Source organism: Aotus nancymaae, unplaced genomic scaffold (assembly GCF_030222135.1).
Source record: "Aotus nancymaae isolate 86718 unplaced genomic scaffold, 86718_ANA_hifiasm-v0.15.2.pri h1tg000016l, whole genome shotgun sequence".
Lineage (NCBI taxonomy): Eukaryota > Metazoa > Chordata > Mammalia > Primates > Aotidae > Aotus > Aotus nancymaae.
In genome coordinates, this window is record NW_026988428.1 from 73,947,823 (window position 1) to 74,092,001 (window position 144,179).

At 38.7% G+C, this 144,179-nt stretch overlaps 2 protein-coding genes across 16 annotated transcripts; both read right to left on the reverse strand.

Moving 5' to 3' along the window:
* Nucleotides 1-1,196: 1,196 nt before the first annotated feature.
* On the reverse strand, nt 1,197-53,353 carry STYK1 (serine/threonine/tyrosine kinase 1). 14 transcript variants are annotated; one of them, XM_021667822.2, is made up of 11 exons: nt 52,980-53,005; nt 25,083-25,173; nt 17,287-17,375; nt 16,706-16,840; nt 13,868-14,134; nt 12,171-12,352; nt 10,364-10,447; nt 7,983-8,188; nt 6,023-6,063; nt 4,917-5,013; nt 1,197-3,323 (listed from the first exon to the last, which is right to left on the reverse strand). In XM_021667822.2, the coding sequence occupies exons 3-11, from the start codon at nt 17,348-17,350 to the stop codon at nt 3,119-3,121; spliced, it is 1,281 nt and encodes a 426-aa protein (XP_021523497.2). In that variant the 5' UTR covers nt 17,351-17,375; nt 25,083-25,173; nt 52,980-53,005; the 3' UTR covers nt 1,197-3,118. The 14 variants fall into 14 exon arrangements, with proteins under 14 accessions (XP_021523497.2, XP_064233733.1, XP_021523505.2 ...); XM_064377663.1 differs by lacking the exons at nt 25,083-25,173; nt 52,980-53,005 and adding exons at nt 17,514-18,470; nt 23,859-24,396; XM_021667830.2 differs by lacking the exons at nt 25,083-25,173; nt 52,980-53,005 and adding an exon at nt 53,097-53,353 and having other exon boundaries at nt 17,287-17,372.
* Nucleotides 53,354-73,852: 20,499 nt separating this feature from the next.
* YBX3 (Y-box binding protein 3) lies at nt 73,853-98,127 on the reverse strand. Of its 2 annotated transcripts, XM_021667812.2 has the most exons (10): nt 97,854-98,127; nt 94,144-94,207; nt 93,150-93,183; nt 90,293-90,382; nt 87,869-87,991; nt 84,753-84,959; nt 78,879-78,976; nt 76,844-77,018; nt 76,155-76,255; nt 73,853-74,426 (listed from the first exon to the last, which is right to left on the reverse strand). In XM_021667812.2, exons 1-9 carry the CDS (start codon nt 98,110-98,112, stop codon nt 76,190-76,192), a joined length of 1,116 nt encoding a protein of 371 aa, XP_021523487.2. In that variant the 5' UTR covers nt 98,113-98,127; the 3' UTR covers nt 73,853-74,426; nt 76,155-76,189. The 2 variants fall into 2 exon arrangements, with proteins under 2 accessions (XP_021523487.2, XP_064233737.1); XM_064377667.1 differs by lacking the exon at nt 84,753-84,959.
* Nucleotides 98,128-144,179: the final 46,052 nt, after the last annotated feature.

Sequence of the window (144,179 nt, forward strand, 5' to 3'; positions counted from 1 at the left end):
TTAGCCTTATCTGTCTTTTTATCACTCAGAGGTATTACTTTTTAAATAAGAGAATCACTATCATGCAGAAACACCAAACTTTCCACGCCATTCTTTATCACATATGTTCATATGTGAGCACTTGGAGCTATTTCTAGATTATCATGACATGATATATTTAATTCCATTATTCAATCTAAAATTTTTTCCAGCATATGACGATATGATATGTTTCAAACACATAGCATAATCTCGAACTCTTTTGCACAAAACAGGTAAATACAGTGCTAACTTAAGGGTAATTGTCTTCCAGTCTTCCACTGTATTTGCTACTTGTTTATTTATTTCAATGAGCATGTCAAAGCAAAATTTTTTTTAAATATTGCAACAAAGTTAAGATTAAGAAAACTCTATCCACTAACTTACTTTTTTTGTTTTAAAATGGTAAAAAAAAAAAAAGCCACCACTATTATCTAATTTTAATAACAGAATACCTAAATCTGTCATGAAAATCATACTGTTCTCCATGAGCATAATTTGAGAACTACTGGTTCAGACTATTCTATTTTAAATGCTATTGCCAAGTTTCCCTTAGACACTGTATCTAGGTGGGTGTTTGCTTTGTTCTTAAGTGCTGGAATTTTTTTTTTTTAACAATAAAGCATAGATTGGAAAAAACAAGACTGGAGAGAAGGCAATCAAAATAATACAACAAAATCTTTCTAGAGTCAACCTGATTAAATGATAAATATTTTGTTTCTCTTTTCATTCATTAGTTTGGAAACACCGTTTGGCTGAAAGGTCAAAGATACCAGAAATATCATCTTCCTTCTGGAAGAAACCTGGCCAAGTGAAAGAAAGACCCAGTTTTCTTAGAGTAAAAATTACTGTACCCAGCTTTGCAGGCCAGAAACAAATAAAATTGGGGCTAAAAAATTTAAATGTCAATTGTCTGCTTCTTTCTCTCCTACTGAAACAAATATGAGAGTACAAAAAAGCAACCTCCCATTTCACTGTGTGCCACTTTCCCTTAACTCACCGTGCTGCAACCCATATGTTTCCTGGAAGTTCCTTGCCTCAGGATTTTCACAAACACGTGTCCTCCTGGGAGGCGCTTCTGATTCGGCCTGGGTTACTTACCCATCCCTAAGGTCTCAGTTTAGTCCATTTCTTTTCAGGGACCTCTTCCTTTTAAACTCCCTTCTACTATCATGTGCTTTTTCTTCATAGCACTTAACACTTTGCAATTAACAGATACCCACACAAAAAAATGTGTAACGTCTCACCTTCTAGAGTGTAATCAAAAGCTCCCTATTTCTTTTATCCTACACCTAGCCAAGTGTCTAGCACAGCAAGCCTTAACAAACTCAGTATTTTTAAGTGGACAGATAAATAAGGAAATACTTTGTAATTTTGACTTAAATGAGAGACAACAATGGGATTCCATAGGACTTTGTCATTTTGTGTGAACCCACTTTTCCGCCCTTCTCTCTCCTGAAACTTACTACCCATTTCAATCCCGACTAGTCATTGTGGTATTCTCTCAGAGGTAAGAATCGTTATTCCTTTAGCTGACTTATCATGATTCCATCAGGATTCCAACATTTTTGGCTGCCAGTCATCTTTCTTGTGGCAGCCTTTGATGTTCCTTCCAGGGTACCCAAGATGTTCTTTAAAATCACAGACCACCATGTTCAACAGAACTTCCCTCATGATGATGTTTTCAATATTTTGAAAAAGTATGAGTTCACTATCATCATCCAAAAGCATGCAAAAATGATGACTTCATCATTGCACGTGTATAATATTAATACTTGAGCCATACTTTAGGCACGTCCTGCCTTGCAGTGTTCCAGACTGAGGTTCTCTTCTTGGCCACAGTAGATTTTAAATGAAAAAATATATGAAAGGTCCTGGGTTAGGAAGGGCAAAAGAAAAGGAGAAACACATTTATTGAGCGCATATGTGCCAGATACTGTACAAATACATACTCAATAGATACGCAATATTAAAAACAACCTTGTGAGATAGGTATTATCCCCATTTGCACATAAAGAATCCCTTTTCATTTTTCTATTGACATTAACTTCCATTTATTTTATCATCCCCATGACAGAGATTTTTAGCAGTTGTAAACCAGAAAAACATATTTCCATTCAATAAATATTAATTTAATAAAATAAGTTTCACAGTATATCAATGGATGATTGAAAATTAGAAGCTACTATCCTTCCATATAAGATGACATTCTTTTCTAGCCCTCGTTAAAGACTGGGCTGCTAAGCCTTCTTGCTTAGTTTCTATATTCCCTATTGATTCTGCACACACACATGCACAGACAGCATTTTTATCACTATTCTAACATTGACTCTCTAGGCTTAATCTCCTTAGTCTAATCGGAACTAGGAAGCTAGTTCAATGAACAATACATGTTGAATGTTCTTAATCATGAAATGACTCCTCCACCTTCTAATTAAAAAGTACTAACAAACAGAGTTTACGTGTCTCAGAATCAGATAAAAGGGGACCATCTTTCTTTTAGCTATACTTAAGGGGAAACTCAGAGGTTTTCCATTATAGTTCTCTTCCAACCCTCTAGGTAGAGATCAGGACTGAAGAAGGATCAGGTGTCCTACCACCTTTTCTCTGAAGGAGGTGTTGGTCCACATCTGTAATCCTGAGCAAGTAGAACCTTAAATTTCCTTTCCCTTCAACTCTTTTATTGGATTTCTATTCCTTCATTTCATTCCAAATTTTCTGGACCTTGTAATCATCTAGATAAAAATGTGGTTCCAGAGAAAACTAGCCTAGGATGGGAAGGATGAGCTTATTTATGTCATGCCCCAACAAATACTGCAGAGTTCTAAAACCTCCTTTGCATACGTCCACCACTTCTACCCAGTGTTTCTAGGACTGGGACAGCAGAAGTGAGACTGACAATGTGTCTCAGCTCAGGGTGTATGGTGCGTAGAGTCTCATCCAGCATCATTTCAGATTTCCAGAGAAATGTGCAAAGGAAGATCAAGAATCCATGTTCCATTTCTCCCTTTGTGTCCCCTGGAAACACCATTCTCTGTTCTTAGAGGAATTGAGTCCAAGAACATATAATCATGCATGAATGTTTCTTGTCTGGGACTCTTCAAAGGATGCTATAATTGTAGAAGAGGCTCTCCACTCTGATGCCGGCCACAGCTGCATACAGTTCAGGTACCACCAACTCTGGTACTTGTAACACAGCCTTGTCATCTGCAGTTCTAATGGCAGCTTCTAGGCGCGAGCGTAGCTCTCTAGGTGAGGGGCGGCCAGCCTCATGCCAGCGCCAGCAGGACTTCATAATACTATACCTGAGAGGGAAACAAGAGAAATTGACTTCCTTGACAAGGCAAATGTATGGGGAGCCTGTCTCCTCTCCTCCCAAACCTTAACAAAAATTCTGCATTTCTTTAATTTTCTTCTGTTTGCCCTGTTACTCGTATTCTTCCCAAAGCGTGCTACTGTGTCTCGATCTGTTTTTTTAAAGCCTACAGCACCCAGTATTCCCAGGCGGTCTCCCATCCAAGTACTAACCAGGCCCGACCCTGCTTTCTCAACCTTTTTATATCAAGTCTCTTAATATCACTTTCTCAACAAGTGCTCTTGTATGATAGGAATGACTTAATATTTTCCAAACTAGAGTATGACAGGACAGTTTCATCACTAGACATTGTTTGCTGTACATTGTAAGCAATGCTCAATAAAGTAACAGGGCTGGGTGGAACAGAACACATGTCATTTTTACTCTGATATGAGACAGAGCTTTTAATCATTAATACTGCTGCATACTTTAGGTTGATTTTCAGGTTTCAGATATCTCCTCATCTAATTCTTTTATGCTTGTGCCTTGAATCTGCTGCTAGAATGCAGATGACAAAGCTGGATTACAAGTCCCAGAGGTCGTGGTACCAGGTCAGGTATTTTGTCAGTCAGGTGTCTTTTCCAGTATCAAGAACAGCCTTTTACACATAGAAATGTTTGTCATCAATTCCTTTCTATTGTACCTAGCTTCATTACTACACTCAGTGTGTGCATGTATACTTATATATAGTTAAGATATTTAAACTTAATCTGCTCAATACAGCAATCGTTTATCATAAGGAAAACCAAGCACTGTAAATTTACCTATTCAATGATGAAAAGCTTACAAAATAGCAACAATTCTAATAGAAATATTAATATATTCTCTACTGCCTTTTTATAGACAATTTAACCTTTTCTTACATTCTATAGCAGTTCCCTTTTCAACTTCATTGGTAATAACAGTCTGCGTAATTTTTAATTTTTCCATTTCCTGCCTCTAGATTGGTTCACTAACTGTCTTATCTGCTGACAACATTGGATCCTCCTTCTGCCTTTCTAATTTCTTCTTATCTCCCCTTCTTCTGGTTGCCTTTTATCACACTGAAAGCTGGAAAAACAGGGAGACAGTGATTTAAGAGTTAAATACTAAATAAGAGCTGGCACACTCTGAATGAATAACTCTAGTGCAATGGGTTTTATGACAGCTGTCTGAACTGTGGCTGGCAGAAGACTGACATTTAGACTAAACACAACTGTACTTGGAATGGGTTTAGTTTACTTGCTACCTATTTTAGAAGCTTCCCATGGAACTAAACTATAATCAAATTAGGTTCCTAATAATATAGCTCTCAGTGTGTGGTGGGGGTATATGTGTGAGTGTGTGTGTGTGTGTGTGTGTGTGTGTGTATGTATATATAATATATATGCATATATATAATATATGAGATAGAAGTATTTTACTGCGTGGGTTTGGTTAAAAGCTATACACTGGTGCATATAGACAGGTGAGGATCATCTGAGCACTTTGAAAAGGGCACAATTGATAGAAGGCCAAACAATATTTGGAGTGAAAGAAGAGCAGGCCTTTAAAAACCACTTACATGGTATGTGTGCAGCTACTGGGTCTCTTCATGATTTTCCTTCTTTGGAGATGCTGTAGGATGCTGGTAGGAGGGACTTCAGGATACGGTGGTGCCCCTGTCATTATCAAAATAATGAGAACTTTAGGGTCCTCTAAAATGTGTACTGTAACTGACACTATTCTTCATCCACTTGGGTTGGTTGCTTGCAAAAGATATAGCCATAGGAAAAATATTAGATACAATTCAGTTGCTCCCTGGTGATCAAATATGGACATAATTTAGTGAATTGGGAGGAAAGGTGTTTTGGAGAAAAAAAAAACCCTGGTAAATTAGGAGAATTTTAACTATCTAAGAAAGTAATCAAATAAGGCTGGGCACAGTGGCTCACATCTGTAATCCCAGCACTTTGGAAGGCCTAGGTGGGCGGATCACAAGGTCAGGAGTTCAAGACCAGCTTGGCCAATATGATGAAACTATGCCTCTATTAAAAATACAAAAGTTAGCTGAATGTGGTGACGGGTGCCTATAGTCCCAGCTACTTGGGAGGCTGAGGCAGGAGAATCACTTGAACCCAGGAGGTGGAGGTTGCAGTGAGCTGAGATCACACCGCTGCACTCCAGCCTGGGCTACAGAGGGAGACTTCATCTCAAAAAAAAAAAAAAAAGGAAAGTAATCAAATAAGACATAAGATCAAACAAAGGAAGACATAAGATCTGTCCTCCACTCCCCATACATGGGAAAGTGTGCAGTTTCTCAATCAAATGAATTAGCAAGTCTGAAACATAAAAAACATTTTTATGTTTTTACAAGACCACTCTGGGAATTATCCTTGGGATTTGAAAACTTCCCTTGGATTTAGCAATATTTTGGAATAAATAAAGAAAGAGAAAGAGAGCAAAAGAAAGGTCAAAGAAGGACAGGGAAGTTGAGAGTGGGGCAAAGAGAAAATAATCACTTTATACAACTAGCCCAGGAATCAGGCTTAGACGACATGTCAGTCCATTTCAATAGCTTCAGAGCTGTACTGAAACCCTTTCTGAAAGCATACATCATCATCCACCCCCTAAGTAAACAAGCTTCCATATTTGCATACAGGTACAAACTATTTGGGGGCTCATCCTTACCTAGAGTCACCATCTCATAGAGCAGGATCCCAAAAGACCATCTGTAAAAGAAACAAAGCCATCTACTTAATTTCTATTTCTGCTTTTTCTAAAGAGAGATTATTTAAGAGTCAGAAGCCTTTAGTAAGAGCCCCATAAAAAAGGCAATGAAGGAGAATCAAGGATGAGTGTTTGAAAAACAAAATAAATGCCATTAGAAAGCATTTCTGCTCAACTTCCGTAGATTCGAATCTCTTTTAGGATTGGCCCTATATCTCTATTTTCCTGTATTTTAAATTAATAGATGTTTCTTATTATTTGCCAATGTGAGTGCCTGTAATCACACAAGCACATTTACCTAAAGAAAGCTCCCTCTGCATCTTTTTCTTCCTTTCCATCCCTCTCTGCCGAAATTCTAGCCTTTATTCTTAGAGCAAAGTCAAGCAAGTTTCATCAATTAGTCAATATTTTCTTAGTAGATTTAATTGCCCAAACCTATGAAAAATATTAACAGAGCAAGCTTTATACATAGTTGGAATAGGTATTTGCCTAGGCAGTATGACTTCAGAGATATACAGTTCACTATTCTATAATATCATTATTAAATGATTAATATTTTACAGTTAAGTTTATTACCCCCAGATGTCTATTAGAAAGCAGATGTCAGTGAAGCAGCAATGGAAATCTCATAACTGACTCATCATATTAACTGATATTCTAAATTTCCTCTGCTGTTCATGACATTGATGGCAAGTAGGATATTCTACATTACATCTATGTACTTCTCCAAGCAATGGAGTTATATGGCTACCAAAAGTCAAATGTGATTCTTTATGATCCTGTTAATGCCAATTTTACATGTAATTGTAATTATATGTAGTTATGTAATCAATTAAATATTTTATATACTGATTAAATGCAAAAAATTGTTATCTTCCTTCCAACTAAGTGGAACATTTTGAAAATTATTTATAAAAATAAACTGCTAAAAATAAAGTGTTATCAAATTGTGTGAGGGAGACAAATGTAGAAAATTGGGAAAAGTAGCATTAAAACTCTGCAGTCAAACAATTTCACAATTATTTTCAAGTTTCTCACTCTACTTAAAATCATCCTGAACTGGAACTCAAAAAGAAATCATTACAGATACTATTTACACTAAAAAAACAACATATAACTTCATTTGGGAGACTCATCCTCATAAAAAGAAGCCTTGCCCCTCCTTCAAAAAAAACCATATAGATGAATGTACATTTATAAGTTTTATGTTAAAATAAGTTAGTGAAGGTACGTATATTTCTTTTTATTTTAACGATTTATTTTGGTTAAGTGGACCTACCTCCTACAGATAAAAGAGATTTTACTAGATTAATTCCTTATATATTGATGTGAATAATCTTTTCACTTTTTTTTCTAATTAAGACTGATAATCTAATGCAGAAGAAATACTTGAGGCTGGGCATGGTGGCTCATGCCTGGAATCCCAGCACTTTGGGAGGCCAAAGTGAGAGGATAACTTGTGCCCAGAAGTTCAAGACCAGCCTGGGCAACAGAGTGAGAGCTTGTCTCTACCAAAAAAAAAAAAAAAAAAAAAAAAAAACAAATTAGCCAGGCATGGTGGTGCATGCCTGTAGTCCTAGCTTCTAGGGAGGCAGAGGTAGAAGGATAGCTTGAGCCCAGGAGGTGGAGGCTGCCGTGAGCTGTGATCATGCCACTGTACTTCAGCCTGGGCAACACAGTGAGATCCTGTCTTAAGAAAAGAAAAGAGAAGAAAAGAAAAGGAAAGAAAAGGTACCAAAATGGATTGCAGACAGATGAAAAATAAGAACTCTGTCACATAACATTTCTGCTTGAGAGAGTATGTTTAATTTCTAAGTAGAGATTTTACTTGTAGACATAATTGGCAACAGATCAGATCATGTTCAGGGAGAATACCCAAGTCACAAAGAAAGTAAACTCAGAGTCCAGGAATAAACCTTACACATCTGCTTTGATGCCAGCAGGTCTTAGGAGAAGCCGTTCTGGGGCAAGCCACTTGAGAGGTATGCTTTGAGAAGAGATGGCCCCTCGGGTATAAACTTCATAAGCCAGGCCCAATCCACAGAGCTTAGCAGTGAGATCACTTTGGATCAAGATATTCCTGGCTGCCACATCCCCATGGAACAAATGCTTATCCTGCAGGAATTCCTATCAGTATAAAATCAAATATGATCAGTTGTCTGAGGTCACAGCTTGGGTCACAAACAAGGAGAGGCAGTTCTAGGAATCTTCAAAAACACAAGGACATTTTCTACTCTGAACAAATCTCACTAATAATGGTATGTCACTTCCAAAGCATGCTAATGAATCACACGTTTCTGCACTGTGTTTAAGATTACCAAATTGAGCAAATAATTCAAATGACACTAATACTGGATTTTGAAAATATAATTACCCACTCTGTGTCAAACACTGACCCCTGCTTGACTTTCCTTTCCCAGCTAGACACTGGGGAAGGGAGTAGATTCCAAGTTCCTGTCAGAAGACCCGAAAACAATGTAATACATACCAAAACTGAGTGTGATTATATATATATTTATATATTATATAAATATATATATTTATTTAAATATATATATATATAATTTTTCCCTAAAATAACTGCATGAGTTGAATTTGGAAATTCTCTTTTAGATAAATCTAAATGATTATAAAAGGCCACAGGGTTATTAAGTGGTAGTGACCGGAACCAGGTATTATAATTCATAGGATGTACCATACAAACTCTACTAAAAATTCTCAAGTCGGTCTGCATATTGGAATTGCCTGAGAGTTTTTTAAACATAAGATTTTCACCCCAGATTTACTGAACCAAAATGTAGGAAGAAAGACCTGGTAACCTGTATTTTTAAGAAATATCAAATTCTAGTACAGTCAACAAAGCATTGGAGAGCCACGGCACCCTATGATAACCAATGTGTGCTGTCATTTCCTCTGGTATCAAACTATTTAAGGCTTAAGGAGAAGTTGCAAAACTATACATGACTGAAGATCTGGAGATTGAGGGCTGTGATTACTAAAGAAGGATGGTATCAAACATTAAAAGGAAAAGGTGATAATTTCCTATCATTGATGACAGAGAAAACTAGCAGTTTTTTGTGTCTGGTGAAGCTTTAAAATAAGAAACAATACTGCCATGATAAGAATTAAAGAATGTAACTGACTTTGAGGTTGTTAAAACTAAGAAAAAGTAGTACGATATTGCCTTGTAAGAGGTAGCACAGGGTCCTGATGAATGCAGCAGTCTGAACAATTCATCCCTGTGCAGCACCTCTGCAATTGCAGTTCTGAGTACAGGGTAGGCTGTATCCTGACACCTTTTAACAAGGGAACATACCAACGGGCCACCCAAACACCATAGAAAATATTCATATATATGCTGTGTACTCTCCCTTGTCCCATGGGTGCTTCAACCATAACTATGACTCTTTACCCACCTTAATTTTTTTTCTAACATTTTCCTGATTCCACTTAGATCCCTGGTATATTTCACACCTTGAGGTAGCAAGATACAACAAATTCTTAAAACAGTAGCTTCACAGAGCCCCGATTTTCCATAAAAATATTAATTTTAAACACAACTATTTAAATAGTTTCACAGAAATAGACATATAAACTTCCTGAGTAATTCTGGTAAACGTAAATTTTTAATCTTAAACATCTTAAACCCTGAGTTCTTTCTCTTACCTCTTTATTTAAGTTGGTTTAAAACAAAGGAACGATCCAACTGTTGCTCTTCTCATTGCTTCTCTTTCACTTGTTCCTTAATTATTTTATAATTATATGTACTCCCTATCACATTCAGTATCAAAGCAAGTCTCCAACCAAACATGCTATGAACTAGTTTTTCTTGTTTTTCAGGTGTAAAATTGCGTACTTCCTTCTAGTTCTGCAGCCTTTCACCCAGTCAGTTTCTCTTTCCATATCTTCTCCCTACTTGCTTCCCTATCTGTCTCTTTTACATCTATTATTAGTACATATGGGGATGTAAGAGTATCAGGTAAATGGACGCATACCTCTGGGCCCTGGCTGTTGACTTTTAAGACAGAACAATATTTAAAATCCTTCCTGTTCCTTGTATCAACCCTAAGTTAACTACTTGCTTCCTGAAATTCCCAATAGTGTAGTAAATTATCTAGATAAATACCCAAAGAAGGGACTAAAAACAATTTATTCATGCTTGAGTTTTTGCCCTCTAATTTCTATCTGCTTTTCTTTGAAACATATACACTACTTGAGAATATGAATATGAGAAAGATGGCATCAAAAACAAGGCTGCCAAGGAAATGTCACACCATCAGTTGTCATTTTCCCGCATCTTACCAGAGCCAAAAGGACCTGCTTTCCGATGTGATATACTTGTTTTTCTGTGAGATCATAGAGAAGACCATCCATGGTCATCACATCCTAAAGAGACAGGGGAAAAAAAACCATTGTATCAAAATGGCACGAACAGATTTGGAAAAGAAATAAAGTTGGGCAGAGATACTCTGAAATGCAGTTATCAAAGCTAAGAAAATACAAGAATTATTGTTCAAAGTGAGGCTGATGTGGGGATAGGCAGATAAATAAAATGATCCATTGGATTGGAAAAACAATGACAGACATAGATGAATAGCAGGTAAATAAGACAAGTATAAATGAGACTATCCACTGAATAAAGCAGCAATTTTTCTGGGGCTCTGTGTGTATGCACGTGTGCATATGCACACGGGAGCACACACGTGCTCATGATTAAATTAGTACATTAACTCAATGCATCTTTACTGATTTCCTGAAATGTCCCTCATTTCATGTTAGAAACTTGAAATACAAGCATGAGTAAAATAGCATGGCTGCTGCCTTCTGGAGCTTGTTGTGTGGCAGACGCATGTGAATCAGAATCAAATAATCATACATAAATAAATGGTTACATATCTGTAAGTGCCATAAAGGAAATGTACAAAGTGCCAAGAGAGCATATGATGGTGGGCAGAAGAGAGTGGATTCAGTTGGAGGGACAGGGAAAGTGTTTGATGAGATCTGAAGGATGAGTAGACATTAACTATAAAAAGGACAGAAGGGAGAAGTTTGGTGGAACAAGAAAAATATATAAAGATAATCTGAAATAGAAACACATGGTATTTTTGAAAAATGGAAAGAAGCTAGTGCAGTTAGAGCACAAAACAAGTTTTAGATGAGCAACCTCTTTAAAAAGTTTAAAATGCCTAAATACTTGCACATTGTGTTATTGACAACACTGGGTGGAAGACAATAACAGGGTCCCTTTCTCATACATATTCAGTTGTACAATACTCAGCATATTAAGGAGGTTCAATGAATATTGAACTTGCCCACCAGCAAGCTGAGAAAGTAGGGAAACGGATAGCGGTTCTAATAGAGGAATATAGAACAAGGGAAATTTTAAGGAAAGGGACATCCATTTCAGGCTAGAAATTTCTGAATATTTTAATTTTAAAAAACATGAGTTTGAGGTACAAAAGCTTTACCAGCTAAATTTCTCCCTGAGTTTGTGCTACCATACTATGGTGATATTACAGAATGAAAAACACAGTAACAACAACAAAATTATAACCATTACCAAAAATACTCATGTTGCTATGTAACTATCATTATAACAGCTGCCATTTTGAGTGCTTACTCTGTACCAATCACTGCTATGTTTTCACATAAATAATTTCTTATATTTTTTGTAATAATTATTACTCCCATTTTACTGATTTAGAAGACTCAGGATCAGAAAGGTGACTTGCTCAGTCACATAACTAGCAGGAGGTGGAGCCCAAAGTCCATGCTCTAAACTTGCACTGTCCACTCTGTGCTCATTAGCCACATGTGGCTATTTCAACTTACATTATTTAAAATTAAATAAAATTTTAAATTTAGTTTCTCCATCACATCAGCCACACTTCAAGTGTCCAGAAGCCATCTGTGATTAGCGGCTTATATTGGATGGAGCAGTTTTAGAACATTTCTATAATTACAAAAAGTTCTATTAGATGGTGATAATTATTCTGTCATGCTATTATAATGTCTCTGCATTTTGTCATTTGTCACACTAATTGACATGTGAAAAGCTAATCAAGAAGGTCAAGCCTTAATCTCCTAATACCTCTACCCTGCTGCTCACCCGGCGACAGGTCCAGAGAAAGCTGAGCAGGTCTCCGTGGACCACATCCTCCAACACCATATAGAGTGGCAGCTTTTCGGTGCAGCAGCCTTCCAGCTGCACCAGGTTCTTGTGTTTCCCCAGATATTGATGGAATTGGACTCGCCCCAAGAAATCCTGTACCTCATGGAGCCCAGCCGGTTCTGTAGAGGACAGAAGAGCCAGGCAGTAAGAAGTCAGCGCATCCTCAATGAGTGGGAGGCAGGGCGCAGGTGGTTAACTTAAGATGGTAATTCTTAAGGCCCTATGTGGGAGTGAGTTCAGGCAAAAATAAATATAAAGGGGACCCATTAGAAGAAGATGATGCTTAATGTCACTGAACTTTTATCAAAGGTAACAACGAATCATAATTATTAGAACTGGATGGGCTGTCATCTGCCTAAATAGAGAGATAGTCTGTTTGCATTAAAAAGTTATCACTGTCTAGGCCTTTGGATTAATATCCTTGCTTGTCTTATCCTTGTTCTATGTATCCATCATTACTGGCCCATATCATGAAGAAGAGAGAGAGAGAGAGAGAAAGAAATATAATATCGGCTGGGCTCAGTGGCTCATACCTGTAATCCCAGCACTTTGGGAGGCCAAGGGAAGTGGATCACCTGAGGTCAGGAGTTCGAGACCAGCCTGGCCAATATGGTGAAACCCTGTCTCTACTAATAATACAAAAATTAGCTGGGCATGGTGGCACACGCCTATAATCCCAGCTACTTGGGAGGCTAAAGCAGAAGAATCGCTTAAACCTGGGAGGTGAAGGTTGCCGTGAGCCTAGATCACACCACTGCACTCCAGCCTGAGTGACAAAAGTGAAACTGTCTCAAAAAAAAAAAAAAAAAAAAAAAGGAAAGAAATATCGTATCAGGAAGGGGTATCAAAGAGTAAAGTAAAATGAGGAAACAACCATGGAATCCTAGTCCAAGTAACATTCATTGTGAAAAAATCAGTTTTAACAGCCTCAATAGGCAAAGATGAGCCGGGGAACCTAGGATGCAAAGATGTTTCAACATATGCAAATCAATTCTGTGACATACCACAGTAACAGAATAAAGGATAAACATCATATGATCATTTCAGTCAATGCAGAAAAGGCATTTGATAAAATCCAATATCCTTTCATTATAAAAACACTACACAAACTCACGTTGCTATGTAATTATCATTATAACAGCTGCCATTTTGAGTGCTTACTCTGTACCAACCACTGCTATGTTTTCACATACATAATTTCTTGTATTTTTTATAATAATTATTACTCCCATTTTACTGATTTAGAAGCCTCAGGATCAGAAAATTATTATAAAAAATACAAGAAATTATGTATGTGAAAACATAGTAAGTACAGAAGGAATGTACCTCAACATAATAAAGACTGTGTGAAAACGAACAGCTAACATCTTACTCATCATAACATTATATTTATTTGGGGTAGTCATTTTAGTTATTATTTGGAGATGTGGGTGAAGATCCACAAATAAACAATTTGTATAATTTTTTTAAAAAGCCACCAAGAAGAACATTTCTGTCTCAAGGTCCCACTCTGTATTTCCTTCTTTTGTACACAGTTGTGATCACAACTATCTGTTGATTAACATCGCAATGTTCGCAAATCCTGTTAATATTTACTGTCAGGGAAGTGGAGGGTGAAACACTTCTTGTTTTACCTTTTAAAACTTTGAGAACAACACTCTTGGGCTTAGAAGGGTCCCCAGTGTTCATACTGGCTCGAAAGATGGGCCCACAGCTACCATTGCAAATCTGCTCCAGAACTTCAGAGAGTTGCTCCCGGGGCACCTCCAGCTTAGCCAGGGCAGGTGTGGTAGCTCCCAGAAAGTTTTCCACGGATGTCTCCTTAAGTGGCAAAGCCACATTTCCTCCACATCCAGCTGCTTCCCAGCTTAGGTCCCTAGATGGAGGGACAGGGGCAATGTCTAGAACAGAGAGATGATGTCAACCAGTTTTTCCCTGCCCTGGGGATTCCCGGAAAGCAGAGCCTGAAACAAATTGGCAAGGAAGTTCCTTCAGCAGTTTTCTCTCTGGCCAATGTGGAATTGTCTTCTGACGCTTCTCTATAAACCGGCATCAATGCCAAGCTTGTAGAACCTTTATAATAATCCTCAGTACTTCTTAGGACAACTCAAGAAAGACCCCAGGAAAGTGCTCATGACACTTCCTTTCTGTCTTCCTCAGGGTTACAGCTGAGCATTCCCCATGAGGGTGGTATGGAGACAATCAGGGAAGTTCCTGATAGGTATCCAAACCACAGATGCCTAAAGGTGGAGGTAACTGCCACTGAGAACTGTCATTTAAGTCAGACAAACGGCTTTCAAAGGAAAAGTATGGATAATTAATCAACTTCAAGCTATGGTTATTCTTCCTCCATCAAGTTGCCCCAAAAGTCAAATTATTTCATATTTCCTTGAGTCTTTGTCAAAAAAGTCTTCTGGTACTTTCTCCCTCCCTTTTCCAGAAAAAAAGAGAGGTTCATTCTCTTATTAAACCTACATTTATTCATTAATTCATTCATTCATTCAGCAAATGTCATCTATTAACATGCCACGTGCTGTTCTAGGTGTTGGGAACAGGGAAAGTCCAGATTCACCTGAAAATTACTTTCTAGTGGTAGGGGAGAGGAAACAGCTAATAATATGTCAGGCAATTAATATTGTGGAGGAAAATAAAGGAAGGAGAAGGAGCTGAGTGTGGTGCCATGAGCCTGTAATTCCCGCTATTGGGGAGGACAAGGCAGGAGGATCTCCTGAGCCCAGGAATTAGCGTTCAGCCTGAGCAACACAGCAAGACTCCATCTTTTTAAAAAAAAAAGGAGGGGAGAAGAAGCATCAATCACCCATATTATATATGAAGGTCAAGAAAGGCCTTTCTGATGAGATAACATTTGAGAAAGGCCTGGAAGCAACTAGGGAGCAAATCATGCTGATGTCAGGAGGAGTATTGTAGGCAAAGGGAGCAAAAATTGCAATGGCATTAAGCAGGGCGCATAGCTGGAATAGCTGAGAAACAGCAAGGGAGCCAGTGTAGCTGGAGCCAAGCGGGATCATTGGAGAGTAGTAGGAGATAAGGCCAGGGAGGAGCAGATCACGTAAGGCCATGGGAAGAATTTGTCATTTTTCATTCTGAGCAAGATGGGAAGTACTACGTGTGTGTGTGTGGCAGAGAGATTTCAAGCAGATAATTACTGACTGTATTAAAACTAATTCTGGCCTCTCTATAAAGGAGTAGGGGCAGAAGCAGGACGTTAGGAGTGTGTTGCAGTGATCTGTGAAAGGTGAGAGTAACCTGGGTTTATTTTTAAAATAGTGTAACAGTATTTGCTTATGAATTAGATATGGACTGTGAGGGAAAGAAGGGAGTTAAAGATAACTTCAAGGTTTGAGAATGAAAACACAGAAGACAGGACTTGCCATTTTCTAAGACAGGCAAGACTATTTGGGGAGGACATTTGTGAGAGAATTTCAGGACCTTTGTTTTGGGCATATTACACATGAGATTTCTATTCTATTGAAACTGTACAGTAAGTGGCTTAATATGAGAATTGAGTTCAAGGGACTATTATTGGAATAGAAAACGTATTTGAACCTGTAAGACTAAAAATCATACCATTTAGGAAGTGGTTTTAGTTCTTTTAAGTATTTCAAGATAGAAAAAGTTCAAAATTGTTTCAAATGCTTTTGACAGATCAAGTAAGACGAAGACTAAGACTTGACCGCTGGGCTTGTCAACATAGCTCTCCCTGATGAGCCTGGAAAGACTTGTTTTGGTGAAATGATAGAGAAAAAAACCTTAATTTAGTGAGTTCAAAAGAGAATGTAATGAGTAGAAGTAGCAGGACTGAGTTTAGACAACTTGTTTGAGAAGTTTTCTATAAAAGCAAAGTGAGAATTGCGATAAAATTTAAAGAAAATCTAAGGATCAGCCACCATAGAGTTGCATATCATTATGAGAGTTTTCTTTTTCCTTTTTACCCTTAGTTTCATGTACGAGCCAATTCCCTTTTATTAAATGCTCAGTGGAACTCCAGAACAGCCTGTTATCATCTCCTACTTAGCACTTCAAAGACTATTACAATATGAAGGCCACTCCTTTCCATCATATATCCTGGAGGCAAAGAGTAGGAACAAATGAAATGGGGTGAAATGTCATCCTCCTAGGATGATAATGAAGCCGTGGACTTTAGGTCTTTCTCCTAAGTCCTCAGGCACTCATATAGTCAAAGTTTTGATAGTCCAATAGGAAATGAAACAGGTTATATGAGGTTTTCCTGCACACTCTTTTTTCAGTCAATAAGCATGTGTTGAACTCCAACTCAGGACTTCCTAGAAGAGAGATCACCCTGCTCTCAACTCCACAGGAGGGAACGCATGCCTCTCTCATTGCAAGTACTTAGACTTCTAGACATGGGCTCATTGAATCTTGGACCATATTTTTTCCTAATCTCCATCTTCTCTAAGCCCCTGCCCAGCCCCAAAGCCTGAGCTTTTTACCTCGAGGTCCAGGACGCTGCTGTTGAGTTCTTTGTTCTCTCATAAAAAGCCACAGGATGACCCCAAGAAGGATGAGGAAGATAGTAACCAAGAAAGTTGGGACAATAATCACTTCATACTGCTTCTCCTGGATGACTGGGTAGGCAATCACACAGGAAGAGAAGAGAATGAAGAAGAAGCCTCACCTGGTGTTCATGCAATTTCCCCTACCCACCAGCTCTCAGCTCCTCCTACATGAAAAAGTCATCTCTCCTACCTTCCCCTCTACTTCCATTCAACAGAAACACTGCTCTGAGCAACTCTCTAATCAGAAATCCCGGTGGCCCTGTTTCTTAGCCCTTCAAGTGTGCATGACGCTGCTTCTGGCAGTTTTCCTACCAAGACTGAAGATGCAGCATCTGGATCTCTGATTAGCACTTACCCTCTCCCCAAAAAGACAAGGGCCTCTAGTCCCCACCCTTTTATCACCACTGTCTTTATTTCTACTGGAAATCAAATGATTCTCCTTCTAGAATCAATCCAGACCTTAGCCTTCATAATTCTAAATTCAGAGGATAGACATCTGTGGAATCTGTACTTACCACACAACTTGTCACTGAGACTGCATTCCAGGAGCATCCGTGTCATGACCCTCTCATCGCCCATTGCCACAGGGATGTCTTCTTCCCTGCTAGGCCCACAGAGAATGCACAGAGCACAGCTGTGAGTAATTCCTAAGGATTGAATGGTTCTTGAAAAATAAAATAAAATGGAGCACACACAGAATTTTAAACTGCCTCTACAGATCACTAGTTAAGTAAATGGCTACCTCTCTGAGTCATCCATTTATGTCTCTTTATTTAGCTGATATTCAGGCTGGAAGAACATTCCCAACCTCCTCCTCCTCTCAGCATTTCTGGCTTCTCTATTATACAGCAAAGACAGCTCTGATCTGGTCTTGTCCTATCATTCGATTGCTACTGAAATTATTTGGCAGTGTCTCCTCCCACCCGAGACTTCTGCTCCCATGATCAATTACAGATTTACAACATCCGTCTGAACAACTGTGATCCATGGGTTATGTGGGCATGATCTACCTCCACTACAGTCTTAAGCATGTCTAATACATTTTTTTAGCTGGACGTCACACTTTTTAAGCAAAACGTTTTTTGAAGTTGGGATCTTGGTCTGTAGTCCAGGCTTGAGTACAGTGGTGTGATCATGGCTCATTCAAGTCTCAAACTCTTGGGCTCAAGTAATCCTCCTGCATCAGCCCCCCGAGTCTCTGGAATTACAGGCATGAGCTACCATGCCTAACTCTAAACAAAACATTTCATTTCATTTTATACACAGTTAATTCAGACAATGAATAAAAAATTGACAGATGTCAAAGGATATGAGTTACACATTTGCTTTCTTTCTCTGGAGTATCCGCACCCTCACAAGCAATGAACAGACAGCATTTATCAATAGAAACTGTTTAATTCCTCATCCCTTAGAGCTTCAAGATGCTTGCCCTGCTCATATCAGATATAGACATGGACACTCATTCCTACCAGGATATAAAGGGAGTATCAGTACCAAGTCACCTTCTCTCTCTCTCCCTCTTTTAAATAAATAGAAAATGTATTCATGTGATTCAAAAAATGGAAATGTTAAATTGTATAGCATAAAAATCTTTCTCCCACCGGATTCTTCTCCATTTATCAAGTTGTTAATTCTCCTCCAAGTAGGCTCTAGTTGATAGTTTCTTGTTTGTCTGGCAAGGGATTCTTTATGTGTATCTCTGTTAAGTGCATATAACATAATCAGTATATATTTCAAATAACACCCCCAGAAACTTGGTTCCTTTTTTCCAAAGAGACTCATGTTTACTACTCTTCCATACCTCTCCAAAATGTATATTTTGCCTTTGCTTGAGAAGACACGCTCGCAGTTCTATAGTCAGCAAAGCCTACTTCTTTAATTCTGATTAACTTGAAAGAAAATATGGTAATTTTTCTGCTAAATAATTCTAAATATGTGATCCAGTTTTGTAGTGACTTGATAAAAACATAAAACAAAAATCAGAAGTATAGCTTATATAATATGCTACTATATTGTACAGGTGTTAAATTAGCCACATTATGCTGTCCTCTATCATTGCATTATGCATTGCTTTATTACCAATAACCACATGTTGTTTACTGAGGCAGAGTCTCTCAGTGCCTGAAAGACCTATGTAAAGAAGCCTCCCAGATTCTGCCTTACCGGTTTTCCAGTCTTCCTGGAGCACTATGAACTTGTATGGGGGTTCAATAGCTAAACAATTCCCTTACAACTCAAGAGAGAAAAAGTGTGTGGTTGGTTGACAGAGTCGAGGTAAACAGCAAAGGAGCCAGTGGGTGGAAAATTGCACAGAAGAGGGAAATTCTTACCTGTGGGTTTGTATGTAGAACGGGATCTAAGACGTTAGATAGCAAGGTTCACTAGATGCGGTGGACTTTGCTATCTAACTATTCTCCTACCAAAAAGGCAAGGAGAAAGGCGGCTGAGAAAGTTTCCACAATTCTCGAGGCCACACAGAAGGACAGGCACTAGCGAGGAAACTTTTAAGAAACAAAGCCTTGAGAGAGTGCACAGAGAAGAAGGTCTGAAAAAGAAAACATTGGATCAGCAGGGTGACCTCATGGAGGCTATTAGAAATGTATCACTGCTATTCCCATTCTTATTTTTCTTTTCTTTGCTTCCTTTTTATGGGATTATCAGAAGTAATTATTTTCATTCAGGGAGCAGCCAGTTTAACCAGTTTGGCTTTCTGGGAAGGAGGTTCTCTGGGCACACTCTCTCTTACCATAGCACGAGTGGAGAAAAGGGTCAGTCAGCAGCTAGCTCAGACTCGTGAGCTCTACCCAGAAAACAAACGATACACCCACTAATACATACTGAAGGGAGTCATTCAAAGCCATGTGTGCACGTGTACCCCCACACAGAACCACTCATGGAGGGTCATCCATACTTAACTATAGGCTCCTGGCCAAACACACCTGTCCCTGATAACTCGAACTCATGCTCATGCCCTTACACTAGTGACTATCACACCTATCACAGAGCACTCAACTTTGTATGCAATATGGCCTGCTACTGCATTTCCTGAGCCAGGTTCACACCAACACTTTTATTTGTATGTCAGTAGTTTAAAGAGACAAGGCATATTAATACCTAGCAACCCAACGAAATTGAATGCTAGAGCAAGGAGATGAATGTATAGAGTGATGAGGCCCACTCAGTGAAATTGCTTTCCATGTGTGTGTTACTCGTGCCCAATAGTACCGAATATTAAGTGCATTTAATAAAGAGATCTTCCAAACAGGCTTTGTGTGGGCAAAAAGGCTGTTTTATTTCCTGCTTGGGTTCAAGCGGGCGGAATCTGAGAAAGGACAGGCGAAGCGGCTAAGGTGGGAATTGGCTTTATAGGTTGGGGTAGTTTTTTTGGGGGTGGGGGTGTTGCAGAGTAAGATCAGTTACAGTGGTGGGGGGTAGGGACAAGGAGTATACATGACCACAAGATCAGTTACAATGGCAGGGTTGGGTGAGAGGTATTTACAATATCATAAGAACAGTTAAGATGGCAGGGTTGGGTGAGGGGCTTGTCCAGGGAAGCTCCGCTGGGTGATCAGGGACAATGGAGAATGCAGGCAGTGGGTGGGAGACATCAGCCAGGACAGGCAGGACTTCAGACTTTCAGGCTCCAGGCTTGCATATGGAGACCTGACAATGTGTATACAGTAAGCCCTTTCTAATGGTTACAGTTTAGGTAGAGGCATATGGAATGTACCAGATGAGCCTAGGATTTTAAGGCATATACACACCAGGCATACCCATATATATCCATGAAAGCCAATGTGGGAAACTCGCCAGACAGAGGCCACCAAAGCTCATACATCAGAGGACACTTACATTTACTTGTAACAGCAATATTCCTCTCTAGATGACTTTTTTCTTTGAAATTCATACTCAGAAACCACATGGCTTTGCCTGGACACTCTGTCAAGCTGAGAAAAGACATGCCTTCATGCCAAAACCCTCTAGGATGACTTTTCCCATGGGTTCAATTCTGGCCTACCTGACTACTAGAAGAACACTTCTGGCTAAGATTCCTGTTCAAACTGACCAATACTGTGCTCCCTTTCATTATATCTAAATACTTTTCCCACTATGTTAAAAATAAAATATGTAGGCTACTGCTTCTTCTCTTAGCTGAGCTGTAAAATTCTTAACACTATAAAGAATTACCCGTAGTTCTCTATTTAATGTCATGAATAATGAAATTTATGACATTAGAATCAAGGGTCTAGTGAAATTGCAATTTATTTTATTCTGATAACTATGTTTGATAGTTGCAAAATATGATTGCATAGAGTTTGCCTCTAGTTAACATATTTCTATATCTACAGAGTCAAATCTCTTCAGGCAGGGTTCTAATTAGAACAATAATATTGCCTCACTTGTAGTTATCATTCCTTACTTTTTCTCTCATCAGTTGCTTCAGACTTTCTCTTAGCATGTTAAAAGGTTTAACTTCCCTCTTTAATTGAGAATCCTGATGAGAAACAGCACAATGAAGGAGATACAAAAAGGAAGAGAATGAAAGTGAAATGAGCAGTAAACTCCATGCTAAATCTTTACAAGACTATATAGTCTGAAGACCATAAAAGCTCATGAACATAACCATAACGAAATTGAACTAAATAGTAATATTAATTCTCTAAACTTTCATACATACAATACAAGCATAATGTCACATGGCATTTATGCATCTATTTTAATCCAGACTATATTCTATTTGCAACAATGACACAACTCTTATTAAGTGGCATTTCTTTTCAGTTAGCACAATACAGTCTCTGGGACACAATCTGCAATTTACCCATGACTTTCCAGAATAAACTATTCTTACCAAAATATACCTAGATATAAGACTTCTAAAATTAGATTCTGCCTGCTTACATGTACTCTGCCTGCTTACATGTTGTGAAAAATTCCGTGATTGAACTCAGTATACCATCTGGCCCCATTCTAGTAAGGTACAATTAAATCTGTTGTGTCAGCCTCACCTTCAACCTTACTACTTGCTTATCAATGCATGTGGATCTTCCAGTTATGTTTTTTTTTAGATAGATAAGTGATCTACCCTCCCAAGTGGATGCCATACGGGTCAAGGAAGTTATTAATGACTTTGGGCTAGGGGGCAGAGGACTCAAGACTGAAAGTGAGAAGGGTAAAATATATGGAGGTAGCAGCTCCTAGCCAGAAACAGTCTGCCTTTCATCTTTGTATAGTTAGTCTTTCATCCTTACCCTTGAGCTATCTGAAGAAAAAAAACAAAGACAAAAACGAAAAACAAAACAAAACCAAATAAACAAAAAACATGTTTAATGGACTGAACATATTAATTTGGAAGTGAGAGAACAATGCTCAGAGCTAGAGAATCTGAGAATTACTTGTCACCAACATCCTAAAAATTAAGCTTCCTGTTTTAAGATCTAATAAAACTGTCTTTAGTAACAGTGGTGTGCCAGCTGTCGTGCTAGGCACTTTCATAAAAAGAAGGCAAGGCAGACACTGAGGGATTAAGTTATGAATTAGTGATTAAGTTATAAAGTAACCACTTTAAAAAAAAAAAAAAAAGGCAGAGCAAGGTTGTACACCCAGGTCTTTTACTTACAAACCCAGTATTCTTTATACTACTTCCTTTTACATATATACTTGTCTTTCAAATGAGCAAGACCAACAAGGCCAGGAGGAATTACATTAGAATCCAAAAGAATCACGGAAACCACAAGGTTGAACCAAATTTTACTAATGAATACACTCTAATGCGGAAAGATGGGTGGATTGAATCTGCCTGTAAGGGTGTCTTATATAGGAAGCTTATAGGGGCATAGATGACATTTGCATGTCTGTCTTTAAAGCATATTATGAAAACAGAGGTAGAATCAGAATTTTTTTTTCTAGTATTCACCAGATTATGCAGTCTTGGGTTGTTTCCCTTGTTCATGTTCCTGGGTCTGATCCCCAATCCTATTTCTATCTTCTGGTTTTTGAGTAAAAAGGCCTGGTTCTTAGGACTAGCAGTCTTTCAGTGTGAAATTGCAGAGGACAGAGCACTGGCCTGGGAATTAAGATCTTCATCCTGGCTCTCTCAGTGCCCCAGGCTCTATCTTGCTAGGGAAAGAAACCTGTGAGAGGACACAGAGTGCATGAAAGGGCACGCTGGAGAGGTGATTCTTTTTAAATCCAGAGAAGCAGATTTGTGTAGATAACTTGCCGTATGCCCTGTGGTATCTCCTAGTGTCGATGAGGCAGGGAGGAGGGTATCTAAGAGCGGTTACCTCGCCCTCTCACTCTTCTCGGATACTGAGAAATTGTGCTTATTATGATCTTTGCCCTCCTCCATCTTCCTAGAGACCCAGGAATCCAAATGAACTTTGAAACCCTAGGGAAAGGGTTTCAAGGGGGTTCTCACAGGGGAACCCCTTTCCACCATGGTGCCTAGGAGTCCTGAGCCTGTTTCAACAGATCTTTTAACTCAATGGTACTCAACAGATTATAAAATCTGAGTGCTACCAGCTTTTCTTTCTTCCTATTTTTACCTATCTCCAGGGATTCCTTAAACATATGTGATCTACAGTTGAAATGAGGAAGCTTAATCTGTATCCTGGTACCTCACAAAAGTTTACTTTGTAGAAGAACAAAGTAATTGCAAGACAGGCCCCATAACACCTAGGTAAGAAACGCAGTGCTCACAGACACTTCCAAACAGTATCAGACTTTATTTTTAAATATGGTTTCACAGATAAACACATGTTATTTCCTTTGAGGTGTTATACAAATTCAAAACAGCTTATTTTTATCATAATTATCTTGCTGTTTTTTATGTGCCCAATTCCATAATCCTTCGTCTACCAGTTTCAAACTTCAAAAGCCCAGAAATAGTATATCTTAAATTAAATATTCTCCTGCTGATTACTTTCTCTTCCTGACATTCCTAATCAATAACAGTTTTCCCAGCTCCTAAGCTTCCCAAGCTCAGAATAAGGGCTATCAATGAGAGAGAAAAGCCAAGAACACACAACGCCACCCCCACTCAGCATAGGATTATCTCTGATCCATCCGTGTCTCCTTTTCCTACCTGGTTAACGCATCAGAAGACAGCTTGGGGCTTCTTTCAAAGACCTTGTTTCTACTGTTGTCAGTGACCTTGCATTTCCAAGAATCAGAACTCTTCTTTGGTATTCAGCCTGCTGGGTTTTTCCTTCTAAGGGAAGATTTTGGGTTCTCTAAAACTCTTTTGGAAGTCTCCCCCGACAATGAGGAGATCTGCTTTGTTTTCTGGCCACTCTTCAGCCTGTCTAACACACTGCCCTCTGGCAGAGAGGAGGAACCAAGCTGAGGAGGACTGAAGGAGGACAGGCTACAACAGGCTGTAGGAACACATAAACACGCACACACACTTTCTCATTCTCTGATAAATGAGTCCCAGACCCAGCCAGACAGAGAGATATGGACAGGAGGTTTCACTATCAGAAAATTAACTCAGCTGCTGTTTACCTCAGTGCTGTGCCATACAGGGTGCGTCACTGTAAAAGCTGTAGATGTAGAATGTAATTCTCGGTAAACAATAGCAAACTCCTGGCAAGAGGAAAAAGACATCTCTGGGAACACATAACCTCCTGCCTCACGCTGCACAGCCAGGATCCAAGGGCCGGCTCCCCTCCCTAGGGAGTGGGTCAGCATTGTTCAGAGCTGAGCAGTCCAGGAATTAAGGGGAGTGGAGTCAGCCCTGACTTAGTGCTGTAATAACAGAGTGAGAGGTTTGAAGTTCTAGTTCTGGTTTTGTGGGTGATTCATTTAGCATCTGGAAGCGTGTCACCTGACTTTGTCATTCCTTGCCTTCTTAGTTTAAGGTGCAGGAAACATGCATGTCTCCTAAGGGTAATAAAGAACTGCAGAGAGCAGCAGGAAGTTTATCAACTGGAAAACGGGCGTGCCAATCAATAAGTACCCTCAGCCGGTTATGCTACCTCTCCTTGTCCCTGCAAGAGTTCCCAGATTTTGGAGGGTCCCTTTCATCTGTATCTTCCCATCCATACCATGGCAGCCCAAGAATCTGATAGGTATCTATTCCTACCCTTACCCTGCATACAATTTCCTATGCTATAATGGTAAGAGAAGTGGCTTTGGAGTTTGGCTTCTGTTTGAATCTCATTTCTATCATTCATTATGACTTTGTGTAAGGTATTTTAACTTTGTGAACCTCTGTTTTCCCGTATGTAAAGTGCTGCTGTTGCTATCTACCTACCAGGGTTGTTGAGAGCTGTACAGCATAATTTCTGTAAAATGACTAGAACATTACCAGAGCCATTGCAGATCATCAATGTGTGTTAGTCTCCCTTTTCTTCCCTTCCTTCTTCATCTGCCTTTCCAGTTGGGAAATATTCACAGAGCTGTATCAATCAGGTAAAGATGGTTAACCAAAAATAACAAAATGAAACAGAAAACTTTTTATCTAAATATTTATGGATATAAATATACTCATTTCTATGTATAGAGAGGGAGTTAAAGTAATCAAAAAGTTAATATGGGATTTAAAACTTCTTATACTTCAACGAGGTGTCATTTGGCAGCAGAAATAGTACAGCTGCCAGTAGATACCTGAATTTAACAATTATGTTGAGGAAGAGAGAATTAAACCAGATAAATCAAGCAGCGTAATGCTGTAAAGTAAGGTATAGAAATGGAAAGAGTGCTAGATAGTGGTATGCTCTTTGTCAGGGAAAATGTATCAGCACCTGCCTGATTTCTTCTGCCTATAAAATTTTCAGTTTCTTGTACTGGTTCCATTGACATCACTTATATGCTGGCTAATTTCCACCCAGTTTCTGAACCAGTCCTGATGCAGGCAATACGGAGATCAGCAGTCTCAGTCCTCTTCATCCTATTTATCTTATGTACTTCCCAATTTGGGAAGATGTAGTGTTGATCCACTTCCCAAAATCTGCCCACTTACTCATGCCTATTAATGAAACCCTCTCGAATCTGGACGCCTCACCTGAATGCCACACAGTGGATGGGGTCTTTTGTCTTCTATCCTAAGTGACATTGAAATTTTGCTTTATACTCTGATTACTGAGCTCTTGGTATTAATACAAAAGCCTCCCAGATAAATGCAACTACAGTGGCCGAATGCCTCTTTACTGACCACCATCCTCCACTCTACTTCATTCCCACTTCATTCACACCCTAGAACCCATTGCCTCTGTGTTCTGCCAACAATACTGAAAACCTGAGTTGCTAATTCTTGCCAGAATTTTACTCTGTAACTGAACTGTCCATTCGAGACAGCTCTACTTCTTCCACTTCTGCAATCTAGTTAGTTTATCTCACATCATTCCTTGGGGATTCACCCTTATTCCAAGTTATTCACTCAGATGTTAAATAATAACTCATAAAAATTATTAAATACGTTTTACTATGAAGGAGAAGTACAGGGTGCTATAAAAAAGGTGTATTAGAAGGAAAGTAAAAAAAAAAGTTTCCCCAAGTAAACAATATTTAAGCAAATGATGAGTGGGAGCTGACTAGATAGAAGTGGACACAGGCATAAGCAATAAGAAGGAACAAATTATTGCCACATGTAACACTTGGACAGAACTTAAGTAGTTTATGCTGAGTGAAAAAAGCCAGTCTCCAAAGATTACACGCTGTATGGTTCCATCTGTATATTTCCAAAATGGGAAAATTAGAGAAAGAAAATAGACCAGTGTTTACCAGTAGGATCAGGGAGAAGGTGTGACTTTGAAGGCGTAGCATGAGAGAGTTCCTTTACGGTGACAGACAATTTTGTATCTTGACTGTGGTGATAATTATATGAATCTATAAATGTGATAAAATATCAAAGAACTATGCACAGACAGGAACAAGATGCTGTGTGCATGCAAAACCTGAAATCCCAGGAAGCTCTATAGTCTAGTCAATTATTCTGTGCCATTGTCAGTTTCATAATTTGAATAATTTGCTACAGTTATTTAGATGTTCCCATTGGGGAAAATGGGTAATTGTTAAATTGGCTTCTGTACTATTTTTGCAGCTACTTGTGAATTTCTAATCATTTCAAAATGAAAAGCAAAACTAGTATTATTTTTGCAGTCATTGAATAATGAATTGCAGGTGATAATAAATACATATGAGAATATCAATTGTGAAATTAATAATTTCATAATCATTTTTTGTATTACAGCAGTGAGAGTAAAAATAAAAGAAAATAATGGATTGGAAACCTTCAGGAGATTGAAGCAACAGGACACGGTGGTTGTAGAAGGTAAGAAGGAGAAGGGGCAATCAAAGAAGAGGAGAAGATGGTGAGGACATTGTTCTGGACATTTTGATTTGAGATGCCAGTGTGACTTTTAAGTAGAATATTAGAAATAAGCACTTGGTTATACAGTTCTTAGGATTCATAAGGGAAGTCTGGACCAGAGATAAATATCTGGGAATCATTAGATAATATCGAAAGCTTGAAAGTGAGTAAGAGAGAAAGGAAAAATGAACAAAAAAGGGAAAAAAAAGAGAGAAAAAGAGGGCCTAGGACGGAATGCATGGACTTCCAATGGATAAGGGCTTCATGCAGGAAAAGGAGTTGGGGCCCAGGAGGATACTCACAAAGAACCTAAAATGGAACAACTCAAGAAGTAAAAGGAGAACCAAGAGTTCATGCTGTTGTGAAGCAAAGGAGAGGAGCATGGATGACAGCTGAACTGAAAGCTGATGAGAAGTCAGGAAAACAATAAGCAGCAGATACAGACAACATGGAGGTCTCTCATCATAGAGAGAACAGCTGTAGCATAGTGGCCAGAGAGCAGGTGCTTCTGGTTGGTGAAGATGTGGAAAAAATGTGTTTAGGGAGCTCTTCTATGATCTTTGAGAGCTGTATGAATGAGAGGACTGAAAAGAGGAGTTGAGAGAGGGATTTTATAGTTGATTTCTTTATAAACTTAGTGCTCCCACAAGAGGAGAAAGGGAACTGGTAATATGCAGTAATCTCTCATTCTAAAAAACAAAGCATAATTTGGTATGGAGAGGGCTGTATCAGGCATAAATGTTTTACAAAGCCTAAACACACACACACACACACACAGAGAGAGAGAGAGACAGAGAGACAGAGAGACTGAAAAACAGAGAGATAGATTAATAGAACACATAAATATTCAGAAAAAAGACACATATTTAGGACTTTAATATGAAGAAGTCAGCATAATATAAACAGAGTAGTGGTTCTCAAACCAGAAAGCACATTAGAATCTCCTAGGAAGGTTTTTAAAAAAATATTAATGCTGATGTTCATTTCCTACTTCATATCATTTGGCTACGTCCCCATCCAAATCTCATCTTGAATTCCCATGTGCTGTGGGAGGGAACCCAATGGGAGGTAACTGAATCATAGGGCCAGGTCTTTCCCACACTGTTCTTATGATAGTGAATAAGTCTCATGAAATCTGGTGGTTTTATAAGGGGAGTTTCCCTGCACAAGTGCTCTCTCTTTGCCTGCTGCCATCCACGTAAGATGTGACTTGGTCCTCCTTGCCTTCCACCATGATTGGGAGGCCTCCCCAGCCACTTGGAACTGTAAGTCTAGTAAACCTATTTCTTTTGTAAACTGCCCAGTCTCAGGTATGTCTTTACCAGCAGCATGAAAATGGACTAATACAGTAAATTGGTACTAGGAGTGAGGTGCCGCTGAAAAAATAACCAAAAATGTGGAAGTGACTTTGGAACTGGGTAACAGGCAGAAGTTGGAACAGTTTGGAGGGCTCAGAAGACAGGATAATATAGGAAAGTTTGGAACTTCCTAGACTTGTTGAATGGCTTTGTCAAAAATACTGATAATGATATGGACAATAAAATCCAGGCTGAGGTGGTCGCAGATGGAGATGAAGAACCTGTTGGGAACTGGAGCAAAGGTGACTCTTGTTATGTTTTAGCAAAGAGACTGGAGGCATTTGTCCCTGCCCTAGAGATCTGTGGAACTTTGAACTTGAGGGAGATGATTTAGGGTATCTGGCTGAAGAAATTTCTAAGCAGCAAAGCATTCAAGAGGTGCCTTGGGTGCTGTTAAAAACATTCAGTTTTAAAAGGGAAACAGAGCATAAAAGTTTGGAAAATTTGCAGCCTGACAATGTAATAGATAAGAAAATCCCATTTTCTGAGGAGAAATTCAAGCCAGCTGCAGAAATGTGCATAAGTAACAAGAAGCTGAATGTTAATCACCAATGGGCAAAATGTCTCCAGGGCATGTCAGAAACCTTTGTGGCAGCCCCTCCCATCACAGACCCAGAGGTTTAGGAGGAATAAAAAGGTTTCATGGGCTGGGACCAGGGTCCTTCTGCTATGTGTAGTCTAGGGACTTGGGGCTCTGTGTCCCAGCTTCTCCAGCTGTGACTAAAAGGGGCCAAGGTACAGCTCAGGCTGTTGCTTCAGAGGGTGGAAGCCCCAAGCCTTGGCAGCTTCCACGTGGTGTTGAGCCTCTGGGTGCACAGAAGTCAAGAACTGAGGTTTGGGAACCTCTGCCTAGATTTCAGAGGATGTATGGAAATGCCTGGATGCCCAAGCAAAAGTTTGCTGCAGGGTCTGGGCCCTCATGGAGAACCTCTGCTAGGGCAGTGCAGAAGGGAAATGTGGGGTCAGACCCTCCACACAGAGTCCCTACTGGGGCACTGCCTAGTGGAGCTGTGAGAAGAGGGCTAACATCCTCTAAACCCCAGAATGGTAGATCCATCAACAGCTTGCACCATGTGCCTGGGCAAGCTTCAGACACTCAACACCAGCCCACAAAAGCAGCCGGGAGGGGGGCTGTACCCTGCCAAGCCACAGTGGCAGAGCTGCTCAAGACCATGGGAACCTACCTCTTGCATCAGTGTGACCTGGATGTGCGACACGGAGTCAAAGAAGATTATTTCAGAGCTTTTAAGATTTGACTGTCCTGATGGATTTTGGACTGCATGGGGCCTGTACCTCATTTGTTTTGGACAATTTCTCCCTGTGGAACAGCTATATTTGCTCAATGTCTATTCCCCCACTGTATCTAAGAAGTAACTAACTTGCTTTTGATTATACAGGCTCCTAGGTGGAAGCTACTTGCTTTGTCTCAGATGAGATATTGAACTGTGGACTTTTGAGTTAATGCTGACATGAGTTAAGATTTTGGGGAACTGATGGGAAGGCAATATTGGTTTTGAAATGTGAGGACATGAGATTTGGGAGGGGCCACGGGTGGAATGATTGTGTCCCCACCCAAATCTCATCTTGAATTCCCATGTGTTGTGGAAGGCACCAAGTGGGAAGTAATTGAAACATGGGGGCAGGTCTTTCCTATGCTCGTGACAGTGAATAAGTCTCATAAGATCTGATGGTTTTATAAAGAGGAGCTTCCCAGCACAAGAGAGTTCTCTCTCTTCGCCTGCCATCATCTACGTAAGATGTGACTTGCTCCTCCTTGCCTTCTGCCATGATTGTAAGGTCTTCCCAGCCACTTGGAACTGTAAGCTCATTAAACCTCTTTCTTTTGTAAATTGCCCAGTCTCAGGCACATCTTTACCAGCAGCATAAAAACGGATAAATACACCACTCCTCTTAGAGATTATGATGATCATAAAACACCATAGATTATGACTTCACATATCAGCTTCAATCAAGGAAATGCTTTCCAGGAGATACTTAACATACAGCTGGAATTGAGAACTACTAAGATAGATTATTCATCAAATGGAATTTAGGCAATGGAATACTTGTTTGATAACAAAAATTATTTTTGGTTCACCTGTACACAAAATAAATTTTAGTTGGGGAAAAAAGCTAGATGTTTTAAGAGACATAAAAAATTAACATTATAAATTATACTGGGTTCATGATAACTTCCTAAGCTTAAACAAAAAACTATCTTCCAACAGAAAAAAAAATCACAACGAAAACATCAATCTATAAGCAAATAAAAACACGGTATTTTATAGTAATAAGAAAATCACTAATATGCCAATAAATAAATAGTCAAGGAATGTGAAAAACAAAAGAAAACCAGTTCACCAAAACAAGATGTTTAACAAATATGGAAGCATGTGAACTAAGATGAAAGATTTTTATCCTAACTAGTAATTTTAAGAATACTTTAAAATAAAACAAGATGCATTTTTTGCCAATACATTTAAGAAAAATGATTATTTATTTATTTATTTATTTTATTTTTAAAGTTTTTGAGCCGAGGTCTCACTCTGTTGTCCAGGCTAGAGTGCAGTGGTGTGATCTTGGCTCACTGCAGCCTTAATCTCCCAGGCCACAGGTGGGTGCCAACACATATGTCTAATTTTTTTTTTTTTTAGCAGCGATGGGGCCTTGCCATGTTGCCCAGGCTAGTCTGAAATTCCTGGCTTCAAGTGATCCTCCCACCTCAGCTTCCCAAACTGCAGAGATTATAAGTGCAAGCCACCACACCAAGCAGAAAAAAAGATTTGAAAACTAATGTTTATGCTCTAAAGAGTTTTATTTATAAAGACCACTCTTATAAGACTGACAAGGACTCTAAATGTCTACATTTATGGAAAATAACTTGGTACTATGAAAATTGAGAGCCCGAATGGCTTTCATAATTTTGACTCTGTAACTTCTCTCCCAAGAGTCAATTATGTGTATGTTTTTTAAAAAATGGAAGACGTTTCTGAACACACACACACAAAATTATAACATTTATTTAATTTTTTTGAAAACATAAATAGAGATTTGCTTTAAAATAATTCATGGACTTGAAGGAGAAGAAATAGGTGGAGACGTAAATAAAACAAGACGAACCATGTGTTCAAAATTCCAGAGTTCAGGGGATACGCATGGGAAGTTATTCTACTATTTTTGCTGCTTTTGTATATAATTGAAATTTTCTGAAATAAAAAAATTTAAAATAGAAGAAAAACTTAAATTTTCATCAAGAGGAGAGATGTTTCAAATTATTTTTATATGGTTGGACAATGGTATATGTTTGTTAAATTTATGTTCACAAAAATTTTTCATAAATGGCAATTTTTAGTATTACTGGGTTAAGTAAAAAGGCACATTTTAATAATGTATATACCACAAAAGTACAATGAAATCTACTGGGGAAATCACCTGTGTAGGGGAATCCTGAAGAGAAGTATATTAGAATGTTACAGCAACAGTGATGATGGTTACTATGAATAGTTTCCTCTATTTTCTATTTCCAAATTGAATGAATTAAGCCTTAGTTATTTTATAATAAGAACATGCAAAGGAAGAAAGCCTACAAGCCAGAAAAGTTTGCTAGCAGAAATACAAAACAGAAAATTGGCTGAGGATAATAAAAAAAGACAGAAAGAAAACAATCTTCCTAAAGAACTAGTGTTCAGAATGAAAGACAAAGTACAATCCTTAAATCAAGAGTAATGGCTTCAAAGAGGGCTCTCCTGGCCTAAAGTCAAGGTGAAGGTCTGGAGTCTAACAAGCTTCATTGTTGCTTGCTAAAGGCATTATATTGCCGACCTGGGAGAAAGCCAAGCTGGAACTCCCAGGAACAAAGTTAATATATCATCTCCATCTAACTGCAATAAAGGAGAAAGAATAAAAGAACCAGTGTCAGAGTTAGGGGTGGATTTATCTCAATCTATTAAAGTCTTGCTTTACTAACCTATACAGCTGAGATAATCCTGCCTGCTTAACATCAGAGGATTCTAGTGAGAATTAATAAGAATGCAAAATTGTTCTTCAGTGGTAGTAGCTGAAAGTGCCTCTTATAGCTAGAATTCATTTGTATAACATAATTACTTTTCAGACCAAGGATTCCAACTCTGTGTTCCCTATCAAGGTTCCCTTTTTGATTATTACTGCCCCACCAACAGTGGTCTGAAGAGAGTGTGGCTTTCCTTCAATGCATTAGCATAAGTGTAGCTATAATTCCTTTCTTCTTAGCACAAGAACAATAAAATGAGAGTGCCCAAAGATTTGCTAAATGTTAAGTAAATTTGGGAAACCAATTCAGTGAACAAAAAGTGCAGGAGCAGTGTGTGCACAAGTGTGGTTGTGGGTGTGTGAGGTGTGTGTGCAGGGGTATTTTCCTAAGTTGAAGTTTGCAATTCTACTGCAGCTAGCTTGTTATCTTAAGAGGGCCACACTGGAGCCCAACAGCCTCCTGGCTTGGTCCTGCACTTCTGCTCTGAACTTGCATGCATGCGCGAAATGCTGGGTTCACTCGCTTCTTTCCCTCTGGTCTTTTATATCTGCCATAATAAATGCATATTTATTATTCAGACTCCTAGGTTTCAGCTCACTTTCCAGTTTTATTACAGGTCTCAGAAGCATAGCCCAGCCCATTTCTGAAATCCAGTATACCCATCTCTCCTACTATTATAATTAGCCGTGTACTCTTGAGCAAATTACCAATTCTCTCCTAATCCTCAATTTTCTCATCTGTAAATTGGGTTTGCAATATTATCTAACATAACCATTGCAAGAATTAATCTAGTGTGCATAATAACGCACTTAGAACAACACCTAGTATATAGTAAGCAGTAGCTGTTACTAATTATTCTTATGATAGCTCTAATAATAAAAATATTCCTATAATAATTACTATTATCATTATTATTATTCCTCAAATTATGACATTTTTGAATGACCTCTCCTTGTGGGTAAGACCTTCATTCTATGTACATCAATATCATAACATAATACCACTCATATTTCTGTATATCCCACAGGAATATAATTATTTCCTGACATCTGAGTTTACAGAAAATCTTAACGAGGCATCAGTACAGCTTTCTTACCATCCTTCTGCAATGTATCTACTTTTTCAAATCTTAAATTTTCAATTGTTCTTTTTTTTTGTAAATTGCTTTCTAGTTTTCAAATTTAAAAGGTCATATGCATATTAAAATGGATATAGCAGATTTTGTACTATTCTTTTCCTAGACTCTAACAGTCAAGACTTAAACCAGTCGTTCTACTCGAGGAGCTTTTAAAAAAATCCCATTGCCTGGGATGTACCTCAAACCAATTAAATCAGAATCCAACTCTGGGAATAGGAACCAGGTATTGAGATTTATGTAAATCTCCTAAGGTAATTCCAATATACAGCCAAGTTTCGGAACCTTGCCTTAAACCCTTTTTAGCTCCTTTTCTTTAATGAATCCAGAGAAAATTCACCAGACTCTAATTTATTAGATAAGATTCTACACTGGCAACTACTATTCTAGTTCTCTGTCTTTCTCTCTCTTACTCTTTCTTTCCCCTTCCTCCCTTCATTCCTCTCTCCCTCATTTATATGTAATCTTCAGCAAGTTTGATCACTTCCCTGGGTTTTAACTCCTAATTGGTAAAATAACGAATCATAGTCTTGCACAATGTAATCAGAGACGTTTTGAAGTACAAATGAGACAAAACATATGAAAGTACTTAAAAGTTTTAGAATACAAGTCTTTCAGAAATCCAAGGTAGAATTATCATATTCCCCACATCCTTCCCTCTCCTCCCATGCAGACATGCGCAAGGCTATCTTGTACTGAGAAAAGTTGGATAAGTTTTTCTCCATCTTTTTAAGTAAGAAATTTAATACTTCATATCATTTCCTCAAAATCCAGTCCTTCCAGTCCTTTTAGTAGAATCTGTAGATACTGTATGTTGAAAGAAAGAGTGAGAGCTACAGGAAAATCAAAAATTGTAGATGTGCCCCTACCAAGACACACAAAGCAGTTTAAAGCAAAGGTATGTGAATATTGCTAGCAATATTTGCTACCCTTGCAGATTCTTGACTTGTCCTGGGAACAAAAATGTGGCACTGCACTAATGTTTAAAGATTGGTCTTGTCGGAGCCATTTGAACCACAGCAGTTCCATCTTGAATAGGGGCTGGGTAAAATGTGGCTGAGACCTACTGGGTTGCATTCCCAGAAGGTTAGGCATTCTTAGCTATAGTGTGAGATAGGAGGTCAGCACAAGAAACAGGTCACAATGACCTTGCTGACAAAACAGAATGCAGCAACGAAGCCGGTCAAAACCCACCTAAACCAAGATGGCCACAAAAGTTACCTCTGGTCATCCTCATTGCTCATTATACACGAATTATAATGTATTAGCATGCTAAGAGACACTCCCACCAGAGTCATGACAACTTACAAATGCAACAGTAACATTAGTAATTACCCCATATGGTCTAAAAAGAAGTGGAACTCTCACTTCCCAACCCTTTCGCAGAAAACTCATGAATAATCTACCCCCTGTTTAGCATATAATCAAGAAGTAACTATAAGTATACTCAGTCAAGTAGCCCATACTGCTGCTCTGCCTATGGAGTAGCTATTCCTTTATTCCTTTACTTTCTTAGTAAATGTGCTTTCACTTTATGGACTCACCCTGAATTCTTTCTTGAGCAAGGTCTAAGAACCGTCTCTTGGGGTCTGGATTGGGACCCCTTTCCAGTAACATCTTCCTGGAAACCATGAAGGGACTATACTGACCCAAAGGAAATAGACTGCAGCACTGCCAATTGGCCGATTTTGGATAAGGGTGGGGGGTGGGTATGTCTTGCACAGGTGAAGGATCGGATTGGGTTAGAGGTCCAACTGAGGAGAGTCTCTCGTAAGACAGTGAGGGTTAAGGCCCCTCCTAATAAAAGGAAAGGATGCTTGACGGAACTTAGGTTTGAGGCCCAATTTAGAAAGGTTAGAGTCCTTCCTAAGATTTAGGGGTTAGAGGCCCCTCTCAGTAAAGTCCCTCTTGGTTAAAAGTGGATTTGGCACTATGGTATATTAACTGCTATTTTCTTTGGACTAATCTTCCTTGCACTCTTTGCTGACAGCTATGGGTGACGGGATTAGGCATGTACAGGATCACCAGACATGGGGAGCTTTTTTCTCCCCATAGGGGGAAAACTTGAGAGCTGATGGGACTGCTAGAAAAGACCCTTCACTACTGACAAGTGGCCACCTGAACTTCGGATTCAATGTCACTGCAATAGGTGGGTCTTTCTTTGGTCTCCCTGAGCTTCTTGCCTTCCCCACCCCACTGTAAGCAACACTTTTATCCCTTTCCTTTCCTCTCTCTCTGTACAAACTGGTTGTAGGAATGGTAGAAATCACTATCTCTTGCACTGTTCTGATTAATGAGTAAAATGATTCGTGAGGCTAGTCTTACACTGCAGCAAATCTGGTGTATTTTGTGCTTTGGAGAATTTGATTTTCTGTATCATTCTGTCATAAAGGGAGGTACCTTGAGATAGAACACAGGGAGGTACCCTGGGATAGAACAGGCTTAAGTCTATTGTTCAAGCCAGCCTGGCAAACTGGTCAGTTACAAACTTTGCTGCAGGTCCCTAAAACAAACCAACCAACAATAACAACAACAAAAACTGGATCGGGTTTCCCTCTCATCTTGTTTTATATCCTTGGGAGCTTGACCTTGTAATCATGTGGCAGTACTTTCAAATTTTGGAGTTTATGACATAATTAGCTCTAAATACTGTTTTAGCCGTTAAAGCCTTTGTTGGCTCAAAATTGCCTGCTCTAGGCTCTTTCTGAGAAGGGCAATAAAAACTGCCCAGAGCGGTAGCTTCGTAGCTAAGGCTTTATCTTTTCACAATGGCAGTCCAGGTTCAGGGTTCAATTTCTGGGTTAGGAAATGCATACTTTTTGGTTGATATTTATGTGATCTTTGCCATTTGTTGATAGCAACTTCTATCTTCCCTTCTTGAATCTTCCTTTTTCTGAGCTACCTTGTAGACTGTAAATCTTGTAAAAACTGCAAACCATCTCTTTTAAAATATTTGTACACTTGTGGTTAAGTCATAACCTTAGTGAAGGCTTACTGGTTTCACCTGGGAGGTTACCTTTGGTAAAGTTTAAAAGCCAAAAAAATTGTTTGGCCTGGCTAAAGTCAGGTTATAGGAGATTTAAAATGACTTTTAAAGTGCTGTGGTTAAAAGTCAGCTTTAACTAAAAGCAGATACCTGGCACGGTGGCTCACGCCTGTAATCCCAGCACTTTGGGAGGCCGAGGCAGGCAGATCACAAGGTCAGGAGATTGAGACCTTTCTGGCTAACATGGTGAAACCCTGTCTCTACTAAAAATACAAAAAATTAGATGGGTGTGGTAGCCTGCATGTGTAGTCCCAGCTACTCAGGAGACTGAGGCAAGAGACTTACTTGAACCTGGAAGATGGAGGTTGCAGTGAGCTGAGATCATGCCACTGCACTCCAGCCTGGTGACAGAATGAGACTCTATCTCAAAAAAAAAAAAAAAGCATATATCTAAGCTATATGTATACTTAAAATGTCTTTATGTTTTTTCTCTTCTTGGAAACTATTTCTCTGAAGAAAAAAAGGTTTTGTTTCTCAGTGTACTAAATTGTTGATAGGATTTGGCTGTGTCCCCACCCAAATCTTGTCTTGTAGCTCCCATAATTCCCAAGTATTATGGGAGGGCCACAGTGGGACATAACTGAATTATGGGAGTGGGTCTTTGCTGTGCTATTCTAGTGACAGTGAATAAGTCTTGTGAGATCTGATGGTTTTAAAAATGGGAACTTCCCTGCACAAACTCTCTCTCTTTGCCTGCTCCTCCTTGCCTTGCGCCATGATTGTGAGGCCTTTCTAGCCATGTGGAAATGGAACTCCATTAAACTTCTTTCTTTTGTAAATTGTCCAGTCTCAGATATGTCTTTATCAGCAGCATGAAATTGGATGAATACAACTGTTTTTCTCCATTTTGTCTTCTTGCCACTCTCAATACACATGAGAGGATCTAAGTTAATTTCTAACAGCTTGGGACTCCTTGGGAAAAACAGAGGAGTTCCCACAGAACTTATTTTGGAAAAAAACCCAAAATCTGTTTTCCTTATGAAACAGAGGACCTGCTTTTGTTAAATATGCTCTTTAACAAAAATTTGTAAAGGATTTAAAAGGGAATTGAAAGTGGATAAATAAATCCCTCTCAAAATCTAATGCTGTGTTCTGTTTTGCATTGTGTTATCTGATGGTTTTGACTCTTACGGGTATCAGAAATTGCTTCTTATTATGAGAGAGCTTTGTTGTGTAATAACTAGGTAGGAAGCATACTTTTAGGGATGGCTAATGGAAGTTATGGGGGGATACTCAGCTCTTTGCATGTTTGGATCAGAGAAGCATACTTTTGGCCACCTGGAAGATATGGAAGTGTCTGCATTGCCACACTGAGAGATAAGAGTCCTACAGGAGATGGGCTGATTTTCTCTTTTTTGGGATCCAAGATCTGGTATAAAAATGGGATCCTTAATTTTTTGGAATCTGTTTTGCCTTCCAGTTGTGCCTGCTTATTAGGCTCTAGAAATTGCATGATTTCTTGGCCCTGTTCCTCAAAGGGCTCCTCCCTGAAGTCAGCAATTCAATTAAGAAACTTAAAAATTGACAAATAAAAAATCTTAGAACTACTGGATCTTCTATCTGTTGTGTATTTCTATGTGTTGTGTATGTAATGTTTATATATGAGGGAGCTCTGATTAATTGGTTTAAAAATAATAAGCACTTAAATCAAATATTTTGTCAGAAAAATAAAAACTATAATGCTTTTTAGTTCATATGACTCTAGTAAGCTTTGGGAAATAAAGACAGTTTTAAAGATTATTGGCAAAATTAAAAAAAAAAGTCTTGCAAATTTAGACATTTGGTCTAAATTAAGCAGATCAGATATTAGGTTTGCTACATGCTTTAAGGTCATAAACTGCTTATTAGAGTTTTGAAAATTGTTTGGTATACCTGCTTTAGAGCCATTAGATTCTAGAAAAGGCCTGGGGATATGTAGAATTAGCCATGCCCCTTGGCTACGCTGAAAAGAATCAGACCTTATCTTGTACTTCTGTCTGGTATCCTAGGTTTCACAACTAGTACATAAATAAAATCACTTACTTACCAGGTTTTTCATCAAAAATAAAAGTTGCTAAGAGTTAACATTGTAATATTTTGAGACTACTGGAAAAACAGTTTTAACACGCAAGGTACATAAGGAAAGTGAAATGTGTTTTTGGTAAAGATTATAAGAAGGCAAGGGAGTGTGAATTTTTTTTAGCCTAGTTTAGAAGGCTAAGGGGTTGTTATAAGTTAGGCTAAAGCTGAAAGTTTGAGCAAATTGTGGAAGATTTATGAAAAATTAATCTTGTAAAAGAAATTCTGTGTAAATATATTGGCTAAAGTTAAAGCGTTCTTATTCGGTTTTTCTGTAAACTGACCATTGGAATAAAAGCACAACAGGGTGTTCTTAGAGCAGTGATCTGCTCTTTAACAAAAATTTGTGAAGAATTTAAAAAGGTTTATGGGAATCTTACCTTTTGGTCTAACTGCTTAAGAGTGAATAGATTATAAGATTTTTTAAAGAATAGTGATTGACATTAATGGTACACTAACACAAAAGGTAAAATCTGGCTTTCTCTCTTGAATAAGATTTTCATGTAATATTTTTTAAAATGAAAGATTTTGTTTGCCTTTTGAATAAACTACAGAAAGAAGAAGGGAAGGAAAAGAGACATTGTTTGGAAAGCTGTCTTCCCTCCATTAATGAGTAAAGGTTTTTGTCTTTTCAAAATTTTTGAGTTATCATTTTGACTAAATGAATGACTTGTGGTGACCTGAGATTCTATTTTTGTAATATCAAGTGTTTAAAGCTTGATATTTGACAAACTTTCCAAAATCAAATGACAAATTATGTCTTTTTCTGACCTAATTAATCTTTTCATATTAGGTGCCCTAAAGTCCAGAAGAGACATATTTGGCTTAATGTGGTATAGAAATCTATAAAAACATACAGGAAGCATTATAAAATATGAAATTGTGTTTTGATCTCTATGGGCTGTATTTGTGTAAATATGTTATTGGTATATGTCCCCAAATTATGGGAAATAAATCTAATATGACTTAGTGTGTTATTAGTAATTAAAATTATTACATAAAATTATTGTGTGCCACAGAGGTAACCAAATTTCCTTGTCAATCATGTCTCACTGTGGCTTCCCTAAGACTTTTTGTCATTCACAGAAAACTGTTGTCTTGTTTTGATCCTCTTTTAAAGGTGCCTTATAATCAGCAATAGGACTTTGACAGGTGCTCTTGAATGCAAGTTTCTGATAACTTTGGAGATTGTGAAATTATGACAGAAGAGAACACTTTCAGGATTCTCATGGAGAGCTGAAATATTCAGGAATATCAAATAGAACAGGAGTTAACTGTATGGACCGAACTAAGACTGAAATAATCCTTTTATGACTTTTGCTTAAAACATTGCTAATTCTTTTCTTTGTTTTCCAGAGTCAATAAAACTTTTCTCTTGAGTTATCTACAGCTTGTGGCAATTAAGTATACTCCTATAAACAAAATTTTAGAGCATATTTCTCTCTATCTAATTTCTCCAGAATTTGGAAACTATTTGTGAGTATTCTTAACTTACAGCAACATAGTTATATGGAAAAGTGCAAAAAGAATGCTATCTTTTGCAACAGAACATAATTGGATAAACTATTTTTTTTAACCAAGTCTTTGACTGGAATAGCATGCTTTCCTTTAAGGAATCAAACTTGACTTATAGAGCCAATAAAAGCTCCTTGGGAAAACTGGCCTCATGCCTTGTCTATGCCATCCCTGTACAGGGTTCCTGACCTGTAGTAAGTGAAGAATGTCATTTTCTGACAGGCCAGGAGACCCAAGTTATCTTGGGACCTCAAGAGAGGGAATTTACTGAACTCATAGGTATTTGATGGTACAAAACCATGGCTGGCTCAAGGATATTTTTAAAAAAGTCTTATCTGAGATTCTTTATCGAATAAAGTTTCATCAAAGTTAACTTAAAAAGAACTTATGTGAAAAATAATTATTCTTGCTACACTTCATTTATAATCAGGCCAAGTATGAGACTAAAGCTTATTTTTGCAAAGAAATCAGTTCTATTATGATTTGTTTTTAGTACAAATGAGGATTGGAGATAGAAAAATTATGTTTCAAGAACTATGGTGCAACTGCTGTTAGGTTCTAGTCCCATCAGTTTTTAGGGTTTTTTCTGTAATTTAGACTGACCCTGTGAACCAACCAGTGATCTCTGACTGCAGCTCAGAAGAAAAAGAGATGGATGGGTGATATAAAAATCTCGATCAGTATTCTAACTCTGGGCAAGCACTGGAATCAGTTAGTGACCCCCTATCCTCATAGTTCCAACAGTTGCCCACTTCACAAAAAGCCTTGTTAGTTTACTTAGGATAGTTTTGCTTATTTTGCTCTACTCTTGTGGAATATATTGTTTATGTACTCTTTGTGTAGGAATGCAGGATAAGCTTACTGAATGTTTTCTTAAACTGAACACTTATTAATCCTTCAGATAGTACCTTCTGTGGGAAATCAAGAGTATGGCCCTGGACATACTGATGCTTTCTGACCAAGCTTCTCTCTAACCTGAATACAAAAGACTCTAATAGTTAGGCAGCAATATCATTGTCCCTATTCAGCCTGAAGAAGTTACAGAAGATGGATCTTCATCCCTCTACAGCCCTTAGGATTAAGGATCCCCTTGTAAAAAGAAAGAGGGAAATATGTTAGAGGCATTTGAACCAGAGCAGCTCCATCTTGAATAGGGGCTAGGTAAAATGAGGCTGATACCTACTGGGCTGCATTCCCAGAAGGTTAGGTTAGGCATAGCATTCTTAGCTATAGAGTGAGATAGGAGCCAGGTCAACACAAGATACAGGTCACAATGACCTTGCTGATAAAACAGAATGCAGTAAAGAAGCCAGTCAAAACCCACCTAAACCAAGATGGCCACAAAAGTGACCTCTGGTCGTCCTCATTGCTCGTTATACACAAATTATAATGCATTAGCGTGCTAAGAAACACCCCAAAAGTGTCATGACAGTTTACCAATGCTATGGCAACATCAGGAAGTTACCCTACATGGTCTAAAAAGGGGAGAAACCCTAAGTTCTGGGAATTGCCCATCCTTGTCCCAGAAAACTCATGAATGATCCACCACTTGTTTACCGTATAATCAAGAAATAACTATAAGTATGCTCAGCCAAGTAGCCCACACCGCTGCTATGCCTGTGGAGAGCATTCCTTTACTGCTCTACTTTCTTAGTAAACTTACTTTCACTTTACTCTATGGACTTGCCCCAAATTCTGTCTTGAGCGAAGTCCAAGAACCCTCTGTTGGGGTCTGGATTGAGAACCCTTTCCAGTAACACTCTGATCTTTACTTTTTGAAATGAAATAACAAAAATGTCTCAAGAAAAAAGTTATCTTCATATCAGAACAGGAGGAGAAACATTACGAGTTTAGGGCCAAATTTCCAGAGAAAAATCCTGAAAAGTTTTTGTCTAATTTTATTAATTTTATTTCGTCTAATTTTTATTCAACAACACATATATATTAAGTGCTGTTAACCATTCTTTTCTACTACTCCTTATGTCCCCTTTAACCTATTTTTGGACCTTTCCCCAGGACCCAAGTAAGAAGGCAAAATTTAGGTGTTATATTCTCTATCCATGTCATCTCTTCCTCCTCTGGCACAAAACCCACTCTTTCCACACATCAGCATGGAGCAGAGTCCAACCGATAAATCACGTGAAGTAATCTGCTTTGGAATCCACCCTGCTCTGCTCTTCCTTGACTGACATTTGTGTTTAACACAAACTTCCTTGATACTGGTTTTGATTCTCACTATTGCCTAGTACAGTTTATTGCAGACGGTTATAACAGCAAACATTTATATAGTAGTAGTGTTAGGCACTCTTCCAAGCACTTCACAAATATTTAGTCACTTAATTCTTTTTTTTTTTTTTTTTTTTTGAGACGGAGTTTCGCTCTTGTTACCCAGGCTAGAGTGCAATGGCGCGATCTCGGCTCACCGCAAGCTCCGTCTTCTGGGTTCAAGCAATTCTCCTGCCTCAGCCTCCCGAGTAGCTGGGACTACAGGCATGCGCCACCACGCCCAGCTAATTTTTATATTTTTATTACAGACGGGGTTTCACCATGTTGACCAGGATGGTCTCGATCTCTCGACCTCGTGATCCACCCGTCTCGGCCTCCCAAAGTGCTGGGATTATAGGCGTGAGCCACTGCGCCTGGCCTAGTCATTTAATTCTAATTTAATTTAATAATTTAATTCAAATATTGAGTCTAATTTAATTGCTCTGGATCACACAGCTAGTAAGCAGTGAGGTTGGGTTCCAACCCAGATCATTTGGCTTTAGAGTCCATGTTCTTAAAATCTGTCCTATGCTGTTTGTCCAGTAGATTCTCAAAAAGCATTTTTTTTATAAAATTAGCATTATTTTTAATATTACTTGTGTTTTTTAAATTGAGATATAATTCATAGACCATAAAATTTACCTTTTTAAAGTGTACAATTTAGTGGTTTTACTATAGTCACAAAGGTATGCTACTATCACCACTATCTTATTTTAGAATATTTCCATTACCCGAGAAAGAAATTCCTACCCAATAGCAGTCATTCCGTACTGCTCCCTTCCCCAGCCCCTGGCAATCATGAATTATCTTCTGTCTTTATGGATTTGCCTATTCAGGGCATTTCATGTAAACTGACTCGTACAGTGTGTGGACTTTTGTATCTGCCTGGCTTCTTTCACTTGCAAATGTTTTCAAGGATGATCCATGTTGTAGCATGAATGAGTACTTCATTCCTTTTTGACACTAAATAATACTGCATTGTATGGAATTACAGAGAGATTTTGTTTAGCCATTTATCAGTGGGTGGGCATTTGAATAGTTTTCACTTTTTCACATTTATAAAAAATGCTGCTGTGAACATTCACATACAAGTTTTTGCGTGGACATGTTTACATTTTTATTTGTATATAGGTAGGAGTGATATTGCTGATATGGTAACTCTATGTTTAAATTTTGAGGAACTAACCACTATTTTTGAAAATGACTGCATCACTTTATATTCCCACCAGTAATTTATAAGGAGTCCAGTATCTCCACATCCTTGACAAACACTTCTTGCTTTTTCTCTTTTTTATGGTAGCCCAACTAGTTGGTGTGAAATGATATCTCATTGTGGTTTTGATTTTCATTTCCCTGATGGTAAATAATGCTGAACATCTTCTCATGTGTTTATTGGTCATTTTTATATCTTCTTTAAAGAAATGTACATTCAAATCCTTTACCAATTTTTTTGATTGAACAATTTGTCTTTTTTTTTTTTTTTTTTTTGAGATGGAGTCTGGCTTTGTAGCCCAGGCTGGAGTGCAGTGGCGCAATCTCAACTCACTGCAACCTTGGCTCACTGCAACCTCCGCCTCCCGGGTCCCAGTTCAAGCAATTCTCCTACCTCAGCCTCCCAAGTAGCTGGGATTATGGGCACGAGCCACAACACCCAGCTAATTTTTGTATTTTTTAGTAGAGATGGGGTTTCACCATGTTGGCCAGTCTGGTCTTGAACTTCTGACCTTGTGATCCACCCGCCTCGGCCTCCCAAAGTGCTAGGATTACAGGCGTGAGCCACTGCGCCCAGCTGGACAATTTGTCTTTTTATTGTTGAGTTGTAAGTACTCAGTATATAGTTCAGAAACTAAACTCTAGATATATCATATGAAATATTTTATTCCATTCTGTATGTTGTCTTTTCACTTTTGATAATGTCCTTTGAAGTATAATAGTTTCTAATTCTGACAATTTTGTGTTTGATTGCCAGTGCTTTTGATGTGTGTCTAAGAAACCATTGCCTAACCAATACCACGAAGATTTACACCTATGTTTTTTTGTAAGAATTCTTTAGATTTAGTGCTTATATTCAGGCCTTTGGTTCATTTTGAATTAGTAAAGGTCCAACTTCATTCATTTGCATGTGAATATCCAATTATCCCAGCACAATCTGTTAAAAACACTCTTTTTCTGCTCTTTATTATTATTAAAGATAGTCTTTTTCAGCCTTATTTTTATTACTATTAGAGATAATGTCTCACTTTGTCACCCAGGCTGGAGTGCAATGGTGCGATCAGAACTCATTGCAGCCTCAAACTCTGGTCTCAAGGGATTTCCCTGTCTCAGCCTCCCAAGTATCTGGGATTACAGGTGGGTGCCATAGCATGCAGCCCACACAGTTTTTATTACTGCAGATTTACAGTAAGTTTTAAAATCATTAAGTGTGATTCCTCCGACTTTGTCTTTTTCAAGACTGTTTAGGCTATTCTGAATCCCTTTTGTTCTCATATAAATTTTAGAATCACTTTGACCATTTGGGAATTAAAAAAACAGCTGAGATTTTGATAGTGATTATGTTGAATACATAGATCAGTTTGGGGAGTACCACTGTCTTAACAGTATTAAGTCGTCCCATTAAATAAACAGTATGTCTTTCCATTCAGTTAGGTCTTCTTTAGCTTCTTTCAAGGATATTTGGGATATTTTGTAGTGTTTGGTGTACAAGTAACATTTGTTGATAATAACATTTAGAGTGTCATGACCGCTGAAGGTTAAACCAGAATTTGTGTGTGATTTAGTGAGACCATAGAATGTTCTGTCTCTGAAAGAATCAGGTTGGGCAACAAAGGCCTCCCGGAGACTGGCCGGAAATGCATTGTATGTGAAGTACCATGGTGTAAGGCCACTACTGATCCTTCTCATACCTGGATAAGTAGACAGAACATAGGGCACTGCATTCTGTAGCTGTCTTGGTGTCAGAACCCAGCTCATTTTCCCCTGAAAGCCCTAAGATGATCTAAATTTCCGAGGTTGTCATGAATTGCAGGGACAAGAGACTGTGTCCAAAGAATCCACATCCCTAACTTCCTACTAACATAAATAGTTCTGTTTATCCATCCTCCTACAGAGACCACTGCTCCCTAGGCACCCAAAATATGTCTGATTGAGGTTTAAATAAAAGCCCACAAAGACGCATCCCCCAATATCACCTCTAAACTCTAAATTCAGGTGTAAAGATGCTAGCACATCTAGCATAGAACAGAGAGCTCTATGCCAGGGTTCAGTGAACTTCTTTTTGTGAGCAATCTGTCTCATACACTATCTGAATATCTGTAAACCCACAACCTGTCACTAGGTTATGTATTGCTGATACTATCAAATCTTTATTGTCCATCTGTTTGTAGATATCCTAAGGTCACACTTTTATGACCTTAGTTCAAGTAGCCCTGCCTCTATTTCCTAGTAAATGTTAACTCAGCAAATTAAAAATAATTCGTTTTAATATTAGCCCCAAAAAAGCAGACTTAGAAAAATGATTCTGGTGTGGGAGGGAAGATTATAATTGTAGTTATAAATCACATTTGGTTTACCTACACTTCTTTTTTTCTAATGCTGCAAAACTGGAATATTTTTCAAAATTATCTCCATTTTTATAATAGAAAACCATTTCACAATAATTCATGGCTATTTTACCCACTTCATATAGCATGTGGAAACTCAAGTTTAAGTGAAAAGGTGACTTGCTTAAGTCAGAAAATGAATCAGAGATCCAATCAGATTTAGGAACTTCTAGTCATGAATCCCTTATTGGACTGTCCCTAAATACGAAACATGGATGAGGAAAAGAGAGACAGAGAATGAAATCAAGGTCACTTGGGGTTCTGGGAGCTGCTTGGGCTTCAAGAAGGGATGCAAACACAGCAGGTTCAACTCTCAGTGTCAGAAAGCCATGCCTTTCACGCACTGCAAATGAGGTAATCACACCATACCTTTTGTACCACTATAATCACACCTCCCTGCTACAGAAACAAAAAACATAATAACAGCAACCCTGTTGTTGTCTATTTCGTGATCTCTTTGACAAACACACGATAAAATGCAGCACGTGCTTCACAAATGCCATAAAATGCCCTATGTGTACAATAAGAAGGGTCCTTTGAAAGCAATGACAAAAACCTAATTCCAAATTTACTGGTGGGGGAACTAAGGCTCAGAGTTCAGATACCTCCCAACAGTTAATTATTACCTAAGCATTGTGTGTTGAATCTCCATCTGGTGCTCTTCCCACTACAATTTCCTACCCTTCATAAGGCTGACTGGATATTTCATCTATTTTCTTCAGGTGAGTTTTGTAGAAATGAGAATGAGGAAGAAGATCCTGGCCCTTGCAATTCACATTGTACATACACTTTCACAGTTTCTTCTGGGACTCTGGGATGCACATGCATCCCAAAATCTCTACCAGGCTATAGTATTTATATGAAGGCTATAGTATTTACATCCCAGTTTTGTTTTCACTGATGGGGCTTTAAGAATATTCTAATTAAATACTCTACTCCTTTTTTCTTCCTCAGCCAGAATGCACTCTGACTTACACAAAGATATCATCTTCAAGGAAAGTTAAAGGAGTCAGGCCTTGAGCCCTGTGAGGAAGGACCACAGAAATAGGAGTCCGGGAAGCCATGTGGTTTCACATCAAATGGGCCGGATTTGTGGAATCTGAGAATCTGAGAATAAGTCTTACAGAATAAATCTGACCACAGGTAGGTCAGAATCAATTTTCAGCATTCCTTCTGCCTCTCCTCCTTCCTTGAACCATAACCCAAACCTGTTAATTATATGACTCAAACCAATCTTTTCTTGCTGTTATAGCTTCTAACTGGCCAGAAGTGGTACTAAACTTCGGCCCAGGCTGAAGAGATGGCAAAGACTATGTAGGTGAGGGTCAACAGGAGCTTCCCCTGTCTGGGTGAAGCCAGCTCGATCTGACTTAACAGGGATTTTGGAGAAGTTGATTCTAAGCCTTTTTCGCTGACACAAACCAAGGGTAACTTGACATACAATTGGTCCTGATAGCTGACTACTGTCAGAAAAAAAAAAGTACTTGAGGTCAACTTCTCTAAACCCCGAATTAGCATCTTTGGCAAATATTTTTCACCACTTATTTGGTAGCATAATACGGATATAACATAATCCTGTCTCCTAAAGTTGTCCAACACAAATCCTGCATTTATCTCCTACAACACACTACATCTGGATAAATCTTTCAATGTCTGAGTGTACAACTAAAACCAATCATTTCAAGGCTTTTTCCAGAAAGGCACCTGACTTCAAGTGTGGATATTACATGTTGAAATGGTGTGGCTCTGTGTCCCAACCCTGATCTCATCTCAAAGTGTAGTCCCCATAACCCCCATGTGTCAGCGGAGGGACCCAGTGAGAGGTGATTAGATCATGGGGGTGGTTTCCCCAGGCTGTTCTCATGACAGTAAGTTCTCATGAGATCTGATGGTTTTATAACGGGCTCTTCCCTCTTTGCTTCCTTCACACGCTTTCCCTCACCTGCTGCCATGTAAGACCTGCCTGCTTCCCCTTCCACCCTGGTTACAAGTTTCCTGAGGCCTCCCCAGCCATGAGGAACTATGAGTCAATTAAACCTCTTTTCTTTTTAAATTACCCAGTCTTGGACAGTTCTTTATAGCAGTGTGAGGAAGGGCTAATAGACATGTGTATAACCATAGTGTATAGTTTGAAACACTTTTTTTCCTTAAACCTTTAGCATCTACTACTGTGTCCTTATTAGAATTCTAACTTAGCCTAGAATTATATACATATCATAATTTTAATTTAGATCACTATTCTAAAAATACCATGTTTCCATATATTCTGTTACCTAACAGTTGAGGTGGGAGGATTACTTGAGCCTGAGAAGTCAAGAATGCAGTGAGCTGTGATCATGCCACTGCAGTCCAGCCTGGGCAACAGAGTGAGACTCCATCTCAACAAACAAAACAAAACAAAACAAATTAACTGTTGATATTCCTTGTCATCACTATGCCATGAAGGGTTTTTATGAATGAGAAGTATGAGAAAATTGATTGAGATGACCTTCGGGGAGCACACAAGGCTCAGAAGCCTGGATATGACTCAGACTGCTGGGGGCTAAAGAAAGAGTGAGCATCACGAAATGTTTCTGCTTCCTGAAGACTCACCCTTAGGAGGCAGTATTCACAGTATGATAGGGCTGAACTCTAACTGCCCAATTCAGCAGAAGGTGTAGGGAGGAAAAGCTAGGGAAGAAGGCCGCCTGGGCTGACGAGGTGAGAACAACTGTAGGAAAAGAGGTTTTAAGCCAATGAATGGATAGAAACCCCTTTCATCCCAGTTAGCCTTTTCATATCCAGAGGTGACTGTCTCCCTTAAACTCTAAACTATCTTTTTATTATTCTGGTTAGAAATCTCAAAAAAATTCTGAGAAGTTAAAAAATAAAAGACTTTTTCTTTCAAACCTGGAAGAATCTCCAGCGATTTTCTAGTCAACGTCTACCCTTCATTTTTGAAAGGAATGAAAATAATAATAAAACAACTAAGGACCCCTGAGGTAGGTGCCTTGTTATTTGCTCACAAAGAGAGTACCAGAGCTTAAAACAGATTTCAGGTCCCCTGGACTGAGAACTGAGAGAGGACTCTATCCACTCTACACTGATGTCTGTATAATTAGTTTCTTTCTTTTTCTTTTTTTTTAGATGGAGTTTCACACTTGTCATCCAGGGTGTGTAGTGGCATGATCTTGGCTCACTGCAACCTCTGCCACCTGGGTTCAAGCGAATCTCCTGCCTCAGCCTCCTGAGTAGCTGGGATTATAGGCACCTGCCACCATGCCCAGCTAATTTTTTTATTTTTTGTATATTTAGTAGAGACTGGGTTTCACCATGTTGGCAAAGCTGGTCTTGAACTCCTGACCGCAGGTGATCTGCCCGCCTTGGCCTCCCAAAGTGCTGGGATTACAGGCATGAGCCACTGCACCTGACTGTAATTGCTTCTTTACCTTTGTGCATATTTATTCCCTTCTACTTTCATTTTCTCCAGTTAGAAACTATGCCAAGTCATGATATGCTAATACCCAACCTACTTATTCAGTACTTAACCAGTTTGCCTATGAGTATCTGTTTCTTCCCAACAAGACTGCAATTTCCTTGAGTCCACAGTCAGCTTCTGTAGGTCCCTCATAAGCATAGCCCAGAAGTAGGCACAAAACAGTAGCCACATCTAAATTCAGAAAGCATGTTGGGGAACTAGAGACTGGGCTGGTGGGGAGCACAAAAATGAAATGGCAAAGTAAGAAGAAAAAACAGGAAACGTTCATGAGAATAAAAATTTAGGGACCAGCTATTTTGTTCATTGCTGTAGCCCTAGCACCAAGAGCAGTATCTGGCATATATTAGAATTCATATGTTTGTTGAATAAATACGTAGCTAAATTCACCTATGAAAATAGCATTGGATCTGCAAAAAGCTTTATTGAAAAATGATCTATAGAAACTAATTGAGCATAAAGGATTAAACTATAATACTAAAAGTGCAAAAGAGAATGGGGAGTAGTTTCTAACAGTGTTATATAGGAAGTACATGGTTAATTAGCTTAATTTAGCCATTCAACAATGTATACATATTTCAAAACAACATGTATATGAAAAATATATATAATTTTTAAGTTTTAAAATTAAATGTAAATTTTAAATATATATATAATAAGAATAAAGAATACCCAGTTGGGAAATCTCAGGTATGGTAGGCAGAATAATGGCTTCCCAAAGATGTCCATGTCCTAATCTCCAGAACCTATGAATATGTTGATTTTCAATAATGTTGAAATAGCAAAGGAGAATTAAGGTTAGAGATGAAATGAATCAACTGACCTTAAAATAGAAAGATTACTCTGGATTACTCAGTGAGTCCAGTACAATTACAAGAATCTTTAAATGTGGGAAAGGCAAAAGTGTGAGTGTCAGCATGAGAAGACACAAGAAACACTCGACCGGCCATTGCTGGCTTTGAAGATGGAGGAAGGGGCCATGAGCCAAGGACTGTAGCAGCCTCTAGAGACTGGAGGAGGCAAGGAAACTGATTCTCCCTTAGAGCCTCCAAAATGAACCATCCATCTGGAGACCTGCCCATCCATTTTTACTTTTGCCCTCCAGAACTGTAAGACAAAATGTTATGTTGTTTTAAGCCACCACCTTTGTGGTAATTTGTTACAGTGGCAACAGGAAATGTATACGTTCAGGTTAAGAGCTGCAGAATTACATAACTCCTAGCAGAACTTCACAGCACATGTTTGTTGGGACTGGTTGTAAGGGCTTTGGAAAGGTGGGAAATAGTTTCTGCCTGAGACAACTGAAATAGATGCAATGCTCAACTAACTTGTGCATAATTAAAGACATTAGTTGTTAATGGGTTGAACTGTATGCCCCTCCAAAATTAATATGTTGACATTCTATCCCAGTAACTCATAATGTGACTTTATTTGGAGATGATAGTGCAGAGATAGTAAACTACTATATGATCCAGCAATCCCACTATTGGGTATATATCCAAAGAAAATGAAATCAGTATGAGGTAATTAGGATGGATCCTAATCCAATAAGACTAGTGTCCTTATAAAAAGGGGAAATTCAGAGACAGATACTCACAGGGAGAACACTACATAACACATGAAGACAGCCATCTACAAGCCAAAGAAAGATGCCTGGAATAGATGCTGCCCTCATGGCCCTTAGAAGGAATCGATGCTGCCAACAACTTAGTTTTGGACAGCTAGCCTCCTGAACTGTGAGACAATCATTTCGTTGTTTAAGCCGGGGGTCACCAACACCCAGGGTGCCAACACTAGGGCACACAGCAGGAAGTGAGCAGTGGGTGAGCCAGCAAAGCTTTATCTGTATTTACAGCCACTCCCCATCGCTGTCACTGCCTCCTGAGCGCCTCCTCCTATCAGATAAGCCACAGCATTAGATTTTCTTCCTTTCTCTCTCTTCCTTTCTCTTTCTCTTGTATTTTTGGTAGAGACGGGTTTTGCCAAGTTGCCCAGGCTGGTCACAAACTCCTAAGCTCAGGGTGATCCACCTACCGCGTCCTCCCAAAGTGTTGGGATCACAGGCGTGAGCCACCGTGCCTGCAGGCATTAGATTCTCACAGGAGCATGAACCCTGTTGTGAACTTCGCATGTGAGGGATATAGGTTGGGAACTCCTTATGAGAATCTAATGCCTGATGATGTGAGACAGAACAGTTTCATCCTGAAATCATCCCCCCCCCCAAGCTCATCTGCATCCGTGAAAAAATTGTCTTCCACAAAATCCGTCCCTGTGCCTGGTGCCAAAAACGTTGGGGACCACTGGTTGAAGCCAACCAGTTTGTGGTACTTTGTTACAGCAGCCCTAGCAAACTCACACAGTAATGGAGGCACTGAAAGAAAAAGTATATGATTTTCATTGAAGCAAATACTTCAGATGTCTCACTGAAAGACCTAGCTGTCCCCTAGCTAGCAGTCAGTGGAGATTGCGGTGTACTGGGGGGGAAACCAGGTAGACAGCACAGAGTTCTGTTTGCAGGTGTATTTCAGTTGAGCTGTGCTGCACATTACGGTAACCAACTCCTTTACTGACACAACTACTTCCCACTCAGTAGGAAGGAAGTGTGGTCGCATAGGTGTAAGAAACTCCAGCGTGGAGAGGGCTCATTACAGAGGAAAGCAACAATCCCAGAAATGAAAGAAAGCAAGAAGACAAAAGGGAGGTGAGGGGTTGACAGAGAAAAATGAAAGAGAAAAAAAAAGACATTAAAAAGAAAACAGAGGCCAACATGGTGAAACCCATCTCTACTAAAACTACAAAAAAAAATTAGCGGGGCTTGGTAGCGGACGCCTGTAGTCCCAGCTGCTCGGGAGGCTGAGGCAGGAGAATCACTTGAACCTGGGAGGGGGAGGTTGCAGTGGGCCGAGATCGCGCCATTGCACTCCAGCCTGGGAGACAGAGCGAGACTCCTTCCCCGCCCCCGGCCCAAAAGAAAGAAAACAGTGATTCAGTCAGTCAACAAGGGATAGCACATCACACTGTACAGTTTTTAAGCATGGTTATTGACATCTCATTTAAATATCGCAACGACCCTGGAAAGTAATTACCGTATTTATGCTTCGCAGATGAGGGAGCCGAAGTTGAAAGCAGTGAGCCCACGGTCTGAACGGCTATGCAATCCTCTGACAAGAAATTTCTGTAACCTCATTCTTTCTCTCTCCTCCCTCTCCTGATGGCCCCCTCTCCAGGAATGAACAGAGGTCCCCCATTCCTGGGCTTTCTCATGTTTCTCTCTGCACCAAATCTGCTGAGGCAGGTATAGTCCCTCACCATAGAAACACAGAAGCCAAACATGCTTGTTCCGAAGAAACACAGGTCAACTCGCCTGGCAATTTTTGTTTGTTCACATAAATACAAACAGCGGATCTTAACCGTTCCGCTCCCAGCCTCTTACCTTTTCCTCCTTTCCCAACTGCAAGGTCCGTGCGTCCCCAGCTGCCTCCCCGCCATTCCCCTCCCACCCTCTTCACCGCCCCCTCCCCGCGCCCGGCCCCCGCGCCCCGTCCACTACCGTGTCCCTCCTCGGGTCACTCCGACTTCAGATGGGACCGGCCCAGGCAGAGGGGAAATAGACTGGGTTGGGTAGGGCAAGGCGTGCCAGCCTCACGGAAACGCTTCCAGTCCCTCCTTCCCACTGCGGGGCGTGGCTGCCGGCAGAGGATGGAGTTCGGGCGGGCTCCCGCGAAGGGAAGTCTGCGGGCTCCGAGGTTTCCGGGACTCGCCACACGCGAGCCACGGGAAACCTCTGCTGAAACTGTAAAGGCTGGGCTTGTTGCTGATCTGCACTCATTTCTTACTCCAGGGATCGCTAGATGGTCAGGTATCACGGAGACTCCCGCCCAGGTGAAAACGGAGTCACTATACAGGGCAACAGCGCCACCCCACGGCCGGGCCCATAGCAGCGGCCTCCATTGGCGCCTAAAACGGTCAGGATTCACATTCAGGTGGATTATTCCGCGCCAGGAACGTTCTCCACCTGAAGGCTGCCGTGGTGATACAAGACAGTACCGAGGGGCCGGGCGTGGTGGCTCACGCCTGTAATCCCAGCATTTTGGGAGGCCGAGGTGAGTGGATCACCTGAGGTCAGCAGTTCGAGACCAGCCTGTCCAACATAGTCCTATCTGTACTAAAAATACAAAAATTAGCCGGAGGTGGTGGGGGGCACCTGTAGTCCCAGCTACACAGGAGGCTGAAGCAGTAGAATCACTTGAACCTGGGAGGCGGAGATTGCAGTGAGCCGAAATTGCATCACGGCACTTCAGTCTGGGTGACAGAGCAAGACCCTGTCTCAAAAAAAAAAAAAAAAAAAAGAAAAGAAAAGAAAAAAAAGATAGTATTGACTACTGCGGAGACGTGGGGGAACCTATAAGGAATTAATAGGAATTAAAAATCCCAAGATATGGAATTGATCATTATTATATACTGGTTTCTCCTATAGGGAAACAGTGAAGAAGGTAGTTATGTTACCTGCCCACATGGAAATTAAAATAAGAGAAAAAATACTTAAGAAAATAAATAGCTGAAGGAATTCCAAGTTAGATATTAACATCTAATACAAATGTTATTGAAGAACTATGTGTCATAGGTAACTTGAATATGTGACCAATTTGTTCATCGTTGAATGCATACCAAACACAAACTCACATTCATTAGAGCAAAAAGAACTTGGGTGCAATGTAATGTGGCTAATGGTTGATTTTATGGTATGTGAATTTTACCTCAAAAGAAGGAAGACATCTTATCAGTTAGTTATTCTTTCCATTCTTTATGTCACAAGTGATAAAGCCAAATAAACTGATTGGAACTTTATGTTTTGTAATTTTCTACTCTACTTTCCCAAGCATGCTCCTTGATGACAGATACAGTGGTTTAATCATTTTTTAAATTTTTGGAGTATATTGCTAGGCACCCATTCTGATGTACAGAATTTCGTTTAAAATCTAGTTACTATTGTAGTAATAGAAGTTATAACCTCTAGGATTTAAAATAAAACAAAATATAATACAGAAGGGGGAGCCAAAATTTTACTCTCCAGTTTTGTTGAGTAAATCAAATAAATTACATATTAAAACATTTTTGAGATACAGAAAACACTGGAAATGATAATGCTCAGATACAGAAACAGCTAAGTACTATATAGTCTGAGTTAAACAGCAAACACAAGGAGGTATATGTGTAGCTAGTCCCACACATTATACTCATGAATAAGATGGTTTGAATATCCATTATTTCTCTTTTCTCTTCAAGTTTTCATTCCATTATAATTTCAATTATTAGCTCCATCTCAAATGTATGGACCTCCAACTCATTGTCAACAATACTTTGGCCCCAGCATTTCTACCAGATTATTTCTGCCTCATTATTAATTCCATAGGAATTTGTTGCATGCCCATTATCTCGCTGTCCAGATTAAGTATTGAACAGTAGTAGGAAGTCACATTGAAATAGACCCTGGAGGTCTCTTCCTTCTCCAGTTTACTCTACATGAACCTTAACTACCAGACCCTGCTCTCCTCTAAACTGTTACAGTCATCCATCCACGTGTTACTTAGGATATTCCCTCTTGTATAATTCTGCAGTTGTGAGGAAGGAATTTATTGGTTTAGTGTAGTGGAATCTATTTACAGAAGGCATGGAGGAGTCCCTGGAAAGTCATTCATTATAAGGAAAAAGAAAAAGCACAAAGGTATTTTCGACTAACAAGAATAGCTTGGGGTTCAGCATTATGTCTGCATCTCAATGTCCTTTGGCCAAACCCTTATGAAATAACAGAATCCTAGTGAGAGGGGACTCTAAGTACAACTGGTAACTTCACAGAAAAATACAACGACAACAAAACTGTATAAGACCTTGTGTACATAAGGTAGCTTTGCTTTGGAACTGTTTTCAAGGGAATATAACACAAAAGCGGGGCAGGTGAATTTTTCCAACTTTATCTGTAAACGCAAAAGGGCAAGCAGTGGCTACCAGTGGCTCCACAGGGTCCTGAGGCTTACCTGAAAGGCTTGCACTGGCACAGAGGATCAGAGCCACTTTGATGAAAGCTATAAACAGTCAGTGGTAGAATCACTGCAGCAATGCCTGGCAGCTAAATGGAGCTTCCCAGGCACTTAGAGACCAGTAGACATCACCAGAGGAAATCTAAGACAAGGAAAAGAGTGGATTCTATGTAGTAGCTTGGGTTTGGCGTTGTGAAAATTTATGAGGTCCTCTATTATCTTGAGGATCTTCAAGGACAGTTGGGGAAAAGATCTTTTAAGAAAAAAACCAGAGGTTCTGCAACCAACTAAAGGCAGCGATAAGAGTGTGAGAAATTACTATTCATGTGACCTCATGTTTACCCTAGAGAATTGGTATATCCTAGAGAATATTGATCATTGGTAAGCTTCCATGTATATGCTGTTTCTTTTTACATTATGTATTAGTTTTCTATGGCTAAGATAACACATTACCACAAACTTACCACAAACTTACCACAAAATTTTACAGTTCTGTAAGCCAGAAGTCAACGAAGTTCTTCGTGGGTTAAAATCAAGTTATTAGCAGGGCTGTATTCATTTCTAGAGGTTCCTGGGAAGAATTTGTTTTCTAGCCTTTTCCAACTTATAAAGGTCTCCCATATTCTTTGATTGATAGCCTTCCTTCCCCCACCCCCATCTTCAAAGCCAGCAGTGGCTGGTTGAGTCCTCTCACATCAGGTGTGTGTTTCTGTGACCCTTCTGTCATTGCTGTGTGTTCTGCTCTCTCTCTGACCACAGATGGGAAAGTTTCTCCACCTTTAAGGACTCACGTGATGATTAGATTGGGCCCACAGGATAATCTTCTTCTCTGAAGCTCCATAACCTCAGTCACATCACAATGTCAATTTTGCCATTAAAGGTAGAATAATTGTTACCGGTGGAGGGTGTCCAGGTTCTTGGCATTTTGAACAAAGAATTGGACAAAAGGCACAAACAAAGCAACGAAAGAAAAACACAGATTTATTAAAATAAAAGTACACTCCACAGACTGAGCAGGTTCTAGCAAGTGGCTTAAGAGCCTGGTTAAAGAATTTTCTGGGGTTTAAATACTCTCTAGAGGTTTCCTGTTGGTTACTTAGTTTAAATCCTATGTAAATGAGGTAGTGGCCCACAACGAGTCTGATTGGTTGTGGAAAATGACCAATCAGAGGCTGAAGTGAAGTTACAAAGTTACACATGAAGACCTGGCCTGCAACCAGTCTGATTGGTTGCAGGAGGCGACCAAATAGGTTCTTTCATTTTTCATCTTCAACACAGAAAGGGGTAGAGGGGGGAGTTGCAAAGGGAGTATCCTCTGATCCTTTTGTTACTTGGGTGTGGAGAGGTGGGGTTTTCCTTTTGATCCAGTTCTAGGAAATCAGCGCCGATTGGCCTTAGGTTCTTTACCTTCAGACCCTAGTCTCCTGCCTCATAATCACAGGTTCTGAGGATTAGGGTGTGGACATCTTTGGGGGCCATTATTCTGCCTACCACGTTGCTTGGAAGAGCTCCCAGTATTAGGTCCATGTCTTACACCTCCTTGTAGTCTCTGTTTCCTGTAAATACTAAAAGATCAATACATGCTGTTGACCATAAAAGAAGTATACCACGTGCCAATACTTTTAGTCTCATCAAGAACATTCATTCTCCCTGTAGATTAAAAAAATTTGATAATTAAGGATATTATGCCAACCACTTTGGTCCACTCATTATTTTCTTCTCATTTTCTTTCTTTCCCCAGGATTCTCATGGAGTCATTCAGTTTAGAATGATTTTTAGAGATCACTGACCTACAGCTGAATTCCAGAGCTAAAGCAGATTGACCTTTCTGGGTCCCAGTTTCTCACTTGTAAAATGAAAAGGTTAGTCTGTATTAGCCTCATTTTCTTGTCAGGGTTCATATTCCACGCTCCTCTAATAATTGAATGCAAATCCATCTCCCCCTAACTCCTGCCTGCTAGAGGTATTGCACACACTGTGGAACATCCCTGGCGGGTAAATATCCAGTGTTGTCTACGCTTCTTCAGTGCTGAGGACTTGCCACTAGGCAGCTTATTCCATTCATAACATCTAATTTTCAGAAATTTTTTTCTCATACTTAACCTCTCTAACCTCCAATTTGTTTATAGGTAAAATGAAATAAAAAAGGTCTACCTCACAGAGTTGTTGAAAGTTCAAATAAAAAAAATACTTTAAAGTACTTCTTGGGCCGGGCGCGGTGGCTCACGCCTGTAATCCCAATTCTTTGGGAGGCCGAGGCACGTGAATCGTGAAGTCAAGGGATCGAGACCATCCTGGCCAACATGGTGAAACCCCGTCTCTACTAAAAATACAAAAATTAGCTGGGCGTGGTGGCACGTGCCTGGAGTCCCAGCTACTCGGGAGGCTGAGGCAGAAGAATCGCTTGAACCCGGAAGGCGGAGGTTGCAGTGAGCCGAGACTGCGCCACTGTGCTCCAGCCTGGCGACAGAGCAAGACTCCGTCTCAAAAAAAAAAAAAAAGAAAGTACCTCTTGAAAATCAAAAGCACTACGTGTTAATTGTCATATTATTATTACCTAATATTACTAATAATAACTTAGGTTTCTATTAATCTATACTTGTGCAACCTATGGTGGATTGTACATTTATCTTTTAAACACTTTATCTTGTTCATCTCAGTCACCTTCGAGTAAAACATTAAAAATAATTCTGAATCAAAATTCTGACATTATCCCTTTGTGACTATGCTACTGAGATATTTTCAACTAGATACCTGATTTTTTTTTTTGAGACGAGTCTCGCTCTGTCGCCCAGGCTGGCTAGAGTGCAGTGGTGCAATCTTAGCTGACTGCAACCTCTGTCTCCTTGGTAAAGCAATTCTCCTGTCTCAGCTTCCCAAGTAGCGAGGATTACAGGCATATGCCACCACGCCCAGCTAATGTTTGTATTTTTAGTAGATATGGGGTTTCACCGTGTTAGCCAGGATGGTCTCAATTTTCTGACCTCGTGATTTGCCCGCCTCGGCCTCCCAAAGTGCTGGGATTACAGGCATGAGCCACCACGCCCGGCCTATACTTGTTTTTTTCACAAAAGCACCCTTTTTATATTATTTCCATCTACTTCATTGATAAAGGTAAAAAGAAGGGAGTTTTAACAATACCACTAAATAATATCTAAAGGTTGGTACTAATTATTCAATAAGCAGTCTTTAAATGTGATTTTTCAAATAGCTACTTCCCTCCCTAAGGGACTAAAAGCTTCAAGTTAAGAACACTGTATCCACTGACCTGCTCAAATCAGGAAGCTGGGAAATGCCACATAGATGTGTTCAGTCTTTTTGCCTCCATTTCACATCATCAGTTATCAGTAACAGTCATACCTTCTAAATCTCTCTTTATCTTGTCTCTTTTCTCTCTTCCATTATCTGAATTCACCCCTCTTCTTTTCCTGCATGAATTTCTGTAAGATTCTTCTAACTGGTCTTCACTCCTCAACCTCACCTTCTAATTTTTCATTTTATTGCCAGCGTAATTTTTCCAATGAGTATGTCTTATCATGAAATACCTACCCCCATTTAAAACCTTTATAAAATAAAATTTCTTAATGATGATTTCTTACATTACAAAATGTACATTTTATTAAAAAATATAATTCTGTAATCATTACGAAATAAAATTTCATCACAAAATAAAATTACATCATTACAAAATAAAATTTCTTAATTATGGTGAATCTCCCTTAACACTCACCTTATCTATACTTCCTAATAGCCACCAATCATACTAAATATTCATTTTTTTCCTACAAAACCAAAGAAACAAGTTCTAAATCCTCTCACCCAACAAGCATTTGCATACTGTTTCTTATGTTTGTAATGCCCTAATTTACCTAATAATTCCTCCTAGTTCTTTAGAATGCAGGTCACCTTTGAGAAATAAATGGTCCCTGAACTTGACTCTGAATGTACATTTATCTTTCAAACACTTTATGTTGTTCTGCATCCTCTCCTATGCAAACTGTCCTTCTTTCTACTCAGCACCAGAGTGTTTCTCATTTGTAGTTTCCTTGTTCGTTTCTTCTAATAGGCTATATTCTCCTTAAAAACGGAGACCTCGGCCGGGCGCGGTGGCTCAAGCCTGTAATCCCAGCACTTTGGGAGGCCGAGGCGGGTGGATCACGAGGTCAAGAGATCGAGACCATCCTGGTCAACATGGTGAAACCCCGTCTCTACTAATACAAAAAATTAGCTGGGCATGGTGGCGCGTGCCTGTAATCCCAGCTACTCAGGAGGCTGAGGCAGGAGAATTGCCTGAACCCAGGAGGCGGAGGTTGCGGTGAGCTGAGATCGCGCCATTGCACTCCAGCCTGGGTAACGAGCCAAACTCCGTCTCAAAAAAACAAAAACAAAAAAAAAAACGGAGACCTCAATTTCTCACTATTTGTGCCAGGACATGTTTGTCAAATATGGGAAGATCAGAAAAAGTGCTGGTCTTACATTGAAGTCTCAAAATACTTTCAGACTTATCATTTTGTTTGAACTCTATAAAACCTTAGTGAAACAGAGAGGATAGATGATGTAAAGAACAAATAATTTTTACTGAGATTCAGTGACTGTGTCTTGTTCATAGTCACACAGAAAGTAAGCTGCAAAGTCAATATTTGCCAAATTAAATGCTTTATTAAATACACATTAGTGCTCAAATACATAAAAATTGCTAGTAGAATCAACTTTAAAAATATAACTATGTGCTAAAGTCTCTCAGAGCTGATTAAGAAATGCATCGAGATTAGGAAGCCCAAATCTCATCAAGGATTCATTGATATCATAATGATGCCACGGTCTGAATAGAGTCCAGAAAAAAAAAAAAAAAAACCAGAGTGAAATTTATGTATTCAACATTACTAAGGGGAAACATGCTTTTATCACATTATGTGAACACTTTGTGTAGCATAAGGTTGCTATTACTGCATAATGCAAGATACCCTGTACCTCCCCGGGTCTCCCCAGGGAGACTGTGTCAAATATATATATTTCAAAAACTCTAAACATATTCCCACAGCAATGCACTTGTGATTTACTATTCCTAGAGCACTCTAGATTTCTCCTCAGCTACCTGCCAACATCACTTCCTTCAGGTCTCTGCTCACATGTAATCTTATCAGTGAAGCCTTTCCTGACCACCCAACCCCACTCCATCTTGGCACATATAATCATCCTTGCCATTATTTTCCCTTTAGAGCTTATCAGCTCCAAACATACTATACAATCACTTCTTTATTTATACTCTTTCTTTCTTAACTTTTTAAAGACAGGGTCTTGCTTGGATCACAGAAATATCTCCAAACCCTAAAACAGTATCTGGTACATCATAGCCACTTAATAAATATTTATGAAATGGATGAGTGAATGAGTCAATGATCCATGGGATATAGTATGAGGTATAGTTGCACGTTTTGGAGGCAAACTATTTGCTTCTTCTTATAGATGCAGTGCACCTTTTAGCTACTTGTGTTTCTTAGAACTAAATTTAATACAAAACCTTGGAACCAAATTTATGGCCAATGGTATAAATTCCAGTCCCAGGGCAGAGAAGATGAGATGAGACACCCCAGTTCAAACAGTAAGGCGAGGACAATGGGGCAAATTCCTCCTTCCTTTGCCTTTTGCTCTATTCAGCCCCTCAGTGCATTAGATGAGGCCCACACACGTTGGGGAGGGCAATCTACTTTACTGAGTTCACAGGATCAAATGCTAACATCTCCCAAAACACCCTCACAAACACACTCAGAAATAATGTTTTATCTGGGCACCCTGTCTCCAGTCAAGGTGATGTATAAAATTAACCATCACAAGTCTACACCTTGCCAACTTGGCATTCATACACATCTTCTAAACCATACTTTAATCTCCAAATAAAGACAACAACATCATAATTCCACCTAACATGATACAATTACCCTGCATATAACAAAAGTTGGCAGTTACCCTGTTCCCAAAAAAGGAGGTAAAGTCCTTGAGCAGTGTGTATTCTCCTTGATATACCATGACTTAAATACCATGATATAAAATAAACATCAATTCTCTATATATGTGAGTTTCAAATCCACAGATTCACCAAGTGCAGGTTGAAAATATTCATTAAAAAATGGATGGTTGCATCTTTACTGAACATATACAGACTTTTTCCTTGTCATGACTCCCTAAAAAATATGGGATACCAACTGTTTACATAGCATTTACATAGTATTAGGTGTTATAAGTAATATAGAGATGATTTAAAGTATATGGGAGGATGTACACAAGTTATATGCAAATACTATACCACTTTCTTTTTCTAAGGGACTTGAGCATCTGTGAATTTTGGTATCAGCAGGGGGTCCTGGAAGCAATTCTCCATGGATACCGAGGAACAACTGTACTTAAACTCTATGGCTATACAATGAATATATCCAATGTTACATGATAAGGGAATAAGAGAGGAAAGAAAACAAACATGCACACAAACACAAGTGTATTCATGGAAAAAGAAGGAGGAAGTACTCATGGCAATTACAGTCCTTATTTTTGTAACTGGTCACATGGTTGTAGCTGGTATTTGCAATAGCATCTTTATCTACCTATTCTGTGTTCCTTTTGCTTTTAACAACACCTCAGCTGGTCATGAGTCTTTATCAGGTGGTGTGACCAAAACCTTCATTTCTGAAGGATCTGCTCCTTCAGTACTGCTCCCTAGACTGGTTTGTTATAGTTTCATTGACCTTAATCACAGAGCATGTAATCTAAGAGATGCCCTAAGGGTTTCCTGTATTCCAGACATGTTCTTCCTTATTTCCATTGTGACGCAGTTGTCCAATTTTGCCCTAGGAGTCAGGATCTTCCTCTGCTAAGGACAGAATTCCCATGGGACACAGGAGAGGTCTACCCATATAGCTCTTCTTCAAATATTTTTTGCCACTAATTTTCCAATCATGATCCTTCCAAATCCCTGAGCATCCAGTGAAACCACTGGCCACAGCCCATAAATCAGTATATAACCATATTTTTAGCCATTTTCTGTTACAAGCAAAGTGAACAATCAGGTGCACTGCTCACAGTTCTGCCCATTGAGGGGTTTCCCTTTAACACTGTCTTTCATGGATGTTCCGTAGTGGGGCTTTAGTGCTGCAATTGTCTAATTTCAGATGGTGCCTACGTATAGTACAGAACCATCTGTAAACCAGACCTAAGTCTTCTCTTCCTCTGACCACTGATCACAAGGCCCTCCCAGTGAGGTTGTAAGCGCAGGCTGGGAGAGAGAAGGCAGTATAGCCCAAGTGGGCATTTGGGCCACTTTTCATGTAACCTTCTTGTGCCTTCAGGCCTGCTCAGGCCTGATCATGTACATACTACTTCCATTTGATGGTGGAGTATTGCTGGCATACTCAATTTTATGGTTTTGTGGGGCCAGATAACACCCAGTTCGTGGTGGGTGGCTCAGGTCCAGTTGACTTAGTGGCGTGTAATTAAGTAGTCAGTGTCTACTAGGCCCAGTAGCATACCAAGAGTTGTTTATCATAAGAATAGTAATTATCTGTGGTTGATGGGACAGCGCCTTGCTCCAAAATCCTAAAGGCTTTTCCTGTGATTTGCCTAAGGGGACCTGCCAAAGACTCCCAACCACATCCTGATCTGTCACTGATACTTCAAGCTCCATATGGCCCAAGTAGCAGAGCAGCTTGCACAGCAGCCAGGACCTGTTGCAGAGGCTTGTCTTGCTCTGGGCCACACTCAGAACCAGCAACTTTTCAGTTCACTTGTAAATGGGCCAGAGTAGTACACCCAAATGAGTAATATGTTCCTTCAAAATCCAAAGAGACACACTAGGTGTTGTGCCTCTTTCTTGCTGGTAGAACAGCCAGATGCAACAGCTTATCCTTCACCTTAGAAGGGATATCTCAACATGACCCACGTCACTGCATCCTAGAAGTTTCACCAAGGAAGATCCCTGAATTTCCAACAGATTTATTTCCCACCCTCTGACATGTATATTTCTTACCACTAAGTCTAGAATAGTTGCCGCTTCTTGCTCATGAGGTCCAATCAGCATAAGTCATCAGTGTAATGAACCGCTGTGATATCTTGATGAAGAGAAAGTCAATCAAGATCACTGAGAACTAAATTATAACATAGGTCTGGCAAGATGACCTTCTGACATGCTTTGGCTCTGTGTCCCAACCCAAATCTCATCTCAAATTGTAATCCCCACATGTCAAGGGAGGGACCTGATGGGAGGTGATTAGATCATAGGGGCAGTTTCCCCCATGCTATTCTCATTATAGTAAATTAGTTCTGACTAGATCTGATAGTTTTAAAAGTGTTGCACTTTCCCCTGCCCCCTACTGCCACGTAAGATGTGCCTTGCTTCCCCTTTGCCTTCCACCATGATTGTAAGTTTCCTGAGGCCTCCCCAATCATGCAGAACTAATATAATTTGGCTGTGTCTCCTCCCAAATCTCATCTTGTAGTTCCCATAATCCCCACATGTCATGGGAGGGACCCAGTGGGAGGTAACTGAATCATGGGGTTGGTTACCCCCATGCTGCTGTTCTTGTGAGTTCTTATGAGATCTATTTTATAAGGGGCTTTTCCCTCTTGTTTGGCAATTCTCTTTCCTGCCACCATGTGAAGAAGGGAATGTTTGCTTCCCCTTCTTCCATGATTATGTTTCCTGTGGCCTCCTCAGTCATGCTGAACTGCGAGTCAATTAAACTTTTTTCTTTTATAAATTACCCAGTCTTAGGTATGTCTTTATTGGCAGTGTTGAAAAAGACAAATACAAGAACTGAGTCAATTAAACCTCTTTATAAATTACACACGCTCAGGTAGTTCTTTATAGTAGTATGAAAATAGGGCAATACAGAAAATTGATGCTGGGAATTTGGGGCACTGCTATAAAGATACCTAAAAATGTGAAAGCGACTTTGGAACTCAGTAACAGGCAGAGCTTGGAACAGTTGGGAAGGCTCAGAAGAAGATAAGAAGACATGGGAAAGTTTAGTAACTTGTTGAATGGTTTTGACCAAAATGCTGACCAAAAACCTCTGCTTTATAAGTTACCCAGTTTCAGGTAGTTCTTTATAGCAGTTGAAAATTGATTAATACACCTACCCTTTAGTTAGGACAGTGAAAGTGCATTCATGGCTTGCCAGGTGAAATAGCAAAGTGCTTCTGATGAATCTTATGAACAGGTATGGAGAAAAAGGCATTTGATAGATTAATAGATGTATACCAAGTACCAGGGGAAGAGTTAATTTGCTTGAGCAATGAAATTCTGATACTGCAGCTCCAACTGTAAGCATCACCTAGGTAAGCTTGTGATGATCCTCTGTCATTCTCCAAGATCTATCTGCCTTCTGGACAGGCCAAATAAGAGAGCTGAATGGGCTTGAGGGGCGAATCAGCATCCCTGCATCCTTCAAGTTCTTGATGGTGGTGTGAATCTTGGCAATCCCTCAGGGAATGCAGTATTGTTTTTATTTACTATTTTCCTAGGTAGAGGCAGTTCTAACGGCTTCAGCTTGGCCTTTCCCACCATAGTGACCCTCATTCCACAGGTCAGGGACCAATGTGGTATTCTTCCAGCTACTAATAGCAAATGTCTATTCCAGCTATGCATCTGCAAGTGGGAAGACCACTGCATGGGCCTGCGGACCCACTGTGAGGTGACCCTGAGCTAAAACTCCATTGATCACCTGATTTCCATAAGCCCCTACTCAGACTGGTAGGTCACAGTGATATTTTGGGATTCTCAGAATCAGTGTAATTTCAAAGCCAGTGTCCAGTAATCCCCCAAATGTCTGATTATTTCCTTTTCCCCAATGATTTTTACCCTAGTAAAAGGCAGTAGGTTTATTTGTGGAGGCCTTGGAGAAAGAGTAACAGTATACATTTTTGGTAGGGTACCATGCTCCTCCCTCAAAAGGACCTGGACTCCCTTTAAGGGTCTTTGAGCCTGTAAATTGGCTCCAGTCTGGTAATCAACTGAGGAGCCATGACTTTCTGTTTTTATGATTCAGGTTAGACTTTTGTTCACTTGATCTAGGACTTTTCTGCTTATATAGGTTTAAAAATGTAGTAGGCTTCCTATTTTTTTTCAAGAGCATTATAAGCAATTAGCTTATGCCACAAGTCTACACTATGCCACAAGTCTACACAAGTCAGACTATTCTGATTACTGCTTTGACTCTGCTGCCCACTAATGTAACTACGCCTGGCCCCTGCCACCCCAAGATCTAATTACTCCTACTGCATTTAGGTTTCCCAAATCAGTGACTGCAGTTCCCACTGTGAGGTCTGGCCTATAGAGAGTAGAGCAATCACAGAACTCTTCAAGGATACCAGAACTTCCTTCACAAACGTATTTCTTCCAGTATTGCTGAAAGGTATGTCTTCTGGACTTCTCAGTGTTCGTATGTCTTAAACGACTAACTCACTCTAACATTTTAATATCCCTATGCCTTTGGATCTCTTCCTCTAAATTAAACCAAGGCATTTTTGGTATTTCCAATTTACTCATGGTGAACCACTTTTTGACTCATATTTTAGCCAAACAAACTAATTGTTAGAGCTCATTCTAACTCCCTGAGTTGAGCTGCAACATTAAATGCAGAATCTCTGCTTAGTGAGCCCATGTCAATAAATTCAGCTTGATCCAATTTTATGTTCCTTCCACTATCATCCTGTACTCTTAGTATCCATTCCCACACATAATCCCTGGATTTCTGTGTGTATAAATTAGAAAACTGAAGTAGCTCATTTGGAGTGTAGTGCGCTTCATGGGTCACATTTTCTACCTCACCTTTAGGGGCCTGCTGGGAATTGAGTCTAGTTATAGGTCTAGAAGCAAAGAGGTGTGGTGGGGTGGGTCTGAGAATCAGCATTGTTTCACTTGGCCACTGTCTCAGGGAAGGCTATCACTGTTTTCTCAGGTAATTCAGGGTTAATACCACTGGGGGTGAGGATGTCACTGTATTGAGCATGGGGAGGCTGCTGCTTCCGGAGTTGAGGTGACCACTTCTGCTGAGACTAGGAAGACCTCTTCTACTTGTAAAAATGCTGTAAGAATTGAGGGACTTAATGTCCCCAGCTTCATCAGAGTCTTCCCACACAGTTAGATCCCAATGTATAGGATCCCATGCTTTTCCATGTAATGCCCTCACATCAATACAACATACCATGCAAACCTGGGAGTTCAACTTGCAGTGTACTTCAGTCAGTCACAGAATGAGGTTCTGCCTCCAATTTTCAGCAATTTCAGCTCTACAGCTACAGGAGATGAGTCTCTTTCAGGTCAAACATAAAAGCTTTTGAGCCAGTTATGTAGTGCTTAAGCTGGGATTTCATATCCCTGAGCTCATCCTTTTCTTTCACTACTCTGTCTAGTGACATAGGAACAACCAACTAACATGATTATTTTCCTTAGTTTTCCAAAAATGATTGAAAGTATCACATAGAGTCACTTAGCTCCCTGCTTCCTTGTAAGTGGTGGACTAGGAGTACCCAGTGGAGAGATTTCTCATATCTCCATGAACAGTTCACGCCATAAACTTATCAATGCTTTATTTACTACTGGAAGTAGTCATTAGCATATTTAAATCTAATCAGATTAGGAGTCAATTCCAGGAACTCTAAAACAATTCTGAAAACTCATTCTTAAAATTCTGTTCCTCTAGAAGCACTCTCAATACCAAAATCTCTACTAGTCAGGGTTCTCCAGAGAATCAGAACCAATAGGACAAGAGCCATCCACAAAAGGACAATAGCATATTTGAGTTGAGGGAGAGCTGGGATAATCTGAAATGTCTTCCCCTTTACGTTTAGTTGAAAACCACATTTTTCCTTTCAAAGATGTTGAAACCATGATCTTGAGTGAGCAGCCTGAGGTTAAAGATGATAAGGGCGTTAGACCTGAACCTACATCTTGGAATTCCTGAGCTTGTTCTCCAACTAGCCTCCTTTTTGTGAATTTGTTTTATAATACATTTGTGTAACCAGCATACACAACTTTCTCATTTTCTTAAGGGCAACAAAAGAGACTAGCAAGGATTGCTGTGGAGGCTAAAACAATGCTGAGAACATTGGTACTTAATGTGTTGTTAATGTATGCAAGAAACTTTAAAGATAACTTCCTACCATGCGTCTCAACTTTTTTTTCACAAAATTTTTATAGTCTTCCACTTTGCCCCACCCAATTTCTCAGATTTCTGCAGTAGTCAAGACAGGTTTTGGTTAGATCTACTTTGGTTAGATCTAGAGTTCACAAGGCAAGTTTAAAAATGGGGAAGGTGCTTTAACTGGTTTGCTCAAACCAGGTCTTTTGGAAACCCCACCGTATGGCCCCAGGTTCCCTTGTTTCCCCCCAAACTCAGCAGTTATCAATATCACCATAAAACAGGATCTAGTTGACATTTATCACTCCACTAAACAACAGCAGAATTATTTTTAAGACTCCATGGAACATTCACTAAAACAGACCATATCCTGGACCATAAACCAAACTAAACTCAACAAATTAAAATGATCGAAATGATACAGTGCGTGTTCCCTGACTACTATGAAATAAAACTAGAAATTAATACCAGAATAACAGAAAAAGCAACAAGCATTTGGAAATTAAACACCATATTTCTTAATGGGTCAGTGAAGAAGTTTCAAGAGTATTTTTAAAATACATTAAACTGTATGAAAATATGAATACAATGTTTGAAATTTGTGGGGCACAGCTAATGCCATGCTGAGAGGGAAATTTATAGCATAAGTGCTTGTATTAGAATAGGAAAAAAATCAAAAATAAATAATCTGAGCACCAATCTTAAGAAACCAGAAAAAGAACAAAATAAACCTAAAGCAGAAAAAAAGAAATAATAAAGAACAGATGTCAATGAAATGTAAAACAGAAAACCAGAGAAAAATTAATAAAACAAAAAGCTGGTTCTTTGAAAACTTTGATGAAATTGAAAACCTCTTGTGAGACTGACAAAGGAAAAAAATGATGCAAATTACTAATATCAGTAGTGAAACAAATTTTACTGCCATCCTCAAAAGACATAAAAGGAAAATCTAAAAAATCATTATGAATAACTCTTCATACATAAATGTAATAATTTAAAGTAGTGAACTAATTCCTTAAAAAGCACAAACTACCAAGACTCATCCAATATAAAATAGTTAATTCAAATAGAGCTGTGATTGCAATATTTGTAGTTTAAAAACCCTCTATGCTCAGATGGTTTCACTGAAGAATGCTACCAAACATTTAAAGAAAATTCAACATTGATTATACATAATCTCTTCCAAAAATAGAAGAGAAAGGAATACTTTCCATCTCATTTTGTAAAACTAATGTTAACTGTGATACCAAGACAGTACAGACAAGGACAGTACAGAAAAAAGAAAAACTACACACCAATATCCCTCACGCACAGAAGAGTACAAAACTTCAGTAAAATATTAGCACATTAAATCCAATAATATATTTTAAATTATACAACATGACCAAGTACATTTATTCAGGGAATCCTAGGCTGGTTCAATATTTAAAAATAAATATAACCCACCATATTAACAGGTAAAAGAGAAAAAAATCAAACATTTGTATTAACTGAAGCAGAAAAACCATTTGCCAAAATCCAACACTCATCCATGATAAAAACTCCCAGCAAATAAGAAAAGAGAGAATTTTCCTCAACCTGATAAACAACATCTACAAAAATACCTACATGTAGCTAACATGATATGTAATGGTGAAAGACTGAATGCTTTCTCCCTAATACTGGGAACAAGGCAAGAATATCCACTCTACTATTCTTAGTTAATATAGCAATGAAAGTCCTCACCAGTCAGCACAATAAGAACAGAAAATGAATGGCATACAGATTGGAAAGAAGAAATAAAACTGTCCCTACTTATAGATAACATAATCTACCCAAAAATTTCCTAAAACTGTAAGTTCAGCATAAAAGGTCTACATATACAATCAATTCTATTTCTATACACTAGCTATGAACAGTGAAAGCTTCTATTAAAAACATAGTACCATTTGCAATCACTAAAAATGAAATACTTGGGTATAAGTCTAATTAAATATGTACAGAACTTACATGTTGAAAACTAAAATATAGATGAAAGAAATCAAAGATATGAATAAACAGAGAGATGTATGTGTTCATGGATTGAAAGACTCAACATCAGTTCTACCCAGACTAATCAAGGGCTTAACACATTCCGTATAAAAATTCGAGCAAGATTTTTCTAGAAACAGATAAGCTTATTCTAGAATGTACATGGGAAGACAAAAGAACTAGAATAACTAAAACAATTGTGAAAAAGATTAAAGTGGGAAGAATCACTCTACCTGATATTAAGATTTACAGTAATTATGGCAATGTGTTATTGGCAGAGAGATAACAAACTAGACCAATGAAACAGAATAGAGGCCCTAGAAAAAGACCCATGCAAGCAGAACCAACTAGATTTTGGCAAGAGTACAGAAAAGCTATTCAACTAACACAGTCTTTTCAACAAATGGTATTGGGACAACTAGATGGACACAGGTGAAAAATTAAATCTCAACTTAAACTTCATATCTTATACACAAAGATGGAGGAAAAGATAGAAGAAAATCCTTAAGACCGAGGCTAGGTAAAGAGTTCTTAGACATAACACCAAAAGCACAATCAATAAAGGAAAAAAAAACCAATAAACTGGAGTTCATCAAAATTAGAAACTTTTGTTCTGCAGAAGACACTGTTAAAAGGGTAAAGACAAGCTACAAACTGAGAGAAAAATGTTTACAAAGCCCACAAAGGACTCATATCTAGATTACATAAAGAACTCCCAAAATTCAAACAGCAACACAAACCAATCAGCCCAATCAGAAAACTGGTAAAATACATGAAAAGACATTTTACCAAAGAAGATATAGAGATGGCAAATAAGCACATGAAAATAGTCAACATCATTAGCTATTAGGGAAATGCAAATTAAAGCCACAATAAATACCACCTCACGTATAAAAGTTAAACAAAGAAAGGGGACAATACCAAACGCTGATGAAGATGTGAGGAAACCAGGTCTTACACGTTGCTGCCATGAATGTACAGTGGCATAGCCTCTGTAGTAGTTTGCTAGGGCTGCTGTTAACAGATTAGTGGCTCACACAACAGAAGTTCATTTTCTCAGTTCTGGAGGTTGGAACTCTAAGATTAAGGTGCTGGCAGGTTTGGTTCACCATGAGGCCTTTCTCCGTGGCTTGCAGATGGCTTTCCTCTCGCAGCTTCTTCACAGGGTCATCCCCCTGTGCATGCATGCTCCTGGTGTTGCTTCGCCTCACAAGGATATCAGTCATAGTGGATTAGACCTCACCCTAAAATGAACACTTACTTTAAAATAATCTTGTTTCAACTCCTTGAAACAACATATCTCCCAATATGGTTACATTCTGAGGTACTAGAGATTAGGACTTTAACATTTGAGTTTTAGGGGGACACAATTTGGCCCTTAACAGCCATTCTAGAAAACAGCTTAGGAATTTTTAAAAATAACCACACACACACACACACACACAACTTCTCACAATTTTTATTACTCGGGAAATCCTGTTTTCAACTGATAAGAGGGAGTTTTCACCAGTGGTGCCAAGTCCATGTGGCAGGGACAGGCGTTTCCTGGAACCCCTTATGTGCAAGCCTTCGTGAATTTAACAATGAGATCAGTGCATAAAAGAACAACACTATGGCAATAACAAAAGTGGTGATTGCTAGCCTTTTTTATCACATGCCTCTATTCTATACCCCTTTTACTAGAATACTGTCCAAACTAGAGGCATAGGGAGGGATCTGCAAACTAAGCTCCCTGTGTTATTTGACCAGCGTGGATCTTTCATTAGAGCTTACCATCCCCATTCTGAAAGCCTGGGTGATTCTAGAGCTAGCTCATCAGTTAAAATGAAATGCTTTCACAAAGCATTTTGGGAAAATGACAAAGCTGATGAATTTTTATTATTGCTACTGTACAAGACCACATTTCCAGAGATTTATATCAGCACCTGTATCCTTTCTAGACTTTTTCTTATTAAACAAGATATTTATGCCATCACATACAAAATCATTCTTCTTAAGAGATTGTTTTCTACTTTTTAACTGAAACTAACATCAATCTAATTTAGTGCTAAAATTTTTCTTTAAAATCTCAAACATGTCTTTATAAATACATTTATCCACTCCACTAAGAGCGAAAAGCTTTCAAAGATTCCATCTTTGTAATAAATACAAGAGCCCTTGTGGTTATCGTTACAGCTGATTTACTTGTGATCTGAAAGCACCCAGCAACACTCTTGACACATAGCAGGCACTCAAATATTGAATTGAATAGTGCTATTTTCTAATAGATGCGGTGCCATCAAATATGAACAACCACACAGATAAGTTGTGATTGCAGTACGACAGACAGCCTTCTAGTTAATTTCTGGCTGTGGTCTCACCCCAGTAGCCTGTATTTCTTGATAAAGCAATCCAAGGTCTCTGGTTTGTTGCTGTAAAATAACATACTATTGGCCCATCCTCACACCACATTCAATTTGTGTTATTTCTGTACCTACAACCACTGTGTTTTAGGATTTTACTGACACCTACTACCAAGTATCTTTTCCTCAACTCTGAATTCATCATTTCATTTTTTTTCCCTCCAGAAATAGAACAGCTATCATCCTGAAACAGATAGTATTTAGAAGGATATTGGGATTATATGAGGCAAAATGTTTGCAATGGCAATTAAGAAACCCTCAATATCCAATCATAGAAGACTAGTACAATTATGAATAGCTATGCAATGGAATGTTATAGTCAGTACAAATGAGGACTCTACATATGTTGATAATAGGAAAAATATTAGGTGGAAAAAAATCAGTGCGAAAAAGTATATGGTACATCTTAAAAATATTTTAAAGAGTATGTTTGAAATATTCTGTACTAGAATAGCTTTAAAGTGAGCAGAACAGAGAAGGGGGAGTTAAAAAAGAGAAGACTGGCTAAACAGCACAGTTGAATTATCCATAAAATTTTAAACATGGATATGTTGAATGATTGTTTTTAGGTTGTTAACATAAGCACAATTTAAGCTCATTTCTACTTCTCAGATTTGCATTAGTTTGCCAATCACATATACACATATACACACACAGACTCACATACATTAAATATGTGACATGGATTTATTTTTAAGATATGCTAACTGGTTGCCTGGAGGAAACTGGAACCAAGATGGGAGACTCTTTCAAAAGAATACTTTTTTATATAGTTGAATTTTTTTTGCCCTGGCCTATTACCAATTTTTACCAACCCTTTTAACTTGAGGGATAATACAAGGTTCTTGAACAGTTCACATTCACCTGATTGCCAATTATTAGAAGGCCAAGAATGCTCCCTCCACCTATAGGTTCTTCCCTGCAGTTACTCAAATGTTTAATGATCCTTCACCTTATGACTCCATTTAAATTAGGAGACCCTCCCCACTATTTAAAATCAACATATTCCCTGTAATTATTCCAGTCCCTATCCTCCTACCATGTTTTATGTTTCTTAATAGCACCTATTGACATCTGATACAACTCCACATCTGTTAATTTTCTGTATGTGCCTGGTCATTGAAACAAGGGTATTTTGTTGGTTTGTTCCCTCCTAGCCACTAGAATAATGTTTAGCACAAAACCTACGCTCAATATGCACTTAAGGACAAAATAATTTGGATGCAGCAGATCTGAAAAGTAACTATACATTGACAGATGCTATAGTGTTTCTCAACTTAGGGATACCATGGCTGGGATGGGGGAGAAATGTGTAGTTGTAAAGCGCTCCCATATCTCTTCTCTGAAAGACACACATATATATACCTACAACACAGCAGTTAGTGTTAAAAACCTCAGGTTAGAAGTTTAAGGATATCAGAACTATTAACTCCTTCATTAACCTAAAGGTCATCAAGTCACCTCGCTGAATGAACATTACTCAAAAAAAGACAGTACCAAATAATTCGTGCCCACTGTTGAACTCAGACATGAACTTGTCAATTTCCAGCTGTATATTTCAACAGGAATCCAATTTTTTATGACCTCAAGCTTATATGCCTAAATTTATGAAATAATACTAATATACCTTTACAGTTGGCTTTGAATTTACTATTAATCAAGTCGAGCAAGTTAAGTGGGGGAGAAAGACAAACACATGCTAAGGTCGGCAAAAACATACTCCTGTTTAACATTTTGTCCTTTGAAGGGTAAAAATTTTATTTTTTAAGAATTTCTTAACTGCACATTTTCAAAGAGAGTCACATAAGACATCAAAAATAATATCCTTCCCTCATCCTAGAAATAAATAAAGAGGACATAAAATTTCTTTTTAAATCATGACACTTGGAGGTTTAGCACCAGCATCCAAAATGAACAAAAACGAAAAAAAAAGCATTTACTATGTATTTCAGATCTCTTTGGTTGGGGTTCTCCCCATGTGGTATTAGTATTTCTTGTCTCAATTTATATTACCAAAACAGTAAAAACCAGGGAAAAAAGTATATAAACCTAGTGGTTGCTGAAACTGGGGGGGTTGCTCTCTTGTCTTCTGTGCAGGAATTCCCAGGTTCTCAGCTTGCTGGAAAAATCTGTTGACATTTTCTTTTTGCAGTTGTTTCTTAAAGAATAACAGTAAACATTGCAATGTCCAAATCTTGGTTAGTCTTCCACTTTATTGCTTAGATGTTTCTTTGGTGTTGGTAAGGTTGTGGCCTCCTTTTTCCTTTATTTCTGAATCGCCATTAATTCTTTAGGTCACCTGGAAAAAATTAAAATCAAACTTAGAAAGAGTGACAAAGTAACCAAGAGTTAAAGAATAAAAAGGGAAAAATTATCTGCTTTTCATATAATTAGAAAAGAGTACATCAAATGCTCTAAATAATCACATCTTGTATAGATCTGTAAGCTATCTGTTAATTAAATGGAAACTCTTACTTTTTAATAAAGTATTTTTATAAACCAGAAAAGTCAGTACATAATAGCAAAAGTTTATAAAACTGTATAAAAGAAAATTACCTTTACTAATGAACAGTACTCAAAATCATTTTAGTGGCTGCACCCTATCTCCTAATATGAATATATCACTGCTAAGTCAGCTACTTCCCAAATGTCAGACTGTAAATTGTGGAAATATTTTTTCCCAATATTTAAACTATTTCCTTAGAAACAATACCTGGAAGTAATGTTACTCCATAAAAGGTTATGGCCATTTTTATATGATTAATATCTTACTCTAAATCAGTTGATTCCAAGTCTGAATAGGGAACTTATTTCTGTGACAAACTGTCCATGCTACCCAAGATAAAACATTGCCCTCATAGCAAATGTCTACCGAATAAAAGGCTGACTAAAATCCTAAATCACTGGATATAAAAGCAGATGGCATTAAGACACAAGAACTTACAATAATCCCAAAACTTCATTTATGAAATTTTAACAATGTTTGAAAAATAGCACTGATACTGAGTTTATAACCTCTCAACTAAAAGCTCATAGAAAGAGCAAACCCAAGAAGTATCAAAAGAATTAAAGTCTCAGTTTAAAAGTTATACATTTAAAAAAAAAACCCCAGAATTTATAGTTGAGTTGATTTTTCTAGCTATATTTCTACTATAAAAACAAAATTTCCAAGATCTTTAAAAGACAGAAAAAAGTAGAAAATGACAAAGAAAATAACAAACTATCCTTTTTCAAGAGGTTACTCTTTACCCTACCCTATTGTAAACACCTCCTAACCGTTATTTCACTTAATAATCTTTGCAACAACCCTAGTAAGTATAATTAGTATCCTCATTTTTACCAGTAGCAGACAGGACTGAGACACCACTGGGCGTGGTGGTTCACACCTGTAACCCCAGGACTTTGAGAGGCCAAGGCAAGCAGTGATCAAAGTGATCAAAACATCTGCTAGTGACCAAATCACTTTTACCACAGGACAGAAGTTCGAGATCAGTAGGATAAAACAGGATAAACTGCTCTAGATCAATCAGCAAATGAGAGGTGCAGTAGAGCCTCTACTGGATAGAAAAACCTTGGCTCTTAGACACTATGCTGCACTGCTTCAAAATAAAGTTGATTATCAAAGAAAAAGGAAAAGAAAAACCTCTTTAGCTTATTCTACTCTTTCTGATTACTAAAAAGGTTCTGAAATGGTTTCTGATTACTAAAACCAGGCCTTTGTTAGGGACTTTTTGCATCTGTTTTCCTAAGTGGTATTAGTAGTTAAAAACTGCCTATGTAGAAAAAAGAAGTTGAGTTATCATCACCTCTGTCTGAATGTTTATACCCTCACCAAAGCTTATCAAAATGAGGTCAATCCCTGAAATATTTAACCACCAAATCACTTTTTCCACAGAATCCCAACAGAGACAAGGGGTTGCCACAGATGAACTGCAGAACTAGTTTAGACTAATTTGTACTCTTCTTGAGAAACCAGTGATACAAAAAAGAAAATAGCAACTCAAGACTGGGCCGCCCCAGCTCTTACCCTGCCGATGGTGAAGGTGCCTGGGGAGCCTGGTGTTACTCAGCACTGCTCTGCTCGGTGGCTGGAGCAGGGTTCTCAGTTGGTGCCTCACCTGCCTTGGCCTAAAATGCAAAACAAAGCCATAAATAAGAAATAAGTCAGGTGACAGTGGAAAGTTCAAGACTAAAAGTTCTTAAAAGTTTGAATTTTCCTGCCTGTGAAGAAAAATCACCACGCAAAAATTTAACTACTCTTATGTATGAGTCACAAATTAGTCCCACATTCAGTCCCTGGCATCTCTGCCAAAACAAAATGAAACCAAAACCCCACACAAAACAAAACAAATTAGTACCATAGAAGAACAGCTTACAAACAGCAACTAAATACCACTACTCTCCATAAAGTCTGTGTTAAGTGCTTTCAGCTCATGCTTAGAGGCAGCTTCCTCTCTATAAATGCCTGTTATTTGAAGAGCCCTAACGCTCTAAATTCTCATTAGTATGGGTCATTCTTTCAGAGAAGTTTAACTGGAATCAAATATTTGGTTTGTGTTATGTGCAAGGCATACCCTATATATATGGATACTGAGCAAAATGTTTTTATATTTGTTAAGTGTCAGGTTATCAGGTGATAAAACCACTCTTAGAATGCTAAAGTTTGACATGATTAAAAATGATCTGGCAACATCTGCCCTGACTGGCTGGATTTACCTCTTTGCCATCTTGTGAAGGAGCATTAGGAGGACGTGGGCGACGCCGGTAATTGTAGGGACGCCGGTATCCACGGCGAACAGACGGCTGGTTTGGACCACTGGAGGCTTGCTGATTCTCTTTATCTTCAGCCTCTCCAACTGCTGGGGCAGGTCGTGGGCGAGGAGGTCCCCTGCTGTAGGGAACATAGAACAAGTGCCAACAGGCCAGGGCTTCTCCAGAAAATAAGATTTTAATTAATTTTAAAAATTAAAAAGTCAAGTGATCAGGGCTGGGCATGGTGGCTCACACCTGTAATCCCAGGACTTTGAGAGGCCAAGGCAGGCAGATCACTTGAGGTCAGGAGTTCAAGACCAGCCTGGCCAACATGATAAAACCCCGTCTCTATTAAAAATACAAAAATTAGCCAGGCATGGTGGCACGTGCCTGTAATCCAGCTATGTGGGAGGCTGAGGCATGAGAATTGCTCGAATCCATAAGGCAGAGGCTGCAGCAAGCCAAGATTGCAGCACTGCACTCTAGCCCAGGCGACAGACTGAGACTCCATCCAAAAAAGAGAAAAAAAAGTACTGATCAAGTTATCAGTACTTATTGCTAGATTATATACAGGCCAATGCAGCAAATGGAACAGAAGTTTCATTTAAAAAAAAACTTATTTTTCCATCATTTTCTCCTTTCATTTGAATACATATTTGTAGGGAACACATATATACCCAAAACATACTGCGTTCCCATCAAGCCCTTTGATAAGCACTAATAGGAAAATTAAAAAAGAAAAGTGGTCTGGTATCTGCCTTCCGTGAACAAAAGTAGAGACTAAGGGAATTAAACATGAGAAGAAACATTATTATGTGCCAGAGCTTGTGCTAGTTGGTTTTCAAATTAAATATTTAATTTCAATGGCAATTCTGTGGAAGAGATTTATAATGAGAAAACCAAGAGGTTTAGATGATAAAGTATACGGATGAGCTATATAAAAGTGCTGCTTTTATAGGTCAAAAAAGGTCACATATGACTTTTCAAGATCACTTAGCCAGGAACCGACAAAGCTGAGTTTCACACATGCAACTGCATCCTTTCTGTTCCTGTAAGACATTTCTATGCAGTCTCTTTTACTTTGAAAGGCCTTAGTACTCAGTCATTAGTGATTATGCCTAAAACTGGAGGGAACCTTGTGAAGAAAAAGGATACAGACTCGGTAGAATCCTTTCCCAATATAATATACTTTTTCTCCCTTCAATAAACCCCTATTGACAAATTTGAAGGTAGCATAAACACCATTCAGGAAGGAAGTTGTAGTTTTTCCACTTACCACAAAGGTTAAGATAAAAGAATGGGCAGGCATATAGTATAAAAAGCTTCAGAAGGATCTTAGGGAGGGAGTCTAACCTCATTCAGTCTTCAAAAGGAACAAAGCACAAATACAATAACCTAGCATTCACTACTATTAACCTCAATGGTGGCATAATATCTCATGCATATTGAGGCCTTACTTTATCAAGCACCACACTAATTATCTTAGCTGCATTAGTACCTTTAATCCTCAACTACAGAGTATCTTCTCTTATTTTTGAGACAGGGCCTCACTGTATTACACAGGCTGGAATGCAGTCCAAGAACATACATCTAATGAATTGTAGAGTAGGAAGTTAAATTCAGGCAATGTGATCATACCCTGGACTTTACTGGACTGCCTCAGTGATTAAAATATTCAGTATCCCAAATCCCCTCTGACACTCAATTCTTCCTTTGTAGCATTACCACAGAATTGCCCCCCAATAATTTATCTGATTTATTTTCATAAAAATTAACTATTAATTTACATCATATTCTAGTTCCAGAATACAAAATGATGCTTTGGTGCAGAGATAACTAAAAATTATAGTATTAAGTAGAGGGGAAATGTCACACCACCACTTGAAAACTCTGGCAGCCACATCTTCAAATTATATAATAAATCCACAAAACACCGTCCTCCTTCTACCACTGTGCACACAAGTTCTTGAACTGGCCATTAGTAGAAAATGCAACATACCTACGGTACCTTGGGCGGTAAGTTGGATTTCGATGAACCTGTCCCTGAAGTTGTGCTCCCTCTGGGACGCCATCCTTCATCTCTCCAATCTCACCAGCCTGGAGAGGCAACGAGAGCCGACAGTGAGTGTCACGGCACAGGGGATAAGATACAGAGCATACAGCCTGTGTTCAGAACTTTTTTTAGAAGTAAAAAATAGTGGGCCGGGCGCGGTGGCTCACGCCTGTAATCCCAGCACTTTGGGAGGCCGAGGCAGGTGGATCACGAGGTCAAGAGATCGAGACCATCCTGGTCAGCATGGTGAAACCCTGTCTCTACTAAAAATACAAAAAATTAGCTGGGCATGGTGGCGCCTGCCTGTAATCCCAGCTACTCAGGAGGCTGAGGCAGGAGAATTGCCTGAACCCAGGAGACGGAGGTTGCGGTGAGCCGAGATCGCGCCATTGTACTCCAGCCTGGGTAACAAGAGCGAAACTCCGACTCAAAAAAAAAAAAAAAAAAAAAAAGAAGTAAAAAATAGTAACACAAACTATTTATGAGTAAATCATTGTGAATGACTGAAAAGGAAGACACGGCTAGTCTGACTAGAATAGTCATTTGCTTAGTCCCAGAGCACCTAACTTTATTTTAGCCTATCAATTTAAGATTTTGAAATTGGATACGTTTCATTCAACTCTTTAAATAAAATTCTCTTTTATTTTTCTTTACAACAAACTTACTTTAAGCCAGTGGAATAAAATTATTGTACAACTTCTGGGGAAAGAAAGAACTAAAAACAACAACCAAAAAAACTCACCAACAGTGTCTGCAATTCTTTACCATACAGCCATATCTCAATGTTTTTTTCTTTTCTCAAGACATCCCTTCCTCCTCCTAAGAGCCAAATACCATCCTTCATATTTCATAAAGAAAAGAGAAACAACTGGAAGACAATTTCCACATTCTCACTAGCAAATCTACCAACCTTCCTGTATTTACATTAGAACTTCCTTCTTTCCCATTACCCTGGTGGTCCAGCTGATATCTGAAACCAACAGCCTCTCTATTCTCATCAACGAGATACAGCATGTTAACGCTATCCCTTCACTATATATTTTTACCTTTCCTATCATTTCCATCCAAGCATGTACAGCCAGTGAAATAGCAGCCATCCTTTTCAATTTTTTAAAAATTTGAAATAAGCATGAACTTACAGAAAAGTTACATGTAATTCTCAGATCCCATTCAATCTTCACCATTTGTCCCAATCATGCCCGTAATAGCAAAAACATCATTTAGAATTACACACTGAAGTCAGTCATATTTTTTGTTTGAAACAATTATTTAATTTTATTTTATTTGGAACAGAGTCGTGCTGTGTCGCCAGGCTGGAGTGCCGTGGAGGGCTCTTGGCTCACTGCAACCTCTGCCTCCCCGGTTCAAGTGAGTCTCCTGCCACCATGCCTGGCTAACTTTTTATATTTTTAATAGAGACAGGGTGTCACCATGTTGGCCATGATGGTCTTGATCTCTTGACCTCGTGATCTGCCCGCCTCAGCCTCCCAAAGTGCTGGGATTATAGGCATGAGCCACTGCGTTCGTTTTCGTGACCTTAATACTTTTTTAAAGATTACAAACCAGTTACCAGTTATTTTGTAAAATATCCCTCAACTTGGGTTATCTGGTGTTCACAAATGATTAGATTTTGCTTTTGTATCCCTGGAGTAAGTCACAAAAGTGACACTACATTCTCCTCACTGTATCCTGTCAGATGGCATATAGTTTCAATTTGTGCCATTACTGACAATGTTCACTTTGATAAGTGGTTAAGGTGGTATTTGCTACCAGGGTCCTCCTAAGTTCACTCTTTCCTTCTTTGTAATTAATGAGTACTTTGTGAGGAAGTACTTACAAAGTGTGTAAATATACTATTCCTTATCAATTTTTTCAACACAGGTTTATTTATATTTGTATGGACTCATGGTTTTCTATTTTATTCAGTGAGTTATAATCTGTTACTATCATTACTGGCCAATGGGAAACCCTTCAAGCTGGCTTTTGACATGTTTCCAACATTCTTTGAGTACTTCTTCACTTTCTGGCACAACAAGCCGTTCCAGGTTCATATTGTACTTTCTCTGTCTCAGCTCTGAAATCAGCCATTTCTCCAAAGGGAATTCTTTTTGTTGGAGAACGTTATTTAAAAACAAAAAATTGGTGACAGGTATGCTCACTGCTGTTACTAAGGTATCGCTGCTTTCAGGACCTTTCAGTAGGCAGAACTATGGAACACACAAACACACAATATGTTACATATATATGTGTGGCTATGTATGTGTATATATGTATGTCTGTGTATGGCAAACACACATGCCTACCTTGATCTGCCCCATCAAATGGCTTTAGAAGTTGCTGGTGAAATAAGGGGTAAGGGAGAGACTAGGGGAACTCAACATTGTAAAAAGAAAATCAAATCAAGCACAAATCTTGCTCTGATCCCGTATCTTCTTTTAGCTACTACCCCATTTCTTTACAGACATACATTCTAAAGAAAAAACAAACACCATGACCACCACTACAGAAACCTCGATGGGGGATATGTCTCTTCCCACCCTTTGCTGTTTCTTAAGTCCATTCTAATTAAACTTTTGTCTTCACCAAACCACTGATCTCCAAGTTACTAAATCTAATAATCAGCTCTCAGCTTAATCTCTTCTACTTATTAGCAAGCATTTAACATGTTTCCTTCTTGAAATACATTCTCCTTGGCTGCTCCTTCTCATTGTCCTCTGCTAGACAATCCTCATCTTCCTAAGCTTTAATTGTTGGTGTGTCCCAGAACGTGATCCTAGTATCCTATTTCCACCTACACTCATTTTTTAGGTAATCTCATCCTGCCCCTATGGCTTTAAATAACCTGTTTTAGAACCCCAAATCATTATTTACAGTCCCATTTCTCCCCTTCCAATTCCCATTCATGCCTTTACTGGGGCCTGAAGGATAATCCCTTGCTTCATCTATGTCTCTTCTCAAATATAACTTAACTAACCCCCACAAAAAGTGGTCAACCATTGTATCTAAGACTATACCTTCCATCCTCCAGCCACTTTCTACCTCTTCACTCTGCTTTATTTATTTTTTTCTATCTGCTTAACACCTCCACTTGTAGGTGAATTTAATACGAGAAAAAGACCCCCAAAGAATTTTCACCGTTCCCTCCAAACCCAATCTTTCTTCAGTATTCCCATATTTGTTTAAATCAAAACCAGTTATTATTTACTCCTCATACAGTATATTGCCATACCCCATACTCCTCATTCAACCCATCATGAAATGCCAACAACTCTATATGCTTAAAACGTTTTCCAAATCTAACCATTAATCAGACCTTCCACTGCCAGTTTCTAATACATCCCATGTTCATCTCTCTATTGAAAGGATTATAGCAGCTCTTCTTCCTACTTTTACTCTTGCTTCCTGTGGTCTAGTCCCAATAAAACAGTCCAGTAATCTCTGAAATGTGTCTTTTCTGTTGAGATCCCTTTACTGGCTTCTCATCACATTTACAGTAGGTCAAGTGTTTACAGTGGTCTACCAGCATGCCTGTTCCCCCCCGAGATCTCACCTTAATCTTACCTCATACCCTCCCCACCTTCAATCGTATCATCCCCAACACACAAGCCTCTCTTTAGTTTCCTATATAAGCTCGCCACTTTTTCCTCAGAAACCGTGAGTTTCTGACAGAAACAGCAATTAATTGAAGGATAAAGGATGAGAGTTTGCTAGAATGACAAAGGACATGAACAAAATGAATTAAAATTAAGCTCTACCACTTCTTGTCTATGCAAAATAAAAGTTGCTAATTTTTAAAAATACTAAAATCCCCTCATTTGTGACAACAACAAAAAATATGGAAACCACTGCTCCCCTCAGGCTACAGAGAGAACTAAGAACCGATTCTAAACATCTGTCATTGGTAGATGCCACAATGTTGCTCCTTTCCCTCCATCATATGATTATCTTCTCAAAAACAACAAGTACATAGTAGTTCAGTGAATGATTCTACTTAAGTTTTAAATCTATAGAACTACTTTCTTTAAAAATGGAAGCCATTCAGTCACTAATAAATCATGCTATATTATGTTCTTAGTGCATAAGGCAAGTATCACTGGCCTATATATTACTATATACTATATATATAAAATATATATATATTACTATATACTATATATATAAAATATATATATTACTATATACTATATATATAAAATATATATATTACTATATACTATATATAATATATATATATTACTATATATATAACTATTTTTTTTCTATTATGCCCAATAAATTTCATAGTGTTGTAATAGTAGAAAATGTTGGCAAATACTTTTCTATTTGATCTCAATAATTTTTACCATCCTAGAGATCCATCTATACATTTTTAAGACATCACACTGACAACGTTGTATATAGATGAGAACCTTAGGAATTTTCTTTGATGCTCTTGACTGGCTTAATCCGACTACTTAGTCAGGGAACATCCAAACATAGTATATATTAGAAAGATTATTTTTAAAAATGCTGTTTAAAGGATCAAGACAACTTTTACTTTTGACATGGACTAGGTAGGAAAGTCAGCCATTCAGTCAACAACTAAATGAAGTTAACTTATGGGAGTAAGCATACGTGTTCAAAAGTAGCTTTCAACTAGCTTCTGCACATGGCACTAAGGAATGACTTTGCTCTGAAACTTCAATTCCTAAGGTGAAATACATTTTATTTCAAAAGATATGGAAAAGAATCATCATGTTTTCAGCAAACGTGATACTTGTTGTATATGCCAAACACTAAGGAGGAGTATTTCAGGATGGCACTATTAAGGCACTAAAAATAAGTGTGTATTACAATCTCACTGACTTTTCCTGTCCTTGTTTCCTAGAAGCCCAGAGTGCTGAAAGCAACCTACTATGTCTCGTGTACCCAATCTCTCCATATATGTAAGTCTACTTGTTATTTTTAGCACATTTGTCAGGGGCAGCTGTTGAAGAGTAGAAGGAAGAAAACAAGCAAGAACACAGTCATGCATGATGGGACAGGAGAAGGGTAGCAGAGAACAGACTGAACATAATGTTCAGTCAAAACATCTAGTTGGGGGGAAAAAAAGAAACCCCAAGGACACTAAGGAGACAAAACGTGTGGCCAGTGATAACAAAATGATGACCTATGCCCAGTTTCCCAAGTTCCCTAGGAACTGCAAAGTTGATGTAAGGTTTATTAATCACAAAACAAACTCACAACAGCTGTACTAATGTTCTGCAGTTAAAAAGGAGAATCAATAATCAACAACCTCCATTCTGGTAGGCTGCCTTTAAAAATCAGCACTATCTCATTTAAATCCAATACTTTACAAATGTTATTATAAGCTGCAGGCATCTTTTGCTAAATCCTTCATGTTTAATCATCACAACCCAATGGTGCAGGCATTTAGTGCCCACATTTAATGGATGAACTTAATCTAAAACTTGGGTTTTCTCAAAACCTCACAAATAAGTAGCAGAAACAGGATTCAAATGTAGCCAGACTTCAAAGTTGAAGCTCTTACACATGCCACCCGTCTTGTTACTTTAATTTTTTTTATTCTTCTGTCAATTACAAACTTTAGCCACCAGGGTTCCCTAGTATAGGCATGGATCACGTGGTTTTGCTTTTAGAAATGTTACCGGAATGGCTGCTTTGAAAAAGCAGACTGAAGGCCTTGCCTTAGCTTTTGTAGCATCAGGAAGCCATAACCAAGGTTTCTGGCAGCTGGTGTTGGAGGAGGAGGAGGAAGAGGAGGCAGAGAAGGACGGAAGGGTGAGGATTGCTGAAGAGAAGTCTCAGTTGCAATTTTACCTGTATTCTGTTGGGATGGGGTAAGACCCGTGAGCGACGGTCAAAGGTCTGTCCCACGTGGTAAGGCGGGAACCGCCGCTGCCGGTACTGAGGGCGATACTGGGGGCGGCGCAGCTGATTCCGGGCCCCCGAGAACTGCCTATCAGTGGCAGGGGGGTCAAATCCTTCACTGCCGCCGCTCCCTTCCTCCTCCTCCTCCCCAGCGTACTAGCGAAGCAAAGAAACAGAGATTCAGAAGAAGTTTTAGCAAGGAAAGAACCAAAGAACACCGTTTAGGATGAGTTATCACCAAAAGAAAATCTCCCCAAAGCAATAATCCCCTCCATTATACAGACAAAATGCATTTAACCCAGATTATCATGTGATTGCCTGGGATAAAGTACATTAAGATTAGAGCAGATCTGTGCAGATAAAATACCAAGAAGCAGAAAAGCAAGCGCAATCTATAATCAATTTAATAGTAATCTAATTAGAACTAGCATAAGCTAAACCAACCACCCAAAGTAATATAAGCAAGGTTTATAATGTTTAGCTCCATGAAATGCGTGTCTCCCAACATTTACCATCCACTGAGGCAATGTCAGGGAAAAGCCAAAAAAGAATACATTTTATGATGTTACCAACATATTTGACCTAAGTGGTATACTTCCTACAACAGTCGGTAAAGTGTGGATGGGATCTCTGAAAACTTCCAGGGGGGTTCAGCAATGTCAAACTAGTGCCGTAACATTGCTAAGATGCTATTTGCCTTTCCCAGGCATTCTCTCAGAAGTCTATGGTGGGGTCTCCCAAAGGCTACAATGACATGTGGTCTCTCAGCAGACTGAATGCAAAAACAGATGTGAGAATCCAGCTATCTTCTATTAAACCATACATCAGAGATCTGCAAAAGTATAAAGCAATACCACTCTTTTTAAGTTTATTTTACTTTCTAATGTTAATATAAGTACACATTAACAAAAACTCTTGGATTCTCAATAACATGTAAGCATATAAACAGATCCCAAAACCAAAAAGTTTGAGAACCACTGACCTATGGCATGACTCCCTTTGTATGCTTAGAAGTAAAGCTTTAATTGTACTTTGATGGTAATAAGCCCTATTACTGGACGTTTCTAAATATAGACCTTATTAACAAAAGAAATTATTGATTCATTTTCTATTTTTCCTATATTTAAATTACATCATATACTACCTAAAGGGGATATGCAAACATCTTTAATGGAAAGTAGTTTTTAAAAATGAATAAAAAAGACAAAATAATGACCCATTACTTTTTTTTACAGGAGTGTATTTAAGCTTTGGACCCTTCCAGAACAAGCACACACATGCAACCAAACTCCCCCTCCAAAAAAGCCTCGACTAGTCTTAACTTTAAAAAAAATCAAGCCATTCTACTCTTCATAAAACCTCTATCCTAGATGGGATTCACAATTATGTAAACACTTATTTGCACAGAAAAGGCTTACCAAAATATTAAGTGTGAGACAACATAAACTGTTTTTCTTTTTAAGCTTATCTTCCTCTTTTCAATTTTACACAATCAAATCTTTAAGAGTTTTACAAAGCATTAATAATGGCACCAGCCTGCTGAACACACTCTTTGGTGAGATACTTGAACAAGTTGTTGGGACTCGGTTATTACGACAAAAAAGCTTCGTTTATGTATACCTTAAGAGTTTTAACAACTTTGTTTCTAAATATCTTTTATATGCATGACTTTAGAACTTTCAGTTTTTGGAGGGGATAAGTCTTAAAGAAAAATTTTTCACTGAATGTTTTTCCACCTCTTTTACTTTTGAATTGACCTCGGAGTCAAAATCACAGAGCTCTGTGACTCTGATGAACTTGAAAGAGAACATGGTGTAGGAAATGCTACAGCAGCTCATTCCTAGCTACCCCCTCATAGCCTATCAAAAGTCAAATAAGATAATCAAAAACAAGGAAACGAGAGAAGTCCTAAGGAATCTGACAGAATTCATTTGGGCAGTGTGTGCGAGGATGGCAGAATAAAGAGGAAAAGCATTTAGGTAAACAGAAAGCTATAAATCTACCAACATAAAGGTAAGGCATTCTCAATCTGCAGATACTTGATTCTGATGAGTTTTTCTTTGGATGAGATAGGTAGTCACAATCCTATGCTGACAAGCATTGCATTTGGAGTTTTCTTCAACGTACCAATCCCTGGTTCTAATTCTAGAAATACCAAGAACTGATTCAAATCTAGTAAGTTCTTCATAACTACGAATATACTGGATCCATTTTGGGTGCCTTGAAAATACTCCTATAAACTGAGCCTCCCAAGAAAGCTCTAGTCAGATTTGCTTACAAACTCTTCCCCTGCCTTGAGACCAACCTAAAGAACTAAAAATCCATAGCATCACTTATTGCTTCTTTACTTTGAAATAATGGGAAAATGCAATGCTAAATAAAACAGCCTCTTAAGGCAAATTAGTTAATAGTTCTGTGGCCAGCACTTTTATTGCCTATTCACAAGTTACTTCTCATTTTTTCACCAAGCAAATGCTGATTTTCTAGCGGTCAACAGTGTCAGCACCAAGGAATGAACAACAAGGTTAAGTCAGTGATGGAAATCACATTCCCCTTTGCCAGTGAAATGTCATCTGGCTAGGTTCTGGCTAGAAAAAAGCGCCAAATGCAGAGAAACCTTGCTGAAACCTCAGCACTGTCTCCCTTAAGTCTTCTTCTTACAAGATAATTAAGTGTCTATTACTTGTAGCCAAATATATCCTAACTAATACAACTTTTGAATGGCAAGTTTCTAATGAGACCAGTAGCTATGGATAAAATCTGAGCACTAAAATTTCCCCTTAAGAATACCATGTATACTGCTCCAGTGATGGGTGCACCAAAATTTCAGAAATCACCACTAAAGAACTTATTCGTTTAACTAATCACCACCGGTTTCCCAAAAACCTATGGAAATAAATAAAAATTTTAAAAAATAAGATAGAAATTTCCTCTAAAGAAAAAACAAAAATCACTTAAACCATGTCTCCAAGAGAAGACAAGGCATTTATCTGCTCCAAGTACATACACTTAATTCCTGGCATGAAGAATTTCTCAATCACTGACAAGTAACAGAGACAACGTACATTCCGGGGAGGGCCACGGCGCCTTCCATAGTAGCCACGTCTGTAACGGCGCCGATCAGCAGCGTAACGACTCCCTTCCACAGGAACTCCATCCGGGCCAGTCACATTGGCTGCTTCTGCACCCTGAGAAGAAAATAAAAAGATGGCCTTAAAACTAAAAAGAACATAAACTTACTCAAAAACTAGCCTTGGACAGCTAGAGTATAAGACTGGCAGAACATACTAAGAATTCCCACTGTGATCTTAAAAACAGATCTAGGTTTTCAACAAAGTGAGCAAGGCATTTCACATATTGATTTAAACATGTATGGCTTGTTTGCTCACACAACTTGAGCTCTGCTTTCTTGTCTAGTCATGCCAATCTCAAAAGCAACATGTAACCTCTTTAAGGAACATAAACTAGCAAATATACAACTGTCAAAATAAAGATAATGCTAGACCAGGAAGAATATTCCTTAATAGGAAAGAACTGAGATACTGTTATTTTCCCGGAATGTGTTGAAACCTGTGTTATTACTCTAGGAGGTACCAAGAGGAGAATCCCTATTCATGGGCTCACATGGTTCTCTGTCCAGCACAAAGGTACTGAGTGAAACTTCTCCCATTTTGGCAGCAGCAAGAAGGGGCTTTTCTTTAAACTTTCCTATTATCCTTGAAACAGATTTGGAATTCTTACTCTCATATGGATAAATGGATAAAATAATGCTTCAAAAATGTAAAAAAAATTTAGACAAAGATTTCAGAGAGTGTATTTCACACCCTATATCCCATTTGTAAAACCTTGAGTTCTGAAAACATACAGAAGAAAAATCAACCCAAAACAAATTTTAAACAATTGGATGGGATATCAAAGATCATCATAGACCGGCATGTGCTGGTGAGTGATTTGAAAATCTTGGAGAATTACAAGATACCTTGAGGATCACATTAGTAAAGATAATCACTTAAATTTCTGTATCAAATGAAATAAAGTGTTTTTCTTTTAAAACAGAACGTTTGACAGCCACTATGAACTGTGGAACGGTATATGTGTATGTGGGAAGAGCACATCCAGGGAGTTAACCAGTCATTCATTCCGTTAGTTTATAATTGAGTTGCCATGATTAGGTGCCATGGTAGGTGTGTGCTATATGAAGTTTTAGCGTGTTTTTAATCTTAGTCAATATTGTTTTACTAATATCTGTAACAGACTATTGACTAAACACAAAACATAAAGGACATTACTAACATGGAATATATAACAATATTAAAAACTTCTGTAGATAGTCTTCAGGATAATCCCTCAACTTCTTGGAGTCAATTTCCCGGAATAAAGCTGTTTTATGGTCTGTCAAGCTTCCCAAAATCCAAGCCAAGCAGAAAACAAAATGATTATATTCCATTTCAATCTCCTTTTATTGAGATTAAAATATTCTTTACTATGTATTATTTGTATGCAGAAGTGTTTACAAGTCAGCCTGAAAACTTTACTTTGATAAATGAAAAATCTTTTGCCCCAAAGCATTTTTTTCTTTTTTTGTTTTGAGACAGAATCTTGCTCTCCTGCTCAGGCTGGAGTGCAGTATCTCGGCTCACTGCAAACTCTGCCTCTGAGGTTCAAGCAATTCTCCTACCTCAGCCTCCTGAGTAGCTGGGATTACAAATGTGTGCCACCACACCCAGATATTTTTGTATTTTTCGTAGAGATGGGTTTCACCATGTTGGCAAAGCTGGTCTCAAACTCGTGACCTCAGGTGATCCACCCGCCTTGGCCTCCCAAAGTGCTGGGATTACAGGCACGAGCCACCACGCCTGGCCGAAAAGCAGTTTTAATATATTGCTAATACATAAGATAGTTAAAGTTTAATCTACACTTCAAAACATATACCTTTGGCACAAAAATAAAAGTTATTTTTTAATCGAGAAATCAGCTTTTCTTTCCATAATCGGAGTTGATCATTTATTAAATAGGAAATTAAAGTATCTTTATTGCAGAATGTTTATAATGACAATGTGAAAACATTTCTGCTGGCCAGGCGCGGTGGCTCATGTCTGTAATCCCAGTACTTTGGGAGGCCGAGGCGGGGGTATCACATAAGGTCAGGAGTTCAAGACCAGCTTGGCCAACGTGATGAAACCCTGTCTCTGTTAAAAGTATAAAAATTAGCTGGGCATGGTGGTGGGCGCCAGTAATCCCAGCTACTTGGGAGGCCGAGACAGAGGAATTGCTTGAACCTGGACGGCGGAAGTTGCAGTGAGCCAAGACTGCGCCAGTGCACTCCAGCCTGGGCAACAGAGGGAGACTCCGTTTCAAAAAAAAAAAAAAATCTACTTAAAACTCACTTCCTGCTATTGTACAAAAATTCCAAAGTCATATCAATTCAATTTATTGTGCAACAAAACCATGTGCCAGCACTTTGATACCCAACCACAATTTCTTCTCACCTTCTCTCCTTCAACCACATCAAACTCTACAGTTTCTCCATCTCCTACACTGCGCAGATATTTCCGTGGGTTATTCTTCTTGATGGCAGTCTGTCAAGAGAACAGAAAACTTTATTCGAACTGTATTTCAATATTAACGATAGATCTCACTGCTTTCAAGTACACTTGAAATACACTAGAGTGAATTTGAAGAAACTGTTGACCAACTATCATTTTTCCATCATTCTCTCACTAATCTGGATCTCCAAAAAACAAAAGAAAAACCACTATAAAACTATATTCCACATTACTTTCTTGATTTGTGCTGTTGATCTTGATGGTGGATTAAACAGAATACGTTTTTTCTGTAATTACAGTGTGTGCAGTGACTACACGGTACTGTTACAGCCTGATCACCTGATCATATCAGATCTATTAGTTACCTCAAACCATTAAGTTTCTGAGATTCTCTGAATCTCAGAAGATGAAGCTGTAGCTCCATTAGCAAGGGCAAAAAATGCTTCTGTGTGATCTTACATATACACACAAACACATATATTAGGTATAGAGTTTCCTGTAGACAACAGAAACTACTAACTTCAATAGGGATTTTTAAAATGCAAGCTAGGGTTGAGGGGGAAAGGAGGCAGTGATAAAGAACAAAAAAATTTTAAATGCCGGGGCCAGGCGCGGTGGCTCACGCCCGTAATCCCAGTACTTGATGGGAGGCCGAGGCGGGTGGATCACGAGGTCAAGAGATCGAGACCATCCTGGTCAACATGGTGAAACCCCGTCTCTACTAAAAATACAAAAAATCAGCTGGGCATGGTGGCGCATGCCTGTAATCCCAGCTACTCAGGAGGCTGAGGCAGGATAATTGCCTGAACCCAGGAGGTGGAGGTTGCGGTGAGCCGAGATCGCACCATTGCACTCCAGCCTGGGTAACAAGAGCGAAACTCTGTCTCAAAAAAAAAAAAAAAAATTTAAAATGCCAAGGGGATAAATATTTCTGACGGAGTAAACAAAATTACCTCAAAAATCAGAACATATTAGTAATAATCTGGCTTCCCCCTCCTCCCATTTTGTGGCTGAGTTAACAAAAGACTAACAGTTAAAGTGATTTATCTGAAGTCACAAACCTAACATCCCCAGGGATGATGGGAGAAGAGGAGAGGGAATTCATAACCCTGTATTCCACCTATAAGATATTTATTCAACATTTCCCCATCACACAATTAATATGTCAATGAATGCTATGTTCCCTGACAATACATTAAAAGGTTAGTTAAGATGCTATTCTTTATTAAACATCTACACCTAAATATCTGCTTATGAATAGGTGCTACTCTCTCTTTCTCAATCAATGAAGACAGAGAATAATTCCTGCAACGCATTTCCATTTCTTTGGCTGGTATCTCTAAACAGTTAAAGGGGCTTGAGTTTCTATGGAACTAGGTCAACCTTATTTTATAAAGCGATTAAGTATGTGTAATCCAGCCCATCCCCTAACTCTGAGTAGGAGGGAAAAGAAAAAGCCAATAGAGCAGAGACCTCACCCATAGAGGAAAAAAGGCAGTTCAGGACAGGATACACACGCACACAGCATGAACATTCAGCCATTCCAAAAACAGCCCCTCCCTGCCAGCTCGCTCCCTTTTTCCTGTTAAACTGGCAAGCCTCAACACATTGAAGTGACTCACCACACAACCTCACGGGGGCTGGAATCGGGTCAGATACTCACAGGCTAATAAAGCCAGCCACCAATACAGCAAATTCTGAGGACCTTTACCTAGCAGTCTTCAGAATTCTTACCCCAAAAGGTCTATAAACCTCAAACCTCCAAGTATTCTAAAGAACAGTGTTATGACCCTAAAAGTCACTGTATCTGAACAAAATAAATCTACTCAAATTATCTAGGTACAACTGAGATATATCCAGTCAAGTAGAAATATAAACAATAGAAACCACAACTAGAGAGCCTCTTTTTAGATGCCATCTCCAACTCCCACCCCGATACACACACAAACCTAAACAGAAGAAAACAAAAACATAGAAAACCAGATGCATCCTGGATTTCTGCACTGCAAGTGAATGGGCAGGCACTAGTACCTGCCGCTCTATCTTCCTTACTGTTATACTCTAGGAACACATACTTCAGACAAACTGAAAACTAAATAAACAAAAAGAACACTAAGGTTAGTATTCTGTCTCTTAACCTATTTTATAAAGGAAGCCTAGGACATATTAATAAGAGAATAAATAACATCCTAGGCTAATAAAGTAAAGAAAGACTGAGGTACCTGTAGCAGAGAAGCTCCGTATCTTACCCACTTCCTCTAATTCCTGCAAATCTAAGGGAATTTGCATCTTTTGACCTGGATATGTCCTAACGTGCCTCATTTAACAAGAGTGAGGGCTACTGTGGGAACTGGAAGTTTTCTCATCTTACTATCTGCTTCTCTGTGCTATTTACTTTAATTGAGAGCTGCTCTAATATAGGAGGTTTAACCAATACCTACCCAGGCAGAAGCCAGATGGGCTCCAGGCAAACGCTAAGGAGGAGCCCCATCAGAACAGGATGCTAAATGGAAACAGACTTTTTTTGGGCTAACGACGCAAAGGCTTTAAAATTTAGAAAGCGGTCTAACCAAATATTACTTTATACAACTGCAAAAATAAAACTGTTTGAAAACAGTTAACATGATGGGGCAGAACTTATTTGCCAATCTTAAAATGTGAAACTCTTCTCTTGTTGCCAAATAAATCACAGAAAGAGTTTAGACTAAAATAATAATCCACAGGACTTACTGGGAAAGGATGACAGAAAATTACACACCCCGCCTCACACAGCAAATGTAATATTTTTAATCCCTCTTACCTGATGTACAAATACATCTTCTTTGGTGTCATTTCTGTTGAAAGACAAAAAGCTTACAATTAGAGGTAGTAGGTATGTGGAAAAACTTCAAAGAACTTATGTGTTATGAATTTAAATTCCAAGTCCTCAAAACACAACATACATTTTCACTTATTTTCTACACTCAATTTGGACACCAAAAATCAATCCTTGTTAAACATTTCTAACTCTACAAGCTATCTACGTTCCTCCTCCACACTGCCACAGTACTTAGATCCAAGCTCGTAGACTCAACGTATAGAAACATCCCCTTCCTCTGTCTCTTTCTGAATCACATGGTGTGTAATCAGAGCCCTAGATTCTCCTCCCAGCAAAAGCAAAGCAAGACAGTTAAAAGGACAGGGCACAGCTGTGAACTAGGCTCTCCTTACACTGAAACTTAAAACAGTCCCCAACCCCCTCCCCACCAAAGGAGACAAGAAATTGGAGGAATTTTTTTAGGACAGGGTAGGAAGGCAAAGAAAATGCTGATATCATGTAAAAACCTCATAATACTCTCAACAGCCTGTAGTTACGTTCTCATTCCTGTACAATTAAAAGTTATCACAGTTTACAGTTTCTACATAGGACTGGACCAGAACTGGGTTAAACATCCAGCTCAACTACTCACTAGTTGAGTGACCTTAGGAAAGCTGCCTAACCAGTCTAAGATTCCATTTCTCCATCTGCAAAATTATGGATATGGTCTCATTTATCCTAAGGCCCTTCCCATTTCTGATTTTATCTCCTCCTCCTTTTCTTTTTCAACGACTATATTTTATGAAATAAGTTATTTGTGAGTGTCCTGGAAATGTATTTTAATTAATACTTAACAATCAGTAGCTTAGAAATGAGAATATTTAAAATGCTTAGAAACCTAAAAAATTTATATAAGCCATTAATGAAGTATTTTATAACTGCTGGTGCCACAACATAAGTATAAACTTAAAACACGCAGATACACGCACACACATACCGATTTATAAATCCATATCCATTTCTGACGTTGAACCATTTGACAGTGCCAAGGACTTTGGTGGCTAAAATAGGATTGAGCAGATAAATTAGTATCTGACCTACAAAGAGATAAAGCTCATATCACTAAGATCTTGATAACATTATACAAAGCCTAAACATACCTAAAGAAACCATTAAAAGCTTAATTCCAAAATATATTAGAAAAAGAAAATGGAGCAAGCCAAGATTTCATAAGGAAATACTTTGCAGAAGACAAAAACCTTTCTTTCTTATTCAACTTTTCAGGAAAGTCATAAGATAAGAAGTGGTTCTAAGTCTATACAAATCTGTAATCATTAAAGTTGAGAAACACTGCAGAAAAAAATGTTCAAGATGAATGTTCCAAGTTTTAACCTAGACGCATTTTGTAAGTTCAAAAGAGGGGTCACAATAAAAGACTATAGACAGGTGGAAGACCTTAATGCATCACTTTCATGCTTGGAAATATTAGGCAAACTTTAATGAGATGATGGCTCCTTGTTAATAGGCAATCTACAAAGACATAAAGCAACTTCTCCAGTTGCCCAATGGGAGCCCATCAGAGGAGGCAAGAATAATAATAGAACTGTTGCTGTCTCAATCCATTGTACTTACCACTCTGAGACATGATGTAACAGGTCTTTTCAAACCACATGATGAATTTGGGCTTCTTTGTTTATCTTGCTCTCTACAGTTGTGCGAATAAAACTTAAGCATTTTCCATAAAATCCCCCTCTTTACCGTGATCACTGTCTCTACCTCATGAACAGGACCACTTCTCTACAATGCCAGATTTTAGCAGAATTAAGAGAAGGAATCTAAACAAAATAAAACCTCATGTAACTTGTATTTTATAAGTTTATATTTATCTCAACTATTTTAAATATTATCTTTGGAATCAATTGTGAATGAAAAATTCAGTACTTCTAGGAAATGTCCCTGTCTAAATTCAGGAAAGGCAAAAAGCAATTATGGAGACTCAATGAAATGAGAAACCTGACAATAGATTACCTTAAAAAAAAAAAAAAAGAAAGAAAAAAGGCTCAGTAGAGAATGAAATTAACATTAATCCATGCTGTCTCTCCATAAAATGGAAAGTTTATAATTTCCAAGGATAAACAATAAGGTTTCACTTGTAAATTCAAAACTAAAATAGTAATTAGGACTTGCTCTGTTGTAGGGAGGGTTAGTTCTGAATTTTGCTAGACTGGGTAAATATTTTAGCTGTCTTTGTGGGGGGAAAGAAAAAAAAAAATCTTTATGTCTCCAAAGCTATGCAGCCTACACTGACTAGGCATTCTCCAGCTTTAATTCCAAAGATCTCTCATCTCTCCAAAGGAGAGATCAAACCCAGGCAATCTTTAGTTTCAGGCCATTCTAATTGGAGCAGCAAGGCAAAGGAGGAAAAAACAGTTGATGTTTTAGCAGAAGAGGCCCGTTTTTGATACATTATATGCATTTAAGTCAGGCATTATTCCAAATAATATGCTTTTTGTGCCTCTTTTCATTTGCCCAAAAAATTAACTTACTGGGAAAATATAAAGACTGGAACTGTTTTTAATGTCTAACATTGCTGAAGGAATAATCTTGATTAAAAAGGCAATACTAATAATAAAGGAAAAAGATGATACAGGTCTAACCTCAATCCAGGCTGAAGGTTATTTTTACTCTCCAATGTAGTTTTGAAAAATTTCATAATTCTACAAATACTTCCAAGGATTTCATACTATCAAATTCATTCCCACTTCTTGCTTTAAACCATAAACCCACTTCACATACACTAAAGGGAAGGGTGGGGACAGAGGAAGATCATAGATTTCCATATTTATTAGAAGGAAAATTTTCTTTCACTCATGAAAACTATTTTTCCTGGCCTATGTGCCTATAAAATGAAGTTAAGGCCTATTTGCAAATATTAGAACATATCCATTTTAGTCAGCACTGTGCCTAGCACATTTTAGGCATCCATGTGTTTGCTTGGCAAAGGAAAGAAGGTGACACTAGACACAAAGTGTTTAGGTGTCATGTAGAAAGGGCTGTCCTTCATTTGTAAAGAGATCGCAGTTAAGAGTGGAAAGATCAAAGTCATCAGACTCATCACCAGGGACCTGCAGAGGCAGTTGGTTGAGGAAATTAACCTTAATTTATCTGTTTCCTTCATCTTCAAAGATAATATCTGCTTTCCCCATCTCAGAAAAGTACGGGATTAAGTAAAAAAAACCGCAAAAGCTCCTTTATACAAAAATAAGGCATCATTAAGAATAGTTATCTTAACATTGCTTTGGAGAACACAAAGTTGTCTCTTTCAGACATCTGGCAGAAAGTGTTCCAAGAAATACTTGCTAGAAACAACTTCACAACAGACTAGATTTAAGCAACTTTTAGTCTAGCAAAACAAGGCCTCTTTTGTTTCTTAACCTACACTGGTTACAATTAGTATGTTGTTTGGCAGGAACTTAGTAAAAGCCCTGTAAAAAGAAAAAAGAAAAACAGTTCTCTCGAGGTGGGGAATATTGAAAGGTGTTACATTTTTCTCACATTGTTCCCTCAACTCTCTTCCCAAAGGGGAAGTACGGCTCAGAGAGATCAGACAAACATGCCCCACCCCAAATAGTGAAATGTCTCCAAAGCATCCTACACCATCTGTTAACGTTCCTGTTTAAAAGAGTTAAAGATGTGGGCACACACCCTTTAGGGAGTTTATTTACCACCCACCTGCTTTGCAAGCCTGTTTAAGAACTCACACAGGGCGTTACTTAAGAAGAAAACCCTTAAGTTATGTGACTAAACCAACAACCACCACAGAAACCCTTTGCATCCACTGCCCCCCAAATCTGAACATTTCATCTTCCTGTTTCCTTTCCTAGGTTACAAGTGCCAAGGTAACAATGTTTTGAACTAACGTCATACCCCCACTTCCGACGAAGTTTTTTCAGCTGCTACACCACGTGCATTCCCACAGTCCGGGAAGAGGGAAGCATGTAGCCATTGGTGGACACTGAATGGCTGTTTGCAGCAGTGGGCACAGAGGGGGGGCGGAGGACGTGGGATTAAGACCCATGTTTCCCGGAGACGATTGCAACACCTCTTTGCTGGCTTGTGGCCGACAGGAGCATGGCGTCTTTCCCTAGCCCATGTGGGAAGGGCGTCAGAGACAGACACCTGACCCTTCCTGGCAAGAAGCCTTTCCATCTTTCCTGCCCCGTCTCCTTCTAGCGCCTTCTCCTTCCTCAACGGAAATGCTCGCCTTTCCCAGATCCCAATCAAGGACCCCAAAATGCCAGACCCACGTGTCGGTCCCTCCCCTACATCCACATCCATCCCGACCCAATGTCCCCTCTCCCAGACCGCCTCTCCTTTCCTCTCCAAACGCAGGCATTTTCCACCACGGGAATCCAGGACAGAGCCCGTCTGGGTGACAGAAGTTAAGACCCAAACTTTCTGGCCCAGGACCAGAAGGGAGGCGCACAGGGCGGCGAGGAGCGCAGGGCGCTGCAAGCTCACCTGGGAGCGCCGGCAAGGGAGGTGGCCAGCGGCGGCCGGCGCTGGGGACCCGGAGACCCCAGGGGACCCCGTGCAGTCCGCTCTCCCGCCCGGGTGGGAGATGCAGCGCTAGCTGCCCACACGTGCTCCGCGGCCGGCTGGGCCCGCCCCGCTACCGCGGCCCCTGCCCTCCCTGGCCTGACTCACCGAGAACTTTTTTCTCCGCGTCTTCGCTGCCGGCGGCGGTAGCTAAAGAGGCGGCGGCCGCGGTGCCCGTGGCTGCGGGGGCCGCGTCCCCACCGGGGTTTCCTGCGACCAGGGCGGCCGGCGCCGTGGCCGCGGCCTGGGGCGCACCGCTGCCCGCCGGGCTCTTGGGCGCGGGGTCCTGGGGAGCCGCGGCGGCCGCCTCCGCCGGAGCCTGCGGGAGGGTGGTGGTGGTGGTGGTGGCCTCGCCTGCCTCGCTCATGCCTCCTCCTCCGCTCTCCTCCGGCGCCTCGGTGGCGGTTGGTGGGCGGTTAGCGCGGCTGGTGGTCGCGGCGGCCGGGGCTCGCTCTCGGGGAGGCCGGGGCGGATCTCGCGGCGCAGGCGGCGGCGGCCGAGGTGGGGTGTCGCGGCGGAGGCGGCTCGAGCTTCGGGCTGCGCCCTCGCTCTTGGGCTCCTCGCTCGATCTTACTGCCCCAAAAATGGCCCCGCACAAGTTTTTCTAGGCGGCGCACGGGCCAGGGAGGGAAGGGCGGGCGAGGCGGGGAGGGTGGGGAAACTTGGCTCTGCCGTCGGGCCCTAGACTCTCATTAGCATTTAAAGGCGCCCGGTACCCTTTCCACGGCTCCAATCCGGCCGGACGCGAGCGCGCAGGGCCGTGTTGCAGAGCCAAGGAAAGCCAGGGTGAGCGGGGCACCTGGGTTGTGGTCTGGAGCGTTCCGAGGAGCCTGCGCTGCTGACCCTTTGTTGGAGAGGGGTGCAGGGTCTCTCCTCCCTCACCGCGTCTTGACACCCGAAGATGACCTTTAGGAGAGGTAAAATAGGGCACCCTAACTACTCCGCGCCTCACCCTCTCAGACACTTGTTTTTAAATCCTTTGCATCTAGTCATTCAACATGTATCAAGCACCAGCAACTATTCCTCGCACAGCAGTTAAGAATTGGAATAATAAAATCTTAAGACTATTTGGCAACTTACTCCTGAAAGGTAATACACGGATAATTTCATCTATAACCCTCAGATGAGGAAATTGACCTCATAGATTTAATGTAAATTCGGAGTTTACACCAACTTAACCGCGACAAATAATGACCTGTCGATATATATTTAATAAGGTACTTGAAAAAAGCTGAATAAATCCACGTGCTACCTTCTGTTCCAATTGCCTCTGCCAGCTGCTGAAAGCTTAAGGAACTGTGAGCCCTCTTAGCCTTGAGGATGAGAGGTACAGAGAAACAGATCACCCAATAAACATTCCCAACTTGGAGTGCTCCCATGGCCCTTTGAGAATGGGCTGAATGGTGCTAAACACATGGCCAAAGCGTCTGTGATCTGTACCCAAAGACTGTCTGGAATACAGGACTATTTGGCCCCTAGGGTTCAGACAGACTAGGTATAAATTCTGGCTCTGCTCTTTATTAGCCAGGTTAACTTGGGACGGAGATTCAATGTCGCAGAGTCAGTTTCCTCCTTTATGAGGTTCTCAAAGGTGACATGAAAAGTAGATGAGATTATCATGTGTAACTCCAGTGTCCAGTCCAACTAAAACTCCTTTGTTTTGTTTGTTTGTTTTTTAAGTTATTGCCTGTTACCTCAAACAATTTACCAAATTTTTTTCCAGGAATGTATCTGTAATGCAGATGTCTACCCTACATTATTAGGATAAATACCAAGTGTAAATCATCTTTGTATCTCCACTGCTTAGTATAGTACGTAGCATAGAGTTTGGACATAGTAAATGTTTACAAAATTAAAACAGACCAAATTCTTCCAAACTCAATTACTTATCTGCACATTCACTACCAATTATTATGAAACTTTCCTGAATTCTTACTTTCTTGTTTCATCCACAAAAAACACAAATAAAAGAAAATAAATTCTTTGAAAAAATAGCAAATTATGGAATTTTGGGCTTTTCTACGTAACTCATCAATATTTTAAAAATTACAAACTCAAATGTTAGATTCATATTTTAGTTTGACTTCAATATGGACCATACAGTGATGTTATATAAACGTAGATGCTTTTAAAATGCTGGTCTAATTCTAAGCATGATTAAATTATTTCTTAATTTTAAATATTATGGTCTTAATTAAAATTAAATTATAAATATGATTTCTTCTGGTGAGAACTGACAATTGACTTTCATATCCAGCAAAATGATTATCATTGCTATTTACTTTTCAGAATTGGATTACAAGAAAAAAAATTAGGGAGGTTGAACTCTTCAAACCGATCCAACAGTAAAGCCTTTTTAAAAAATTCATCCTTGGAAATAATTCATAACTAACAGGTGTGGTCTCCAACCTCTGGAAGACCCTAAAATAATTACAGATGCACCCCGGGATTTCCTAGAATTTGTGCTGGGCTGGATCCCAAAACTACTCATCATTGTCATCCAAAAAAAGCAGTGAGCAGCTGGGAGTTCTTGGTACTGTGCTAAATAAATCTGGAGAAAATTAGAACAAACATGATCAATGTTATTTTAATAATCATAACTAGGAAGCAATTTGGATACAGATACACATAAATTCGTCTATTCTTCATTCACTAATTCATACTCTCACATTTGCTAAGCAAATACTATGTCCCAGACAAAATGCTCCATTATGCATATCCAATGTTGACCAAGATGGAGCTGGCTATAAGGTTTTCTGATGTGATGTTAATTTTTCTTTCACTATCAACATTTCTATTGTAAGACAATATCATCATTTATTAAGTTTAAATCAACAAAGAATTATAATCTAATTGCCGACAGTAACCGTTTTCAGGCAATTATTGGTTTGATCATGAAAACAAATGCCACTCTGTTCCTAGTATGGAGAAAGTTAAAGCTTCCACAACTGTTGGTAGGGCTGAAGTAGGGAAACTCAGAGAAGCTCCATTGAAGATCTCAGACTCCAGTCCCCACAACAATGGTTCTCAGTTCTACTGAAGCCACTGGAGTCACAAGATCTTTCAGAAGTTCTCAGCAATTCAGGTTTTGTGATGCTTAAAGCTAATCCAATTTAGAGAACCCTTTTTGAGATAAAATAGAGCTATGAATATTAAATTGTTAGGACTGCCCCCAGAGTCTTAGGGTCAGTGCAAGACAGGACCCCTGAAATTTAAACTTCATTAGCCTTACTCCTCCACCTACTATCTCAGTTGGCAACACAGATGCAGTAAGTCCTCAAGAAGTTCATCTGGAAACAGCTTTGATGTCCGTGCATCTTTCTGTAACTGACTCTGGAATATAATGGTCTCCTCCTCTTCATTCTAAACTTTGAGTGACTGGCTCTCATTGACAGATTCCAACTTAGAAATATATGGGTTGGGAGGGTGATTCTGGGAAATGTAATCTTTGTGTTTGAAGAAGCTAAGGTTGATGCTAAATTGACAAGAGACTATCCAGCATATCACCCTAAGGAAGAACATGCAATTAATTGACTAAGAAGACTGAGGAGAATTCAAGTTATTCAAGGGACTGGAGCTTAAAGTAAGGAAACACTGTATGTTAGCACATCTGAAACTAGAAAACAGTGAAGTATTAATGTAAACTTAAATTGATACAAAAAAGAACATGAGGGAAATGATCAGTTTGGGAAAAAAAAAGTTCAAGAATAAGAGAGTAAAGGTTTTTCAGGATTTCCGCAGCAATGTTTCGGGGGAGAATGGACCTTGGTTATCATGCTCTGTTTGGCACTCAGTAATAATGCATTCAGCACATTTATTAATCATTCCAATTCGGTGCTAAGGACATCATGCAAAACAGGACAGGAATGCCCCTGTATTGAAGGAATTTATGGTATAGACCAGCACTGTCCCAATGGAAATATAATTTGAGCCCCAAGTGTGAACCAAATATGTAATTTTAGATTTTCTAGCAGCCACAATAAAACAGTAAAAAACAGATGAAATTAGATTTTACCTAACCCAATATATGTAAAATATATATTATTTCCACATTTAATCAAGAGTAAACTGTGAATGATGTATTCTACATTTCTTTTCTTTTTTTTTTTTTTTTTGGTACTTTCTTGAAAGTGTGTATCTTACGCTTATAAGACAGCTCAATTTGAACTCACACTTAAAGAATTCAGTATGGCTGGTGACTGCCATATTGAGTAGCACAAGCCTAGACAATTAGAAATTTAGCCTGAATAATTCTTTAGGATTCCACTGGGAAAAAGTCCTGGACCTTCAGGCTGGACCATACATCAGTCTGTGGTTACCCATCAAGATAATGCTACCTGTTGGGCTGGTTTGAGCTTCCTTTGTGATATATAATTTCCAAAGAATTGACATGAGCCATAATGCCATAATTCTGAATAACTCTATAATGATGTCACTGATATTCTCGAGGGTATGTAAACAAAGTGAATTTACAACATCCATTCCATGTCACCACTGCCTTTATAGACTATATTCTTCTTCTTTGACTTTCACATATATTGGCCTACCACGATGAAGATGTATTATAGGATTTCTTCCTTTTCATTAAGAGAACTAAGAATATGGTGGGGAATTGGCTGTGACTTTACTCTCCCCTACAGGAAGCTGGATTTAGAGTTCAGAAAATGTTGTACCTCTAGAACTGAAATTATTAAGCAGGAGAAAAAAAGCAATTACTGACCACTTTAAAAAGCAGGTTTAAAAAACCTGATTATTTCAGCATATATTGATTTTATATAAAAATTCCAGCTTCTAAGTGACTTTGTTGCAATTGTTTTGCTTCTACTTGTTTTCTCAACTATTTAGATGAGTTCTTAGTGTTTCTTTAAAGACTAGCAGATTGGTACAGTTTTGGTGGAAGAACTTGAAAAGATTAGCTGATAAATAAGAACTAGAAAGAAAGCTTATAAATTATCCATCTCACTTTAGAAACAAGGAATTGCGATTCAGAGATTAACCAACTTTCTCAAACTAATTTATTTTTTTAGTGGCAAAGCTAGAACCAAAACCTGAGTCTCATTACTCCCAATCCAGTGCCCCTGACACCGTAAAATTCTGGTTGAAAAAATGTCCATGCTCTGGCATTGAGTCTGGTAGTGTTTTGACTCTCTTCTTTGACTCAGCATATCATAATGGAAATCTAGTAAAATGTTAGAACCATACAGAGAAATCTGTAAACACTCTGAACTCACCTCAGAAGTAAAGCAAAGATAGCACTTTGGGAGGCCAAGGCAGGTGAATCGCTTGAGCCTAGTTCAAGACCAGCCTGGCCAACATAGCAGAACCCTGTCTCTACAAAAACAAACAAACAAACAAAACTAACAAAAATTAGCTCGGCTGGACATGGTAGCATAGGCCTATAGTCCCAGCTACTCAGGGCTACTCAGGAGGCTGAGGTAGGAGAATCACTTAAGCCCGGGAGGTCGAGGTTACAGTGAGCCATGATCGTGCCACTGTGCTCTAGCCTGGGTGACAGAGTAAGATCCTGCCTTAAGAAAAAAAAAAAAAAAAAGGAATAGAGCAAGGCTTTCTGGCCACTGAAGATAATGTTCAGATCTTTCCAATTAGGACCTCTGGAAAGGAAACCAAACAGCTGTGTGCAGTTTTATTTTAGAGCATTTTGGAACTTTCTGAAAAAAAGAATAAAATATATTCTCTTCTTCCTAAAAAAGCTTTATTCTGTCTCTTTTTGCATATATTATTTTTCACTTTTTTTGTTTTAATCTGCTTTCTTTATTCTTTAACCTTCTTCGTCACCTCCCTTTATGTCATCCCTTGTTTAGGAATTAAATCTCAGAGAATATCAACTCTAGATTCTTGTCTAGAAGATATAGTGTCTTTTATTTCTTGGTAGATATGATAATTCTTAAAAATGCACCCTCAAACAGCAAACAGAGAGGAAAATCACCCAATGTGTCTCTTCTTCAGTTTTTGCCCTTCAAAATTCTTCCCTTTCTTCTCTTTAAATTGAACTCTTCCTTTTAGTCAGACTTTCATTTGATCTCTATTTGTATCCCCAGTGGCTCGCCATAATGATCTATTTAATACTCATTTTTTGAGACATCTGTTTAATTGGATTTTGATGTTCCTTTAACATGGGAACTTTGGAGTAGAAATTGAGAATGAGAAAATTTGGGAGAAAGAAACCTGGCTCCTGAGAAAATTCCAAGAGAGAAGGATTTGTTAAAATTCCTTCAGGTTTTAACTTCCAAATGATAAGGTAATAATGTCTACATTTTTTTTCAAAAAAATAAATATATGCACACGCACACACACACACACGAGCACAAAATATTAGTATTTTCTAATGTAGATCTGAATAGGTATTTATTTTGTCATTATGGACTAAATATAAACAAGAAGTATAATATCTGCTTCTTCCAAGGGTTTAGAGCTCCAGAAATCTTACTTTACTGTAAGCAAAATATTTCTAGTTTATTATTTCTTTTATTTTGCTTTTTCTGATTCCCTTGCATCCGTCACTATTGGTCTTTTAGTAAGCGTGGGATGATAGGGAGCAGCATTTGAGCAAAAACAAGTATTATGTTTCGGGTGCTATAGAAAAATACCTTAGACTGGGTAGTTTCTAAAAAACAGAAATGTGTTGCTTACAGTTCTGGATGCTGGGAAGTGAGAGATCAATGCACCAGCACATGTGGTGTCTGGTGAGGGCCTGTTCTTCATAGATGTTGCCTTCAGTGGGTCCTCACATGGTGGAAGGGCAAAAAGGCTAACAAGCTCCCTCAGGTCTCCTTTATACGGGTGCTAATCCTATTGGTGAGGGCTGTGTTCATGACCTAAATGCCCCCAAAAGGCCCCTTCTCCTAACGCCATCACCTTGGTGATTGGGCTTCAATGTATGAATTGTGGAGAGACATAAACATTCAGACCGTGACACCTACGTCTTTACTAGCATGTATTTTACTACCATGTCCAATTACGGAGCAGCTTATTGCAAATTACCAGAAACATATCAACCTAATGCTGTTTTACTTTAAATCATAAAATATATTTTTAAAATAGTTTTAGTAAAATAATTTTTATTTTATTTGTATTCTTTTTTTGGAACCTACAATTATTTGCAACATTAACTCTCAAGCCAGCTTTTTCTTTTCTTTGGCTTTTTGTGAAATTTAAGATAAAAAAGATTAATTAATAATAGGGTGGTTCCATTGATAAAGATAGATCAATTTTAGAGTTTTTCAAGATAAAATAAATGTTTTAGAGTTTAAAGCTATACCACTCTAGAAGTACCCACAGTAAAATTTTACATGGAAAATTAAAAAGAAAACTGGGAATCGTGAAATATCAAAGGGATAAACTTAAATTCAAGTAGGTTAATTTGTAAAAACAAGATTGCAAGAATCAATTGAAAGGGTTTGTTTTGTTTTCTGAGGGGGTTGCTTTTTTGTTGTTGATGAGTTGGATAATGGTGACTTTTTATATATATATAATCATTATTTTCAGGGCCATCCTACAAAAAAAAAATCCACTAAGCCAAAAACCTGTATGTTAGAATGGAAGACAATATTAAAAAGTGTGTTCCAGTAAAGACATATACTGACAATGGCTACTTCCGTTCTCCTGTATGTCAATTTCATGAATTTCTATTCAAATTCAGGATTCATAACCTATAACTACCACAAAATGTAAAATATTTTCCTAAAGTATGGAACCTGACATCTAAAGGAACCCATTAGGCATACTGGGGTTAAGAAAATAGTTTATTTGAAGGCACTGGTGTAAATAACTAGCTATTTTAATGTATCTAGTAAGTGTAAAATAGAAGAACACAAGTTAAGTTGTACCAAGAAGGATCTTGGTTTGGTAGCATCAAAATGTGAGAGGGTGAGAAATTAAATCATGTAACAAAATGACTTTGAGGTAGCTACAATCTTTGTGGGCAGGGGGTTGATTAATGGTTAGATGTAGTCTGGGCTGTCTGTGGAAAGCCCATTGAAATATGTTTAATCAGAACTTGTCTGTCCAGATTTGGCAGGAGTAGGAATCTGCTCTGGAGGGTTATCCACACTGACTCCATCACTCAACTCTTCTTTATAGATTAGGAAATAAGTTTCACTATAAAGACTTAACGGGTGTAACCGGGTACACCTTACCCTTAGTTTCTGATCTCACTGTGTTCTGGTCCCTCAAGATTAGTTGGCACTTTCCTGACCTTTATTATGGCTGAAACTCTTAAGCAAGCTGTACATACCTGCAGAAATAGGCCACAGTGCTGTTTGAGTTAGAAGTCTGTCAAGAAAGTGCTGGATTGGGATTACTGCTGCCTTTTGCTCCAGATGGGGACCAACCTCTGTTGAGAGTAAATTTGGTAATCAGAGGATCCCTCTCATTTCCTGCAAACAAAAACTGGACAGAAGAGACAAAAATATCTTCTGAGTAGATTTGTCCTTAACTCTCAGTCTGGTTCATTTTTCTTTTTGACTTCTTGTTTTCTTTAGAGACAGGGTCACTCTCTGTCACCCAGGCTGGAGTGCAGTGGTGCCATCATAACTCACTGCAAAACTGGATCTTCCAGGCTTAAGAAATCCTGCCTCTCTTGCCCCAGCCTCCTGAATAGCTGGGAATACAGCTATGTTGCTATGTTGCTCAAACTCCTGGCCTCAAGTGATTCTACTACCTCAGCCTCCTGCCTCAGCCTCCCAAACTGCTGGGATTACAGGCTTGAGCCACCACACTTGGCCAGTTCATTTTTTAATCCATCAATTTCTCAGGACTTTCTCTGGTTTGCTGTTTTCTGTGGTTATGAGGGTGGCACAATTACTTGGCTATGAAACGGAAGCACTCTTCATCTGGTTCCTACCATGGTCTACATACTAAACAGGGACCTTGTGTTTATCATTTCAAATCTTTACACCAACTCAGCAAGTTTGGTGTTATTATCATAATTTTACAGATGAGGACACCAAAACTCAGAATGGTTATTCAGTTTGTTTAAGATCATAAACCTAGTAGATCATAAAATAGGGATTTGAACTGAGATTCATCAAGGTTCAAAGTCAGGACCATCTCCCCAATTTTGCACTCACATTAATTCCTCTTGGCCTTATCCATGCAGATTATGTGAGACTCTCAGCTCTGGAAAGTCATCAACTACACGAGGCAAGTTTGTTTGAAAATTGTAGGTGAAGCTACATGATTATATGATTACCTTCATCCTCCTTCCTCCCTCCATCTCTGCAACCTCTGAGGCTCAGAAACATGGAGACAAAGAGTGGAGGGGAAAGGATGTACGTGGAGTGGGACAAGTGACAAGGCTGTGGTTGTTTTTCTATCTTTATATACATTGATTATTTATGTGTATATTTTTTCTTGTTTCTATGTCATATACAAGCTAGAATTAACATCAATTTCCCCTTCTGCTATGCTACCCCAACTCCATTTAAATTTCCAACTTGATTATGTAAATTAAATTGCATGTTATTTACGTTGCAATAGAAGACTTAGAGAGAATTCTGACTAACTGGATTTGTTTCTGTGATTTTCTTTTCCCTTATTCCAGAAAGCCAAGTTTTTGGCAGTTGGTAGTTTGCAGGGCTGAAAGCAGAAGCTGCTTCCAGAAGACCCTCCCCTCCTTAATTTTGTGAGAATCCAAGCCCACTGAATAAATTACACCAGGGAATTGAGAGTGGAAAAGGAAAAGAGTTAGTGTCTGAAGAAAGATATGCAAAAGCAGAATTCAAGGTAAGGAGAATCTCAAAACTGAAGAAAAGCAATAAGCTCCTCTGTATTCGAGGGACTATGGCTGCTTCCTCTTGTGCTCGCTGGAAGGACTTTGAAATGTGGAGGATGTCTTCATAGTAGGCACATTTGAGTAGCACCCTGTTCCTCAAGGTTCTCAACTCTAGCGAAGATTCCTATGAACACTGTTGTGCAAAGCCGCAGAACCAACGGACTTGGGCATTCCTGCAAGCTGGACAGCGCTCATCTCAGCAGTAAATGTGGGCAGAATCTAGATGAAAAACTAAACAGCGTGCTCTATTGAAGATGGGATGTGTGTAGATGAGGAGGAGGGGATGGATTTGGGATGGGTTCCTGAAATAAAATTAATTTTAAGTGGAAGAGAATAATGAGGCCGGGCGCGGTGGCTCACGCCTATAATCCTAGCACTTTGGGAGGCTGAGACGGGTGGATCACGAGGTCAAGAGATCGAGACCATCCTGGTCAACATGGTGAAACCCCATCTCTACTAAAAATACAAAAAAATTAGCTGGGCGTGGTGGCACGTGCCTGTAATCCCAGCTACTCAGGAGGCTGAGGCAGGAGAATTGCTTGAACCCAGGAGACGGAGGTTGCGGTGAGCTGAGATCACGCCATTGCACTCCAGCCTGGGTAACAAGAGCAAAACTTCGTCTCAAAAAAACAAAAAAAAAAAGAAAAGAATGTAGGCTGATTTTTTTTTTTTGTCTCCAACATCCATTCTTTACTGTTTTTCTCCCTGCTTTGTGCCCCAGAGAATTAACCACTTTGAACAGCTTCTACAGACTTCTTTGCTCGGGCTTCCAGTTGGGTCCAGTCATTGGAAGCCACTGCAGAAAAAAGAATGGAGTGAACTGGGATATTTATTTCCAAGGATCCCTCTCTATAGTTTGACGCAGTCCCTTTGCTGAAGGCAGCAAATCCCATCTGGAGGCCCTGTCTAGTCTGGGTTGGGTTCTGGAAATGATTTCCTCTCTTGGCCCTCACAAATCCTAGGATCTTTAGAAGCTTCCCTGTTGTTAGTCCTGAATGTGCTGCATCATTCCTGGTTGATTTCCCCTAATCCTACCTACACATTTTAAGGTAACTTTTTTGTTAAAATCTCAATCAGTTGCCTTTTATCATGCTGTCTTTTTCCTTCCAGGGCCCTGACTGATACACTGTATGACTTTCTTTTTTTCTCCACACCCAAATGTGTGGACTATAATTTGTATCTCTCATATATGCCTTCCCCCCAACCCCCAGCCACTGGAATTACCAAAAATATTTGTGTAGTTCATATCAGAGCCACGGGTAGATTACAACTCTTAGCACTGAAGCCAAATCATTTTGAAATTTTAGCACGGAAAGTCCCACATCTTGGGAAATGCCTTAGTCCCAGGCAAACTGGATTGCTAGTCAGCCTAGTTGTGACTCTGGTGTGGAATTGGGTGCACACAAGTCCCAAGTGATATGTGTCTGGGGGACTATTGTAAGACTGTTTGAAAGTGACTACACCATTACACATATAAGATTGTCCAGCAGGAGATAAAGAAATTAAATTAGGGTAAATACATTCCTGTTCTAGTGTTTAGCAATTACCTGGAGAGTACTTTTTGGGGGGCATGACTATAAAACCATCATTTCAGAACAGATTGTTAAAAATTAAACCTCTGCTTGAAGATGGCAAAGTTATGTTGTCAGAATCCTGGGCACAAGGCGAACACCATTTCCCCAAACCTGGACATGCCATCTGACACGTGGTTTAACATGATGGGATAGATGAGAGAACCTGGAAAAGGCCCCTTAGACTGTGATGGAGGTATTACCTACCAGGAACTGGGAGTGTTTCCAAGAGAGACAATTTCCATCCCAAGAGAAAAGACATTCCCATCTTGATTAAGGCTCAATAGTGAGGTGGCAGGTAGCTGAGAAAGGAAGATGACCTCTAGAATGTCTGAGGATGTCAACCTCAGGAAGCCATGAGTGCTCTCAAGTCATGCGTTTCCAAGACTAGTTCAAGGTACTAGACAGCTGGTTCTTGGTACTTAAAACCAGAGAAGATTGTAGGTAAACATCCCGAATGTTACCAGAAAGCTTGGGCAGTTGACTATATATACGATATATAGTAAGGCCAGCTGGCCCATTCAGTCCTGTATGGGCAGGAACAAAGCTGAACATCCTTCTGTATGCAGAGCCTAATCTGACTGAACCCAATCCCGCTGTCAAATTTCTCTCAACTAGTGAAGCTGGTAAAACAAACTGTTTCCTACCATAGCAGGAGATAGGGTGCAGGCAAACAGGTCCTTTTCTGTGGATTGGCCCAAGGCCCATGAGAGAGTGGATGTGGAGTTAAGGTGGCAGTTAAAATCTCTGAGTGCTACTTTTCAAAGTTTTAGGTAACCGGGGCCCCTGGATATCCACACTGGATACCCTTCTCCCATTCTCATCAGAGAACCTGCTTCTGTGAATGTTTAAATGCTGGTACCCCTATTGAATTGTTATAGACTTTAACCTGTCATCAGTGTGGTGGCCTGAGGCACCCGGAGAGAACCTGAAAGAGACTGGCCCCAGAGTGACACTAGCTCTACCAGCATCTGTAGTGGTTGATAATGGAGATTTGAAGTCATGTTTCCTGGGTTTCAATTTTACAAGCTATGCAACTTTGGAAAAATTTCCACCTCTTTTCTTCAGTTTCCTCATCAGTAAAAGGAAATGATAATAACAGTACCTCTTGCCCAGCATGGTGGCTTATGCTTGTAATTTCAATACTTTGGAAAGCTGAAGTGGGAGGATCGCTTGAAGCCAGGAAATTTGAGAGCAGCCTGGGCAACATAGTAGGACCCTGACTCTAAGAAATAAAAAATTAAAAGAAATTAGCTGTGTAGCGGTGTGTGTCTGTAGTCCTAGCTACTCAGGAGGCTGAGGTGGGAAGATCACTTGAGCCTAGGAGGTCAAGGCTGTGGTGAGCTTTGATGGCACCACTACACTCCAGCATCAGTGACAGAGCAAGACCCAGCTCCTAAAAGAATAATCATAATAATTATAAGATTGTTGTGATGAATGAAACAGTGTACATAAAGTTCTTAGAATAATACTTGTCACAAGCAAAATACCCAGTAAATATGTGCTTATCATCAGAAGGGACACAATTATAAGATAGTTGTTTAGCATTAAGGGGTGTGCAATCACCCTGCTTTTATTGTGCTTTTGAGGAAAATTTACGTGCTCATAACTAAGCACACAATAAGTACTTTGATGAAAAAGCTGAGTGTGTTTTGGGGTTCTTTAGGAGAGGGAGCTCCAGTGGGGCCACTCTTGTCTCAGTAGAGGCCACATGCAACTGACACCTCAGTTTGTGAGTCAGGCAAACTCAACTATCTTATGATCAACCTCATGTGCCTACAAAGCAATAGTTAGGATAAGCTCTACACACTGTGCTCAGGAACTGGGAAAAGCCAACCAGCTACCAGGTACTTTCTAACAGAGAACTGGTTGTGCTTAGGGAAGAGTTTTAGAAAATAATAAACTGGAAATTTGAAAGAGGAAAGTACAGTCTAAACTTTCACCTGGTAATGGATGAAGAGCGAGGAGAGTGGCACCACCCTCACGTTCTTCTCCCAGACATGGATGGATGTGAGCAGGGAACTACGAACCAAAGGTCAGGGGGAAAGGAGAAACAAAGCGCCGTCAAGGATAAAGAGGCTTGGCTAAAGATTTGGTTTGAATGAGCAACTCATTGTTTCCCACCAATTAAAAAAAAAAAAAAACTCGTATCTCTATTTAAGCCCCACATGGCTACTACATGATCTGAGACGCCAAGTTCTCTGAGGCCAATATAGACTCTGCGTAGCTCTGTCAATAAGTGGATTTGGAACTGTTCTGGAAGAAAGAAAAATTTCTAAGAAGACTCAGTTTCTGAAAGACACAGGCAAGAAATGTCCCCTGTGCTCAGCTCATATATTTGGCTCTTGAGGAACTCAGGGAACCTATCGTCCCTCCATTCAGCCACTGATTTTTCTCAGATGGTTCCTGTCTTTGAAACACCTCTCATTCAGGCTGAAAAATGGTTTATTTTTGTATGCTGTGAAGAAGACAACAAAATAGGTGTATATTTTCTTTATAGAGATATAAGGATTGATTATGGAAATGAGGTAGAACAATATTGAAATATAATATTAAATTATATCTTTTTGTCAGCCTGGTTGAGTGACAGGTTGGATTTGATTTAATTCCATTTAAAGAAAATAATTTGACAATTTATGGATATTTCATTTTGTGAAGATTCATGTCCTCATTATTTCCTTGAAATCGTCTTGAAACCGTAGAAAGTTCTGTAATAAGTGGGGATATCTTGGTGACAGTTAATTTAGTATTGACCACAGTGTTAAGCCCCACACTGCAGAGCTGATTCTAACTAGTTAATATGTACACCCAGCCAGTTGACCACAAGAAGATTAGTTTACAGGCCATGAGCCATCACTGTAACTCCAAAAATTTACCTTTCTTATGTGCATGTCTTAAATAAGAAATAGGTATTACGTGTCCACTGTCTCAAGGCCAATTTTCTATTACGTCCTTCTGCCCCTACGGTGTCCCAGGGAAATACTTTCTTTTACCGTTTTTCAATTTTTCCATTCAATTTTTTAAAAAGAGGGAGGGATATGCGCTATTGTGAAAAGCTTAAAAAGTAAAGAGTTTATAAAAAGTGAAAATCTCTCTTTGAAAGCCTTTTCTCCAAATCCCACGCACCAGAGATAACCACTATTAAAAGTTTTTTTTTGCATAATTAGGTACACTAATGACTTACAGGCCATTGAAAGTATAGGAGGCTAGAGAGTCATGGTGGTTAAAAAAGTAAACGCATAAATGGAGAGAAAAGAGGTCTCTTGCTTAAGAACAAAATGCTGAGTAAGTGCTGACTAGTGGATGTGAAAGGCAAGCTGAATTGTAAATCAGCATCTAGCAACCATTGCAGCACTCACTGGATCAAGGTAAGATTCATCCATTTACAGAATCAAGGAAGAAAATTTGATGAGGATCAGGACGTCTCCGTGGGTTCAAAGTGTCTCCCCACAAATTTGTTATTAGTTGGAAGAGAAAAAATAGTAATTATGCAGTGGAGAAACTGAACAACACCTTGACTAGGTGGTGATCAAGATTAACAGCATCGATGAGTGGTGGATGGACACCGTGTGTCTCTTGATGAAGTATCCTGTGACGATACAACATCCCCTGGGTAGGATTCCAGCTGCAAATGCATAACCTGAATTTAATAATGAGGACTTACTGAACAAAACTCAAATGAGGAATGCTGTATTAAAAAGAGGGGGGAGTATATTCTTCAAAAATGCTAATGTTAATAGACAAAAAAAAAAAGCTGAATATATAGTCAAGATTAGAGGAAGCTGAAAAGGCATGACAACTAAATGCAGTAGTAGATTGGATCTGTGAACCGGAAGATTTAAAAAAATCAACAAAAGACATTATTGGGTCAACTGACAAAACTAGAATTCAGAAAGTAGATTAAAGCATTATGTTTAACACTGTGATATGAAGTGGAATTTGTTTAAGTTGACACCTGTACTGTAGTTATGTAAGAGACAATCATGATTGTTAGGAAATACATCTGGAAAACTTTGGGGTAAAGGACCGTGATTTATGTAACTTACCCTCAAATGATTCAGGCAGAAAAAGAGAGATAATAAAGCAAGTGGTGTAAAATTTTAATCAGTGAGTCTGGGTAAAAGGCATGTATTTGGATTATTTTTGTACTACTCTTCCACTTCTAACTTTTCTGTACATTTGAAATTATTTACTAAAAAAGTTAAAAATTCTAAAAGTTTTTTTTAATCCTTTCAGGATTTTTTCTACACATTTACAATGTTTGTGTATATATATATATATATATATATATATGGATACTATATGTTCAAATGCATTTTCTGTCATTATAAATCAAATTTACTTTTAAAATTTATTAATCTACCAATTGCTATGATAAAACCACAGAACTGGGCACTGAAGAGGAGTTAGAGTGGTTTTTAGTGGTACACCAAGAAGCCTAAGGCCTCTAAGCAGAAAGTCAAGCATCTTCGTCATTGGTCACAGTACCTGTGATCATGTGGCAGGTTGGGGAACAGATTAAAATAAGTGGGAAGAGTATAATGTAAATATCTTACTATGTCTAAACACCCAAATCAAAATATAAAACACATTAAATATATATATAATATATATGGGCCATTATACATTTGGCATATTTTGTCACTTATTCATGTTAATATATGTATTGTAATCCATGCAGATTTGTAACCCATGCAGCATCTAGCATATTGTGAAGATTTAATAAAACTAAGATAACTAAGAAAATAACATTATTTTATTAGGTTCTATTGGTCAATCACAATGCTCATGACCAAAAGGCAAAAGGGACATTAGTTATAGAAAGGCTCTGCTATTGATTGTCAGCCCTTCAGAATACAACCTGCTAAATTTGAGGTCTTTTTCCCTATCTTATTATTAGTTTTTGAGATAGGGTCTTGCTCTGTCACCCAGGCTGGCATGCAGTGGTGCAAACAAGGCTCTCTGCGACCTCAAATTCCTGGGCTTAAGGGATATTCCTGCCTCGGCCTCTGGCGTAGCTGATACCACAGGTGGGCACCATCACGCCTGGTTAATTTTTAACTATTTTGTAGAGATGGAGCCTTGCCATGTTGCCCATGCTAGTCTTGAATCTGGGCTCAAGAGATCTTCCTGCCTCGAGCCCCTAAAGTGCTGGGGTTACAGGCGTGAGCCACCACACCTGACCTTCTTTTTCCTGTCTTTAAAAGGCTGTAATAATGCTGATTCATTTCTCACTAGCTTTCTGGGGAGCAACTTGTAAACAATGTCTAAAGACTTCAATAACTTACGAATGCCTTATAAAACTAAGTTAATACTGACAGACGTTACGGGCTGAATGTTTGTTTCCCTTCCTCCCCAAATTTTACATGTCGAAGGCCTAACCATCAATGTGATGGTATTGGAGGTATGGCCTTTGGGAAGGAATTAGGTTCAGAGGAGCTAATGAGGATGGGACCACCATGGTGGAATTAGTGTCTTTATAAGAAAAGGAAAAGACCAGAACCTTCCCTCTCCCTGCCTTGTGAGGACTCAGCGAGAAGGCAGCCATCTGCAAGCCAAGAAGAGAGCCCTCACTGAGGTACCAAGTGGGATGGTACCTCAATCTTGGATTTCCCAGCTTCCAGCACTGTAAGAAATAAATTCTTGTTTTTTTAAGGCACCCAGTTTATATTTGTTATGGCAGCCTGAGCTGAGTGAGACAATCTCTGTCACATATAACTCTGTAGTCTCAGATTGTAAAGAGTGGACTGAGTGGGAGTTCTCACGACCAGCTAGAGGCAGTAAAGAGCTTTAGGCAGTATTGCATGTGAATATTGTGACCGTAAAGATACACGTTACTGTTATTTATTTGGGTATATAATTCCTGGAGCAACACATATGTACCAAACAGAATCAAATGAATAATGTAGCAACATTTTGAAACACCTACCAAAAGGTAAGGTTCTTAAAGAGCCCAGGAAGGTTATTTCAGGTTGCTTACCCACAGCTCTAGTTAACTTGTCTTGTTTGTTATCACTCATCTGAATGATAGGAAGCAAAAAGGTAATGGAATTCCCTGAGCTTGACTCAGTATGCCCTTTGTCCCCTCCCCACACCGGCCTTTTTTTTCTTATTTTGAGATGGAGTCTTCTTTTTTTTTTTTCTGAGATGAAGTCTCGCTGTTGTCCAGGCTAAAGTGGCAGTGGCATGATCTCGGCTCACTGCAACCTCCGCCTCTCAGGTTCAACCGATTCTCTTGCCTCAGCCTCCTAAATAGCTTGGACTATGGGCACCTGCCACCATGCCTGGCTAATTTTTGTATTTTTAATAGGGATAGGGTTTCACCATGTTGGCCAGGCTGGTCTTGAACTCCTGACCTTGTTATCCGCTTACCTTGGCCTCCCAAATTGTTGGAATTACAGGTGTGAGGCACCCTGGCCTGAGACAGAGTCTTGCTTTGTCACCTAGGCTGGAGCGCAGTGGCCTGGTCACTACTCAGTGCAGCCTTGACCTCCTGGGCTCAAGCAGTCCTCCCACCCCAGCCTCCTGAGTAGCTGAGACTACAGGCATGCATCGCCACATCCTGCTATTAATACTTTTTATTTTTATTTTCGTAGAGACAGGGTCTCACTTTGTTGCTCAGACTGGTCTCAGACTCCTGGCCTCAAGCAATCCTCCTGCTTTGGCCTCCCAAAATACTGGAATGGCAGGTCTTTTCCCCCTTTTATCATTTTGCCTTTCTTTTCCAGTCTCTGGCCCTCTCTTTAGCAACACTAGCATCTTTTTACCCTTATTTGACTTACATATAGACAGAAGGCTGTCACCAATAAGAACTCATTTGAGTTATTCACATTAAAACTTCATCTACTATAAAATATATGCCTCAGGAGACTGAAATTCTAACAAATAGAAACTCATACATTTTAGTTAGTCCGATTTTGGTAAAGAGGTTTCATATCTTGTGAAAACTTCAGTGGATTAGCAGTGGTTGCCTGGACTGATTCATTAAGAGCTCTGGGGTCACATATGAGCTCAGCATGAAGGAGAACCTTGATGGGTTAGTGATGGCAAGCACGTCTACACACAGATTAGTGGAGGCATTCCTGCGTCACATCTTCCATCTCTAGGTAAGCGTATTGCCTCCTCTAGAAGTCCTCTTTTTACTTGTGTGCTGTCACGTCTTCATGTATTTTTACAGACTCATCTGTCTGGAATACTCTTTCTTGTTTGCACACCTGAGAGTTTTCATTACGTTTTTAAGACTGTGATCACACTTTACCTTCTTCCTAAAGCCTTCCTAGCTTCTCAAAGCTTCTTCTGACATCACGGATTGTGAACTTCTGGTGTCTCACCAGTCTCTGCAGCTCCTGAAGTGGGCCCAACTAAAAGTGAGCCCCAAAAGAATGATAAGGGAGTAAATGTTCATACACAAGAAAAAACACAATCTCATAGAAGAAAAGAGAAGGCAAGCAGTATCTAATATAGGAAGTGAAGCATTCAAAGAACACAAACTTTACTTGCAGTATTGTAGGTATTTGGAGGCAAAGAAAAATCTGGGAATAAGACAAAGAAGCATGAAGAAATGACATCTGAGTGACACTTTGACAAACATAGTATTTTGGGAGAGATGGCAAGGATACTGGCATAAGGGGAGTGTAGGTAAGGATGAAAATGTCCTCAAAAAGGCATTTATGTTATTTTATATCACTGACAATATAAACTAGTTTAATAAAACAACCTCTGCTGTGTTTGTTGAATAACTAGTGTGAGAAGATGAGAATCTACTTTGTAAAAGAAGTTCAAGGTCATATCCCACTCTCCCTCTGGGAACAAATCTAATAGCAGAAAGACTAAAGAATTATTGAAACAATGAAGGAAAAAATGGAGATAAGTTACCCAAAATGAACTTTCTTGCATCTTATATTTGTTTAATTAGGTCTGCCAACAAGGTCCTCATGGAATAATAAATAAAAGTAGTGATCATTACTTAGAAAGAAGAAAGCTAAAGAGGGCAAGGCTTGGAATACTGATGAAATGAGGAAGTTATTCTGCAATGAGACCTCGGTTTCATAACTGCCAGGGACTTGAAATACGAACTATAAGAGGTATGAGATAACTCATCTTTGTACAAACATTTGGCTTCAAACTATTGCAGGTTTGACTTTGAATTTTTGCCTAAGCAATCCTGTAATTGTTTTTTTTTGTTTTTTTTTTTTAAATAGGAATAATGATGGTTATGGTGATGACGACTGAAAAAACTTTTGTTAGGATAAAACAACCTAGTTGAGCTCCTTGAACATAATAGGACCCTAAAGTAATGTATGGTGGCTTCTGTGAGTGCTAGGCATTATAACATGTGAGTGCTACTGTGTACTAGGCATTTCAGTATATGTTATCTGATAGTGTTCTCAACATCACTTTAAATAGTTATTATGAAAACAAGTACACAGTCGAACAAATGTTCTCAGAGAGTTAGGTAAATCCTCAGACTCCATATTTAGTAAATGGCAGAACTGGGTCTTAAACACTGGCTAGCCTGACAACAAAAGCTGTAATGATTCCCTTATACCATGCTCCTTCACAAACACGTGACAGTTTGACCTCGTAGTTTTTCCCTTTTCATTTTGTCTAGTACTAGCCTTGACTCCAGCTTCTGAGCTTTCACTTACCTTTGAGAGTATGGAGGATGTCATTTGTGAATGCACCTATGTATTTTTTTTTAACTCTCCTGACCACCATTGTCCCCAGTTGTAAATAGATCTTGAGAAGTAGGCCAGTGAAAAATTTTGCTGTATATTTGTTTGATTTTGTTTTTTGGTACATTTGGTTGTGTCTGGTATAACTCTGTCATAAACCTAGAAAAATGTCAATTAGAAATGGTCTCTCTGTCCTGAGCTTAGAGCAAGGGTTCTCAAAGTGCAATCCCAGATTAACAGCACTGCATCATCTGGGAATTTGAGAGAGATGCAGATTTTTTGACTGTATACCCCAGGCCTAATGAATAAAAAATGTGAAGGGGAAGAAGGTGGCTGGCAGGCAGCAATTCATGTTTTAACAAGCCCTTTAGGCAATTCTAGAGGGTACTATAGTTTGGGAACCACTGAGTTAGGGCATAAGCAGCATGTAATTTAGCTTTTGATAACAGCTTACACTTATAATGCATTGGTGACTTTTACCTTTCTCTTTTGCTAAAATAATAATAAATGTTGGTTGTAAACAACTTCAGAATGTCATTTAAAAATTCACTCACCTGCTTCTAATCAGGGCATTAAATATGCTTGCTAGATATGCTTTATTATTATTTATTTTCCCTAGGACAAGGTCTTGCTCTGTCATCCAGTCTGTAGTGCAGTGGTACAATCATGGCTTACTACAGCCTCAACCTTCTGGGCTCAAGCAGTCTTTCGACCTCAGCCTCCAAAAATGCTGGGATTACAGGCATGAGCCACTATGCCTGGCCCTGCTTTATTATTTAAGGACTGTTTTCCAGGAAAAAAAATACTCATTGCAAATGGTAACCTATTTCAGGGAATCCATCTTGGGTTGCACTGTGTCTCCTAGGCTAGAATGTAGCGTCATGATCATAGCTCGCTGCAGCCTTGAACTCTTGGGTTCAAACAGATCCTTTCACCTCAGCCTCCCAAGTAGTTAGGGTTACAGGCATGTGCCATTGCCTGGCTAGTTTTTAATTTTTTTGTAGAGATGGGGTCTCGCTATGCTGCTCAGGCTGGTCTCCAACTGGTCTCCTGGATTCGTAGTGATCCTCCTGCCTCAGCCTCCCAAAGTGTTGGGATTACAAGCGTGAGCCACTGCACCCAGCAAGGTACATTTTTAAAAAATGACATATTCTAAAAATAGTCAGACTGAGGTATAGATGTAAATATGAATTTGGAATATTATAATTTTGGTCCATCTTCAAATATTCTGAACAACTGTTAAAATCTTTATCCAAAATTATGGGTTTTTTAGTGTTATTACCATAGATACAGGGGGAAAATCTGAACATGCCAAATGGTTTAGAATTTCTTCTGGGAAATAAATTATTTCTTTTTAACTTCTCAAAAAGACATGTAGCAAGTCGTAACATATGTCTCCTGGGGTGTCTGTGTTTCTCAGAACGTACTGCTTTGATACCCATCACCTTTGTTTGCATTTAGCTGCTCAACAGCTGTGGCCAGGCCATATTGGATTCTCTCTCTCCGAGGTTAGGGACCAAAATGCACAGATATAGGTCAGTCTCTGATAGGCACTTAAGCTGAGGATGTGGGAATTCAGGAACTGCGGAGTCTAGAGAAGAGAAAGCCAGTCAATAGAAAAAGGCAATAGCCCAAGGATATTAAGAAAACCATGGACTAGAGAACATGGAAAGAAAGAGCGTAAGTTTGACTAACTGTGTAATTCTTATAGTTTTCCAGTTGTTGATTCTAATCTTCTGTATCACTTAAAGAAACTTCTTGGGTTCTTTGAAATGACCCATAATTACCCTGAAAAACCATCTTTCTTCCCCTTTAACTCGATTTGAATGGAATTGTGTTATTTCTAACTCAGCGTGCCTTAAGATGACAGTCAATGAAGAAATGGTCCTGCCTCATTTAGGCAGCAGGGAAGTAATGTCAGTGACCCTGATATAAACACTAAAATTGAAATTGCTGTAGCCGTACAATCATCATTTAATTGTGGCTGGGAGGGTTATTAATACCCTGTGATAAAAATGAATAGACTCTTTTAAGCTTCTTTTCAGTTGTGAAAAAAAATGGCAAAGTTCTGATTTCTACATCAGTGAGGAAGATGGTTAGGAAGAAGAACCACTTTGTGTTAGTCAGGCTTTCTTCAGAGCTGTCAGCAAGCTGTGCTGAAAGAACCATGACATTGACCCTAGACTAAGGTTTGAATTCTGCCTAGGTCACTCACTAACTCAGTTACCTTAGATAATTTACTTGATTTCTCTTTCTAGTTTTTCTGTAAAATGAGGAAGAGAATGGTAAAGTCTCCTTTGCATGACTGTGAGGATTGCCAAGAGTCTGGATCACAGTCGGTTCTCGCGTGGGAGTCATTGCCATCACCTTCATTGCTTTGTGGATGGCCTTTGTTCCGCCAGCTTCTGTGTCCTCGGTGACATCATGAAATCAGGGAAAGGGGAATCTGTAAACACTGGCCATTGAAGAATACGGTTTCTGAGAATTTCCACTCTCAATTCACTTTCAGTTCAGTGTTATCTCCACCCTGTGGATTTTTTGGGTAATGAAACTCAAATTGGCTCCAGTAAATCTCAGCTGCTCTCGTGGGCGCCCTCTTTTGCGTACGGGCGGAACGAGGACAGTCATTCATAGCATTTTGGTTTGTAAAGTTACAGAGCTGCGTTGATGAGTGAGCTCATTAATGAATCTGCCCTTCTCCCTAGACCTTCCTCCTCCCCAATTTCAAATATAAAAAAACTGATTCCCAAATAGTTTTAATTTCAAGGCTGGTCAGTGGTAAATCTAGAAAGAGAATTTAAGGTCTCCTGACTTCCAATCAAACATACTCTCCTCTTGCACAACTGGATAATAGATGTTTGTTTTTACAATCAGCTGATGATTATTTCTCAGTATTTACTTATTTTATAAGTAGTAGATAGTTAATTGACTACTTAGCCTTATAGCACTGTGTTTACATGTGATTCTGCCCTTTCTAGTCTATTTTCTAGAGATTATCAATCATCTTCCTTTAGAAATATTTTCTGTCATTCTTTTTATGGAAGTTTTTTTAACTTCCATTTTTCTATCGGTCACTGTTGTATAATTAGCTAATACTTACATAGTACTTACTATGTGGCAGCAGTCATTTAAAACCCTTTAGTAATCTTTTACCTGGTGAACTTGTTCATTGATTTAAATAGTCTGTCATTTGGTTTCTCTTAAATTGTCAATGAAGGCAACTATATTATCAATAGTCATTGACTCTTTTCTCATTTTTTTCAGTACCTGTGCTTTTTATGTCTTATTCATTTTTTTCTTATTACTTGTCTATTTGGTGACTCTCTTTAATGAGATTGTGCTTCACTGTGTGGGTTGTCACTCTTGATTGCAGTTTTATATTTGCATTTGAGAATTCGTCTTCCCCTGCTTACAATGTTCAAATGGAGACAGTTGGAATCTAAAATATAGAAATCTGACGGGATTGAATTGAGGAAGAAAATCTGGGCCCAAAGATAGAAATAAGATAAGATGGATATGGGTGAGGTTTGTTCTGTACAAATATACACAAACACACACACGCACAAATATATAAAAGTATTGTCAAACCATTGCAGTGGCAGCTCAACCTGGTGCTTCAGAGGTTCCAGGCAATACAAAATGTGTTGGGAAAACAGTGTTGAAAGACAGATACTCCCATCTCTCATGGAACTTATATCAGAAGGGATTCAAATGTTAAAAAAAAGAGATTATACTAAAACAAAGTCATTGTCATTGTACTAAGGACATTTGGCAATGTAGTGCTCAAAAGAATTGAGTTTAATTCCTCTTTCCCTGCCTACAATGTTTGAGTGGAGACAGCTGGAATCTACCAGTGCAGGACCTTCCAGAGCAGGCATGAAGAATTTTTCATTTCTTTTGGGTGTTGCCAACCACCTGGAACACTGTGCTGCTTCTGTGACCCAGTTCTTTATGCTAATGTCTCCATTCTGGAAGCAGATACTACACTGTTCACTGCGTGTGTGTGTGTGTGTGTGTGTGTGTGTATGTGTAAGTGTTTGTGTTTGCATAGGGGGTGTGGAAACGGGGCCAACCTGCCTGACTGTTTTACATTCCATCTCAAAGCAGTCATCCTAAGGATGATTATCCTTGGCTCCAGATTCCTCTTTATTTTCATTAATTGCAAGTTAGCAGAGTCTGCGGCACTCATCTCACCCATATCAGCCATCTTATTTGGTTTCTATCTTTGGGCCCAGATTTTCTTCCTCAATTCAATCCTGTTAGATTTCTATCTTTTAGGTTCATATAAACATTTTTGGTTTTCTAGTGACATTTCCTTCTTTCATTCCAGTATGTTTAAGACTTTGTTCTTTATTTTAAATTCATTCTCAAAGATTAGTTGTGAGGTAAAGTTTGTTGCATTTGTCCATTCTGCTTCATTGATGTCATTTTTGTTAATACCGACTTATTAATTGTTTTCCTTATTCTTAGCTATCTTTTATTGGTTGAACTGCTAGTACAACATATACTAATGACACCAATAATAGAAGAAGTAATAGAATATTTGTATTCATCGACTTCTGATCAATACATAGATCAGAGAAATAGTGACCTAAAAAAAATGAATAATGATCATAGGCTATTGTGTAATAACTGAAATCATTTTGCATTTCTCTAAAATGTTCATAAATTACATCATCAAATACTCCCCACAAGCCTGGGACAATTGGTGTAATTTCAAGTAGAGAACAATAGATCCAAAGAGTAATTGAGAGTCACACTATTAGAATGTAACAGAGAACATCTCAATGCTCAGGGTAGCATGGCTGTTAAAAGCACAAGATATGCAGCCAGTCTGGGTTCAAATTTCATTCCAATTACCAACTAACTTGCGTTGCCACTGCAAATTATTTAATTTCCCCATCTCTTAGTTTCTCATCTACAAAATGTTATTATAGTACTTCCCTTAAATTATTATAGTAAAGATTAAATAGAAAGAGCTTAGAACCATTTCAATTATATAATATTGTGGCCAGGCATGATGGCTCATGGCTGTAATCCAGCACTTTGGGAGGCCTAGATGGGCAGATCACTTGAGGTCGGGAGTTTGAGACCAGCCTGGCTAACATGGTGAAACTCTGTCTTTACTAAAAATATGAAAATTAGCTGGGTGTGGTAGTTGGCTTGAACTCCTGGGATCAAGTGATCCACCTACCTAGGCCTCCCAAAGTGCTGGATTACAGGTATGAGCCACCATGCCTGGCCACATATTATATGATTTGTATTAATTCTTTTTCACACTACTGATAAAGACATACCCAAGACTGGGTAATTTATATAGGAAAAAAGGTTTAATGCACTTACAGTTCCATGTGGCCCACAATCATAGTGGAAGGCATGGAGGAGCATGTCACATCTTACATGGATGGTGGCAGGCAAAAAGAGCTTGTACAGGGAAACTCCCATTTTTAAAACCCACAGATCTTGTTAGACTTATTCACTACCACGAGAACAGCATGGGAAAGACCTGCCCCATGATTCAATTACCTTCCACCAGGTCTCTCCCACAACATGTGGGAATTCAAGATAAGATTTGGGTGGGAACACAGCCAAACCATATCATTCTGCCCCTAGTCCCTCCTAAATCTCATGTTCTCACATTTCAAAACCAATTATGTTTTCCCAAAAGTCCTCTGAAGTCTTCAGCATTGACTCAAAAGTCCACAGTCCAAAGTCTCATCTGAGACAAGGCAAGTCCTTTCCAACCATGAGCCTGTAAAATCAAAAGCAAGTTAGTTACTTCCTAGATACAATGGGAGTACAGGATTGGGTAAATATAGCCATTCCAAATGGGAGAAATTGGTCAAAAGAAAGGGGCTACAGGCCCCATGCCCTGAAATCCAGAGGGGAAGTCAAATCTTATAGCTCCAAAATGATCTCCTTTGACTCCATGTCTCACATCCAGGTCATGCTGATGCAAGAGGTGGGCTCCCATGGCCTTCGTCAGCTCCACCCCTGTGGCTTTGCAGGATATAGCCCCACTCCTGGGTGCTTTCATGGGCTGGTGTTGAGTGTCTGTGACTTTTCCAGGTGCACAGTGTGAGCTGTCAGTGGATCTACTATTCTGGGGTGTGGAGGATGGTGGCCCTATTATTACAGCTCCACTAGGTGGTGTCCCAGTAGGGACTCTGTGTGGGGGCTGCAACCTCACATTTTGCTTTCACACCACCCTAGCAGAAGTTCTTCATAAGGGCCCAGACCCTGCAGCTAACTTCTGCCTGGACATCCAGGCATTTCCATACATCCTCTGAAATTTTGGTGGAGATTCCTAAACCTCAATTATTGACTTCTGTGCACCTACAGGCTCAATACCAAGTGGCAGCTGCCAAGGCTTGGGACTGCCATCCTCTGAAGCAATAGCCTGAACTGTACCTTGACTCCTTTTAGTCATGGCTGGAGTAGCTGGGATGCAGGGCACTAAATCCCTAGACTGCACACAGCAGAGGGTCCCTGGGCCTGGCACACAAAATCATTTTTTCCTCCTAAACTTCCAGTCCTGTGATCAGAAGGGCTGCTGCAAAGGTCTCTGACATGCGCTGGAGACATTTTTGCTGTTGTCTTGGTGACTGACATTCGGCTCTTCATTACTTATGCAAATTTGTGTAGCTGGTTTGAATTTCTCCTCAGAAAATGGGTTTTTCTTTTCTATCACATTGTCAAGCTGCACATTTTCCAAATTCTTATGCTCTGTTTCCCTTTTAAACTGAATGTCATTAACAGCGCCCGAGTTACATTTTGAATGCTTAGCTGCTTAGAAATTTCTTCTGTCACATACCCTGAATCATCTCCCTCAAGTACAAACTTCCACACATCTCTAGTGCAGGAGCAAAATGCTGCCAGTTTCTTTGCTAAAACACAACAAGAGTCGCCTTTGCTCCAGTTCCTGACAAGTTCCTTATCTCCATCTGAGACCATCTCAGCCTGGATTTCACTGTCCATGTCATTATCAGCATTTTGGTCAAAGCCATTCAACGAGTCTCTAGGGAGTTCCAAACTTTGCCACATCTTCCTGTCTTCTTCTGAGCCCTCTAAATTTGTCCAACCTCTGCCTGTTACCCACTTTCACTAGGTGGTGGAAAAGGTTGAAAAAGACAGATACTCCTGTCTCTCATGGAGCTTACATCAGAGAGGAGTCAAATGTTAAAAAAAATGATTATAATAAAACAAAGCCACTTCCACATATTTGGGTATCTTTTCAGCAGCAACCCACTCCTGGTACCAATTTACTGTATTAGTTCGTTTTTATGCTGCTAATAAAGACATATCCAAGACTGGGTAATTTATACAGGAAAAAGGGTTTAATAGACTTACAGTTCCATGTCGCTGGGGAGGTCTCACAATCACGGTAGAAGGCAAGGAAAAGCAAGTCATGTCTTACATGGATGGCAGCACGCAAAAAGAGCTTGTTTAGGGAAACTCCCCTTTTTAAAACCATCAGATCTCATGAGACTCATCAACTATCACGAGAACAGCATGGGAAAGACCTGCTGTCATGATTCAACTGTCTTCCACTGGGTCTCTCCCACAACATGTGGGAATTCAAGATGAGATTTAGGTGGAGACATAGCCAAATCATATCATGATTGAAACAGTTCTAAGCTCTTTCAATATAATCTTTACTATATTTTTGAGGGCAGTACTATAATTAATAATATTTTGTAGATGACAAACTAAGAGATGGGGAAATTAAATAATTTGCCAGTGGTAACATGAATTAGTTGGTAATTTGAATGAAATTTGAATGCAGACTGATTACTAGACTAGTAACCTAGTAATCCTAGCTACTTGGGAGGCTGAGGCAGGAGAATCACTTCAACCTGGGAGGCGGAGGTTACAGTGAGCCAAGATTGCACCACTGCATTCCATCCTGGGCCATAGAGCAAGAGCATTTCAAAAAATAAAATTATTAAAAAAATAATATAACATGCACTCAATAATTGTAGTAGTTATCATTATTGCTATAATTTTATCCAGCATCTTTTACTGTATATTATTGTATACAAGACATTTTATATAAAATGTAAATTTTCACAGTCCTTTTGAATTTAGGGACAAGCCCAGAAAAAAGAACAGAACTCTAAAAGTACAAATATACAAAAACACACACATGCATACATATATAAAAGTATTGTCAATCCATTTTGCATTGCTAGCTCAACCTGGTGCTTCAAGGTTCTAGACAATAAAATGTGTCAGGAAAATAGTGTTGAAAAAGACAGATACTCCTGTCTCTCATGGAGCTTACATTAGAAGAGGAGTCAAATGCTAAAAAAATGATTATACTGAAAGAAAGTCATTATAATTATATTAAGGGCATTAAAGCAATAAATAATTTGGGAATGTACTGCTCAAAAGAATCAAGTTCAATCATGATGACTGAAATTTTATGTCCTTGAAGCTATACCTGGAAAATATGGTAGTTGCTTTTTAAATTGTTAAAAAATGTGGTAGCAGAATATTTGTACTTTTATTAGAAGAATTAAAAACTTAAAACATTTTTATTTCCATTTTTACTCTACAGGTGAGAAAAACAAAGAATCTAACAGGCAGGATAATTCAGGACTTTGGAGAAATGCATTTCATTGTGAAGAAAATGACAGATGTTCTGTTGCCTTTGTTGTCAGAAAATTCTGGAAGTGGGGAGATGGCTAAAACAATAAACATGCATTAGTATGTTCATGGATTGTAAGTAGTATGTTAGGAAAGTAAAAATAAAAACTTTCTGTGTATTGATCAGAGATTGCTACACACAAGAATTCTTTCATTACTTGTGTCGTTAATCTATATTTAACTCAAAGTTGAGCTAATAAAAACAGCTTCTGGGGTTTCTAACACGTAACGTTATATAAGATTATCAAATGTATTCTGATTGCCTACCATGTCCTAAGCACTCTTCTAGGTATTTGGGAGGTATTACTGAGCAAAATAGATGAAGATCTCTAACCTCAATGCACCTCAAATAAGTCAACAGAAAATATCCACTGTGTTCCATGAACCCTGTCTTTGTGGAGAGAGATGAAGGAGGAGAAGAACTTGGCTTCTGAGGATAGAACTGAGGGCAAACTAAAGGTAGCTAAGTTCCAAAGAAAGGGACAGCTGTCATGACACAGTCATGACATGCTCCTCATGCTTGTTCCAATGTTGTTTGCTGTCCTGAGGTATCTTCATAGTTTACGCCTTAACAAGCAACTATACTTGGAGGCTCATTTGCAGCCAGGTAAACTGTTCAAGCAAAGTCATGAACTAACCCCTGCATCTCAGGTCATCTTTATTTCTAGGCAGAATATTCAGGGCATCAGGAGATACCAGATTACAATGGATTGAGAAGTGAATGATTGCTACAGAAGTATTCTTAGATGACAGAGTGAGATTTTGATGGCGTTAAAACAGTCATTCAGGATCCTGCTCCTCAGTTTTTTGCCACACAATTCCTGTTGTAGGAGCTTACACGAAAATAACAGTGGAAAAAAGAAAAGCACACTTCTGTTGAGTTGCATCTAACATAAGCATAAGAATGTAAGGCCGGTTGCCTCTCCAGGGGCTCGGACACACCCCCTACCCTCGCGGGGACCTGGGACACGCCCCCTCCCTCGTGGGGACCTCGGACACGCCCCCCCTCCCTCACGGGGACCTCGGACACACCCCCCTCCCTCGTGGGGACCTCAGACACGCCTCCTTTCCTCTCTGGGAGCTCGGACACACCCCCTTCCCTCTCCGGGGGCTCGGACACACCCCCTTCCCTCTCCGGGAGCTTGAACACACCCGCCCTCCCCCCCCCCACCAGAGCCTGGGAAAAAAAGCCCCATCAGGACCTACCTGATACTATTTTGTCCTATCTGGGCCCCACTCCCTACCTACTATTTTGTCCTATCCAGGCCCCACTCTGTGCCTGCCATTTTGTCTTCTGCAGGCCCCATCCCGTGCCTGCCATTTTGTCTTCCTGCCTACTATTTTGTCCTATCTGGGCCCCACTCCCTACCTACTATTTTGTCCTATCCAGGCCCCACTCCATGCCTGCCATTTTGTCTTCTGCAGGCCCCACTCCATGCCTGCCATTTTGTCTTCTGCAGGCCCCACCCCGTGCCTGCCATTTTGTCTTCCTGCCTACTATTTTGTCCTATCTGGGCCCCACTCCCCTCCATTTTGTTCCATCCGGGCCCTACTCCCCTCCATCTTGTCCCACTTAGCTGGGGCACGACCAATCAGATGCCTCCACTCCCTATAAAACCCCCTGCCTGAGAGGAGTCCGGGAGACTTCTCCGGCCCCTCCTGTTCAGACCGCAGAACCTCACCTGGGAGCTTGAATAAATTCCTTCGTTTTGGATTATATTCGTGCTGGCCTCAGTTTCTTCATTTTACATGTGGCAAGAATCCAAAAACAAACCTTACAAGAACCAAAGTTAAAACACCAGGGGAAAAATTATGTATTGACAGAAGTACCCTTCATGATCCCGTAATTACCAAAGTTCAAGTATTTGGTACCAGTTTTGTTTTTACAACTATGTATCAATTCCTGTAATCTTTCATTAGTCAATGTCTTTTATGCCATTAGTTAATTCTCCAGTTGCTGTCTCAATTATATTAACAAATCCATCACTGCTCACATTTCCAGTCATATGAACCATGCATTTCTTTTCTTCTTTTTTTCTGACTCTTATCTCAAAAAATCTTTTGAATCAATTGTTTATTATTTCGTTAGGTTTTCCCTTGTATACAGACTTATTTCAGCCTGATTGTACTTAGTAATGGTAATCATCAATGTAGTATAGGCTACATTTCAAAAATTTTAATGTGTGAATGGAAAGCTTCCTTTGTAACATTTGCAATTATCTGGGTAAGCACTGGGTAATGCAGGACTATTTGGTACAAAACAGATTACAAGTACCTTTGACTCTATTTCTCCCTTGAGAAGGCTGAGCACAAGAGGAGACCCTTGACTATTTATCGACCTGGCCAAATGAAGGCAAGAGAAGAGAATAATCAGTCTGCCTTAAGGGAAAAAGCCCAGCTAAAATACATTCCAGGAGGTAAATGACCAAGAGTGTGCACTGCACAGATTCTAAAACAGCAAACCTATCCTTAAAATGTAATCTAGTTAATATCCTTGGTTCTGAACATTCAGATAGAAAATCCTTATCTCCTGTGAGTGACCAGCAGGGGAGGTGGGCAGAGACTGGAAACATGAAATGAAGGATAAAAGTGTATGAAGAATAAGCATGCCTCTCTTTTCATAAGTACCCCCTTGCAAATCCATTATCCTATAGCTACAAAATGAACCCAAATTTTACAGTAAAAACACTGCCAGAGAAAACGTTGTCTCTTACTATTAATTTTTCAAACAAAATAGCTCATGCTTTATTAATTAAAATTTTTTAAAACTTAATTCTGCATTACTCTGTTCTCCAATGTCATCTCTGCTCATTTTATTCAGGCCATTCAGATACTTAGTTAGATTCCACTTTCCTTTCATTGTAGCTAAGATTGAGTCATTTTCACTTAAGAAATTATAGGTGCTTCAATCTCCAAAGTTGAAAAATATTCCCTTGCTTTCCACCAACAGTCTCACACATATCCATTTTCCAAGTGATAAGAAGGATGATTACACACTAAAATATTACAAAGATATCTCTACGGTTAAGTTTTGAAAATTTCCTTGAGCAATACCATTTAATGAGCAAAAGCAATGTTCCTTTGTTACTGTTATCAGTTATAGAGGTAGAAAAATGAAAAAAAGAAAACAAAGAAAAGGAAAATACTGTTTTCAACGTAATCAGTCAATTTCTAACAGATGCCCATAGTCCATAAACTGTAAACTCAAACTCCACAGGAAGAAATATCACCTTTAAGAAGTTAATAGTGAGTTTATGCCTTATCTACAGTCTTAGAGAGTAAAATGTGAAGCTCTCTGTCATCTTTAAAATTGTGTAAACATTGTATACAGTTTACTTAAGGAATTCTTCCCCTTAGTTTTTGAGAACTCTGAATTTCTATTTCCTTTTGAAGCTCATCTTCCTAGTATCATAATACTAAATGGAACATAAATTCTACAATATATATTTTTTAAAGCAGGGCACTCTTATTTGTAATAATATAGGTTCAAGTAAACTTAGCTATTCAAAATCTTCCAGTCTCCTTTCTGTATGTCTTTATTTCCAGCAGAATCCTAAAAATTTTATCTCTGCATTACAGAGTCTGTTGTTATTACCTCTGGTAGTGAAATTCTCTACCACCAGCGTATAGAGGTATAAATGACAAATAAAAATGGTATATTCTTATAATGTACAATGTGATATTTTGATATATGTATACATTGTGAAACAATTTCCAAAAGTTAATTAGCTATAGAGCTAATTAACCTATTCATCACCTCACATAGTTATCCGTGCATATGTGTGTGTGTGTGTGTTTAAGTGTGTGTGTATAGTGAGACTATTTAAGATCAACTCCCTTACTGATTTTCAAGTATACAATATGTTACTATTAACTATAGTTACCATTCTGTGAAATGGATCTCTAGAACTTATTCATCCTGTCTAGCTGAAATTTTATACCCGTTGATCAACATTTGTCTCCCCTTTTTCCAACACCAATCCCAGCCCCTTTCTCCAACCCCAATCCTAGTAGAATGGCAACCACCATTCTACTTTCTTTAGAGTCTACTATAAGTGAAATCATGTAGTATTTATCTTTCTGTGTCTGGCTTATTTTGCTTAGCAAAATGTCCCAGGTTCATCCATGTTGTCACAAATGACAGAATTTCTTTTTTCTTTCTTTTTTTTTTTTGAGACAGAATCTCACTCTATTGCCCGGGCTGGAGTGCAGTGGTGTGATCTTGGCTCACTGCAACCTCCACTTCCTGGGTTCAAGCAACTCTCTTGCCTCAGCCTCCTGACTAGCTGGGACTACAGGAGCCCACTATCACGTCTGGCTAATTTTTGTATTTTTAGTAGAGATGGTGTTTCACCATATCGGCTAGGCCAGTCTCGAACTCCTGAACTTGTGATCCTCCTGCCTTGGCCTCCCAGAGTGCTAGGATTACAGGGGTGAGCTACTATGCCTGGCAGAATTTCTTTTCTTAAAGGTTGAATAATATTGCATTCCAATACACACACACACACACACACATACACACAAACACACACTACATTTTCTTTATGCACTCATCAGTTGATGGACACTTAGCTTGATGTCATAAATGGCTGTTGTGAATAATGCTGTGTGAAAGTGCAGCACTAAATCAAGATATTGATTTTATTTCCTTTGAATATTTGTGCAGAATTGAGATATCTGGATCATATAGTAATTCTATTTTTAACTTTTTGAGAAAGTTTTATACTGTTTTTCATAATGACTGTACTAATTGACATTTGCACCAAAAGTGTACCATATGCAATAGTTTTCTTTTCTCCATATCCTTGCCAATACTTGTATTTTTGATAAAATTCATTTAAACAGGTGTGAGGTCATATCTCGTTGTGGTTTTAATTTGCATTTTCCTGAAGATTAGTGATGCTGATCATTTCTCATATACTTGCTGATCATTTATATATCTTCTCTTGAGAAATGCCTCTTCATGTCCTTTGCCCATTTTTAAATTGGGTTATTTGTTTTCTTGCTATTGATTGAATTTCTTACATATTTTGCACATACACTCATCAATACATACATGGTTTCAAATATTTTCTCTCAGTCTGTATGTTGTATCGTCACTCTGTTGATTGTTTCTTTTGCTGTACAGAGCTTTTTAGTTTGATGCAAGTCTATTGTTGCTTTTGTTACCTGTGTTTTTGGGTTCACATCTAAAAAATCATTGGCCAGATCAATACCAAACTTTTCTCCATGTTTTCACTTAGTAGTTTTGCAGTTTCAGGTCTTACACTTGTCTTTATTTCATTTTTTGCATATGGTGTGGTCCAAATTCATTCTTCTGCATGTAGGTATTTAATTTTCCAACATCACTTATTGAAGAGATTTTTCTTTCCCTATTGTGGCACCTCTGTTGAAGGTCAATTAATCACATATGCATAGATATACTAGACTCTTTATTCTGTTCCAGTGGGTTCTATGTCACTTTTATGCCAGTGCCATGCCATTTTAATTACCGTAATTTTGTAGTACATTATGAGATTAGATGGTGTGGTGCCTCCAGCTTTGTCATTTTTATTCAAGAGTGGTTTGGTCTTTTTTTTTTTTTTTTGTAGAAATTTTAGGATTTTCTATTTCTATGAAAAATGCCATTGGATTTTGGTAGGAATTGCATTAAATCTGTAGATCAGTCTGGGTATTATGGACATTTTAACAATATTAGTTCTTCCAATTCATGAAGACAGGCTATTTTTCCACTTATTTGTGTCTTCCTCAATTTCTTCTGTCAATGCTTTATAGCCTTTAGTGTACTGACGATTCACCTCCTTGGTTAAAACTTCCCTTTCAATATATTTTTTGACCCATTTCCTGTACAAGAGTGTGTTGTTTAATTTCCACATTATGTGAGTTTTCCAATGTTTTGACTGTTATTAACTTCTAATTTAATGCTACTGTGGTCAGAGAAAATACTATGATTTTAGTCTTCTTAAATTGGTTAAGACTTGTTTTCTGACCTAACATGTGATCTACCATGTTGAATGTTTCCTGTGTGCTTGAAAAGAATATGTATTCGACTGCTGTTGGATGGAATGTTCTATTTATGTCTGTTAGGTTCATTTGATCTATAGTGTTATTTAGATATGTTGGTTTCCCCATCCTTGTTGATTTTCTGTCTGTAAGATATATTCATTGTTGAAAGTGGGGTATTAAAGTCTCCTTCTATTATTGTATTGTATTTCTCTCTTCAGTTCTGCTAATATTTGCTTCACATAGTTAGGTGCCCTGATCTTGGGTGCATATCTATTTACAAGCATTAAATCTTCTTGATGAATGGACCCTGTAATCATTACATGATGACCTTCTTTGTCTCCACTTACAGTTTTTGATGTAAAGTCTGTTTTGTCTATGTAAGTATAGCCGTGTCTGCTCTCTTTTAGTTATCACTTGCATGAAATATTTTTCCATCCCTTCACTTTCAAACTGTATGTGTTCTTAAAGGTGAAGTGAGTATTTGGAGGCAGCACATAGTTTAATGTTGTGTTTTTAAATTCATTCAGCCACTCTAAGTTTTTTGATTGTAGAATTTAATCCATTTACACTCAAAGTAATTATCCATAGGTAAGAATTACTGCTGCCATTTTGTTAATTGTTTTCTAACTTGTATGGTTCCTTTGTTCCATTCTTCATCTCTCAGTGTCTTCCTTTGTGATTTGATATTTTTGTTGTGATATACTTTAAATAATTTCTCTTTATCTTTTATGTACTGATTATAGATTTTCTTTCTTTGTGGTTACTATGAGGTTTACAGAAAATGTGTTATAGTATAATAATCTATTTTAAACTTATAATAACTTAACTCTGACCACATTAAAAAACTCCTCCCCTGCAAATTTTATTTATTGATGTCACAATTTACATTTTTAATGTAGCTATTAACAAATCTATTATTATTAATCTATATATTTATTATATGGATATGATAGGTGTATAATATATAGATTAACAATATATCCATTGTTATATCTATTAACAAATTATTGTACCTATAGTTATTTTTAATGCTTTTATATTTTATTATACTTGAGTTGAAAGTGATTTATGCACTACTATTATATTAGAGTATATGAATTTTACTATATTCTTAAAGTGAGTTTTATTTTATATTTGTTTATTTAAAGTTAATAGACTCTGTTTCTTAGAGCAGTTTTAGATTCACAGAAAAATTGAACATAATATACAGAGCTCCTAGGTACTCACCTCCTATCCCTACAGTTTCCCTTATATTAACGTTTTGTGTTGGTGTGGCACATTTGTTACAATTGATGAATCAGTATGAACACACCATTATTAACTAAAGTTCCTATTTTACATTAGAATTCACTATGCATTGTACAATTCTATGGGTTTTGCTAAATGCATAATAACTGCTTTAACTTTTATCCGTCATAAGGACTAAGGGATATACAATTTTATTAGAATAAATAGGCAAGAAATGACTATAATTATAAATCAATGTGTGCAATAAAATGGTTTAAATTGTGTGGATTGTTGCTGCAGAATGTAATAAATTTTTACTTGCACTGTAACATACTTATAAAAGTAGACATACAGTGAGTTATATAGTTTTATGTTTCCGTGATTGTAGTTAGAATTCTTTCATTTCAAATTAAAAAATTTTCTTTAGCATTTCTTGTAAGGCAGGTGTAGTGATGAACTACCACAGCTTTTGTTTGGGAAAATATTTCTCTCTCCTTTATATCTGAAGGGCAGTCGTAGTGGGTGTAGTATTCTTGGTTGTCACTTTTTAGAAAGTTTAGCTCTTTGAATATAATATTCCACTCTCTTCTGGCTGCAGGGTTTCTGCTGAGAAATTTGTTGAAAGTTTTTTTGGGATTACCCTACATGTGGTGTGTTACTTTTCTCTTTGCTTTCAAATGTTTCTCTTTGTCTCTGACTTTTGAGAATTTAATTATAATGTGTCTTGTGTGTGTGTAGACTTATATTTATTCTGTTTTATTGCTTTTGGTTTGATGTATCTAGCCATTAATTTCCCTCTCCAGATTTGCCATTATTTCTTTAAGTAAACTTTCTCCTCCTTCTCTTCCTTCTCTCATTCTGTTACTCCTATAATGCATACATTGGCTTTCTTGATAATGTACCATAAATGCTGCAGGTTTTCTTCACTTATTTCACTTTTTTTGTTTCTATAACTAGATTATTTCTAATGATACGTCTTTATGCTCACAGATTCTTTCTTCTGCTTAATGAAATCTGTAGTTGAAGTCTCTATGATATTTTTAAGTTCAGTCTTTGTGTTCTTCAGCTGCAGAATTTCTATTTAATTTTACTTTTAGTAGTTTCTATTTTTTTGGAACTTTTCATTTTATTCATGTATTATTTTCCTAATATTTGCTTAGTTGTATATTTGTGTTCTCTTATTCTCACTGAGTTTCTTTAAGATGATGGTGTTGATGACAATAATGACAGGATCTTGCTCTGTCACCTGAGCTGAGTATGGTGGCATGATCATAGCTTACTGTAGCCTCAAACTCCTGGGTTTAAGTGGTCATCTTACCTCAGCCTCCTGAGTAGCTGGGGTTACAGGGTGTGCCACCATAGCTAGCTAATTAAAAAAACAAGTTGTAGAGAAGGGGTCTTGCTATGTTCCCCAGGCTGGTCTCAAATTCCTGGCTTCAAGTGATCCTTCAACCTTGGCCTCCAAAAGTACTGATATTATAGGCATGAGCCACTGTACCTGCCCAAGATGATTATTTTGAATTTTTTTACATGTAGCTAATAGATCTCCATTTCCCTAGAGTTTGTGCATTTGATAGAGTAGACACCTTTTCCAGTTTTTATAGACTGGAAAACCCTTCAAGAGGGAAAACACTTCACTAGTCAGTTCATCTAGAGATTCTGTGTGGGCCATGTAACAAAATCTCTGGAGAGAGTTTGGTGTCTGGATTAATAGTTGAGCAGGTCTGGCACCTGGAACCACAGAAGCTGGCCAGGCACCATGATCTATTGGGGTGGGCCTTTTATCTGGGTTTGCAGAAGCAGGCCTGGAGCTGGGATCCACAAAGACCAGCCTGAAGCCTGGGTCCATAGCAGCCAGCTGGAATCTGGGGTGGGCCTGGGACCTGGGTCTATGTTATAACCATAGGCTTGGATCTTTGGTCCTGGATCCACAAACTCTGTCCTGGAGCCTGGATCTGCAGCAGTGGTCCTGGAGTTTAGGTCCATGGGGCCAGCCTGGTATTGGGATGTACTGTAGCAGGTCTGAACCCTGGGTCTGTTCAAGTAAACTGGTAATGTGGGGTTCTAGGGGCTGGCCTGAACACTGGGGCCATGGGAACCATTCTGGAGCTGGGCAGACCTAGAGGCTGAGTCTATATGGGCCAGCCTGGATCCTGGGGCTATAAGGTCTAGCCTGGTAACAGATTTCACAGAAAAAATATAGCAAAATTCTTTATACCTATGATTCCTGTCTACTAGAAGAGTTTAATTAATTGGCTCACTTCACTTTAATGGAGGCATAACCCGTGTACACTATAGTGCATATCTTAATTCTATAGCTTGACAAAATTTTACATATAAATAAACTTGTGTAATTACTTATGAGATCCAGGTAAAGAACATCTCTGTTAGCTTATTCTTAAATTGAACTCTTGATTTTTTTTGGAGCAAAGTCTGTGTCCCCAGGTCTAGATGAAGAACAATACATCCCTTTCTGTAAGCTCTCTTATTCCCCTAAAAATGTTTTTTCTGGCTTCTAAATTTTTCAGGCCATGAGTATATCACCTACTCCAAGGGAAGCAGATATATCACTGTATCCCAAATCCGATTCTGAAGCAGTGGACTTGGCCTCTTGTGTTCTAATTTTTTGCAGACATGTCTTTACTTTTTTTTCCAGAGCATATCTAACTTAATTGTTTTAATTCTGTGTCCATAATGACTAACAAAGTTGAGTATCTTTTCTTGTGTTTATTGGCTATTTCAATTTACTGCTTTGTGAAGTGTCTGTTAAAATTATTTGCCGATTATTGAATGGGTTATCTCACATTTCTTATTGATTCATAAGAGTTCTCTCTAACTTCTAGTACAGCCCTTCTTAAAAGAACACTTTCCGAGAACACCTCTCAATAAGTTTTGCAAATAGCTTCTAGTAGAACAATTATTCCACTTTGTAGGATTTTGCTTTTCATTCTCTATTAAACCAATCCTGACCTTTTGAAAATGAAGTGAGGCCATTAAATAAAAATTGTACTTTATTCAAAATGTAATATATAAACATTGCATATAAATTTTTAAAATTAAACCTTATAATGGCATCATGAATAATTAATAATAGATAAAGGAATCTGAGTAGTGTTCCATAATGAAGTTTGTTCATTCCAGAATAAAAGAGAGTGAAGAATCTATGTATTTATATGTTGTAAAGATATTATAGGCCGGGCGCGGTGGCTCACGCCTATAATCCCAGCACTTTGGGAGGCCGAGGCAGGTGGATCACGAGGTCAAGAGATCGAGATCATCCTGGTCAACATGGTGAAACCCCGTCTCTACTAAAAATACAAAAAATTAGCTGGGCATAGTGGCGCGTGCCTGTAATCCCAGCTACTCAGGAGGCTGAGGCAGGAGAATTGCCTGAACCCAGCAGGCGGAGGTTGTGGTGAGCCGAGATAGTGCCATTGCACTCCAGCCTGGATAACGAGCGAAACTCCGTCTCAAAAAAAAAAAAAAAAAAAAAAGATATTATAAATATATCTGAGTAAGCAGGTAGGAGTATAACCATTTTAAGGCAGGAGAACAGATCACTAGATGCTATTGCATTGTTCCTGCATACCTTTGATTTTAAGTGTTTTTATAAAGGGAAACTATAACTTCTGAGAAATAAGACTTTAGACTATAGATTATTTGTTTCATAAAATAGCAAGACATATCAGGAAGCTCAGCATATCTCATTTAAATGGGCACTGGCCTCAATAAAGAAACTATTTCCTCTCAAAATTCTAATCCTTTTAAACAATGCATTTTCTTAATCAGCAAAAATAATCACAGTCCCTTTACTTTCTGTTTTCTTATTTGAGTGATATGGTGGTTGACCCTAAGAAAACTCTCAGAAGTTCTGTGTTCGTATAAATGTTAAGGAAAAAAATTGCAAAATGAATTTAAATATATTTAACCTTTGTATATAAGGACTGACACCTAATATAGATCGACATCATCTAAATAAAGTTTGAACAATAGCATGTTTTTTAGAAATTTCCCCTCCCAGTCAGGAATATCAGATAGCTTTTAGTGTTTGTTAGTGTTTCTCTTGCTGTTCCGCTTAGTGTTACTGGCTTTTGTGCTTCAACCTTTCCTTGAATATCTAGCTCTCCTGCCAATCTCGATAACCGGTGGAAATCTGATTGAGGAACTTTTTCTAAATCCTGTGATCAAAAACTTTTATAATGAGAAGGCATATTCTGTGTCATTGAGAATAAAGTTATCAATCATAAAGAATCCATGGCAATAAAATAATAAGGATAATAGTGTTTTGCCTTTATCTCCTAGTTCTTGTGTTTTAGGATCCCTGTAGGACTCAATCTAATGTTGAAGGGTAGGTAACATTTCACTGATTATTTCTGTGTACCCACCAATTCCCAAAGGGAATTTTAAAATTGAAGGTACAGAGCAAAGTTAATAAGCTTTTATTCAAGGAAGCTTTTCAAAGTTATTGATATAACATCTATTTCAAATTGTCATGAATATGCATGGCACAGGAAAAGAAAGCAAGAATTAAAACTCAAGTTTTACTTTTGATTCTTCTCCCATAATGAATAGCAAGTACGTGAGAAAGTCATTAAAACACTGGGCTTTACCTCACTTGTCTCATTTTCAAATTAAAGGTTTGGGAAAAAAAGATTCCCTGATATTTTTTGCTTTATTATTTTAAGATAAAGTTTAGTTTTATAAAGTTTAGATTAATAAAAATTTAGGTTTTAAAGGAGGAAATAAAAGAACTGCATCTATTGTGAGATAACCGAGTTTAATAATACTATAAATACATTTTTCACATACATCAGAAACAATATTGTTCTGTAAAGAGGATATAAATGCTAGATACCAGTTTAGAAGCCCACATTTCATTACTCATGAATAGGACATGCTGCTTTTTCTCAAATTTGCACCACTAGATGGAGGCCTTGAGGGAATAACATTTCAGGAGATAGAACTTTGAGAATTCAGATTTGAAATGGAAGATTCCAGCTGGGCGCAGTGACTCACGCCCGTAATTCCAGCACTTTGGGAGGCCGAGGTGGGTGGATCACTAGGTTAGGAGATCGAGACCATCCTGGCCAACATGGTGAAACCCCTTCTCTACTAAAAATACAAAAATTAGCTGAGATTGAGTCACTGCACTCCAGCCTAGGTGACAGAGTGAGACTCTGTCAAGAAAAAAAAAGAAAAAAAAAAAGACAATCCTCATACAACACCAAAGGGAATTAATCTCTTCTCTTGTAGTTCAATGCACTTTAAATTTGCTTTGGATAGAGTGCCAGCTGAGCTAATGATTTTCCCCAATTTCTATGACTGTTCTTATTCCCCTCATACTGTTTTGAAGTAGACATCTTATTAAATTTTCTGAACTGAAATTCTAATAGTCTTCCTATCCAAATTGTGTGAGTCTGGGCAAAGAAAAAAATTGAAAATACTAAGCAGATATTTGGATAAGGCCGTAACATATCTGTAGAAACTCACGTAAGGGTTTAAGAGGAGACAGTAGTGGAATTATAATGTGAAATTGGTCTATGTTTATAGTAAATATTGCTCTGTTCCCTACGGCTCTCAACTTTCTCTTTGACACTGATTATCCCATTTGTTTTCTAATTTCTGCCTTTATCTTGTATAAAAGAGAAATAAAAAGATATTTGGCCTCAATATTGCCTCTTCCCTGTAATAGCTCTGATGCTTCTCTGCCAATGTCTTCCTCCCTCATGCCAAAGATATGTCCGCCCCTGTCTTGGATCCTGTCTCTGGTTTTAACCTTCTACTTGGCTCTGTTACCAACTCACTGTCACCCTCCATATACTATAACATGCTGTCAGTATGCGGGAGGTAATCTTTTATTTCATTCTGCTGTAAACATCCCAAAGAAGAAATGCATGCATTCTAAGGAAGAACATCCATATTCTTCATCATCATGATGAATATTTATTGAATATTTATGCATGTACCAAGATAAGTAGTTTATACATGTAATGTTATTTCATCATCACAAAATGCTATGAGTTAATTGCTGTTTTTCTTATATAGATAAAGATAATGCAGCTTAGAGAGGTTAGTTTGCTCTAATTACACAGCTAGTGAGTGATGAATACAGATTTTGACACTGCATCTGTCCTCACAACATAAACACTTAACCCCTATATTCTATTACTTAGAACTAAAGGAAAATTTTCTTCTTTGGGTGTATTCTCTCAATCAAGCCTTTCCCCTGCTTATAAAATGGTCTTTTTTATTTTTCTAATTGTTCATAGACAATTTGATGAAGTATCAATTTCTACCATTAGAAACCCTTTTTCAGACACCTAGCATTTGAGGAAAGCATAAGTCTTTAGAAAGCGATTAATTCAATTCTCTAAGTTTTAATAATGCTCCAGTTCAAAAAGGTAGTAAATGGAGGAGCCAAGTCCTGAGTTCATGAAAATCACTGGATTTGACCTTTTGTGTTTATGTGAGAGCCAATATACATATTTTTTTTCTATGGAAGCAAGTTTGTCTTAATTTTCTTTTCAAGGTGCTGTGAAAAAATGCCATTGTTCACCTTCACAATGTGTTCTCTGGATTCTCTGTACAACTTCCAACATCTCACTTCCAACATTTTTGCTAAGGGAATGCCGAAGGTGTCATCCATCTTTATTTATTTATTTATTTTTGAGATAGAGTCTTCTCTGTTGCCAGGCTGCAGTGTAGTGGTGTGATCTCGGCTCACTGCAGCCTCAGCCTCCTGGGTTCAAGCTATTCTTCTGCCTCAGGCTACTGAGTTGCTGGCATTACAGGTGCCCACCACCATGCCCAGATAATTTTTGTATTTTTAGTAGAGATGGGGTTTCACCATGTTGGCCAGGATGGTCTCGATCTCTTGACCTTATGATATGACCTCCTTGGCCTCCCAAAGTGCTGGGATTACAGGTGTGAGCCACCATGCCCGGTCCCATCTTTATTTTTTAATTGAATTCCTATGAACTAAATTAAATCTTATATTAGATATTATACATTAATGTGGGTCTTTCCATTATAGATGCTTTCTCTGATGCTCCTTTGTGATTCCTTTTTTACTACTGACAAATCAGAAAGTTCTTCTAGATCCTTTCCCAAAATAGTTTTTGGGTCATCAGGCAATTACATTTGTGTTATCTTAACCTTTTGTTGTTTGTCATTCTCGTCACAGTTAAGGAAGACAGCAGAATCCATATACCATTTGACAATTGTTAGTAACAGAACACCATAAAATAGGTGGTGAATCATATGAAGGAAATGTTCCAGTTAAAGCCACCTCAAACTCCAGAGGCCACTCCTGGGTAGCAGTAATGCTGTTATTGTTCTCTATAAGCTACATAAGTGAGGATCCCCAGATTTCTCCAGCAGAGAGGGAAGTACAAGTCTGATTTAAAGATATTTTCTTTCTTTCTTTTAGCTACTTTGCTGGCTTTGAGCACAACCCAGGAAGAAGTTCAAAATCAAGAAAATGGTTAAGTCTGATATTGTTATCATAAAGTTTTGAGACATGTTCTCAACTAAACTGTCATTTTTTCTTGTCATGTTTTTTCTTTCCTTTTTCCTAGACCATAGAGAATAAGATGTAACAGAATTATGTGAAGATTTCAACCCTAATTCTAACATAGCAACTGACTAGACAATCTACTCAGCATGTGACTTGTTAAATCATGATTCCATTTTATACTTGTCTTTTAAGTCTACTCATTTCTCTATCAGTTACGTGTGATTCAGTTCTTCTAATCAGTAGTACAGATTAACAACCACTGCACACTAACATTTCTAAGATTTCTCTGATCTGTTCTCAAGGGTCTTGCCTCATTACTTTAATCATGTGGTGTTGAAATTTGAGGGAGATATTTAGCTTGGTTTGAACAGTATTTCTAATAGTTAATTGAAATAATCAAAGGACAATTTCTTGTTGATACCCTTGTCACTTTGGTCAATTAAAATATAATTTTAGAATGTTAAATAATTAAATTGATCAAAGAAGTTATTTTTTCTATAGAATTGTAGAGATAAGCCTTCTTCAATTTACTCATCTTAAATTAAGTATGTATTTATTGAAGACCTGTTACATAGAAGGTACAAAAGGAACATGTGATGTGCTTACTGCCTTTAGGTAACAGACCATCGTCATGGGAGAGTAAGACTTGAATATACTTAATAAAGTAGTATGTAAAAGAAGTACTAAATTCAACATTTTTACTGATAGATCATGTAATACAAACAAGTGAAACACACTCCGTAGACCTGCAGGATTAAAATAATGACTAAGGTGTCTCTTCTTGAAGTGCTGTATGAGAGCAGAGTGTGAGTCAGTGGTAAAGGGGCTAATAGCAGAGCATTTTTTTAATCTGTGAAAAACATTTATTCTGAGGATCTAAAATCTGGACAGAGAGTACTGGACTTTAGAAAAAGCCTACACAAAATCGCCTCATTTCTTCCCTAATACATTAATGATCTAAGAATAAGGAGGTAAAAAAGAAAACCCTTTAAAAATGACATTGCTCCAGTCTGTCTGCAGGTATGTGATTTAAAATATCCCTGTTCTATTGAGGTATCGGGCTGCAAACTTTGGTAAAATTAGAAAAATTAAAAAACCCTTTCAAAAAAATACAAAAACAAAAACAAGCAAACCCTAACATTATATCTTTCTTGGTAGGTATACAGTAAACTACAAAAAAAAAAAAAAAAAAAAAATTCATTTAGAAAATGTGTCCATTAAAAAAAAAATCCCTCTTGTAAGTTCTCAATTGCAGAGCTAAAAAATTGAATTTAAATGATCTGTAAGACTCAGACTGTTCCCAAACACTCAGCTGGTGTCAGGAAGAACTGGATGACCACAGATTCTAGAATCTGGTTGGCATTTTCAACAATTCAGTGGAAGTTTGGAAAGTTACTTCCACTCTTTGACCAAGTATTGGTTGAAATGCATACTGCCAAAACTGTAACCAAAGGAGCCATTATGCTTCCAGAAAAATCTCAAGGAAAAGTATTGCAAGCCACAGTAGTAGCTGTTGGATCCGGCTCTAAAGGAAAAGGTGGATAGATTCAACGAGTTAGTGTGAAAGTTGGAGATAATGTTTTTCTTCCAGAATATAGAGGCACCAAAGTAGATGACGAAGATTATTTCTCATTTAGAGATGGTGACATTCTTGGAAAGTATGTAGACCAAAATAAATCCTATTGAAATGGCATCAACATGAAACTGCCCATTCCACTGAAGTTCTGAAATCTTTCATGATGTAAATAATTTCCATGTCTTTCTTGCATACCAAACTAATGGTAACGACAAAAAATAGTAATGACTAAGTTATTGGACTCAAATAAAAAGAGTTAAAAGGAGCTAGAAGAAATGAGCAAGAATGGAGTATGCTTGAGTTATTTTTTCATAGTTATGCTTGCATCTACTGTTTGTTGTGCTATTGCAATGAACATTAAAAAAGTAGTGCTTGAAATAATATTAGTTACTATTGTAAATGTATCATTTGAACCTCTCCAACCTTATGAATTTTATTATTTTAAAAAGTACTTTTTTCACGTAGAAATAATATAAAACATAATTTAAAAGGTGAAATATTTGCAAGTCAACCTCAGATGTCATTACAAAGTTTTCAGCTAAATTTTAAAATCATGTATTTAGTTTTAAGAACTCATTTTAAAAATTCTTGTTACTGTAATAGTCCTTTTTGTAATTTACAGTCTATATTTGGTCTTATATATTTTCAATGTTATATATTACTTAAAAATAAACTTAAAGTAGGAAGCCATGTTAAGAACAAAAGAAAAGGACCATGAAAATTGTTGCAATTGATATCTAGAAATAGGATAATGTATACAGTGGGTTGCATCAAAGCTATGCTTACATTTACCACAGGGTGACACCCTAGCATCGTGAGTGACAATGAAACTATACCACATACGGAAGCACAATCACAAATATGATGAAAACTAGCTCAAATTATTACAGGTTCTTTCTTTCAAGGAAATCATCATGAGAAACCAGGGTTTAAGCATTATGCTTAGCATTGTATAAGTTTAATTTTCCCTAACTCTAGTCACCTCAAGATTTTAAGTAATTGTAAGTAATTACCTAAAATAATTCTAAATAATTATCCAGGATAATTCTATATAATTATCTAAATAAAACTAGATAATTCTAATATCTAATTTTGCCTCTTCTCTTGGCATCTGCCCTTTCCTCCTAGTCATATCTTCTTTATTTAAAGAGAAAAAATGAATTCTACCTAATCTTCAAGCCAGCTGTATATCAGCTCACTCATTCCTTGATTTGTAGAATCCACTTTGTAATTACTCTCGAATCAACAGGAGTCTGATCCCCAATGTCGTCTTTCTATTGAAACTAGTTTTCAAAGTTTCAGTGAGCTCATTGAGTATCACAATGAGCTTGCATTTGACACTAACTGCTGTTCATCCTCCTTCTTTGGGAACTTTCTTCTAGGGAGGTTTGGTGGCATTAGCCTCGTCTAAATTTGTTGTT

What these genes read in the sequence shown, in the direction of transcription:
- STYK1 (XM_064377663.1), bottom strand. An exon ending in TCTCAGTGACAAGTTGTGTG is followed by an intron (nt 16,841 to 17,286) that starts GTAAGTACAGAT and finishes TTGCCTACCCAG; the next exon opens with TCATCCAGGAGAAGCAGTAT. An exon ending in AGTAGCTGCACACATACCAT is followed by an intron (nt 3,324 to 4,916) that starts GTAAGTGGTTTT and finishes TTTCCCTCTCAG; the next exon opens with GTATAGTATTATGAAGTCCT.
- YBX3 (XM_021667812.2), bottom strand. Translation starts at nt 98,112, where the DNA reads ATGAGCGAGGCAGGCGAGGCCACCACCACCACCACCACCCTCCCGCAG. An exon ending in ATGTGGTTGAAGGAGAGAAG is followed by an intron (nt 87,992 to 90,292) that starts GTGAGAAGAAAT and finishes TTTTCTTCTCAG; the next exon opens with GGTGCAGAAGCAGCCAATGT. An exon ending in GCCGTGGCCCTCCCCGGAAT is followed by an intron (nt 84,960 to 87,868) that starts GTACGTTGTCTC and finishes TTGCTTCGCTAG; the next exon opens with TACGCTGGGGAGGAGGAGGA.